Genomic DNA, 106,713 nt, shown 5'->3' with positions numbered 1-106,713 from the left:
CACTGTCTCACTGTGGAGGGTAGAATGTCCTCACACAATTCTTAAAGACATGAATGACTGACACCTCTGGTCCCTGTCTTTGACACATGATGTTGCCTGTGCCTTGGACCGTGAATTGGTACTGGCTAGAGTGTCCTCCATGCCTCTCATCCTGGTTTGCACTGGGGATTCAGGAAGGAGCTCCCATAGCCAATACAGTGAGCAGAGTTTATCCCCTTTACATTTTATGCTTCTGAAAAAGGCATCTGTAAGGGAAGCTTCAGACAACACCCTTTTGGGATAACAAGGCCACTGGAGGTGAGGCCCATTTTTTTGGAAACGATGGATGATGTTTTCTCCTAGATTTCCTGTGGGATTGCTGACTTGAAATCTCATACCTAAAAAGAGTACGTCAACCCCATTGAACACTCTAGTAATGGCTTCCCTCACTCCTGGATTCCAGGACAGGCACTCTCCCTTACCACCTCAGTCTGCACCAGCCATCTGCTCCATCTTGCTGCCGTGGCACATGCACTCCATCTTGCTGTGGGTGGCACACCTTCATCTGAGCACCTGAACTCAACTCCTGCTCTCACCCTCAGGTCTCCTTCCTCACATGCAACCTACCACCTAGCAGCTAATCCAGACCATGGCGATGATGATGCCAAAGCCTTGTCCGATTTCTTCTGCTGTGCTCTAGAATAAAGCCTCTACTCCTCAGAACCTCATCCTATTTGCCCAAAGGAGGGCAGAGATCTTCTATAGGGCGGCTAAAGCTGCCCAAACAATGGATGATAAGCCCTCCAACCTGCCTTGAAACTCCAGGGCCAAGAGAACAAGAAGAAAGGACTGGTACCTTCCTTCAAAGTCTTTGAGACCCTGTTATGACTCATCTTTAAGGCCCTGCAGTGCCTGCTCTCCAGTTTCTCTCTTTCTAATCTTCCTGTTTTCCTATATATATCCATATAGGTGTCCCCCATTAAACCATCATGCCCTGTCCTTTCCCATACCCTGCTCACATTCCCCGAGCCTGCTAATATCTACCCCTGAGTGCAGCCTAGCACAGACTTTCTATGAAGTCCATTCAGGGCAGGAGTCCCACCCCACAGATCCCCTCAGCTCTCGGTGCCATCTCTGTTGCACTAGACACCATGTAGTCACGTGATAGGACTGACATCTAATATCTCCATTCTCCTCCCCTTCTGGGCACATGTTCAATGACTTATGATTAGTTTTGGACAGTAAAATGTTAGTAAAACATTTTTGGCCAGAATCTCTAAAAGCCAATGTCACTTTGACCTGATCAGCCTGAGCCTCTCTTAAACTCTCTTGAAATCATTGTACGAGTGAGAGGTAACACTCTGTACCTTTAGCCACTGGGATTTAAGCATTGTTTTTAGCAGCACTAAATCCAGCTGACCCTGACTTCAATAAGACAGGAACTAAAAGATTACCAATGGGAAAATGGGGCTTAGAGGAGGTAAGGTGACTTGCCCAACCTCACTCAGTTAGTCATTATTGCAACTAACTTCTTCCAGTTGCCAGGCTGGAAGCATCTTCCATGGTCCCATCCTATAGGCTGCTTGAAGATAGGAGTCTAACAGGGCTCTAAGGTTTTAACCTCTTGCCTTCTACTCCTTGGCTTTTGTGGGCAACTCACTCCTGTCTCGTCCCTCCTGTCTCACTTCTAAAATGAGACTATGAAGCAAGTCCATCCTAGACAAATCTTGCTACATACTCTTCCATGCTTCGCCCTCCCCACAGTACCTGTCATGATCCTTTGAATACAGCAGGAACTTAAATGCTGTGCCAAAGACCCTCCAGCAGTTTCATTGATGTCTCGAGTTTTCATGGGAATAACCAAACCCAATTTGCCCAATGAGACAAAGTCCAGACTGACTATGATTGAGCTACCTTTTAACCCTCAGGCCTGTATTTAACTGTTACCTGTTCAATTAGTATACAGAACCCTTAGTGAACTCTTTGAGTATTTTGCCTTTGGCAACTCACAATGAGAGGTGTGAGCTGGTTTTGGTGGCATGCCCTAACTCTTGAGTATTTTAAGATTGGCCAGACTTTTGACTTGTTACTGAGTTTCTACCTAGGACAACTGTGTCTAATTCTTTTCATTTAATTGCCTTTCCTTGGTCTGCTTCTGTGTCAATGAAATTAATCTTAGAATTGGGAACAAAACACCCATGGAAGGAGTTACAGAGACAAAGTTTGGAGCTGAGACAAAAGGATGGACCATCTAGAGACTGCCATACATAGGGATCCATCCCATAATCAGCCTCCAAATGCTGACACCATTGCATACACCAGCAAGATTTTGCTGAAAGGACCCAGATATAGCTGTCTCTTGTGAGACTATGCCGGGGCCTGGCAAACACAGAAGTAGATGCTTACTGTCAGCTATTTATTGGATGGAACGCAGGGCCCCCAATGGAGGAGCGAGAGAAAGTACCCAAGGAGCTGAAGGGGTCTGCAACCCTATAGGTGAAACAACAATATGAAGTAACCAATACCCCCAGAGCTCCTGACTCTAGCTGCATATGTGGCAGAAGATGGCCTAGTCTGCCATCATTGGGAAGAGAGGCCCCTTGGTCTTGCAAGCTTTATATGCCTCAGTACAGGGGAACCCCAGGGCCAAGAAGTGGGAGTGGGTGGGTAGGGGAGTGGGGGAGGGTCTGGGGGACTTTTAGGATAGCATTTGAAATGGAAATGCAGAAAATACCTAATAAAAAGAATAAAAAATATGTAAAATAAAAAAGAAATTTCTTTATTAAGGTTGTAAAATGTGGCAGACAATCTCTCATTTCTAGACAAGGAGCGCAGAGTTGAAAATTCCAGTCAACAGGTGGCCAAAGGCCTAGCTTCTTTCAAAGGTGGTCAGCCCCACGGCAGGAATAATCTTAGAGCATTGGTGATTCTGTCTTTATATTGGTAGCAGAGAAGAGAGAAGCCTATGATATTTAGAGATGGGGCTGCTATGAACTACTTGTATATGTCCCGGTAAAATTTATACATTAAAATCCTAAGCCAAAGATGGGACCTCGCAGGGGTAACTGTCATGAGGGGAATGGTCTTTATAAAAGGGACTAGTGAAAAGAATCCCAAAGGGCTCTCTAGCTCTTTGTCTGCCATGTGAGAACACAGCCTCTTAACAATATGGGTGAACAAGGAGCTGAAGGGGTCTGCAGCCCTATAGAAGGAACAACAATATGAATTAACCAGTCCCCCCAGAGCTCCCTAGAACTAAACCACCAATCAAAGAAAACACATGGTGGGACTCGTGTCTCTAGCTGCATATGTAGCAGAGGATGGCCTAGTCAGCCATCAATGGGAGGAGAGACCCTTGGTCTTGTGAGGATTCTATGCCCCAGTATAGGGGAATGCCAGGGCCAGGAAGCAGGAGTGGGTGGGTTGGGGAGCAGGGGGAGGGGGAAATGGATAGGGGATTTTCGGAGAGGAAACTAGGAAAGGGAATAGCATTTGAAATGTAAATAAAGAAAATATCTAATTTTTAAAAAGGAAAAAAAAAAACAATATGAGTGAAGAAACCCTATATATACAGCAGATTTTATAAAGGCCACAGCTTCAGAGCCAAGATCCAAGCCCAGTCTCCTGCACTGCTCATTTTCTTTTTAAGAAATTAAAATTACATTTGTTTGTGACACACCTACACTTTGGTATACGTGTAGAAATCAGAAGAAAGTTGTCAGGAGTTGATTCTCCCCTTCCACCAACCCCAGGGATTGAATGCAAGTCATCAGGCTTGGCCTGATCAAGGCCTTTTCTTGTTGAAGTAGAATGGGCTGCTGGTTGTCTGGGAGATGTTGAAGTTTATCTCTTGTTACAATTAAAGAATTGAATGTCCAGGAAAGTGGAAAAACCAGCCCAGAGAGAAAGAAAAGTAATAGTTCCATCCCTTTGGGATAGGAGGGGCCTAAGGTTTAGAGTCTACCAAATAGACACCAGCTTGGGTGTTTTGTAGAGACCCTGGGTTCTTCCCTACACTGTTGGTCCTGTTTAGATACTCCCCACTGTTTCTCTTTCTTCACGATGTGATCAGAGAATAAGACGCTGTGATCTTGGGAACCCACTATTACCTTCATATGGTCCTGTAACTCTCCTTCCCTCTGCTGTCTCAGAGATGGACACCAACTGCTTTGGGGGAGGGAAGCTCAACCATTCCCGCTGCTTAATGTCAAGAAGGGGGCAGGGTGTCAGACCAAGAGAGCGGGGATTTTTAAGAGGTCGGCTCTTGGGACCAGTTCAGAGGATTTCATGTGGGCAGTGCATTTAGTGTTCCATCTGCAGAAACATCTGTAGAGTTGGAGGACCTGAAGGAATGCAGAAGAGAGTGTCCCAAGCCACCACAGTAAGCCCAGAGTACGGTCGTCATTCCTAGGAAAGGCCCACATAGTAACACTACAAGACTAGTCTTAAAGAGTAACGATCCAAGGATTTTGCTTTATAGCAGTCAGACGTCACAAGTGTGAGACCACTTCCATATAGCTTCTAGAGAGAGAAGAAATTTAACCATAATTTGACTATAAGGTTAAAATAATAGTCTGCTTGTCTCTCTTGGCTGTGTGTAGGTGCTACAGCATTGAATAGAGCCAAGGTCATGATGTCGTATATCTGGGCAGTGTTTTAGTTATCAAGAAGAATGGTCATTAATGAGAAACAGTTGTGTAAGTAACATCTCCTGTGCTCTTGAACCTCATATCTATGGAGTGTGATACCTTAAATTGTTAGAGAAACGCCTATTATTTTAGCCTTTCGTTATACTTTCCTGTTAGGTGCTTAAGAGCATGGAGGTGGACAGAATTAATCACTTTTTCCTCACTATCAAGGCCATTTGAAGATCTGGTCTCCGAGGGTCACTGGCTTGGAAGGAAACTCTGTTTCCTTTGGCCTTATTTCTCCAGATGTTCCATCTGTATCAGAATGAGTCAAGGCTTTCACTTGGGAGCATAGAGGGACATTCTCTTCCATACTGATATTTCCCTTTGTAGAGGGGACACCGGTTACAGATCATCAGGTGGGGTTCTTATAGCCTCCTTCAACAAGAAGGCAGGTGTCTCCCCACACTTACAGAACATCGAGAGATACTCCCACAGTTCCCCTGGAAGCCAGCTGACTTTGGAGGGCAAAGGATAAAATAATGTGGTCCCTCTGACCATATTAGTATAACCTCCAAGTACAGTTCTTGGATACCTAGAAGGTCAATTAATTATACCAATCTGGAACATATAACTACTGGGCATTATTTAGATAAAGTTTGGATAAAACCAAATGAATAAAATTTGATTCGATATAGTAACATTAACAAATCAACAAGTTTAGCAACTGTGATTTTTTTTGCAAGTCCATACAGCTGATATCATGGCCATTGTCTAACTTGGAAAATAATTGTACATGCCACCACCTTAATAAAAGAAAGTTGAATCCAAACTGCATACAGAATAAATCATGGTTACCTGTGTAGACACTGTTAAATTTTGGAGCCTGAGAAGCCTTGTAGAATATAATACAGACTTCAATCAGTACATAGAGTGATCTACCATAACCAGACTTTGGGTTTTGAATGAGTATAAGTAGCAAATATAGACAGAGCTTTATATAATATGCTTAATAATCGTCATGGTGCCTTTACTCTTTGGCTGTTTTCATGTTCTCTGTGGAGATCTATGAGTTGGCTCTGAGACTAGTCTCACCCAACTAGAACAGGATACATATCCCTCGAAGGTTCTTTTAGACTCAGCCAGCAAGATTTCAGACACTATGCTGGGTCTGCACTGAGTTCACTGTGACTCTGCCCATTTCCAATAGGAACTGGCTATTCACACCCACCTCTCCTATTACATCGCATCATACAACTATGAGACCAAAGGTTCCAGGTTGCAATAAGTAGAATCCTGTCCTGGTTAAAGTTACCATTGCTGTGCTGAAACAATATGACCAAAGCAACTCGAGGAATAAAGGGTTTGTTTCAGCTCAAGCTTCCAGGTAGCAACAGTTCATCACTGAGGGAAGTCAGGTCAGGAATTCAAACAGGGCAGAAATATAGAAGCAGGAGCTGATGCAGAGGCCATAGAAGAGTCTGCTTACTGTCTTACTCCTCTTGGCTTGTGCAGTCTGCTCTCTTATAGAACCAAGAACCACCAGCCCAGGGATGGCATCACTTACAGTGGGCTGGGCCCTCATTCCATCAATAAACTAATTAAGAAACTGCCTTACAGCATTTTCTCAATAGAGGTTTATCTCCTTCCAGATGATTCTAGCTTGTGTTGCATTGGCATAAAACTAGCCAGAATAAACCTATATCATATAAATTAGTCCCACAGAGAGCTCCTCAATGAGAAGAGGTTAAAGCCATTCCTGTCTGGGAAGAGACTGGCTAGTTGAGAGAGAAAGAAAAAAACTTGCCATAATCCCAAGGCTCACCAGAATAGAAAGGGTCCCATGGCACAACTAGTAGCAAGGACACCCTTGGCCACTAGGATGATAGTATCCTCTGACCTATGGAGGTGCCCTGGCCATGGGGACCCTTGGCTGGTGACTACTCATCTGTTAGACAAAATAACATATTTTGGGATGTTTTTCAGACTTTCCTTGCCTCCCCGTCTCTCTTCTGAGCATCCTCTGTAGACTTTCTGATGTGGGCATGGGTACTTGTATCCTCTCCTTCCTCATTAAAGAAGGGGAACCTATTCTATCAGTATGACTCTTTAATACACTGTGATCTTAATGAATTCCTAATCATATCTTACCTGTGTAAGATTTACCATTCAAAAAATCCTTCAGGGTAAACATTCCATTTGACTCATTTTTAATGCCTTTAGAGTGGGTAACTTACCCTTAAGTTAGAGAACATGGGTATTCTTTGTCCTTTGCCTTTCTTTGTCACAGACACTAAAAAGTGAAAACAGAAGCAGGTGCCCAGGTATCCAGGGGCAGAAACAAAAGGGCTCAGAACAGACAGAAACTGAGTTTAGAGACTGGGCAGAAAGGGCAGGTGTTAAGGCTGGGATCTGATAAAAGCAGACAGTGCTGCTTGGGTGTTTTATGGGGTTTATGGGTCCTCCCTTCCCCCTTTCAGCCCAATTTAGAAGCCTGTACCCCTGCCATTCCCTTCATTTCTCCTTGCAATGTCTCCTGAAAAGAAGACACAATCTCAGGGAGCCCATTTTCCTTTCTTTGTTCACCTACATCTCCTAACTCTTCTTAAGAGCCATCTCTCCAGTCCCTCCAGGGGATTGTTGTTTGTTTGTTAAGTTTGTTTCACCACAAAACACAAACAAATAGGCAGAAAACTGAGGGCATTGATTCACAGGAATCTTAAGACCAAAGCTTGAGGATATTTTAGCAGGTTTACAAGAAGTCATGTGATTTACAAGTTGAAGCCTGCTGAGCAGTAAGGAAATTTCTTAACTATTGTCTAAATGCAGTAGTTCTTTGTGCTGTGGTTAAAGTTTTGCAAAAGCAGCTGAATGTGTAAGCGCATAGGTGCTCTTTGAGAGAGAAAAGGGTTATAGCAGACTTCCAGTTGTTGAATTGGTAGTGGTCCACTCTAGAAGACTCTGGACCCATTAGCTTTGCTTTTGACCTGTAAGATGAAAGAAAGAAAGAAAGAAAGAAAGAAAGAAAGAAAGAAAGAAAGAAAGAAAGAAAGAAAGAAGAGAGAGAGAGAGAGAGAGAGAGAGAGAGAGAGACAGAAAGAAAGAAAGAAAGAAAGAAAGAAAGAAAGAAAGAAAGAAAGAAAGAAAGAAAGAAAGAAAGAAAAGGGAGAGAGGGAGGGAGGGGAGGGGGAGAGGAGGGAGGGGAGGGGGAGAGGGAGGGGAGGGGGAGAGGGAGGGAAGGGAGGGGAGGGAGGGAAGGGAGGGGAGGGGAGAGGGAGGGGAGGGGAGGGGAGGAGAGAGGGAGGGGAGGGGAGGGGAGGGGAGGGGAGAGGGAGGGGAGGGGAGGGGAGGAGAGGGGAGGGGAGAGGGGAGGAAGGAAGGAAGGAAGGAAGGAAGGAAGGAAGGAAGGAAGGAAGGAAGGAAGGAAGGAGAGAGAGAGAGAGAGAGAGAAGAAAGAAAGAAAGAAAGAAAGAAAGAAAGAAAGAAAGAAAGAAAGAAAGAAAGAAAGAAAGAAAGAAAGAAAGAAAGATGGATGAGGGGAGGGAGGGAGGGAGGGAGGGAGGGAGGGAGGGAGGGAGGGAGGGAGGGAGGGAGCAAGCCTGAGTCTAGAATCAAGATGACTGGGGCCAGGTGAGGAATAGGGATGTAAGGGTGTAGCTCAGTTGGTAAAGTGCCGTGAACAAAGTCCTGGATTCAATGCTCAGCCCTGCAGGACATGGTATAATCTGAGCACTCAGAAGGAAGAGGCCTGAGGATCAGAAATTCAAGGTCATCCTGGCTTCCAACCTTGATGAGACGCCCCTACAACCTAATACTGCAGATTACAGAAGATGCGGACACCATCAGTCATAACGTCTCCTGGGTGCCTGCTGCAAAGATACAGGGCTTAGCCCATGTTAGCCAGGATTTGACACACTGTCAATAAGCTCTGCCTTCACTTTCTCCTGGTGGCTTGGCATGAGGGCCAACTTTGGCCAGGGAAGTGGTGAGACTTTAAATGCTACCATTTGCATTGTCTCCTTTTCTCCAAGGGCAATTCTGGGCTTGTGCTTTCCAAGCCCAACCTGCCTGACTCCCAGGTGCCATCAGCTTTGATTCCCTTCCAGAACTCAGCAGCACTGCTCCTGGAGTTAGGAAAGAACAAAGGTGAGGTATCAAAGGCTTTGTCCCAGGTGCCATCAGCGGCCAGGCCAGAGGGAGGAAACCCTCATAGAGGTGGTATGAACACAGAGCATCTCCAGTAAGGGACAAATTTAGCGCGTGGCTTCCATAGAGGAGAGCTTCTCTCTGTGTGCGATATTTTTAATTTGAACATCAAGCAAAAATAGAATTTCCTGTTGATCAGATAAGAAATTCCTGTTTTTTTCCCCGGGATCAGGGCAACCTCCGTTGGCAGGCATGGACAGCGGGGGTTACCAACTATTTCTGAGACGAGGAGTTAAGGAGAGCAGAGCCCTGGTGGGGCCCTGGTTCACATTTATTTATTTTTGAAGTGCTAAGACAGCTCATAACACAGGGTGTGATGAATAATTTCCTACATACGTTACACCAAGAACTCTGCTGGCTTCAGAAAAGCTCACTCCACCGCTGGCTCCCTGGCGCCTAGATATTTTTAGGTCCTAGGTACAGCTGGCTTCAGACTTCTGAGGTCTGGGCTGCTGGACCTAAAGCATCGTGTGTAGTGTCAAATGAGACCCATCATACAGGGACAGATATGGACCATCAAATTTCCTCCCTAGTCCCTTGTCACTCCAACTTGGGCTCCTCTTCTGATTGGGTAGTCCCGGTGCCTTAGACTCAGCCCGCACTTGCTTCTGTGGAAGGGGGTTCAGAGAGGGCAGAGGGCAACCTCAGTAGATCACTGAGGCTTTGGGAGCCTCTGGCATCTATCCCTTCTGAAACACAGTGCCCTGTTTCAGTAATTAAGCCAGTCCTCTTTTCTCCCATATATAGCTTGATGGGACTGTCAGTCAGGCCTTTCAGCCTTTCCTTAGGTGAGCCTGACCATCAGCCCTCTCCTCAGATTCTGAGCTTTGATTGACTAACACAAAGACAAAAAACCCACAGCTTATCCACCCCAGCAATCAATTTTTCATAGCTCCACTAATTTTGATGGGCTCCATGGCCTTCTGACAGGTCCCATTTACAGACACTAGGTGACTAACAAGACAGACTGTCGCCATGAGTCAGAGTCAAAAGAGCCTCCTGTGTCACTCCTAATGGGATTAAATAGCCACAGCACAAAAGTGTGATCTCGTGGCTGCTTGAGAAACACCCACACATGTGACTGTTCCTTGCCCCTTTTACAGCTCTCTGAGAAAGGCAAGCATTCAGCCCCATCAGAGGAAGGAGGTAGCTGAGGTCTGAAGCCTGAGAGCTGTAACACAGTCCCTTCAACTCTAGGGTATTTACTGACACCGAACCAGAAGACTCACCACTGGACCACACTGCCTTTCGGGATACTAGAGCCTGGAGCCGAGCTGGACTGAATTTGATGGCTGCAGGCCATGAAGGCTTTGGCCTATGCTTCTTACGGAGACGTATGGCTCACCAATAACTTAAAGTGGGAATCTCAACTTCTCATATATATTTCAGAAAGTTTGGCTTGCCACAGCGTCCAAGGAGGGAACATACAAAGACTTGTGACAACATTTAAATTCATTTTTAAGGTGTCACCAGGACAGGACACATAGACATGTGTGGCCATACTGTGTGTCCATTGTGTGCCATGAGCAAGGGGAGAGAACATACCAGTAGGCTCATGAAACAACAAGGCCTTTTAATATCCCCACCACGTAAGCAGAGTCGTAATCAATAAGGACCACCAGATAAGGACTCAGGAACCTTGTTTCTTCTGGCAACCCCAAGTATGGGGCCAAAGCAGGGTTTACAACCATAAACCCCTCAAGCATCCGAGCCAAGTTACAGTTATAATTTTTACTAATCAGAACTCAGGGACTAGGGGCTTTCTCCAGTGTTCCACCATTGTCAGCTGACCTTGAATGTGTTTTTTGCCTGATCGATCAAATCATTTGTTCTTTCTGTTGTTAGGAACAGACATGATGTTTTGGGTAACTATCATTTCTTAGAGAGAGGGTTGGTAACAAATATGTTTTGGAGAACTATCGTTGCTTAAAGAGGGAGTTGGTTAACTTAGTTGAAATGAAGTCTGAAGCCAAAACGGCGGTGCTTAGAGACAAGTTCGTTGTATCAGCTCACAACAATTCTATTTAAATAGCCAAGAGTAGAAATGGATCAAAGGCCCATCGAGAGGTAAATGAAATAATCAAAATGTGGTGTATCTACACCACAGAGTAGTCTCAGCCAGGAAGGAATGGAGCACCAGATGCATTCTGCAACTAATTCTCAACCACGCCCGCCGTGCCAAGGAAGCAGAGACAGAAAGCTGCACGTATTGTCTCAGCCATTTATATGCAATGTTCAGAATAAATTCATAGAGATCAAAGACAAACTGGTGACTCCCAGAGCCTGGAGGGAGGTATGATTAGAGAGAAAGTGTGTAAGAACAGAAGTTATACTGTATGGTAATGTTTGGGAACTAGATAGCAGTGATGGTCACCCAATACTGAACAGAGATAAATTGTTCACTTCCAAAGGATTGATTTTATGTTCTGTGGATTTCACTTCAAATTATGTGTGAAATTTAAGTCAATAAATTAAGACAAAGTTAAACAAAACAAAACAAAACAAAACAAGATACTGTCAATGTCTCTCCTTTAGGAGTGTATAGAACATATGTCCAGGTCCTTGGGGGGCTCTGCGGCTCTGTTGGTAAATCGGGTGTTATTCTAATGGGCCTGCCTTTATAGTTATGGTGGTTTGAATAGGTTTGGCCCTTATAATCTCCTGTGTTTTAGTGCTTGACCCATGGGGAGTGGCACTGTTAGGAAGTGTGGACTTGTTGGAGGAAGTGTCATTGTGAGGGAAGACTTTGAGGTCTCCTATGCTCAAGCTACACCCAGGGTATCACACAGTTTCCTTCTGCTGCCTATGGATTATGACAGAACTCTCAGATCCTCAGCCCTACGTCTGCCTGCAAGCTGCCATGTTTCCCACTGTGATGATAATGGGCTAAACCTCTGAGACTGAAACTTAGCCCTAATTAAATTTTATTTACTTTATAAGAGTTGCCTTGGTCATGGTGTCTCTTCACAGCAATAAAACCCTAACTAAGACAATAGGTGAGTTGATGTTTTTCCCTTGTAGCTTTTAATATACTTTCTTTGTCTTGTACATTTTGACTGTTGTGTACTATAGGGAATTTCTTTTCTGGTCCTGTCTACTTGATATTGATAGACATCTCTTTATTTAGATTGGTGAACTTTTCTCCTATGATTTTCTTAAAATGTGTTCTGTGTTTTTGACCAGGGTTTCTTTTCCTTCACTTATACTTATTATTCTTACATTCCATCTTTTCCTGGTGTCCCTATTTCCTAGGTTCTTTTGTTTTGTATTGGTTTGGTTTGGTTTGATTTTTAGATTTAACATTTTCTTTGACTAAATTATCCATTTCTTCTACCTTGTCCTCAACACCTGGAATTCTTCCTTCCATCTTTTAATCTGTCGACGAGGCTTACCTCTGAGTTTTTTGTTTGATATCCTGAGTTTTCCATTTCCAGGTTTATGTTTCAGTTTGGGTTTCCTTTAGTGAATCCATTTCTATGCTAAATTCTGCTTTCATGACTTGAATTGCTTTTATCATGTCATTCAACTGTTTATCTTTTCATGATTTTCACTAAGACATTCATTCATAGCCTCTTTAAGGTCTTTGACCATATTTATAATTGCTTTTTTTTTCTTTTTTTTTTATTGGAGTCCTTATCTGTGCTTCAGCTAAATTGCTTTTCTCAGAGTCTATGGCAATAGGGTTGCTGGCTTCTGAAGATGGGTTGAAAGGAAAGGCTGAAGGGGCATCAGGGAAGAACTAGGGGATCCCAGGTCCACACCAAAAGGCCAAGAGTCTAGGGGGTGAAGGTGAGCAAAGAGGAGGAGCCAAGACTATCCAGGACTTCTCAGTGGATGAACCTGATCATGCCTTGATGGGGTGAAGAGTACAGCAGAGCCCTCTGGACCAGGAAAGACATGGTGGTGTTAGAGTTTTCCCTTCTACCTATGAGCATTTCCCTACTTTCTCTAAAAACTATGAGAATCAAAGAATTCTGAACTCGTCATTTTTGGGGAAGGTTTTCCAGAAGTACCCATTCTGTTCTGGAAACATCTTCCACTTTCCCTTCTGTGTTTGGTCTTTCTGACCTTGCATGTCTGCTAGGGATAGCCTTGTGAATTTTATCTTCTTTTCACCTCTCCCCTAGTAGATATGTAGGATTCATGCAGTTTGGTTACCTGTGTGACCTGTTAAGGTTGGGCAATGACATGGAAGTCAAAATACCAGGATAATCACCTATCACAAGAACCAAGCCGGAAGTAGTACTCGCTGTGTTGTAAGGAAGCCAAATACCCTAAGAAAAGATAAAGTGGGTTCTCTCCAAAACAATTTTCTGACTTGAAGATAAAGTTCCCAGGAGTTGCCTGGCTTCTATTATCCATTTCGGATCTGAGGACATAGCTTAATCGAGTTATGGAAGGGGCTGAGGTAGAAAGAGTTTTTGTATGGTGCCATGAGTTAAGGGGTTATTTGTGTGTTTGGGGGGGGGATGTTTAAGTGACTGTTGTTTGTTTATTCTCATTGTGGACTCAATGAAGAATGAGATTCTATAGCCAGTTTTCCATGGATTATGGCTACCAAAAATAAATAAATAAATAATAAATATTTCAGTATTTATATTAATCATGTGTTGTTAGGTACAAAACCATCTCCATAATGGAAATGAGAAAATAAGAGGCTGCAGAGATGCTCGGTGGTTAAACACACTTGGTGCTTTTGCAGAGGACATAGGTTCAGTTCTCAGCCCCCACACAGCTGTTAACAGCTGTCTGTAACTCCAGCTCCAGGAGATTCTCTGACTTTTGCTAGCACCAGGAACACTTATAGTGCACATGCATACGAGATGGCAAAACATTCATACAAATTTTAAGTGGGGAAATTGAAGTATAGATTTAGCAAAGTAGTCCAAGTTGTATGGCAAGTAAATAAGGAATTAAAATGGGATCCCAAAGTCCTACTTCTTTCTCCAATCCTTAGGTTCTCTTCTCTCCTTCCATTCCTCTGTGTATGTGTGTGTGTGTGTGTGTGTGTGTGTGTGTGTGTGTGTGTACATGCAAATGTACATGAGTGTAGAGAAGAACATGTGTGTGCACACACATGAAGCCAGAGAACATCATTGGATGTTTGTTTGTTTGTTTGATTTTTTTGATGATAAGGTCTCTCGTTAGCAGGGACCATGCTAAGAAGGTTGGACTGACTGCCCATCATTGAACCCCGAGTATCTTCCTGTGTACCTGCCCAGCAGTGGAATTTCAGAAGCACACCACTATGTGACGCTTCCTATTAACACAGGTTCTGGGAGCCAAACGCACACCCTCATGCTCATAAAGCAAGCACTTTACTAAGGGAGCCATCTCTTCAGTCTTCTCTTCTCTCTTTTCTCATTCATTCCTGGGGATTCTTCTAAGAGTTATTTGTTCTGACACTGCCTCCACACCACTTGGAGTCTCTTTTCTGAGTGCCCGTGGTGCCGCCATCTTGAAAATCACTTGAAAGCAGACTTCACACTCTTCTAATACATTCTCTCCTTAGCTGGTCTGATCTAGCACGTCACTTCCTCTTTCAAGTTTACATTTCTTGAACCTTTAATAATTTCTTGAGGAAGCACAGCTGTTGTTCACCCTCTGTTCCAGCCTGGCCTAGCAAGACACAGGACAAAATGCAAGAGTGAGGCTATCACACATTACTGCAACCAGGAAACTGAGCTGGTTCGTAAAGATGTTCTCACCCAGGACTAAGCCACCTATAGAAATCCCTCTACTAACCAGATGAGGCCTGAACAGTACTGTTTCAGTGGACTTCATTCTGCCCAAATTCCTAGGGAATGACTGGCTACCTGGGCTTTTACTCCACACTCCTGACACTGTCTACAATAACTATCCATGGTGTCAAGAAAAGCCATCCTGGGCAGCCAGGATGAGCTACAGATGACAAGAGACAGACATCTTCACTGAAAGGTCCAGGATCATCCTTAAGACTGTCTACACCAGGCTTCAAATTATACATGCCACACATGGAGTCACTGTGTTTGCTCCATAAATGTAGGGCCAGCCCCAAGTAACAACTAAAAGGAACAGAAAAGAAAAGACCCACAAAAGATGGCAGGTTGGACTGATTCGCCACTGTATCTTCAACAAAGATGTTTGGCGAACAATATTAATCCTTACTCAACATTTGTGAGTGAAACAAATGCAAAAGACACATAACATACCTTGTAAACACTTCCTCTGAGGGGTACTCCTGACTTGCCCCACACCTTCTAGCATCAGACTCCTCCTGGTCAGCCATGGAACTCCTCTGGGTACCATGTCCTACCCCGGAGACAGGAGGGAGAACAGAGCCCAAGTAGGAACACTCTGCCTTGACCAGCTACTGTTGGATGTAGTCTGGTATCTCCCTATTTAAAGCTCAAAATGCCTGCTCTTGCTCCATAGACAGACCCTCCATTAGGAGCTTTCCAGACCCAAACCAGCTGCTCCAAAGAGCAGTAATTAAGTCAGCAGACCATGAAGCCTGCTTTCAGCTCTCTTCACACCTGCCAAGAGCAGAATTACTTGCAGAAGAAGAGCTCTCATCTATGCCAGAACTGGTAAGCATCCTACAAAAATCTCAAGGTCTCCAAGTGAGGAGGGAAGTGGTGGTCAGTCTTCTAAGAATCACGCAGCAGCTTGCTGATATTTCTTCAGGGCTGTCAAGTGCTGAGGGAATGGAAATTGAGGATGGGAAGATACTGACATGCAGTTAGACTGCAGAGAAAAGTAGTGCGCACACAGTGGGTAATAGACAACAAGTAGCTCTGAGTAGCATTTACTTAGCATCTGATTGATAGGCATGCCTCTAGGAGAGACTTTTCCCATTGTCTCAGTCCCTCCTCACCTGGGTAGCATGTCCAGCTTTTCAATGCCCTGACTCAAATGTTGTCGTCTAAAAAATTCTTACTCTAGTAGTGGTGGCACACACTTTTCTTCTCAGCAGAGGCAGAGACAGAGACAGAGGCAGAGGCAGAGGCAGAGGCAGAGGCAGAGGCAGAGGCAGAGGCAGAGGCAGAGGCAGAGGCAGAGGCAGAGGCAGAGGCAGAGGCAGAGGCAGAGGCAGAGGCAGAGGCAGAGGCAGAGGCAGTGGCAGAGGCAGTGGCAGTGGCAGGTTGACTGCTGTGAAGCCAACATGATCTAGAGAGTGAGATCCAGGACATCCAAGACTACACAGAGAAACAAACAAGTTCTCATTCACAGACTGTGCAGTCAAGTTACAAAAAAAAAAAAAATTCTCAAAAATAAGCCTCTCATACTGTTTTCTTTATTTACTGTCTTTTATTTTATATTTTTGTATGTATGTATGTATGTATGTGTATGTATGTATGTGTTTATGTATGTATGTGTGTATATATGTGTGTGTATGTATGTATGTGTATATGTATGTATGTATATGTGTATCTGCTTTTCTGTATGTGTACCATGGGTATTCAGTACACAAGGGGGCCAGAAGAAGAAGTTAGATCCCCTGAAATTAAAGCTATAGGCGATTGTAAGTGGCCTAATTTGGGTGCTGGGAACTGAACTTAGGTCCTCTGCAAAGTTCTTAATTCCTGAGCCATTCCTCCAGCCAGCCCCACTCCACCTCCAATGTTTTAAGTCAGTTTACAATTTGGTTGCATTCATAGATAACCTGGAGTACACAACCTTTGCACATTGATTTGAACACACCTAGAACTTTAGAAGTTCGTAGGTTGAGGAGAGCATAGAAGTGGTGCTTTCAAAAGACATTCCGAGAGTCTTGTAAGAGTGGGGGTGACAGATTAGAGTTCATGAGAGGCTCTGCTGCTGAAGTCCCCTCTTCCTGGTACAGACTGACCATCTCTTCAGCATCCTGCCTTAAGGCAACAATCTGGAAAGAGGCAGGAAGAAGTTTCCCTGGCTCCTCAGAATGGAGGTCAGTGTGTCACTTTCCTGTCACAAGACCCCCTGCAGCTTTCTGTAAATACACACAGCTTGGGATTCCTGCCCAGCTGGGTATCAGGAAAAGAAACAATAACCATAAAGACCCCCACAACCCAGCCCGGACTCTGCTCCCACAATCCTAACTATCCTTTGGGTCTCCCTTGAGGACAGATCAGTCACTGGAGCTTCCTAGCCTGAGACAGGTGAGAGAAGCCCGCTGAGGTCATAGCCAGCATGAAAGGGCCTGCCACCAGCCTGGGTAGAAAATTCTTGAAGCAGAGGAGCCTCCACAACCTGGAAAGCCTGGAAGAGAATTATTCCCAAGTCCTAGCAATGCCTAGCTAACATTCAACCCATCCAAGGCCTGCTATTTCTCCTTGTATCTGAGATATGGAATCAAAGAACTCATAGGGAAGGGTCTGGTGCTATCACCAAGAGGGAAAGCAAGCTAGCTGTGTGATCTTCTCTAAAGACTCCCCGGGTCTCCACCTGCCAAGAGGCTGGGTTCCTTCTGACCTATCAGCATCCCGAGGAATGGCCTGACCTTGTTTATGGTAGAGGGGCCCTGGATAAAGCTGAGGCTGAGGGAGAATTTCAGACCTAAGGTGAAAGGAGGCAGGGCGTCTTCATGGACAACTTTACAGCTAAATGTCCAGTAAGCAAGGAGAACACCCACTGACTTCAGTCTTACTTAAACATAACTTTCTTCTCCCAGAGTAGCCTTCTCCCAAGACATCGAGGTAAGCCTGACACGGTGTTGGTTGAAGCACTCGCCGTTTCAGTCTTGAGTTGTGTCTGATCTTTTCTCCTAGGAGTCCCTTTGAGGATTTGTATCTCCCAGGTAAGATGCCTGAGAAAGCAAAAGGAAGATGTCCTACCACCATGCTGTCTGTCTTTCTGGGCAGGCTTTCCCCCCCATTTCTAGAGTTCTGGGATCTATGATACCCCCTTTTCTCCGAAGAAAGCTACTATTTGGGGAACATGGGATGACTTCATTGAATTGATGGAGGACCAATACTTGACTATTTGGGGTTCTCGTGCCATGGAGTCAGAAGAAAAGTAACACACGCCATCCTCACAGAGGTCATGGATAGGGCCTGGAAGGAGTGAGCAGAGCTGCTGCTAGGTAAGGGGGAGAGGGTCACACTTAGTGCTGGGTGAGTCACGTGGGTGTCTCTCGGCAGTCTTGTGTTGACTTCCAACAGTAAGTAGGAGACGAAGCAGTCATGAGGCAGAGCCTCTTGAAGAACCTCTAAGAAGCAGTAGCTCTGACTGGCACTAAAGACGGAACATTAGGCATACAATGTCGAGGATGCCCAGATCCACCCCAACCCCTAGTACTGAAGAACTAACTCTCCCAGGCCTCTATGGGTGCATCTATCTAATGTCAGCCCCTTCAGAATGGCTTTGATAGAGAGGAGTTGCCTCCCCCACCCCTAAAGCCACAGCCACTTCCTGAGCAAGCCCCGGGTTACAACTGGTGGCGCAGGGGAAACCCTAGGCCCAGCACCCTGAACCCAGGCAGATGCTGCAGCCATCCAGCCCCTACTCTCTCAGTCTCCCACTACTCTGACCAGTCTGAATCAGCATTTTGTTTATTTATTTGTTTATTTCTTTTCACAATGGATGCACTTAAAGCTATGCTTCACTATTGGACCCCTATGGGATCTTCCTGGTTTTCGACCCAGCAGGCCGAATGAAGGTCCCGAAGAGCCATGTGAATGGAGAGGTTCCCAAGCTGGTAGATCACAAAAACGGCCAGTGCCAGCTTAACCTGCCGAACTCCATAGGTAGGGGTTGTGTAGAGAGGGTGGTTGATGTAAGAAGCCATCCATGCAGCAAAGCCCCAATTGTAGGTGCAGTTTTTGAAGATGTTTTGCAAAGGCGTGGTTCCGTGAGAGAATCGGTGCACGAAGAGAGTCTCCAGCAGGCATTTGATGTAGTGGAATGAGTGGCACATGCAGGTGAGGGGCACCACCATATGCAGACTGGACGTAAAGTTGTTTGTGTGGCCATAAATGAAGGGTAGCCGGTAGAAGAGCAGGTAGATGAAAAGGGGGCCGGCATACTCCGTCAGGAAAACCGTCACCCAGCTGATCTGGGCCCCGAGGTCCCGGAAGTAGAGCGTGGCTGTGGTGCCCACAGGAAGCCTCTGCAAGACATCTTCATCTTTCAGGGACTTCCTCTTGGGGTCCAGGCGGAGGGACTGGCGGGCAGGATACCACTGTGGGTGTGTCTTGGTGAAAAGGGTTTTGATTTCAGAAATGGTGGCCTGAGGCTCTACCTTGTGCAGGAACCACAGCTTCTCCCTTGTCTTTGCATCCCGAACCTCCACCTCATAGTGCTTCATGGTTCTTCCACAGGATGGCACCTGCTCTGCTACAGCTGAGTGGCCGCCCTGCGGCACCAAACAGCACCCAGCCCCACACATACCAGGAGCAGCACTGTATCGTGTTTTCTTTATCCATTCACTTTCTGAAAGGCCACCTGAATTTCTGCCAAATGTGGCCGTTGCTAATGCTTCTGTAAATATCATACTACAGGCGTCTGTGTGGACCCAAGATGTCACCTTGATTGATCAAACAGCAAATAGCACGCTTTCCATATTACATTTACTATACTTCTCCTGGTGTCTATTTTGAGGAATGCTGACAACTCTATAGGACATTTTGAGGTTGACTTAGGTGATGCACATGAAGCCCTTAGCCTAGTGCCTTACTTGCACTTAGGCAGCCTGGATTCCAAGTGTGCACAAAAAAGGCAAAGCTGTTTTCTCTGTAGCTTGGCTTGATAGAGACATGACTGAGCTCTGTAGTACATATGACTCTGCCCATTCTTGTTTGTTTGTTTATTTGCTTTTTCGAGACAGGGTTTCTCTGTATAGCCTTGGCCATCCTGGAACTCACTCTGTAGACCAGGCTGGCCTCAGACTCAGAAATCCACCTGTCTCTGCCTCCCAAGTGCTGGGATTAAAGGCATACGCCACCACTGCTGGGCAACTCTGCCCATTCTCATTTCTGTTGCTGTGATAAAATACCCAACTTGGGACAGAAAGTGGTTTTGTTTTGTTTTGTTTTGTTTTGTTTTGTTTTGTTTTGTTTTGTTTTGTTTTGTTTTGTTTTGTTTTTAGCTCATTAATTCCTGCCTTGACTTCCTTGCTATGATGACCTGGAAGCAACTAGCTACATCTGAATAGAGAATGAACGTGTGTATATGTATTTATGCTCTTCACTTGTATAGTCCATGCTCACATACCTAAAGAAAGGTATTGTCCAAGCAGCCTGACCCAGAGAGGGGAGATGGAGATAAACCCAGTGTCGTACATTGTTGTGTCTGAGGTTTAGGCAGACAGGGTGCTGCTGTGCCCCTAAGCATTGCTGCCTTCTGCTGTCTGCTCTCCTCCCAGGGATGCCTTTCCTAGTCTTCCACCATTTAATCACATGAAATAAAACCATGCCCCACATCTGAAACTCACAGGTGCGCAAAAAGAGGTATACCTGTAATCATAGTGATGGCTAGTGGGAGAAGGAGACAGGAATGTCCATAGAAACTTGTGGAACAGGTAGCCCGGCCTCTGTGGCAAAACTCCAAGCCAATGAGAGATACTTCTTTAAACAAAAGGTAGGAGTCCCCGTGGACCCGATATTTAAGGTCGTCCTCTGACACGCCCCCCCATGTGCACCCCATGAACATTCCCAAGCACAATACAAACATATGTAGGTATAAACATACATTAAAATCAATTGCCATCCAGTAAGATTGAAAACTCAACTCCCCATTCACACAAGACATACCTCAAGCGCTCAGTAGTAATGGCATGTGCTATGGCCATCTGGTTAAATACCGGACGTTTCTATCATCACAGAAAATTCTGTCGGATGGCAAAGTTCTGAAACATTCTTCTGCTGATTTTCTATCATCCATCCTTCAAGTCTCAGCTTAAGCATCACATTCCCGGAGTCTCTCTCTGACCCTCCAGGCTAAACTATGTTTCCCTGCATTCTTTCTCACACTGCTGGCAATTTTCCTCTTGAGATCTTATGACTGTTTGCCAAGTGATGTCTGACTGAGTCTCTGATCATTTCCTGTCTACATCCAGAGCATAGTCCTTCCAGTGGCCCATCAGGTCCCAGCCCCTGCCTCAGTGCATTTAGCAAGAGCTGACCATGTGATGGATAAGTGGGATAATGAATATTTGTACATACGGATGAGTGATTACACCAGTGACTTGATTAAGAAGTAAAAGCTTGGGGCCACATGCTCCCAGAATGTAACTCTGACCTCCATGTTTGAAAGTTAGCCTTCAGGAGCCAACACCTCCTTCTATGGAGAGAGAGAATGTCCTTGCCTATTCCCGAGTGCTGTGTGGGAGTGGATGGGATGGCATATATGCAGCCTGGGGCATGGACATTACCCACCCACCACCACCCACCTCATGTCTTGCTTATGTTTCTTTTGCCCTTCTATCCTTCCTCAAGATCCCTTCCATCCTCTCTGCCTCTCTAACCCTGACTATTAAATATTCTTCATACCTGCCTACCTATAAGAGACCATCACTTCCTTTTAAGTTGCACAACTAAAAGATCAAACCAAAAATATCCCCAATACAGATAGCCAACTCACTCTGTCTAGACCCTGATTCTGTGTCTCTCCCTGTCTCTCTGGGAACCAGCCTAAGCCATTTCCTCACTCAAAACAGGCAGAGGCAAACTTCAGCTGTGGGCTTGTTCTTGGACTAGCCTGTGCCTGCATACCTGGCCCCATTCTCCTTAGATAACTTCTACCTGTGAAATCCCTGCATTAGCAGCCCCACCAATGTTCCATAAAATGCAGATTCTCTGGCCCCTGTAGACTCATTGGATCAAAATCTCTGTAACAGGACCCTGGAGCAGTGCTTTGAACCATAAGTTCCAGTAATTCACTTGCTCTCATCGAAGCTTCCCAGACTATATGTAGCCCCACGGAACACTATCAAGATTCCTTTAATAAACTACTCCTCTCTTAATTTTCATTAAAAGATCATTTGCAAAATAACTCTCTAGTGAAATATCAAGTTTATTTGATTATTCAGAATTCACAAACTCACATGATGGTATATAGCCTTATCTCAAATATCCTCCAAAGGTTTGACCCTGAAAGTGTGGCATTATAGAAAAACAGTGGCATCTTTTAAGGGGAGGAGCCTAGTTGAAGAGAGTTGATCTTTATCCTGGAAGGACAAGTTGAGATCCTCGTGATAAGACTTCCTCTACCTCATGTCCCCAAAACATACACAGATACTTTGTGGCCACTGGCCCAAATCAACTAGGTACTGAAATTAAGAGCCAGAATTAACTCTTCACCTTTTAAGTTAAGAATCTCAGTTATTTTGTCCCAACAATGGACACTGACAACATTCCACATGAGGAATTTAGCCAGGTTTTCAGGGGACTTGAGGCTATTGCTAGGAGAGAAGGAAGCCATGCAGTGAACATTCTGTGAACATTCGTGGAGGCCTGCGTCTACGAGATTCACTAAAAATCCTCATTTATATCACCTTGGACCCTCATTCCTTCACATTGCTGCTCTTCTCCGTGGGTTCTGATAATCTACGGCCAGTTCTTCACTATGGATTCGTTAAAGCTTAAACACTAATAAGTACATAGACTTGAAGAGAGACAGCTTACTTCTTGTCTTTGTTAGGGTCTCTATTGCTGTGCTGAAACATCACCAAAAGCAAGTTGGAGGAGTGTGATAGTTTTCATATGCTCAACCAGGGAGTGGCAGGATTAGAAGGTGTGGCTCTATTAGAGTAAGTGTGTCACTGTAGGTGTGGGTTATAAGACTCTCATTCTAGATTCCTGGAAGTCAGTATTCTGCTAGCAGCCTTCAGATGTAGATGTAGAATTCTCAGCTCCTCCTGCACCATGCCTGCCTGGATGCTGCCATGCTCCTGCCTTGGTGATAATGGAATGAACCACTGAATCTGTAAGCCAGCCCCAATTAAACATTGTCCTCTATAATACTTGCCTTGGTCGCGGTGTCTGTTCACAGAAGTAAAACCTTCGCTAAGATAAGGGGGAAAGGAATACACTTCTTTACCATAGTCCATCACTGAAGGAAGTCGGGACAAGAACTCAAGCAGGGCAGAAACATCGAGGCAGGAGCTGAAGCAGAAGCCATGAAGGAGTGCTGCTTACTGGAAGGCGGGAACTTCAGAGATACAGAGGCCACAGGGACGACTGGGGCTGGGGTGCTGCTTACTGGCTTGCTCCTTATGACTTACTCAGCCTGCTTTCTTATAGAACCCAGGATCACCAGCCCAAGGATAGCACCCATCACCATGGACTAGACCTTCCCATGTCAATCACTAATTAAGAAAGTGCCCAAAGGCTTGCCTACCACCTGATCTTACGGAGGCGTTTTTTTTTTTTTTTTTTTTTTTTTTTTTTTTCTCGGTTGTGGTTTCCTCTTTTCCAGTAACTAGCTTCTATCAAGGTGACATAAAACTAGCCAGCACATTGCTCAAATACAAATAATACCAAAGCTAGAGGAAACGAGTGTGTACACAGTCATTACAAATTGGGCTCGATAGTCAGAGCTCATTAAAGGAATCAGCCCATTTTCCACGGGGAAATACGGAATGGAGGAAGTAGATAAAGACGTTTAAGTGGCCCTGAGTCAGGTTCTGAGTATAGTTATTGTCACTTCTTTCTTTTATTGCCCTGGGGAAAAAGAAACAAAAGCACCTCCCGTTGTATCATAGGCCAAACCTCTTCCTTCAGCTCCTCTACCCTGTCCTGTCTCTCCGAGGGTTCTATCAACTCCACCCTCAGGCGCCACCCTGGACAAGCACAGCCCACAGAGCTGGTTGAGGTTTCCCTGGTCCTCAGAAATAAGCAGTTAGTAGCCTCCGTAGCCCCTATCTCCTTTCCCTTCTTGCCAGGGGGGCGGTTGACTCACTGCCTCCCCGCTGGGGAAACCACAGAACTCAGTGGCCGCCAACCACTGACAGTAAAGCTCCCGGAAAGTTCCTGCAGGTCCCAAATAGCTGCCACGTGTGGACTCCCTGTCTCTTATTGGGTACCACAGTGGGCTTTAAGTCATGGGATCCTAACCCAGACGTGTCTCAGGCCTGTAGTGGGGATTCACGCAGATGAGGATGCTGAGGAGAGGAACAGTGTGGTGTTCGTCCATCCCCATCACCGCACACCTGAGCTGAGCCTGCTTCACCCGAGCTGAGCCTGCTTCCACAATGATTCACTGTACAACCCCCATCTGCATGGATGCTGGGCCTCTGAGTATCCCATCCTGAGCCTATGGGTGCCTCTGCTTTACTCCATTTGTATTAACACGCACAAACACAGCGAGTTCTTGACAGTTTGCAAGGTCTTTGCTTGCAAGCCTACACAAAATGGTCTACATTTTTAAATGTGAAGGTTTACTCACATATAGCACAATGTGTGGCTGCCTCGTGACTTCTGGTAGAGGCCAAACCTGTAACCCAACCAGCATGCACAATGTTTCCATCAACCCCCTGTCTCTTTCCTATTCACTCCCCATCTGCCAAAGGAGAGCCCTGAGGAAGAGATGCCATTCTCGGGGGGGTTCTAGTTTGTTCGTGAAGCTGGATGAAGGGAACGGAGGCAGGAACCGGGATAGAGTGGATGCAGGAGAGATACTGTGTCCACCTCCTCTACAACATGGAAGCAAAAGAAAACCCCAAAACTCAAAACAATTTATTCAGAAAGTCTGAAGATCAAAACCATATCCTTGCATATGCTAAACAAGTGCTTCACCACCAAGCCACACCCCTAGCCCTGAGACACGCCTCCTGCCACATTCTTTCCAGAGATGTCTCCAACAGCTTCCGGAGATGTCTCCCTCCTCTTTCACCAGCTCAACAGCCTGTCGGTCTCACACCTTGGGCCATCCCCAACCTGATCCCACTGCGGTTGATATCTGGTACAACGATGCTGCTTCCTCCAAGGAGCCCTCCCATAATGCCACAGCCTCAGCACCTCCTCCTTTCCTTTGTATGCCAAGGGCCCCACCTAAAGCCTTCAGGAGCCACTGAGTTAAGAGCAGAACATGGTGGTTCTACCAAAAGCCCTCTTCTCTGTGGAGGCAGGGGGCTATACATTTCCCAGCTATGATTACATCCAGACACCTCTCCCACATTCCTGCTGAGTGTCTGATAACACCCTGCCTCACAGGTCTATAAAAAAAACCCAACAACTTTGTTATGTTTACCTCAGTCCTGTTGATGATGTTAAAACAACTTGGGAGCAGGCCAAATGTCAACACTGGGAGAGTTCATTCAATAAACTATGGTTCAATCTATACAAATGGAAAATTACATACCCATTAAAAATAACATCAAGGAAGCATATAAAGAGGCACAGAAAGCTGGGGAGACATACTGCCAAGTTTTAAAGGCATCTCGCAAAACATCCAAGTGTGAACAGGTTTCCTCATTGAGAGTCGACATTGCCGGACATCATCTTATTCATATGATAGGCTGTGGCTTTGTGTGAGTCACGAACACTATTAAATGAAAGTTATCTACGGACAGTAAAAGTGTGAGAGAAGAGCACACACAAGGGTTATGAAGTGTTATGACAGCAATTCCCAGGCAGAACTGACGCCAGTGTCCATTTAGCCGGTGGTTGCCCATGTCCCCTTCAGAAGGTCTTTCTCTGTTCAAGAACTTGCAGGCTCATTCTTTGGAGGCACTGTCTGGTTTGTATCTAGAGGACAGGTGGTGGCTTTCTTTGTGCTCCAGGGGTTTATTTCTTGTCCCCTGCTCCTTTTCCAAAGAGCCATTCCTCATGCCTCAGCAGGTGTACTCCACCCTTACATAGCAGGCAGGTCAAAGGCTTCTCAGAGACATGTGGGCCCTAGTCCTCTGGATCTGGACAAGTAGATTTACACAGTGTCACCAAAGTAGCTTTGCAAATGTTATTAAGGTGACTGACCTTGAGCCTCTTGGGTCCAGTCACATGAGCACAGAACTTTGTCTCTCTGGGGTGAGGAAAGAATCAGCAGAAGTGGTCAGGGAAGCATAATTGAGGCTGCCTCCCATTGTTAGAGGGGCACAGGCAAAGCGTGAGGATTGAAGGGGGTCCCTGATCATTGGCAGCCAGGAAGTGGGGCCCTCGGTCCTAAAACCCACAAAGATACAACCAACAGCCTGAGTGGGTTCAGTCTTCACAAAGGAGCCCATCCTGCAACACTTTGATTTAAACCATCTGTAGTTCTAAGAAGACCCAGTAGGGCCTCACTGTGTTCCCGCTGTGGATAAAGAAGGTATTGTGTTCTTCTGTAAAAGCTACAGTCATTTGTAATGCCAACAATGAAGAAAAATTGACACATCAGTCTCCCCAAGAGGTCTGTGAAAGCTTGGTTGCAGGGTAAGGCTATTAGATGTTCTATGGGTCCTTAAAAGGTGTGTCCTAGAGGCTGAAGAGATAGTTATTCAGTTAAGGGTCCTTGACACACAATCATGAGGTTCCAAGTTCGGATCTGTCTTAGTTGGGGTTTTACTGCTATGAACAGACACCATGACCAAGACAAGTCTTATAGAGGACAATGTTTAATTGGGGCTGGCTTACAGGTTCAAGAGATTGAGTCTATTATCAGTGAAGCAGGAACATGGCAGCATCCAGGCAGGCATGGTGCAGGAGGAGCTGAGAGTTCTACATCTTCATCTGAAGGCTCCTAGCAGAAGACTGGCTTCCAGGCAGCTAGGACAAGGGTATTAAAGCTCATGCCCACAGTGACACACCTACTCCAACAAGGCCACACCTCCCTGGACCAAGCATATACAAACCATCACAGGATTCCAACATCTATATAGCAAACTGGGCATGCCTTGCACATCTGAAACCTCAACTCCAAGTAGTATGTGGGGAACAGGAGGGATCACTGGGACTTGTTGGCTTCCAGCCGGGCTGTAAACACACAAGCTCCAGATTCTGGGGGAGATGCTGTCTCAACGGAAAAGATACAGAGTGATGGAGTCGCATCCAATAGTCTTGTTAAAGAAATAGGTCATAGTAGGTGGTCCTGTATCATTGAAGCTATGCCAATGGGCTCCCCTGCCCTCATATTGCAGCTCAAATGTTGGTATTTGTTCCACCGCATCCTTCAGCCACATGCCCTGCCAGAGGCCCAAAGCAATAGCACTGCCCAGTCACAGACTTGAACCTCCATAGGTCCTCTCTTTGTCAAGGGCAATATACAGCCTTCTGGCTTCAAAGAAACCTCTGCAGCGCCTCTCAAATGTAATACTCGACTGCTGTATTCCTTTCACGTGGATGATACACTACAGGAGGCAAAACCAGTTCCCCACCACGCCCTCACACAGTTCCTCATGTGACAATTTGGCACCTTGCTTTCAGAATGAGATAGTGTTCTTGCACTTAATGCTTTCCTCTCCACTTGCAAAGTAAGGAAGAGTTAGAATCTTGTTCCCAGAGCCCGGGGGTAGAGGCATGGCAATCAAACATTCCTGTTTATCACAGTGCTCAACTTGGTCCTTTATCTCCCCTCCAAGCAGGGAAAACCAGGTTCTGGTCACTTCCCAGCTCTCAGAGAGAAGGCTGCAGAAGAGAAAGCCCACCTAATTAGCAGACTCATGTTTTTGTTGCAAAAGCAAGAACTTGGAGTTGAGAGGCTGTATCGTAAGCCTGGCTCTGCCATTAAATGGCTATGGGGATCTAGACCCAGCTGGCTACCCTCACCCCCACCCCCACCCCTGCCCCCACCCCTACCCCTGCCCCCACCCCCACCCCTGCCCCACCCCCACCCCTGCCCCCACCCCCACCCTGTGAACTCATATTCTATGGTCTCCATGTTCCTTCCAGCTTTAGGATGCTGAGTTAGTTGGTCTGGGGGATCGTAAGCAAGGCCTTGGGAGTTCAAGGGCAGAGATGACGTCAGAATCCCTTTGGGCAGAGGATGTCACTTCCACTAGTGTCAATGGCTGCTTTGTTTCAGGTGACAGGAGAGTCATAGAGTCTGTCTTCCAACTTAGGGACATGGCCTTCTCTACCTCAGGAGAGAGAAAAAAACAAAAGCACAGCTTCCTGGGTCTGGGGCCAAGAGGGCAATCTTAGGCCTCAGCCATTCAAGGAAGCTGCAAGATCCAAAACAGGCAGTGCTGGCCTTCCAAGTGCTCTGTCAGCTAAAGATAAAAATATCACGGGCTCGGGGATGTTCCCAGGCATAAATCAATGAGCCCGAACTATTTCTGTTCTTATCTTTTGCCCAGGGTTCCTCCTGAAGACCTCCATCCCGCCCTCTCCACGCTGCACCCCAGCCACCTTACCCCCCAGAGTGGGGTAAGGATTCAAGGCTTCCCTTACCTCAAGTCACTCACTATCTTATCCATGCCAATATGGGAGTCCTTACCCCACGTGCAAGTGAGCAGGCAGGCATTCTGATGCCTGCACAGCGGGGGCCCTGAGCTGTTCTGATAATCAGATTGATCCCCTCCATGGTATGTCAGGTCTGTCAGCCTTTTAGGCAGAGGCGCTACCCCTGGTTCTGGTGGGCTTCTAGAAGGAAGCAGTCTTGACTAAGTCCCCTCACCACTGGCACGGTGAGAGTAAGGCTTGTCACTCGTGTGCTTACAGGGATTAGAGTACCTGCCCCTTAGGGCCACTTGGAGGATTAAATGAGGCTCTGTAGATAAAGCATTAAATTTGGCACATGGCATGTTGCAGATGTTCAAAAAAAAAAAAAAAAACAAGAATTGCCTTCCCCTGCTAGCCTTCCATCTGGCTGTCACCCTCCCACGACTGACCCACGTCTTGAAAAAGCTCCTTTGAGAAGATTTTTGTCAGCTTGTCAGGTTCAAACCCAGCTCCCGGGGAGGCCCGTGAGGATATCTGATCCACTCCCGGATCCTAAATCAGTATCCTAGTAATAACCACAGATGCCATGCTGCCAGGCCATCTGGAGAAGCCTGCCTTATCCTCGGGCTTCTACTGCCCTCTAGAGGCTATAGTGTCACACTGCTGTCAACGCTGGCTAGCCCCGGAGAGACTGAGGGACCTCACTCCACAGACTTGAGGCACCATGTGGATTCGACAGAAGGAAAGGCAAGATATCCGAGGAAGTCAACACCTCAGAGTAGCGTGGAGAGTTCTAGTCCACAAAACACTTTCTGCGTGAGTTCCCCTGAACACGGTTCCTGCGTCAACCTCAGCACACAAGGGACTTCCAGGCACTCACTGTTCACTCAATAGAACCTCATTAACGAGGGGTACATCTCACAACCTTGCGGAAAATCATCTGAACCAGGCCTGTATAGCTCAGTGTAAATACCAGCTGGGTACTTAAAGCATTGTCAACCTCCTCCATGTTGTAAGAACAGCATACCTAGGCTACAAGGAAGGGTGTCTGTAGGTGGGAGGTTGCTCTGTTATAAAGTGCTTATGTTCACACAGCCCCAGGTTTCATGCCAACATCCCATAAGTGGGACAAGGTGGCAGATGCCTGCAATCCTAGCAATTGGCAGGGGGACTGTTGGTTGAAGGTTATGTTTAGCTATATAATAAGTTTGAAGCTAGCCTGGGATCTTATCCCAAAAAGATAAGGGGGAGGGAAGGAGGAAAACAAAAAAGGAAAAAGAGAATGTGGCATGTGCATGCATGCATGTGCACGTGCGCTCGTGCGTGTGTGTGCATGTGTGTGCGTGTGTGTGTGTGTGTGTGTGTGTGTGTGCGCGCGCGCATGTGTATACACATGCACAAGCTCACTCATTTTAGAAATAATGACTAGCTATGGAAGATGCTAGCATTTGATGGGAGAACCTGTAAGCATCTCTCATCTGGCAAACAGCTAACGGACACATTTATTAGGACATCAACACATAACCGTCTGCATCTGCATCGTTTCTGCCTGTGCTCCTGCCATGGCCAGACATGAAGACTGTGTCTGGCAGGCTGGGGGCTTGAAAGGAAGCAGCTGACCCCATTACCCCGTCCATTCAGTACTGTGCTGTGCTGGAACCTCCTGCCTGGGCAGTGAGCGGGGGAGGCTTATCTTTCCTGTTCTCTTTACCAACTGCTAGCAAATGGAAGAATCTACGCAGGGTTCATTAGGCCCAGACATTGCATAAGAGCAAAGGGGGCCAAGTCTTTGATCGCTGCAGCTCCCTTACGTAACAGGAGTTTTCGGGTCATGTATTTATAGACTTAGAGCAGGGGAAGATCCTGGTGATTATTGTGGTCTAACTCTTTCATTTCCCAATAAAATGCATTAGAGGAAGAGAAGGCATTTGAAGGGCACACATGTCAAACTCGGGCTTTCCCCTCTGACTGATATTGACCTCAGTATCACAGTTTCTAGGAGAAAATTATTCTCAGCGGAGTCCTTAAACAGAATCTTATATATATACATAAATGGGAGGAGAGAAGAGACCCAGCGTACTGTAGGTACTCAATGATTACATTGGTTGGAGTTTTGCACCAGAGAATAATCTAACCTTAGTAGCTCAACAGACCTGGAATTAACCTCACATTCATTATCATGTTTTATTGTCTTCTATGATGTAAAGGTAGTTGGAGGTTTTAATCCCCCCATCCCCCCACCCACCCCCACACACACTATTCCACTGAAGACTCCGAGTGTGCAGCTGCGGTTACAACATGGCCCTCGGTGGCTTGGCAGATATAAGCTCTCTGAAGAAAGCATGCAGATCTAGAGAAACTTTGGCTTAAGCGTCAGGAGGTGTGTGAGAATCTCAGTTACACAGGCCATGTGGCGAGTAGGGACATAACGCAAACCCTTGCTAACCCCATTTCAAATATGTGATCAAAATGGACTCAGAATTACCCAGAATTACTCAAAACTGCCACTTGGGCCATCAGATCCCCCATTTGCTTATTGGTTTGTTTGCAACTCATGATTTGGATCACAATTGTCCATTTTCTTGAAAATGCCATCCTGCTGAGTCCCCATGGGACGTGTGGAAAGCTGGATACTGCAGTATGCACTTGTTGCTCCAAGGAATCAGGGCTGTTGTGTAAAACCATACTGGTGAGCCTCCTCTTCAGATCCTCACAGACCAGGATTTACAGTTTTCTGGTGTTCCAGTGGCACACTAGGAAGAAATGAAAGAATTGTCATTGCCATGTTTCTTCTATGGTGTCCCTCCCACTCTATCCCATAGACACCACAACGAACACCATACCAAGACCAAACCCCATTTTATAGTCTCAGCTAAGGAGGACACCCCAGCACAGGACCCCTTAAGTTCCTAGTCCTTCCTTTATTTTTACTGAGCATGTCTCATGTAGCAGTCAGTCTAGCGGTCTCTTTATGCATGACACTTGCTGTCCTTAGGAAGCACAACTGTCATGTGGAATCAGATGTTCACATGAGCCCACAGAGGAGCTTTGTAATCACCGGAGCGCTGTTACAGAGAAGAGAGTCTTCGATCTAGGTTGGAGGCAGCCATGGGTCTCTTTAAATGATTGAGTTTTGCATCCCATTCCTTGCAAAAAGCCCACTTCGCCACCTGCCCATAGGTACCACTCTTGTTAAAGATACAGGGCTTGGGTAACTATGAGCAATGGTATCGTGGTGGGTTCTGGGTCCTGGGAATGAAGTAGCACAGCCACCGGAGCTTCACTGCGTAAGACGTGCTCTCCAGTTCTCACCTCCGAGCTAAAGCTATCAGCAGGCACGAGAATGGCCTGCCTGGGAAACTACCGGTCTCCTTCACTCTTAGAATAGAGGTCTGGGTGTCAGATTTCCCTGCCATGAGGACTCTCCTGTCCACACCTCATGCTTGTCATATTGGGGGCAACGAGTACTCACTACCTATAAACCTACAGGTTGTGAAATGTCAAAATCCACCCATCTGCCAATCTAACAGAGGCTTTGAGTATAATCAGAGCTCTCTGTGCATAACTGCTATATCATACAATGTAGGCTAGACTAGCACTGAGATCCCGTGAGGGGAAAAGTGCTCCTAGCAAGTTCCCCTTTCACCTGGCATCACCCACCTAAAGTAAAACCAAGGGGCTTCCCAAAGAGAAGGGTCCTGAAGACCATAGAATTCCTCTACTGAAGTTCTCAACCTATGGGTCATGGCCCCTTAGGAGGTTGCATATCAGATATCCTACATATCAGATATCCTGCACATCGGATATCCTGCATATCAGATATTTACTTTACAATCATAATAGTAGCAAGATTACTGCTACTACACGCCCCTCCAGGGTAGAAGTCAGTCACCACATAGTGTGGCCATTTGCCCCCCCCCCAAAAAAATGCAAAGTCCTTGAGCGTACCTATCTATGTGCCCCCGTATCAGGAGGGCAAATGGTAGTGTTGAAAGAAACATCATTGATCAATCATATTATTTCCTTTCCCTTCCTTCTCCACAGCCCCTCACTTGGTGTTTTGAACAGAGGAGTCACCCAGATGATAGTGATTAGCAGCAAAGTCTGGGTGTTCTGCAGATTTTCCCGTTACCTGAAGCCAGCTGGAAAATGATGAAATTCCCAGGTAACAAAGGTCTGTACGCACCTCACCCCTCCCACCGAGAAAGAAGTCCATGTACAAGCGGCAATTTCAAAGGGGGGTGGTCACTATTCTCTTGCAAGTTCAACTCAGTGTCACACATGGCTCAGGGAAGGCGATCCTTGACCCCAAGGCCAGCGGGGTAAAACAGAGGCTGAGAGTTCTCCTCCCTGCAGCACCTTCCCCTCAAGTCTGCCAGCTGGCCCCTATCCATCCCAGGGTGGGGTGGGAATTTGTCCAAGTATCCTACCAGGGTGGTGAACTGATCCACGCAAGCGTTTCGGATCTTCTCCGGAGTGGCAGGGCTGTCTAGCTGGAAGAGCTGTTTGGCGTTACTGTCTCCGTGCTGAGCTCGAGCTGCACGGATGGCGTCTTTGATGGCAAAGAAGATCGAAGAAGCCAGGAAAAGAGGTGGCTCCCCGACAGCCTGAAAGGACAGAATATAGAACAGAGAATCAACCAGACTTTAACATCATCACACTGACCCAGGAGGCCAGGCCGTGAGCCCTGCACTGAGATACCAAGTGATGTCCGGGAACAACTGCACCCAGCTCTGATGCAACCACAGTGAACAAGCCAAGAAGAGTCAGCCAAAACTAATAAAGGCCTGAGAAACTACTTCTTAAAGGACTGATCTTCATAAGACTTTTCTTTTAGCTCATACTATGTAATTTTCTCCAACAATACCAGAAAACTGCACATTACATAATTATATGATGTATCTTTGAAAGTTATGTTAAATAAATAATCATTTTTATTACTGAGAAAGTTTGGCTATGAAGCCCTGCCTGGCCTTGGTACTCACTGTGTAACCCAGGTTGTCCTTGAACTTTTAGAAATTGTCCTACCTCAGCCTCGGAAATACCAGGATTACAGATATGCACCACCATGCCTGGCTACTGTTTTATAGATCAAAAACTTGGCATAAGTTTTAGCCTCTCCCTCAGCTACTGGCCCAGGGGAATAGTCTACCTGCATCCTTGACAGCAACACTAAATATGCACTGTAATTACATGTACAGATCTGCTAGGATTGCATGCATCTCCTAATAGAGATTGACGTTTCTTCCCTGTGAGGCATAGGTGTAAGACCACCTGCATCAGAATCAAGGATACCTATTAAAACCTATGTTTTGAGGTTCTGCCTTCTTGAACTACAGAACCAAAATTTCTGAGGTTATGATCCTCAGAGATACATTTTTCTCATGGATCTAGTGACCCTAACACATGGTATTTTGTAAGAACCCATGGCCAAGGTCACAATGTGTTCCAGGCCCTACCCACCCTCAGCAGGATAGTGAACCATGACCTGAGAAAATATTTCATCAGATACAAGTCATGGTTATCCTTCCTCAGAAACACAGGACTACATTGCTAAGCTAAGTTGATTCTTAACCATGGTCTGTGCTTTCTATGGATAGGAATAAAGGATGCTCTCTGTGCACAATTCCCCAGGCTTGTTAGCGAGGATTTAAGGTTGGATCTCAATAACTAGCGGGGATGACAGGATGGATTGGAAGACACTCCCCTCCTCTGCAGTGAATTTGCATATTCTCACAAGAACATAGAGATGCCGTATCTATGAAATCATCTCTGAGGATCAAGGACTGTGATTGTATGACAGAGAGCAGCATAGATAAGACTTTGATCCATAGAATTTGCTTAAGAAATCTCTCTGAGGCTCCCTAAAGGAGCCAGCTTCAGCCAATATGATCAAGATGTGTTCTCCTGAGCCCGATTCCTTTGGTTCTCAGCTCTGCTGCCTTACCAAGGTCAGTGCCAATCCCCTTCCTTCTTTTGGAGCGATCCCTGGCAGACCCACTAGGCAGGTGACTGAAACTCCTTCTCCCCTGCAGTGGTCTCCCATCCTAAAGTTTAGAAGGCAGCACAGAGCCACTGTACCTTGGATGCATAGATGGCCCTCTTGTTGGGGCAGTCTCGGAGCAGGGATACTCTGAACTCAATGGGGATGCTGCCAAATGCAGGGATCTTGTAGGTACTGGGGCCACGAGTGTGCAGGCTCCCCTCAGGAGAGTAGTGCAGCTCCTCCATGGTGAAGAGACCAAGACCCTGGACAAATGCCCCTTCTACCTGCAGGACAGAAGGTGACCATGGTTACCACCTCCCCTCCGGTCCCCAGGACACATACTGATGACTACCATGGATGTAACACCTGACCTAGAGTGGGACCTGGAAGGGGCCAGTTCCTGCCTGGCTCTTGCCACAGGACCAAGGCCTCCCTATTGGATTGTCACTAAACTTGGTCTCAAGCAGAGCATCCCTCTGTTCAGAACGTGTCGGCAGAGTGGTAGATACCATTTCTCACTAAAACCTGCCACTGTGCGGATGGAGATGTTGTCTCCGTCTCGCCACTGGTGATCCAACACCAGGACACAAGCTCATGGGAGGGATTTCTGGAGTAGTCAATCCTTTGAAATTTACCTCCAGCTTCACTGGGTTCCCACCCTTGTCTGTCCTGCTATGACTTACAGATCTAGGGCATCCACTACACTATGCTGGTCCCCATCCATTCTCCCATCCCTATTCAGAAGACTGATATGTGGCACTGCCAGGGCTGAACAAACACAAGAGGGCACTGTTGATAATCTTTGTATCCATAGTACTTGATACAATGTCTGCCTACAGAGGGCATTCCCCAAGCAGACCAACTGAGTGAGTGTGTGTGTGTGTGTGTGTGTGTGTGTGTGTGTGTGTGTGTGTTGACTAAAGAGTAGATTAGCCTTTTGTATTATTTTCCAAGTGTACTCATATTTTCTACCAGATGCATCTATCTCAAATTGTGACTCTTCCCTCTCCTCTTCTCCAGCTTGACCTATTCTATGAATCCCATAGAAAAATGGTTTTCATCCTAGAGAGTAGTTTATCTAATCGCTGTGTCAGTGGGCAATGGGGAGGCAGCCAGTTCTTCTGAGCTCAGACCCTACTGCTTAATCATCAATGCCAGTCTCTATTGCCCTTCCCCACTGTGCTTATTCCCAGGTACTCAAATACTTCCCTCCCTTCCCTCCTCTCCCTTCCTTCTCCTCCCTTCTATCCCTCCTCTCTTACACCCTCTCCCTTTGTCCTCTGTGTGTGTATGTGTGTGTGTGTGTGTGTGTGTGTGTGTGTGTGTGTGTGTGTTACATGTGAGCATCCAATGGTTCCTCACACACTATACTGGTGCCTGGGGCATGTGGCTTCCCTTTCCAAGTAAATCTATGTTTATTTGTTTTCTGCGTTGAGAGTTGGATGAATGATCATCAACCTAACTCTTACTCAGAATGAGGTTTCCCAAGTACTATGCTCTGGCCTGCTTAAAAACAATGACATGTTGTGTAGCTGTTGATCTTCAGTTATCAGGGTGGGGATGGGCACATTGCTGGCCTATTGATTCTGTTACCACCCTGATCTCCCATACACCTTACTTGTCCGATATCAATGGCAGGATTCAAGCTGGAACCAACATCCATGACGATATCTGTACGGAGATTCTGTGGATGGAAGATAGTTTGAGAAGAATAGAATACCTGAAATCCCACAGTGTGCTTTGATAACTCCTAGATTGTAAATCCCAATTCAAATACCATGTTCTCAAGCACAAAGCCCTAACTAAGCAGGTGGAAACGGGGATCCCCACCACATATGGATGGCCACTATCAAAGCTGACATTTGAGATCTTAGCAGCTGAGTTAAACGCAGATCGGAGCTGATCTCGCCACGCATCCACAAATGAGTGGTAAGAGGTCTCCAGGGACTGGGGCTTTGAACCTGAGTCTGGGCAGATCTGCGAGAAATCAGTCAATAAAGTATATTGTGGCTGAATCCAAAGCATGCTTGGTTAATAGAGCCTGTAAGGTAATAGCCACATTATTAAATAGCTGAGGGGCTGAGGATATAATTTAGCTGGTTGAGTTCTGGCCCTGTATGCATGAGTCCCTGGGTTTACTCGCCCAAATAAGAAAAAAAAATCTAAAAATTAATGACTGAAAAAATATAGGAAGAAGATACTTGTGGCACAGAAAAAAACTATCTTCAGTTTAAACTTCAGTGGGCAGAAGTAGTCATTTATGGAGCAGAGTCCCACACAGTCCCAACACGGCGGCTTTCACCACAGCAACAGTCAAATGCTGACGCAGAAACTATGAGGCTCATGATTTAAGGCATGTGCTCTGTGGCCTTCATGGAGCAATCCCCTGCCTCTGACGTAAAGCTTATTTCCTAACCAGAGAGCAGGCCTGGGCCAGCCATTCAGATTGCAATTCAACTGTCTTTCTTCTCGTAGGCTAATATGTTGCAAATGTCTTACCTTATGGTCCCCTGTTAAGCAGTCAATTTCTACTTCTGAGCAAGCCACCCCATAACTGAAGTAATGGAAGGGATTCCCAGAGTTTGTCTCAAAGCTGTAACCAAGGTTGGGTGTCCTGGGAGAGAAAAGAGAAAGGCTTATGTGTTTTAGACAAACACACCCCTTTCCATACACATTTTTGCCCCATAAATCTGTAAGCCCTAAAGGTCTTAATTTTTCCCCTTAGTCATCTTCCTCCAAAGCCCACACATTTTGAATACTCTGAACTTGTCATGAAAACGAGATATTCCAGAGCCTTCTACTTATGTTTAAGTCTTCCAAAGTTGTATGAGTGCTCTGTACGACCTGGCAGCGTTTAGCGGAAGCCTGCTGCTTTCTGCACAGTAGTGATAACAGATACAGATGTGCTAGGACTCACGGAGGATGTGGAAACCACTCCCTAAAAGAGTGAGTGAGTGAGCCAGAATCCAAGGTCCTCAGCACTGCCGCTCTGGGCAGGACAGCATTGAGCTGTTCTCACGAGCTCACCTGATCACCTGTTTTCAGGTGAAAGGTCACAAGAGCAGGGTGTCTTACCAACCTGGGTGCAGCCCCAAAGAGCCACTCCCCATCTCCTGGCCCCTTCGGAACTTCAACAAGTGACTTGAGGAAAATGTTATTAAGAGATACAAATGTTACGTCGTGTGTGTTTCCATTTCGGAGTCTGAGTGCTCTGTCCAATTGCCATAATATACAAACCATATAAACGTGTACTCACATAAAGTATGTCAGCCCTATGTCATTATATATTGTACATACATTCACTGTACAATGTATGTTTACTTGAATATATATAATGCCTGTACATAACACTTATATACATATAAAATATGCTACATAGAAATAATATGAGCTTACATGACCAGAACTCACCCTTAAACCAAACTAATGCAGGCTGAGGGACAGGACTCAACCCCGGAGAAACTTCACTATCTTTGCCCTCTGACCTCATCTTGTTTATCTAGGTGACTATGGTGGTTTGAATAGGTTTGTCCCTGACTCAGTCTTGTGCTTGAATGCTCAACCGTAGGGAGTGGCACTATGAGGAGGTGTGGCCTTATTAGAGAGAGTGTGTGTGTGGTACGTGATAACCACATATTCGTTCAAGACATTTTAAAACAAGCTTGAAAAGCTTTAAGTTAAAATTCCCAGAAACATGGTGATGGCTAATTTTAATTGTCAGCTTGATACTGTCTGGAATCATCTGGTCAGAGTCTCACTGAGGGGCTGTTTGGATTGTTCTGGCCTCTGGACATAGCTATGAGGGATTTTCTTGGTTTGGTTAATTGGAGTGGGAACAAACCATCCATAATGTGAGCATCATCATGTCATGGGCTGGGCGCTGGACCGTATGTAAGGGAAGGAGGCGAGCTGAGTGTAAGCAAGCAAGCATGCTTCTTCTCTGCTCCTGACGGTGGATGTGCTGTGACCCAGTCACTAAGGCTCCTGCTACTGCAGGATCATAACCTAGACTTATGAGCTAAACCCTTTCTCCCATACGTCGTTCTCATCAGGGCATTTATTATAGCAATCGGACAGTAACTACAATCGTATCTCTTTATAACTCCAAATGGGAATGGGGGGGGGTCTCTAGCTAATCACACAGTGATACAATTTTAAGACCATCAAATATGTATGTTCCCTCCTATGCCTCACTGCACTAACAAAGTTCCACCATACTCTGTATGTTGTAAAGAGATCACAGACTCTAAATCCTCCTGTTCTCCTGAGGGAAAGTCACTATGAAGAAATCCAGTGTTCTGCCCAAGGAAACATGCCCAGACACCTGTCATGGTACAGCTCGGTGCCATGTCCTATAGAATGCGGCACAGATTCGCCCTTCTTCTAGGAAACAGCACACTCTAAGGTCTGGAATTGGAGTCTTCTAACACAGCAGTTCCCGTGTTTGTCCCCTCATACTTAGTTGGTAATTGTACATAACAAAGCATCTTTAGACTGAATGAAGTCAGCATGAGTCCCACTGGCGTGATAACGGTTTTAGGGTCGCTGATTTTGTCTGGCCCTGGGCCAACCAGCATTCAGGGCTGTCAGCACATGAGAATGGGCAGGATGAGGATCACACTCACTTATAAAATCCAGTAGCAGACAAGCTCACTGCACTCGTGTAGGCATCCATGACCTGAGGAAGACAAGGGACATCAGGAAGGGACAATTGTGGTAGACACAGTCCACTACTAAGCTATTGCTATTCCCATATTGCAGATGAGAAAACTAAAGGTTTAGAGAAAACAGTTTTCAACCTAGCATCTATACTAGGCGTACAATAACGTACAATATAATACCTATACTGGTGACTGTGGGTGACTAGCCTGTGTCACCTGCTCATAACGAATCCTGGACTACATAGCTGGTAACACTGGACGAAGCTCAGGTTGAGTGAAAGAAAATTATCAACAAGGCTGTTGTGAAGAATGCTCCAATTGCCTGGCAAACCTATGCACAAGCCACCAGGATTAAATTAAATGCATATGGTGCATATGGTACGTAATGACGTGAGTGGAAAGGGAAGTTAAGATCAGACAGGGAGTGGAAAAAGAGTAGACATGACACGGAAGCTTGTTTTCTCTGAATCTGGTGAGATGGGTTGTGCTACCATTTAGTTCATGTACAATCCCATTTTGGTCCCTCTCCTTGGTCCCTCCAGTGTGTGTGTGTGTGTGTGTGTGTGTGTGTGTGTGTGTGTGTGTGTGTGTTTGTGTGTGTGTGTGTGTTGCACTGCTAGAAGTTGAACCTAGGACCTTGCATATGCCCATCCCTTGACTTCTTGAGACAGTGTCTTTCTGCATATCTCAGGCTAGCCTCTAGTTCATGAACTCTCTGCCTCTACATATGATTACAGGCATGCAATATCTCTGAAAATTCCTTGTATGCAGACACATCTAGTCTAGAAAGAATTCAGACAACTAGGCTCGTTCTTATTGGGATTCTCTGTTTTATCACTCCTAGCATCTATTGGGACATCTAGATCTCTCATGGATGACATTTTCTGTTGCCCCAGACTTGAAAGTTGGGTAAGAGGGACTGCCAGGGAAGCCCTCTCAGAGACGTGGAGTTTTAAGAAGACATACCTCACTGGGCATGGTGATATATGTATAGATCCACACCTAAGTGAGGCAAGCCATCATGTGGAGGTGCTTAAGACAGACAATCCATCCTTCCAGGCTTGGGGAGGCCAGAGCCCTAATCTCCACAAGCATGAACTTGTTCTTGCCCTGTGACTCAGACAGAGCTCACTGTCTCCATGTAGGTGACTAGGCCATCATCTTCTACATGTGTTAGGTAGGGACAGAAGCCCTGTGTAGCTGATGTACTTCTCCTTTGCAAAAAAGTAGCTTAGACCAGCTCAGACTTACCCAGCTCTCCCAGGAGCCTGAGGGATTCTTTTTCTTGAAGGGTTCCAGTCTTTTCAGTATGGTCTGACAGGCTTCCTGGAGGAACCCCACCAGACACCAGACACATCAGTGCTCTGCCCTCTGTACCAGGTGACACCCAAGCCACTTACACTTAGCTCTTGTTTAGAGAGCCCTCCTGACACCATGCCTAGGCTGACAGAGAGGAAACTTCTAATGGACACCCCCCCCCTCCCGGGAGGTAGCCTCTCCTAGTCTACTCCTTGTTTGAGGATATATCTCTCATGTGAGATAGAAGCAAGTATCTGGGACCCTGCTGACCCCATAGTCAAATATCAATGTTAATCCACTATCTTGTAGCTGGCTCCAGCCCAGGGTAGTATCCCTTCCCAGAATCCACTGCCTTCATTCTAATCCCCCTCCTACTCTGGATCCAACATTCCTGGCTTTGATAGACATGATTAGGCTGGAGTCTCTCTATTGGCTGGCCATATGGAGGCAGACCACCCTCCTGAATAGCAGAATGAAGACATGGCCATTGCCAATATTCTATTACAGACCATCAAGGAGACCTCTTGAGACCCCCCCTGAACCCAGAGCCCATCCCCAGCGGCTCAGGTTCCCCTAGACTCCTCACTTACATAAATGGCCTGGCCATTGAGGTCAGCGCTGGCAGAGGCAGCCGTGGGAGAGGTGTTGGGGACAGTGTTAGTGCTTGTCTCAGTTATATGGATCTTGGAAGTGGGGATTTTCAGAGCTCTGCTGGCCACCTGCAACAAAGGAGATGTCACTCTCTAGGTCAGAGGTTATCGTGGAACTTGGCTGTCCTCTTCCCAGTCTAGTAAGCTCTCTATTCTGTTGATTCTGGAATGTCATCACACCTGGCTGAGTTTGAAAGAGCACTTTTTGTGGGGTCTGGTTGGCTAAGACATCTATAAGCCCGTTTTAGGAAAACACTGAATTTCTTTTTAAGTCCGGATAAATGTCAAGAGCCAAGCAGATGTTCTGACGTCAATCCAGCACCATTAGCCCACCTCCCCTTGAAGTCTCACTGAGCTGGAAAAATGAGCTATTTTCATACATACAAGGAGCTCGGAGCCCAGGATGTTGGTAATGGACATACCCTGGGGGATTGTCTAGTCAGTCTTTTAGCAGAGATAAGAAGGGAGAAGACTTGTCTACGTCCATGTGTGATGTTTTCTCAGGTCTGCTGCTTCTCCTGGCATATCACCCAGCATCCTTTTGGACACCAGACATCCAAAATGTGGTCCCCAGGCTTCTCACCTGAACCATCTTGGTGTGAAGGCCTTGACCCATCTCAGTACCTCCATGTGTCAGCAGCACTGACCCATCCGTGTACACGTGGACCAAGGCACCCCCCTAAGGAAGGAGAAAGCCAACCACAAGATTTGGTAAATCCTGAATCCACTCAAGCTTTGAAACTGAAGATACAGAGCCCAGGAAGAAGAAATCCATCAACCATGGTTTAGTTTTTTTTTTTTTTTTTTAAAAAGACCCAGGCAAAAATTAAACAGTGTAAACCTCATTATTTAATTAACTAGCCCTTCAGGAGTTAGAGAAACACTTTCATTTCTCTGTGTATCTTGCCTTGAGAAGGAAATAGGTCACTTCTCTCTGTCCCTAAGCTGTTCTTGAAGAAAGAGAATGAAGAAGCTGAGTGTTGTCTTGTAACCATGAAGGGTAAGAACTAGAAGGCTGACCCCAGATCCCCATCTCACCCTCCTTCACACACTACACTAGCGGGAATAGGAAAACTTTATTTCAGAAGCAGAGAGAGCCTCCTAGTCAGGCCTGTTACCAGAGATGAAATGCTTTTTTATCCAAAAAACAAAAACAACAACAACAAAAAAAAAAAAAATCAGTACTGGAATGGTGTGCCAGAGGATATGGCCAAGTTACCTAAAGCAATTACCTGGTTCAGAAAAGAAAGTGTGAAGCTTATTCCAAACTTAGTCGGGATTATACACAGCCCTCTCTTTTTCCAACAGTTCTCCCTGGAAAGAAAAAAAAAATTCAAGGTCTCACTCTGTGGGAACTTTCTGGCCCAGAATTCACAGAGATCTGCCTGCCTTGGCCTCCCAAGTGTGGGCATCCAAAGAGCCTTCTTATAGAATACATACTTATGTCTAGTTGGATATATTTCCATTATCATCTTTTTCTCAATTTCTTTTATTTTAATTAGGTATTTTCTTCATTTACATTTCCAATGCTATCCAAAAAGTCCCCCATAAGCTCCCCCCCTCCCCTCCCCACCCACTCCCACTTCTTGGCCCTGGCGTTCCCCTGTACTGAGGCATATAAAGTTTGCAAGACCAAGGGGCCTCTCTTTCCACTGATGGCCAACTAGGCCATCTTCTGATACATATGCAGTTATAGACACGAGCTCTGGTGGTACTGGTTAGTTCATATTGTTGTTCCACCTATAGGGTTGCAGATCCCTTTAGCTCTTTGGGTACTTTCTCTAGCTCCTCCATTGGGGAACCTGTGATCCATATTAAGTCAGAACAGGACATCCTTGAAAGCCACTGACACTGTCACTGTCATACCTTGAATTGTGCCCCAGTAGGGTAGACAAACGTGAGACTGATGAGGATCTAGGTCTCTGGTCCTCCACTACAGGTGGCACAGACATCAAAGCCCTATCAAATTTCCTCCCTGAGTGAAATGTGCATTTAGACATTGTGTCCTAATGACCTTCAACTGTCCTTGCCCCAGGGTGGAAGATAATGATGCTTTCTCTATGTGTTTGTTCAAATAACTGTGAAGAAGACAGCCAATATAGTCATTCCCACCTTACAGATGAATAATCTGAAGCCTGCTTCAGAGAAACTGAATGACTGCCTAAGTCAAATATATTTGCTAATAACAAAGGTAGGCACATGGCTGTGGTGTTGATGGCCCCGAACCAATGCTCTCAACAATGTGGTACTCTAAGGAGGCACACATATGGATACAGATGAACCTCAATGGATGTCTCTGATGCTGAGTGAAGGCTGGAGGTTCCTTGTTCCTGGCCTAATATCATCCACAGATGTTAAAGAGAAAACTGTCAATGAGCTGGAAGGTTCAGTAGTCTCAGAAGTTGTCCATTAAACCATCAGCTTGTTATTTGGGAACAATAGAAAGGCTGGACCACAGCAAAGCCACAAAGCATAGGAACAGCGGACTCCCTGTCCTAGGCTTACCTGTTGAATTTCTCCACTTCCATCTTGCGAGCCTGATACTGGGAGCTCGCTATGCACTCATCCCAGCACCTGGGCAAGGTGAACCCCTCCAGCTTCTGGTTGAAGTGAGTCAGGTCCCCTTCTTTGTACATGTTTTTCCTCCGTACCTGTCCAAGAGAGAGATTAGGTCTTGTCAGCTTCTGGTCCCTCTGCAGTGCCTGTTTTTATGGCCTGCCCCAGGAAATGCACCCATGTAAGGGTCACTCTTCCCCCGAAAAGGGCTGACCCACTGTCAGTGAAAGCAGCTCACCTCCTCTGCAGGCAGCCCACAGGTGACAGCGACCTCACTCATCCAGTATTCTGCGATTAGCATCCCCTGAGGACCCCCAAAGCCTCGGAAGGCTGTGTTAGAGGGCAGATTAGTCTTACAAATCCTCCCAGTGCCGCGAATGTTGGGGATCTTATAAGCGTTGTCCATGTGGAACACAGCTCTTTCCATTATCTGAGGCAGAGGAAACCAAAAAGCATAGCACACGCAAATCCATTGATTCCTTTGTCAGCTCAGGAAGTGGACCCAAGCCCGCCTTCCCTAGGCTGACTGCCAACAGCTCTACCTCAGGCCCGTGTTGTTTCTCTCCTAGAACAACTTACTCTACTAAGTAGGTCCCCAACCCAGCTTCCCACATGGGAATTCTTCCCAGGAACTTCCAGTTTGAACTGACTGTTGGCCTCTTTCAAAAACAAGTTGATTTTTTTTTTTGGCCCACTATAAATTTGTCTTCTTTAAAAACAATTTGTGTATATGTGTGTATGGATGTAAAACAACATTTTTTTAAAAGGTCATGAATTTGAGAGAGTGTAGGGGGGTTAAATGGGAGGGGTTGGAGGGAAGAAAGGGAAATGATTTAACTATATTTTAATTTATAAAAATAAAAATAAAAGAGTGGTTGAATTTGTTGTGTTCTTCCCCTTACCTGACTCTGAATAAAATTCTGCATTGTAAAGTTACTAATTGCCTGCCGCCTTTTGAAAGCATTTCACTGGTGTGTTCTAGCTCCCCAACACTGAGGAACAATGGGCAGCTCTTCAGCTCTGCAAAGAGCTGTGCTTTCGCTTCCTGAAGACTCTAAAACGCAGTCTCCAGCTTTCTAGATTGCACAGTCTATTTTCCTGGGTTGTGCATATTGTAAATTGTCTTTTCGTATCTTAAAATTAATGCCCATTAGTTTGTGTGTGTGTATAATGTGTGTATATATACTGTGTGCATAATGTGTGTATGTATAATGTGTGTGTATAATGTACATGTGCATAATGTGTGTGTGTGTATGTATAGTGTGAGTATAATGTGTGTGTATAATGTGTGTGTATGTATAGTGTGGGTATAATGTGTATGTATAATGTGTGTGTGTTTGAGTGTGTGTGTGTATAATGTGTGTGCATAGTGTGTGTGTATGTGTGCATAATGTGTGTATGTATAATGTGTGTGTGTTTGAGTGTGTGTGTGTATAATGTGTGTGCATAGTGTGTGTGTATGTGTGCATAATGTGTGTATGTATAATGTGTGTGAATAATGTTCATGTGCATAATGTGTGTGTGTGTGTATGTATAGTGTGAGTATAATGTGTGTGTGTATAATGTGTGTGTATGTATAGTGTGGGTATAATGTGTATGTATAATGTGTGTGTGTTTGAGTGTGTGTGTGTATAATGTGTGCGCATAGTGTGTGTGTATGTGTGCATAATGTGTGTATATATATAATGTGTGTATAATGTGTGTATGTATAATTGTGTGTATAATGTATATGTGTATAATGTGTGTGTGTATAATGTGTGTGTATGTATAGTGGGGGTATAATGTGTGGTGTGTGTGTGTGTGTATGTATAGTGTGGGTATAATGTGTGTGTGTGTGGTGTGTGTGTGTGTGTGTGTGTGTGTGTGTGTGTATGTGTACAGCTTATGTTGTTTCTTGATAGCCTCTGCCACTGTGTGTTCCCATTCTTTTTTTCTTTTTCTGAGATGTCAATTATTTGGACATCCTGGGCTGGTTCCCACTTTTTCTTGTATTTTGCACACCTGCACAGCATTTTCTCTCTGGGGAGCCATTCAGTTCCTTTCAACCTTACAGTTTGAATTCTGTAATTCTGTAAATTTGAATTTGAAAAGTTCATTTCATTCCTGGACTGATCTAGTGTTACAGTATGCTGCTGTCTCCCTCTTCCTCTCCCTCTCCCCCTCCCCCTCCCCCTCCCCCTCCCCCTCCCCCTCTCCCTCTCCCCCTCCCTCCCTCTCTCTCTCTCTCTCTCTCTCTCTCTCTGTTTCTCCCACGCATTGTGTTTATAGGCCCTTTGCACTGCCACCTAGGGCTACATACTCAACACATTTATAGGACTGAATTACAAGGTTTTACGATCTTTGGGGATAACTACTGCATGCCTGTCAACCTGATTTACTCTAAAACACCAAAACACGTTACACATGGTGAGAATGCTAGAAATACTTCCTGTCTTGAACATTTGTAATAGTAGGTCTGGAGTGTAAAGTTTCCTAACTGAACTAATTAGACTCTAGCATAGAGGGGGACCCAGAGGGCATAACAGGAAACCTGCTTTTTCTAAACTGTTACTTTAAAAAATAGAAATCTAAATAGGTAAGAACCAATCTGGTCATAAAATTAGGATAATAACTTTCAAAAGGTACCACCATCCATGTAAATTTGATAATTCTCATAATTGATTTTATTTCACCCATTTTTGCCTCTTCTTACCTTCTTTTATCTACTTCTTTTTAAACTGTACTTATTGGTTTACTTGAGTGAGTGTGCCAGAGCACACATGTCTAAGTCAAAGGACAACTGGCAAGAGACACTCAAACTCAGTTCACCAGGCTTGGTGCCAGGCACCTTTGCCCACTGAGCACCACCTTTCTGGCCCTGCTAGCTATTTTATTTTAACACTAAATTATTCTAAGCTCATCTGTCACAGCTGTGGCAAAGTGAGCAGCACACACAGCTGCCGGGCTTATCCTTGCCATTTATGGCTCAAGGAGCCTCAGCAGGCACTAAATACAAAAATACCCAAGGACCATGTTTGACATTACTCAAGGTTTTATCCTGGCAGACAGATACTCAGCATTAATATACAGTATGAGGACCTAGCCCAGCCCATTCAGTATCCTTAATTTGATAAATAGATAGATAGATAGATAGATAGATAGATGATAGATAGATAGATAGATAGATAGATAGATAATAAACAGAGATAGATGATAGATGGATAGATAGAAATAGATGACTAGATAGGTAGATAATAGATTGATAGATGATAGGTGGTACATAGATGATAGATAGTAGATACATAGATAAGAGAGAGAGAAAGGGGGAGAGAGAATGTTCTAAGTCAACAGTGATATAAAATATTCTAAAAGGGAAAGAAAAGTGGCAGAAACACTACAGTCCTCAGGAATCAAGAAATGGTGTGGTAAGGAGTTCTAGGGGTTAGAGGCTTAAGGTGTTTTGTTATGCTTCTAGACCTCAAACCTTTATGAAAATCAAGTGATCTAAAGATGTCAATGATTATAGAGACTAAAAAGAATCACCCCCTTAAATCCTGTTCTTTTTATCCAAAAGATCAATAAAAGGTAGCCTAGCAAAGGTCTTAGACATTAACTATTATACTCCAACTGAATGCCTCATACACACTCATAGACACACACACTCACATATACATACACTCACAGACACATCCACATACATACATACACACACACACACACACACATACTCATTCACACGAGTTGTGACCCCATTCCTATAACCACACCTGCAAAATCTCATCAGAAACCTATGCTTCCATTTTCATGAGGCTCCACTGGGGTGCCCCAACACTCTTGTTGGGATGGTATCAGAAAAAGTCAGGTATGGATTTAAGGCTCACCACTCACCACCTGTAGCCATTTATAAAGCCCTACCCACACCCTAAATAAAGCCATTGTAAAGCACAAAAGACCCTGGACTTTCATGCTCACTTAGCAGAAAGACCTCTTACTGACTTTCCTTCTGGATGGTGTCAAGGGTCTAATAAAGAACTAAGGCCTTCACCATATCCGTGCTGTTCAGTAGCTAGTCAGACTTTAGCAGGCTCAGAGCCACAGCTACTGTGTGTTCACGATTACAATATCCTAGGCTTCCTTGACCTCTAACTCAGACTACATAACTTTCTCTCTTGCTCTTTCCATCTCCTTCCTCCCAGTAGTAGCTGGATACAGTTATTTGAGTAAGAATGGCCCCTATAGGTTCATACATTTGAATATTTAATCATGAGGAAATGGCACTACTTAGGAGGGATTGAGAGGTGTGGCCTTACTGGAGTAGGTGTGGCCTTGTTGGGTGAAGTGTATCACTGGGGGTGGGCTATGAGGTTTCAAAAGATAATAATAAGTCAGCACAAATAAAAGACAGAGATTAACAGAGTACATTTAAAAATATGACATAACTACATTTCTTTGAAATTTTCATTTCAATAATAATAGTAATAATAATATAATATAGGTAGATTGAAAGCAAAAGTTTAGAAAATATAGCATGTAAATATTAAACAAAAGGTACAAAACAGATTATATAAAGGAGAATTGTGAACAAAACATTATAAGAGAGAGATTATATAATGATAAAACATTAGTTTCCCCAAAGCATACTCGTTGGTTTGGTCTCAAACAACAGAGAGGAAATACACATGAACTATCAATTACAAGGGCTCAGAGAAGAACAGATGAAAGAACAGAAACCTGCACTTACAGTCGGAGGTCCCTGTGCCCCTTTCTCAAGATACAGAGATACTAGACTGAAAATTAGGAAGGAGGTAGAAGAACTCAGCACAAGCCGAAAGCAGCTACTGGACACTATAAGTAGTATCCAGTACTCTACTTAATGGGAGACAGAAAGCAAAGCCCTCCCTAAAGCTACGTTAACCCCTCGAACTGTGAAAGGATAAATGTCCACGGCGTATATTATTGAACACAAGTGAATTTCATCAGAGGATGTCTCTGCGCCAGGATGGGATGCCCTGCAACCTAACTCCCTGAGTACGCTTTACTTTGTAAAAAGTAGCTCTTTGTCACACAGTCGCAGTCATTGCCTACAGGTAGGCAGCTAAGAGACCAAACTGCATCCAAGTGAAGCAAGTGCCAAGCTGTAACAGAGTTGCCATTTCTATAGTTGCCATTCCGTTTCCTGCCTACAAATGCCACCTGGCCACCTCTCTGAGGCTCTGTCTTGAGCTCACTGGTTTGTAAAGTGTTCTTTGCTCGGTTAAGCTCTCTGAACTTAATTTTTGCAAAGCTTTTATTTTATAAACAAATATTACATCTTTTTGTCTTTTCCATGAGCATGCACATGCGCACGCGCACACACACACACATACATACACACCACACACACACACACACACACCTGAAGATGTATACGTAATAGGGCTAGCATGGCAAATATCTTGAACAGAAAGGACGAGTTTCTAATCATAGATATAATATGGTCATTCTCTGCTTAGAGATTGTCCAAGAAGCTGAAAGTGAGGAGGATTTAGTTATGTAGCTATACAGAAATAATTGGCAGGGACGCCCCTAGACTGTGCAGCACACCCTTGGCCTTCCAGTCACTCCTAGGGGCAGGCAGATCCTACTTACACTCCGAGAGAGATCCTCACTGTTCCCGCCATTGCTGAAGTGAGCCACCTCCAGTGCCACTATAGTCCCAGTCTTCATGAAGCCCACCTGATGAAAGGAGAGTCATTCTCAATATCACCCATGTCTGTCTGTCTGTCTGTCCTGGTCCATCCCACCTATTTATCCTACCCTAGTAGGCAGAACAGATCAAGCACCTTGTATTTAGCCAGGAAGGGATGTCTACCACCAGTTATCAGCATGTCCTCGTCTCGGTCCAGCATGCAGCGTACAGGGCGGCCTGTCCTGGGGCAGCGGGGGATCAAGGAGGTTAGAAACCTGTAAGCCTCCTGCAGCCTAAGCCCCATGTGTCTCAGGATGCTAAACAGTACAGGGGTTTGCTTTCCATCTACGCATTGAGATTTTCAGTGGTGGTGCTGTGCTGAAGAACACAGGACATGCCAGGCTGTGAGTCCTCACCTTGCTCCTAGGGAGCTTAAGCCAGTTTTGGGGGAGGGGGGGAGAAGCCATGAATACAATGTACAAAGAAGCTGGTGAGGGTATTCCTGCCCTTATGTTCAAGGGTTTGAAACAGAGAAAACTGAGAAATCAAAGTAGGGACAATTACTTTCAACAAGGGGAGACTCTAGAAGGCCATCCTGACCAGCTGGCATTGTGGCAGGAGAAGGGGGCCTAGAAACTCACTTGTATGCAGCCAAGGCCACTGCTGTGGATATCAGAGTGCTCCGGGTCTCCTTCCCTCCAAAGCCTCCACCCATTCTTTTCACTCGGACTACAATTCTGTTGTCTGGAACACCCAACATCTTTGCAATAAAGCTCTATACAAAAGAAGAAAAACAACCGTGCATTGACACATCCTCTGGACCTTTTCAAGGCCTGACCTCAACCTGTCCAACATGCCTGGGCCTAAGCATTACTATAAATTCTGAAATTTCTGAGGTGAACATCTTCCTCACCTCCCAGTGGTGACTGGTGCCAGGATCCAGCACTTACTGGTCACCACCGAGTGAATTCAGGCAACTCGGATATTTCCTTTTTTTACCAGAAGGGCAAGATAACAGCATGCATTCAGGGTGAAAAAAAAAATCATCTCACTTGGCAAGGACTTCTAGGTCAGAATGGTAAGAGTAGACACCAAAAATCCTGGCAACCAATATCATGTACCAGTTAGTACATGTACACGTGGTATTGTATTGATAGTGCATGTGCAATATCATATACAGATAGCTGTATCTGCTAAGTTAATGGTCCTTATGGTTATCACATGGTCCCATACTTGATTTTAAACAATGAGATATTTGGGCAGGATATTCCTTGGTATGTACTGGCCACATAGCCTCAGAATTATAAAAGTGAAGACTCCCTAGGTTCTAGTGCAAGTTCTAAAATGCATCTGATTGATGAAATGATGTTAGCAAGCTCCACCTTACTAGTTAACGTTAAATGGCAAGTTCAATGCCCCTGGTGGTGAACAGGCTCTGATTCCAAGACTAATACTCATGGCCCTCTTAGGATCTATATCTAGTATCTACTTCTTCCTACTTCCTATTCTGCCCGACCTGGTCCACTAGGAGTTCTCCTGTCACTGCCTTGAGCTGACCTGGGTTTTCATGGTGTTCTGTGTGCTCACGAAGAGCTCCATCTCGCCTGCCTCGCCTTTCGGCACGGCAATGGTGCAGTGGGTCTCCAGATAGAAGTGCTCCTGGCCACCAATATATAATTCTCCTGGGGAAGCAATGAGAGATTGATGAGCCCAGATCTGTACAGGGATATGCCTACTGCAGTAGCTAATCTTGATTGCCAACTTGACACATCTGGGAACTTCAACTGAAGAATTGTCTCTATCAGATTGTCTTGTAGACATGACTGTGGGTCACTTTCTTCACTGCTAATTGATAGAGGAGAGCCTACCCGCACTGTGGGCAATGCCATTCCTAGGCAGATGGGCCTGGGTTGTATAAAGAAAATAGCTGAGCAAACCAAAGAAAGCATGCCAGTTAGCAGTGTTCCTCCATGTTTAGTTCCTGCTGCCAGGTTCTCACCTTGGCTTCCCTCAAGAATAGACAGGAACCTGTAATCCGAAATAACCCTTTCCTCTCAAAATGCTCCTGAGCAGTGTTTTATCACAGCAACTGAGGCACGAACCAGAACACTTGCTAAAGGAAATAGTCCACCAAGGAACCCCTTGTTGTTCATGGTCACCTCTGGTGACCAACTGGGATGGGAAAGGGTCTTAAAGTCCTAATACTCTGTGAATTATGTCTGTCCATCTAATCCTCCTCCCATCAAGGCAGCCAGAGTAACATTAAATACTGAGGCCACTGGGCACCTGGGATTTCTAAGATGACCATTGTAAAGTTTTGGATAAGGTTTAAAAAAAAGAGAGATTGGCAAGCATGATTGGAAACATATCTTTCAGAATGGAATCAACCACTCCTGTTAGAGAACTAGTTAGCCTGCTAATAACTTAGCAGGGCCAAAGGGTCAAAGTAGGAAGTTATCCCAAGGGGACTGAAGGATAGCCTTGGCCTGGGCGGGAAGCTGTGGGCCTAACTCATCGAGTTAGATTTCAGGGAGGGTGGGGAGGGGCAGAAGTTCAGACAGTGGTTAAAAACAATTTCAGATGAGGCAGGGAGATTTCTGAGTTCGAGGCCAGCCTGGTCTACAAAGTGAGTTCCAGGGGCTATACAGAGAAACCCTGTCTTGAAAGAGAAAGAAAGAAAGAAAGAAAGAAAGAAAGAAAGAAAGAAAGAAAGAAAGAAAGAAAGAAAGAAAGAAAGAAAGGAAGAAAGAAAGGAAGAAAGAAAGGAAGGAAGAAAGAGAGAGGGGAGAGGGGAGAGGGGAGAGGGGAGAGGGGAGAGGGGAGAGGGGAGAGGGGAGAGGGGAGAGGGGAGAGGGGAGAGGGGAGAGGGGAGAGGGGAGAGGGGAGAGGGGAGAGGGGAGAGGGGAGAGGGGAGAGGGGAGAGGGGAGAGGGGAGAGGGGAGAGGGGAGAGGGGAGAGGGGAGAGGGGAGAGGGGAGAGGGGAGAGGGGAGAGGGGAGAGGGGAGAGGGGAGAGGGGAGAGGGGAGAGGGGAGAGGGGAGAGGGGAGAGGGGAGAGAAAGGAAAGGAAAGGAAAGGAAAGGAAAGGAAAGGAAAGGAAAGGAAAGGAAAGGAAAGGAAAGGAAAAGAAAAGAAAAGAAAAGAAAAGAAAAGAAAAGAAAAGAAAAGAAAAGAAAAGAAAAGAAAAGAAAAGAAAAGAAAAGAAAAGAAAAAATCTCCAGGCATCTGGTGAGAATGGAGAATCTGTCCCAAAGCTAGATGCATCTGTGGCCATCACCTCCCTACACAGCCTTCCAAAGTCATAATGTAGGATCAATTGGGTATATCCAGCCCGGAGATGGGAGAATGAAGATTTACATGGGAGAGGCTCCATCCCTGCTAACTGTCTACAGTTTCATTCCAAACACCAGAGGCTTCTCACATTAGAAGATGCTGTCACCTCACTCCCCTTCTCTACGGCTCCCTCCATGTGCATCTCTAGAATTTAATTCACAAACCAATGCCCCAATCCTTTCTGCTGCATGGTGCCACCATACCTGAGACAACATTGTCAGCTTCAGAAAAGCCTCTCTTGAGATCTCCTTTCTCGATTTTTACCTCGGGGCCATGAAAGGAGTTGTTCTTTATAGCATCCTGGGGGTCAGAAAGGAAGCTTCAGTACCATGGCTTTCCACGGAGGGGGGAGGGGTCTGACGAGGAAGAGAGAGCCTTTCTAAATTACTACCCCTCCCTCCTCACAGATGTGCCTCCCCGAGCTCCTTCATACCCTAAAACACACTCTACTGGAGCTCAGGGAATCATGTTCTGTCCATCTCCTCAGTGAGGGACGGACATCTCTGAGATTTCTGGAAAAGCAGAGAATCCCACGAGGAAACACCTGCAGCTGAAATGTGGAGCCTGAAGAGCCCAGCATAGTCATTGGTGGCTTGAACCCAGGATCGTGAAAGGTAAGACTTCCAGGAGCATAAACTTTAGGTCTGGAGGAATTCTAAACTCTACTTAGAGATGATCCTTGTCTTATGATGGGGTTATAGCCCAATAAATCTATCATACTGAAAATACAATATGCTAATGGTTCAAGGTGCCTAACATATGGAGTGAACAACACAGTTTCAACTAGATAAGCTTAAACAAACTCAGAAAACCTATATTAGCCCACAGTTGGACAAACTGATGCAGCACAAAACCTGTTTTCAAATGCAATGTTAGATATAATATATGATTTGAGTATTGTACTTAGAGTGAGAATCTGGGTGTTTACAGACTATGCTTGTACACTACCGTTAATCTGAGGAATCAAAATCATTTAAACCGAACCCAGGGAAGCTGCTGTCAACTGTAGTCAAATTTCTATGTGCTACTCAAGTTGGAGGGTCATTCTTCAGAGGATTCAAAGAAATGCCTTGGGTGCAGATGCTCACTCCTCTACAGGAGCAGCCTGTTTCTCAGTTACCTGGATTGTGATAATGGCTGGAAGGTCTTCATAGGTGATTTTCACCCCTCTAGCGGCTCTGTGTGCGTGTTCTGGGGTGTCAGCGACCACAGCACCAATGATGTGCCCAACACAAGTAACCTAGGAGCAGAGCCAAGCCGTTAAACACCATAAAGTTCACTGGGAAGCAAATCTACATGGATATTCTGAAAAGCCAAAGGCTGTCCCCACCCTTTGGTCAAAGCACATTTTAGGAATGTTCTCTGGCCTTTCCATTTCCTGACCCAACTAACTGAGAGCATGAGCCTCCTCACAAGAACTTAGAATCAGTGTGCCAGGAAGAGGCCATAGAGATCACTGGCACCAAAATAAAAAGATTTCAGCTCAATGCCCAATTCTTGAATTTTCAATCTGGTAGCTTATTGAGACGCTACACAAGATAGACTAGAAACAATGGCTCTTCTTGTCTACCATGAGCCAAACAGGAGACATGGTCATGTTTCTCAGCTTCAGTATCGTTCCACCAGACCACTTTCCACCTCAAAGTCACACCCATGTCTCATAACTTCATCTAGATCAGCAGTTCTCAACCTGTGGGTGGCAACCCCTTAGAGGGTCCCATATCAGATATCCTGCATATCAGATATTTACACCATGATTTATAACAGTAGTAAAATTATAGTTATGAAGCAGAAATGAAATAAGTTTATGGCTGGGGGTCACCCCAGTACATGGAACTGTATTAAAGGGTCACAGCGTTAGGAAGGTTGAGATACCCTACTCTAGCTGCTCCAATGCTACAGATCACAAACAATGCTGGTTAACGCATGATTGCACCTGTTTCTCAATTTATGGTGATTGTTTCTTCCTTTTATTAAGTCAGAAACTAACAAACTATCAACTCTTCCCCCCCCCCGCCTCTCTCTCTCTCTCTCTCTCTCTCTCTCTCTCTCTGTGTGTGTGTGTGTGTGTGTGTATGTGTGTGTGTTATGTGTGTGTTACGTGTGTATAGATGTTCATACACACACACACACACACACACACACACACACACATATATATATATATATATATATATATATATATATATGCACATGCATATATATATATATGCACATGATTGTGGAGGTTAGCATCCCTCACTGAATCTGGAGTTTAGTGATTGGCTAAATTGACAGGCCAATGAGCTTTTAGGATCCTGTCTGTCTAGGTTATATATGTGTGCCACAACAGCTCATATTTTGCATGGGTTCTGGGGATGTAAATGCGACAGCACATAAAAGACCAGACTGAGCCATCTTCTAGAGAACTCAAAATGGATCTCCTTCTGGAATAATTTTAATCATGTACTCATCAGAAAAGAAATGAAAAACAGCTTATCATATTAAGATGCAAGGTCTCCAACAACACCAACCAAAACTCAGCATGCAAATATTTGGGATGATCAATAAGGATTGGTACAACTGCTTCTGCAGCGCTGACCTGCTCGTACCCAGTTGATGCTCCCTAAATAAAATGCTAACAACACTCTTGGGACTCTGGACATTGATAAACTAATTTGTTCTTCTACCAGACACCATAAATTTCCTCCACAAATGCTGTGGGAGTCCTTGTGTTTGCAGGGTTTTGTTCTTTGCTTCACCCTCACATTAATATAAAAAAAAGGCTATTAGCCTTCAGTAACACCTACTCCAATGTAATTTGCAACCTTCAGTCAGTATTAGAATTATAAAATGAACATCTGGCAACTATTCGGTGGGTGAAACATTTGTAGCAGCTATGTTCAGGGCTCGGAGTCTCTGTTTTTGCAGGTTTTCATACAGTTGAAATCAATAAATAAACTCTCATAGAAGTGGGCTGTCTAGACCTAGTGGTGGGCTTATGATCCCATTTCTAGTTAGCTCATCTAATGTACTCTTATTTCCTTTTGGTAAAGGTGCTCAACGCTATACCTTATAATCCTGGATGTTAAGTCACATCCAGGCACCAGCCTTGTTCTCTTGCCATTTTGGCATGGAGTCTCCAATATGCAAAAACAGCAGTCATCAATTAAGTAGCTAAATAACATATGCTGTCCCTGTGGATTATCCCAAATACTAGCCAAATTACATGATGGCCAAAATATATGTTGGAATAATCAACATGAATCAAAAGCATGATATTTATTCCAGTTATTTCTGATGACACATCCAACATACCTCATCCTTCGCAAAGACAGTTTCATCGTTGAAAATGCCAGTTATGTTACTACCAGGGATATCTTCTGAGGTGAGGAAACAAACAAACCCTGGCACCTTCTTGGCTTCTGAAGTGTCAATGGACCTGGAGAATGAGCAGAGTGCAGGGCCAGGTCAGCAAGCTAGGGCAGGAGATACATCATCCAGCTTGGATAGCCTGTCTCATTAACGATCTTCCCTCTGCCAACTCGGTTTCCCATCTCTCTATTCTTCACTATTAGATCCTAGCTCATTTCTATCCTTTTCTGAAAATGATGATTGAATACATTCCATAGAGAGGCCATTGTGTCAACTGCTGCTGGGGATATAGGATGGATCAGATGACCCCTTGTCTCCACAGCTCAGATGCCAGCTCCAAGTACAGGGAGCCATATCTAAGAGAGCAGCAATGACCCTGGGGAGCTCCGGTTAGAACTTATCTCACTGGAACCAGCACTTTGGGGCCTTGGCTATGCCATGGACACAGTAGCCCTGAACATCTGCTCTCAGACCATTTTCTCTTAATAGTGCTAGGTCAATATAGCAGAGCATCCTAGACACAATTAGGCAATCTGGACCTAAAAAGGATGATGCTGGAGGTGTCCAAGTCTAACAGACTACATAGCAGAAGTAGCTCAGGGAAAATTCTAGAAAATGCCTTGAAAGGCTCATCTTCCAAGCAGGTTAATAATCATCTCTTAAAAAAGAAAGAGATGGGGGGGGAAGAGGAAGAGGAAGAGGAAGAGGAAGAGGAAGAGGAAGAGGAAGAGGAAGAGGAAGAGGAAGAGGAAGAGAAGAGAAGAGAAGAGAAGAGAAGAGAAGAGAAGAGAAGAGAAGAGAAGAGAAGAGAAGAGAAGAGAAGAGAAGAGAAAAAGAAAGTAATTCCCTTTGCTTTCCAATATTGCAGTTAAGGAAATGAAAGTTTGAGGAGCCAAGTAGCTTGTCCAGAGTCACCCAGCCAGTTAGCAACATATCTGGGATCAGGTCCAAGAAAGGTGATGAACTCCCCAGACAGTGAAGCCTCTTCCCTTCCAAACTACCCATTTTCACACTGATGGGGTAGAGGTTGCTGGAGCAGAGACAATATGTCATGAATGTCAACATGGGCTCAAGGCAAGGGCCGAGCAAAAGGATTCATTGTTAGCCCTAGCTGGCAATCATATCAACTGAAACTAACTCCCAGACTGCCCTCTTACCCTCTTGCCCTCCCACCAAAAGAACCTCAGGTACTGTACCTAAACTCTTCCTGTTGCTCTCTGATGGGTCTGAGGGGACTTCCTGTCTTTATTCTAGAATGGGGAGTCCTCCTGGAGCCTCATTATCTTGGAATCTCTAGCTCCTACAAGGCATGCTTCTCACTGACTCCCTGGGAAACAATACTCACGTGATTTTAGCATGGGCCCGCGTGCTGGTGACCAGCCTGAGGGACAGCTCATTCTCATAGCGGGGAATGTCATCACAGTACACAGCCTCCCCGGATGCCTGCATGTCTGCTGCCAGGTGAGGCATGGGCCTGCCCACCATGTCCTCCTCAGACTGACCCTTGGGCACCTCCTGAAACAATATGGATACCAGTCTGGCTGAGTTTCTGAGGACACGGTTTCTCTATAGGCCCTAGAGATGTCAGGAACCAGGAAGAGCCAGATAGCTCTTGGGGTAAAGGACACTAAAGAGTACATAAGAAGTCACTGACAGGGTAGTCATAGTGTAAATATATCAATAAACAACAAAAGAACCTAAATATGTGTTAGCTGTGAACTGTGTTTTACTATATTTTTACAGCAGAGTAATATGCAGCAACTCAAACATACTTTTGAAGAGTTTAAAGCAGAAGAAAGAATGCTTATATTGAGCATAAAACATCCTATATGTGTGTGTATTGACTAATTCTATACAAAATAGCACATTATTAATATCATATATTAATATCATTATTAGTATTAATATCGTGTGAGCATAGGAAAATAGAAATAAAACAAAATACATGAACTTTCCTTGGAGGTAAGATTTTGGGTGATTTTTCTTTTCCTGTTTGTACTTTCCTATATTTCCCAAAATGTTTTATTAATTTTATAATCAATTTCTACACTTGATCTTAGCCAAAAGGCAGAGAAGCGATTATAATCAATTTCTATTTTAGTTGTTTTCAGAGTAGTAAAGTGTCTAATGCTTACTGGGCATTTTTATGTGCCATGGACTTCTAAGCAGCTTAATTTAATTTTTCAGCACTAGAGATGTTCCCAAGGTCTTACTCAGCTCTAGCACTGAGCTGCACGCCCAGAAAACACACGTCGATCCTCCCCAGCTCTGTGAAACAAGTTTGTCATTATCCACATGTTGTAGGTGGATCTAATTAACTTGCCCAAGAAGCACAGAGGTGGTTTGCCCAAGGTTCAGAAAGGACAAACTTTGTATTGCAACCAGACAATCGTGCCCTAGAGCTAGCTCATCTGTGGGCTACCAACTCAGGGCTCAGCAAACTGCAGCCAGTGCTTGGTTCTATAAATACTTACTCAGCTTGGCACATTTATTTTGGATGTTTTGGGTTGTTTCGTTTTCGGAGACAGAGTCTCCTGTATACTGGACTGTGTGGCTGAAGATAGTCTCAAACTCTTCCTGGTCCTCCTGCTTCTACCTCTCTGGGGCGGGGATTATACATATGCTCCTCCACAGCTGTTTTATGGGGTGCCAGGGCCTGAACCCAGGGCTTTCTGCACAAGCCCTGGCATAAGCAAGCTTCCTGCATAAGCAAGCACTCTACCAACTGAGCTGTATTCCCAGCCCCTCATTCATTTATGTTTACAGCTGTTTTGTGCTACAGCGATGCACTGTCTGGTCACGAACTCTCAAATGCTGACAGGATATGTGCTGGCCTTTTACCTAGAATATCCCCCCAAAAGCCATGAACTGACGTGTTTGTGTGCATGCACACATTCATGCATGCATCTTCAAGAAGACTTTTGGATTGTCACAATAGGGACCAGGAAGGACAAAATAGATTTTTCTTTCCCCTATGGAACAGACACAGGTTGGCACCCAGTCCTAAGAGAGAAAGGGAAGCCATCAAGGACAGGACAGATGCAGTGGCAGCAGTGTGGCTCTGGTGTCCTTCCCTGGATGTTTACACAAAGGGTCTGGGCCTTTCAAGTCAGTCCTTTGCCAAAGCTCAGCCAGGAGTCATCATGTGCGGCTGTGGCGCCCTGTTATTAGACACGCTGTGTGTACTCACTTGGAAAAGCTGGACGTTAGCTGGAGGGTCCTTCTGAAAGAGCAGGGTGGCGCTGGCAAAGGTGGGGTCCAGTTTACCACACATCTGTGGAAGTGAGATAACAGGGAATTCTGGGACCAGGTCTTGTTGTTTTCCTCCTTCCATCCACGAGTAATAAAAGTGATGAGCCTTCCTCCATCCCTCACTCCCCATCCCTCCATTCCCCATCCCCCATCCCCTCAGTCCCTCATCCCCTCATCCTAGAGTTTTGAATACAGTGTTGGATCTGTCTCAAAATGTAAATGCAAGGTCTTAGGACTCAGTACTCAGTAACTACCCAACTACATTTCCAGCCACCTTGATCCTGTACCTTGCACACTTAGTCCTTTCTCCAACACCCCTAGCTCTCCTTCCTTCCACATTTATGCAAGCCATTCTCTTTGCTGGAATACCACTCACCCCCAGTCTTCCTTAAGTCTTGTTTATTCTCCTTTACTCTGGAAATACTTAATGATATGGAAGACAGTCATGACATAACTTCTAGGAGAGCAAGCTGCATATAAATCCCTTTACTCAGCATGATTCCAGATCTGCCTACAAAGTGATGTATGCAGGCCCAGACAGACATTAGTAGAGGAAGTGGTGGCACCGTCCCTGGGGTGTCCTGACCCCTGCTCTTCTACTCTCAGACGTTGAGAGGTGGGAAGAAACTTTGTCACCCAGGTCAGCCTCCTGAGTCCCCAGAAGCTGTGCTGAAGACACTCTGTGCCTGACCCTGCTCCACACTCACACCCTCAAGGTCCGCTCTGCCCAGCTTCTGAAGCACTGTCAGGTAGAACTTGAAGAAGAAGCTGAGGGTGAGGGTGCGCCGGAATTCCACCATCCCACCAGGAGCATCAGGGGCCAGGTGCAGCTCCTCTGCCAAGCCAGCACACACATCCTGCAGCAACTCCTCATTCCAGGACCTGGAGGAGAGAGAGCAGAACGTGGGCTTGCTTCCTCCCACTGTCTTTATCACTCAGTGTGGAGCATCACACCCAACCCCCTGTCTAAGAGGCCTGGGTTCAGGCTTTGCCTCACATGCCACTAGCTGCAGGCAAGATACTTTATCTTCTGATGCCTTAGTCCTTTTATCTTTAAAAGCACACACAATTTTCTCTATATACTTATAGATAGATAGATAGATAGATAGATAGATAGATAGATAGATAGATAGAAATTTTTCCTTTTTTAATATTTGGGATTATAATAGAATTATAATCTATATTATATATATAATTATAATTGTAATTAAAATTTTTCCTTTCCTTTACTCTCTCCAAACCCTCTCATATAGACCTTCCCACTGTCCTGCAAGTCACTACCTCCATTTTAATTGTTATTGCATGCACATATGTATGCACATTTGTATTCCTAAATATACTGTTTAGTTCATATAGTATTACTTATATATATTATAACCCCCGCCCCAAATTAGCACCTCTAGCTTCTTATAAAATACTAGGCAATGTCTAAGTACTTTATGTGAGTTGTTAGTTTTCATTTAATTAAACATTATCGTAGGGAGAAGTCTGATGCCCATTTTACCACTGAGAAATTTTGGAATAAAGAGACTAAGTGATGTGACTCCTATTATTCATCTGGTTAATTAATCATAAGAGTATGAATATCAGTGATAGTAGCTATAATAATAGCAGAAGTAGTAATAGTGGTAGCAGAAATAGCGGTGATGCCACCCATCAACAACAGCAGTAATGCTTCTAATGTCAGTGAGAGGCCTGGTGGTAACCATAGTAACGGTAACACTAGGCATGGAAGTAGTAACATAGATAGGAATGCCACCAGACATGCTGCTGCTGTAGAGTGGTAGTAATGGTGGCAGTAATACTACTACCTACCAGTAGGGGCAGCAGCAGCAGCAGCAGCAGCTGTGGCAGCAGGGTAGTAGGAGTGACAGCAGTGGCAGAAAGTAGCCGAAGTAACAGTGGCAGTACGCTGCTAGCATCAATAGCATTAACAGTGTTTGGCTTGTAATGGTGCTAGCTGCACTGGCAGTAGTAAGAGCAGTAGCAGCAGTAATGCTAACAAGATAACCCGTAAAATCAGGGTTATCAATGGCCATGTTCACAGTAACAGGTTGAGACTAGAGGGGCCAGCAGCAGTAGCAGCAAAAGTAGTAGGAGATACTACCATGGCAGAGATGCTAGCCAAACTGAATAGCCACAGCTGTGAGACCAGGCAGCGACAGCAGTCATGATCAAGGTATTAGAAGCATTGCTGGAAGAAGCGATAACAGAAAAGTAGCAGAAGCAGCTGCAGCAATAATAACACACGAGAGTCAGAGCAGTGGTGCAGCCAGCTGCCTGCTACAGCCCATGCTTACTTACTTGGACAGCTGCTTTGGAGTGGTCTTGAGGGCTGAGATAGTTCTGTCAGCCATCCCTCCAAAGCAAAGGGACAGTTCCTGCACCTCAGTGGTCCCCGGCTTGAACAGGACTCTCATGCCACTGGTCACCTTGGCAATGTCATCTTCTCTCCTGGAGGCCTGCTTGAAGGCTGAGAAAAACTCACCCTAAGGAAAAAGAAAATGGCCAGCATGAAACACAGAGCTGTGGCCAGATGGACGGGAGAAGAAGAGGGAAGGATGGGACTACCTTAAACATCAGTGAGGAGCTAGTCTCAGGTAGTGAAGACAAGACATATCCTAGACTCCATTTTTAGAAGTTCCTGGTCACAAGCTGGAAAGGGTCAAGACTTCCCCTGCCAGTCAGGCAATTTGGGGATAGGTGATCTTTACAGAGCAAACAGCTGGAAGGAGAAAGATACCTCCCCAAAAGCTCCCAGAGACCCATTTTGATGCCAGTATCAGAATCCATGGCCCCTGAAAGGACTTCCATGAAAGCTTGCATGCTGCCTCTCCAGTTGGGATAGGGAGATGTGGTTATAGACTGTGACACACCCTCGCCTTGTGGATCCCCCAGATGGTGTAATGTGTCCCTCCCGCCAGTACACTGCAGCTTGAGACATCCTGGTTCCTGTAAACCTGTGTCCCTCTGTGAAGCAACTGCTGCTTTGTGTTAGAAGCATGCTTCCCTCCTGGGGCTGAACCAGGTCTGTCTCTACGGAGAGGAAGATAACATGAATCACTTTCCAGGAAAGAGCCATGTGACATCTGCCTTCTGGTTGTGTTGATCCTCGGGGTTGTGGCCAGCCTGGCTCTGCATATTTTTATGACTGCTAAAGGCCCTTTGTTCTGAAGGAGCCACAGGGCCTCCTCTACGCATGGTTCTTGGCGCTGACGTGGTCTGCAGCACCTTGCTTGGAACTTGAACTGTTTGAAAGCAGGCAGTGTTCCAAGGGCTACTCCCAAGGCCATACGAGTGTCACCAGCTGTCAGGGGAATGGTGTCCTTTCTTAATAAAACTGTCTAGCTCACAGCGTAAAGTCTCCTTGCTTTTATCAAATGATAGCTTTTGTTAAAGACCATACCTAAAACATGAAAGCTGAGCCCTCCCCTATCTCCTTTCCCCGCTCAATTACAAAAAGAATTAGTGATTCGTGAAATTCAAAATTCTGAGACTCTTTGCTCAAAATAGTCTATAAACACAATCTGGAAAATCATTAGGAGGCCGCCTCAGGGGCATAATTGCCCAGATTGAATTAGCATTCTCATTAAGGAGGTCAAAATACATAAGAGTGAACACTGGCTATGTGCTCCGGTAACCCGTGGTTATCCTGGCAGCTGCATCGTTGGCCTCCCCCAGGAGGTTTTTGTAATATGTCTGCCATGACTGTATTCTCTGCTGGTGGCTGTGGAGAGGAGAACTACACTGGTCCAAGCCACCCAAGGTGCCACATCTGCCCAAACGAATCAGAAAAGATGCTCATAAAGCCAAAATCCAGCAGGGAAAGGCCAGAGCAAGTCCAAGGTCGGCATATGAGTGTCGTACAGCAGCCTCTTCACTCTGCATGGAGGACCGAGACATGTCACCTTGGGAAGATTATATCACTGGCATGGAACAGGAATAGCAAACAGAGATGTTCTTGGGACTGTACTGAACTGCTGGTTGAGTATCACCATTGGCTTCATACATCTACCATCTCATGAGCTCATCCTTCAGTCTTCCCTGTAGTCTGTATACTCTGCCAACTTTATAGAGAGTACATGGGGGCTCAGAAAGGTGAGACAAGTCACCGTAGACTCCCATGCCTGCCTATTGAGATCCACAGTCCATGCCCTGCAATTTGGTCGGGATCATCAAGAGCAAAGCCAGTGAGGATGGATCCACGTTAAAGTCGAAAGATGTTGATGTGGTTCTGAGACTGTCTTTAGGCTCCTTATCTGGAACCTAACACTGGTACAGTTTGGGCAGAGCCTAGAGCAACTTCTGCTGCCTTACCTTCCTGCTGTAGGGGATCTCAATGGACACCAATATCTCCTCTGGACTGAGCAGAGTCCTTCTGTAGCCAGGGAAGAAGGTATGGTCCATCCGGACCGTTCTCTTGGTACCTGTATACAGACAAGATGATGGCCACATGCAGATGAGAAGATTATAGAAATCAATGTGGAAGTTTCAAAAAAGAATAAAACTACCATATAACATAGCACTATCCCTTCCGGACCAAACCCCAAAGGAACCAACATCCCAAGATGCCAATGTTTAATGTTGCTCTATTCACAACAGCAAGGAAAAGGAGTCAACCTGGATGTGCATCGACAGATGAGTGGTTAACAAAACTGTGACCTACGGAGAAAATGCAATTCTAATTGGCCAAAAAGAAAAATGAAATTATAAAATTTGCCAAAAAAAATGGACAGAGTTGGAAAACATACTATTGAGTGAAGTGGTCCACGCTCAGAAAGATAAATACTACAATTTCTCTATCGTCTGAAGCTCACAGCTTCTAATGTTTTCTATATGTACTTTAAAGGGGTGAGTGTGGGTAGAAGCTAGAAAACTAGGAAGGACCCATAATGGGGACGTAAAGGAGCTTTAAGGGACATGAGTAAGAAGAGTAAGGGACGATAATTATGCGAAATTGAAGTGATATAAAGAGAGGAAAGAAAGAAGAAACCAAAAGTGAGACAATGCTTAAAACTCTCCCAGCCCCACAATCTGGATTGATTTTCCTGTAACTTCTGTGAACACAGACCTTAAAGCATTGGGAATCACTGAATTTGGGGCTCTGTTTCTCTAGAAAAGAACCGATGCAATAAGACTTTCCTCCCCCCAAGTCATTGTATTTGGATCTCCGTCTCAGGCAGCTCACCTCTAGACGCGAGGGTCAGCTTGGCTCTACTGGCCATGAACACGGGGTTGAGGTCAGAAATGGGGCTCGCAGTGATGATGTTCCCGCCGATGGACTAGTGAGGAGAAGCAGAGCGAGCGTGAGTGAGCTGCTCAGACTCCTGCATGCAGGGCAGGAGGTGACAGCTGTGTGGGTAGGTACCTCGAGGATCTGACTCCCCAGCAGCACCCAGGGAGACATGGCCATTCAAGGAAACACACAAACCTGACATCAAAACACTTAGGGATGGGCTCAGCTCTGAAAGGTACGCATGCGCATGCGTCAGTCAACTGAGGGTAGCTCTTGTGAATCGCTTACCCTCCCCCAACCTTTTATTTCTGGAAGGACTGAGGTGAGTTATCACAGGGGATGTAAGGAGTCAGTAAAATGAAATCCAAGATAAAGATCAAGGGAAAAAAAAAAAGGAGGACAACTTCTAGATGAGTAGTTGGCTCTTTTTGGATCTGAACTTCCTGACAATTTGACAAGAATCAGTAACTGTTGTGTTACTGAACTCGGAAGAGGAAAGACAGCTTGAGCTGAGAACAAAACACCTTCTCAGAAGCACGCTTAGGGGAACTGGGAACAAGGTGTCACTCTCTACATTTGTGTTTCTCTGTCTGAAACCAGAAAAGGCCCGTTCTTCTTGGACAGGGTAAGGGCGTTGAAAATGTGCTGTTTTGTTCCGTTTTAACCTTAATAGCAAATTTCCAAAAGTAGAATGGGAGAGAGAGTTTGTCTCCCAATACCGAGAACTCTGTGAATCCCAAATGGAGCAAGGAATATAAATGTTGTTCTCTACAAACTACAAATATTTGTCAGTCTGAAGGCTGACATAATGGTCAACAAATGGACCCTTCCGACTCTTGAGTGGGCTCTGTACTTCTGGTTCTCCTCTAACCTCTGAGGGGGTCCGTCCCCTCCCAGGTCTGGCTTCTTTCTCAGATATCTCTCATTCAGACTCTGAGAACCTGGGCTAACGAGAAAGGAGATAGGAGACTGTCTCTCCAACCTTGAGGGAGAAGTGTGAGTGTCTCTCGGTTGTCTACGGGCCATCTTCATGAGAGTTCCCAGGGACTTATCACGAACCTGGGTTTGCATCCTTCCTCTCTGCCTCCAACCTGAGGACTCACCGCCACGGACTTGACCTGCTTGCCAGCAAACCAGCGCAGCTGCTCCATCACGCCCCTGAACACCTCTGTCCTCTGTTCTGGAAGTGTAGCAATCGCGTCCACCAGGACACTTTCCACCAAGCTAAGGGGGCAAGCAGCTCCGAAGGAGATTCCTGTGGATACACGCCGGAAATAAAGTCACTCCTACCTGGAAAGACTTCACATAGGCTGCGCCTGTAAAACAGAGCCAGGCTGAAGCAAGACTCTTTCATCATTATAAGGTCTAGAGAAGCTACTTACAACTAATGCTCTACATGAGCTGGGACTATGTCTATACCTCTGGAGTTCAGGTTCAACACATATTCCTATAATCCAGTAATTCTCAACTCAGCAAAAATCAAAACCTCAGGAAAAGAAGTTCTGGCTTAAAAGGGGGCGGGGCACACAAACATTATCATCTCCATCTCTCTAGTTCCATTGTCACATGATTCAATGCGTCATCAGGACCAGCCAACACCAAGATTCTCACAACCTCCTGCAAGAGATGATCTTGTATGCTCCATGGAAGAAAGGCTATGAAGGCTATCTCCTTCCCAAATCACCCATGCCCTGTACCAAGTGGGCACCAGGGGAAGTGGATGGCAGCCTTACCCTCAGGCCCATGTGCCACTGAGGTCAGTTCAAGGATCCAGGCTGGGCAGATGATCAGAGGAAATAGCATATTTTTAAATTTCATTTCAATGCCTTTGGGAAATAAGAAACTTGGGTTAGAGACTTTAGTGGTTTCCCCACACCACTCATGGGGTGTGCGGCTTGTTGAGCATCACACTGAGTATGGGGGACGGGGTGGGGGCTCTGGATTAGGAAACAGGACAGGTGAGGAGAAATAAGGCCAGTCATAATCTCTGTCTTTCTCTGTCAAAAGCAAGTAAAAAAAAAAAGTGCACTCAGAGTCACTGCAATGGGATGCACGAGTATTGTGTGGTGGCAATAGTGATGTTAGAAATCACAAGACATTAAGGAATGTCTGAAATTCTTCTAAACAAACACTTTACGTTTTAACTTACTTAATATTCCTAATAGCCCTGTGCTGGGGCTGTAGATTTCTGTTTGTAGATGTGAAACCTGGGTATGGAAATGTCCAACTTAAAACATAAGATCATGTATGTGTATGTGTGCACGTGCACAGTAGAAGCGTGTGCATGCCATGATGTGAGCATAGTATCAGAGGGCGACTTCCAGAAGTTGGTTCTCTCTGTCCACCATAGGTCCTGGAGATAGAACTCGGGTCATCAGGCCCATCTTTTCCCCACTAAACCATCGCACTAGCCACAAGGGTTAGGATATAATAGCAAAAACATCAAATCCTTAAACTCAAGCAAGAGAAGAAAATGAGATATAAAACTTCAGACCTATCTTCTAACCTCCAGTATCACTGTCTGGGTTCCTCAAAGTGAGGAATCCTTACAGGGCTGCATCTTTGTCCAGTTTCTGTCTCCACCCAGCTAATCAAGTTAGAAGCCTCTGCTGATGCTGATGCTGATGCTGACGCTGACGCTGACGCTGACGCTGACGCTGACACTGATGCTGATTCTGGGGTCCCACAGACCCAGATGATGCACTCTCTCAGTCTACCCAATAGTGTTGCAGATAGGGAAAGTTGAAACAGAAATACCAGACTCTCCATCTTGGTATGGCCTAGGGCTTCAAAGAGCAACCCACATGAGGAGTCCATTCCCAAGGCAAGATCCAGACTGGTACAGTGAATTCCATCTTAGTAAGGCTTTTTCCTACACTCACTCCTTCGAATCCTGCCCTGACTGTAGGTAGGTAGGTGTTTACTTTGCATGGTGTGTGTCTCAGGAGGGAAGGGAGCAGATGAAGGCAGTTTTGTATAGTTCATAAGATCTTATTATAACCCCACAGTGCTCTCAGACTCACCGAGAGGAACATATCCAGGCTCAAAGCACCTCCAAAGGTTCTTCTAGCTATGCTACCCTTGGTCCCTAAGGCTCTGGTTATATATACAAAAGACCTGAGGGCCACAGTCATGTTGGCAACAAGCACACCAACCATCATGAATGCTACTGAGCCACAGACTTTAAAGTCACGCCACAGCGGCATGTCTCACACCTTAAACACAGTGTGTCACAATGCTACAGATGAAGGCCTCTGTACCACAGTGTACTTCTGAGGGCAGGGCCAGTACTGTGCTCTATCACTGATCCAAACCAGATTCTCCTCTCTGGGCTGGGGTTCCAACTGGAATCTAAGGAGTTGAGCTCCTTCAGAAACCAGAGCCAGACTCCTAGAAGCTGCTTTAGCTTGCCAGGCATGGTGTGTCAATCACCCCTCAGCACTCATACACTAAACAGGGATCCTTGAGTCACCCTTCCCTGTGCTGTGAATTTCCTGGATCTTACTAGGCTTGGAGTTGCAGAAGAACAACTACCAGAAAAATCTACTTTTAGAAGTAGATAGAGAAAACCAAGGACCAGGGCTATCTGCCACTGCTGTTGTCTCATGGAACACCAGGGCTCAGAGTACATAACCTGAGCCTCCTTGGTCTGCTCAGCTGTTGTGAGACCCAGACCCAGATGGTGGCATGGTCCAGCCAACCTAGTCTCCCTTGAACATCTCTCCATTGCCCTATCAGATCATGTGCAAGCCTGAGTCCCTGGTTTTAAATCCCAAACACCCATGTAAAAGACAAGGGGTGGCTACACATAGCCGTAACCCTAGTATGATATGGTGGTTGCTCAGTTAAGCTCCAGGTTTATTAAGGATCCTGTTTCAGAGATATAAGGTAGTGTGTAATAAAGCAAGACATTTACTATCTTCATTTGGCCACCACACATACACATTAATACACACACACACACACACACACACACACACACACACATCTACAGACCTCTAACAATGATCAGACACTGACCTGGACACTTGGCTAGCACTTAGCATTTTCCCCCTCCCTCTTAGATCAGAAGAGCTGTGAGGTAGATCTTTGTGTCCATAGCTCTTCCCAGAGATGGGGAGGGTCACAGTTGGCACTCTATGGATGCTCACTGGGAAAATCAGCAAGTATAAGGATCACACCTGCTACCCAAGCAGCCCTCTGAGAAGTTACATCACTCCGTACACAGCACTGGAAAACAAGGAACCTCTCTCAGGATGCTCGGGCAGGGATTGAACCAGGCCTCCCTGACTCCAAAGCCGATGTCTCGGGAGTCCATGTGCACTGAGATCATTGTGTTCCTCTTAGTACCCAAATACCCAATAAAGGAATGAGTATAGAGCAGGGGAGAAAGCTCAGGGAGAAAGAAGAGGAACAGAAAGAGCCCAGCAACGCCCAAAGGTCTCCATGGAGTCTTACCTATCTCTGTGTTTCCCACCACCAGCTTGGCATCAGGATGCTGGGCTTTGAGATCAAGCAGTTCCTCCATGGTTGAAACCTGGATCCAGGTCACACGTTCCCCTTCAAAACGCAGGGTCTTCCGGGGAGTGTCTTTCAGCCTCTGGAAAGTGTAGTTATCTTACCGTGTGTCTCCTCCCTACCACCATTCACCCAAGGAATTAAGTCTGCAAGGGGGTCAACCTGTTTACTGACGTGTAAAACTGAACTCAGAAGGAGGAGCTGCACATACCATGGGCAAAAGTGAGGGGAAAACCACATTCAGTAAGGTGCTCTGTTCCCTGTTCACTATACCATAGCACTCTTGAGAGGAGCTTGGTAAGAGATGCTCTCTGATCATCACTGTTAAGGCTGAAGATCAAGAAGGCTATGGAACCTGCCAAAAGCCACCTGCTATGAGGAGCCCAAACCAGAAATCTCAGGTTCCTGACACTATCCCACATTGTCACCAGGAGGCACAGAGGACAGGGAGTGGGAAAGGTTAGAAGTCAGGAAGACAGACATCCAGAGAGCAAAGATCATGTAGAGGAGAGGACTGAATCTAATAGATGTGGATGATACTGGGTGGTAAAAGAAATCCCAGATATCAAACTGATGGTGTCTTCAAGGGTTCACAGTCCAGAGGATGATATACCAGGGACACTGATAATCTATTCTCTGACCTGTTGAACTTTTTGAGGCAGGGTTCGGGAGACTACATCCCCAAGAAGCATGAACTAGAGAAACACTGGAGGAGGCTTGAATCTTTCCTTGCAACAAATACAAGTGAAAATGATAAAGTAGGCACGAGGCTGTGTCTCTAAGATAGAACCTCAAGCCATGCTGATGTCCTTTGAACATGGCTCTGTTTTATGTTTCCTCTAAAGAAGTAAGCTATCTGTGGAGAGGGAAAGAGGTGGGTTGATGGGCTTACACATTGACTTGCCAGGAGGTCCAAACTGATACACAGTGGATACATAGTGTAGTACTATAAAAACCAATCTGTATTCCTGTGGGGCTTAAAGTCCATCAACAACCTGGACATAGAGTCTGTAAATGTATGCATGACACTGCTAAGGAGGAGCAAGGGACCATGGGATAAAAGGGCTTTACCTCTTAGGAATGGCAGGAAAAAAGAAGAACTAAATTTAAATGTAAGACCAAAGTCTAAGATGAAAACGTACAAAGTTCTCAGCAGCTATAAATACAAAAATAGAACTCAGTGGCTCATGGAACAGATATTTGACTAGACTTCTCCTCACTATTACCTACCAGCAACTCTGGGGGAAAGATGGGCTCTTGGGTTGGATCTAAAGGTTTGAAATCCTCCGGGTTGAATAAAGAAGATGAGGGAGCAATCTGTAAGGAAAGGAAGCAATAAGAATCAGATGCCAGGGCTGACTGGCCCAACTCTTCCTTTGGGAGAGCTCTTTCCCAGGCTGTCTGGTCCTGGGAGAAGAAACGAGGCTTCTCTGCCAGAGAAGCCAGAGGTGATGAGCATCTTCATCATCTGAGCATCACCACATCTCACCGATCCTTTCTCCAGCACCACTTCTGGGGACATGGAAAGAGCGTAGTAACCCCCATCACCCGTCCCAGGCCTGAGACTGCCCCACTAGGCTTGCAGAAGCAGAAACCCCCATTACCGTCTGGTCCTTTGTTTGGCTCATGCAGCAGTTTGGGTTGTTTCCACTTCCTCCACAGCACCCACCATCCTGAGAAGGTGACACACATTCACGTAAGGCTATTTCCAGTCTCATAGAACCTAAGAAAAGTCCATCACTTTTGTCTACTGAGGCCCAGATCTGCTAATCCCAGCCTGCATCGATGGGAGAAGCACTGCCTATCCTATCCGGTCTGTCTCTACTCAGAGAGTCCCTGCTGTGTGCTGGCTTCACTGAAGTGGATTAAAGAAGTCTTTGGGGCAACAGAGAAATTTGATTTTCAAGAGAATGTCTCCACAAAAGCTAGGCTCTACTTTATCACGATGTATGTTTCTACCTGCTTTCCTTCGTCACTGTTGCTTCCTTAAGAAGCCGCTAAGAGAAAAATTCTTATCGCTTCTTACAAGACTTGAGAGGTGCTAACTTTTAGACCAGCTGAGATTTATAAAGCTTGGCTGGGAGTCTGAAGCTGGGGTCTTTCATGGATGCCCTACATCAGCACGGATCTCAAAGATGCAGCCACAGTGTGCCCAAATGGGCTCTACTACTTACTATGCACTTCCCACAGAAAGCTACATATTCCACTCCTCACTGTGGCTATGTTCCTGAGAAAGAAGATGGGTCACCCCTAACTTATGGGGAAGTGCTTGCTCAGACCTCTTAGGAGGGTTGTGACCAAGCACAAATGAGAAGAGATTGCTGTCTTCCTCAACTAAGGCAGCATGTGGTAGGGTAAATATGTGTTTCCCTGACAGATTCAACTCAAGAAGGCAGGAGACACTCCAAAATCATGAAGTAAATGCTAAGAAACAAATGTGGGAGACTAAGTTTTCTAGGGTATCGGGTCATCATGGAGTGAGCTGGGGGGGCAGGCTGCCCTTCTGTGTGTGAATCAGGAGAGACAGCTTTTCGTGCTGGCCTTTCTCCAAAGTGGAGCCGCCACCCTCTACCTGCATCTGAAAAGTCTCTTAGAAGGCCTTGGAGGTTGAAGGTGTGGCCTTTGAGAACATGTAAGCATGAGAAAGAGAAACCCTTGCTAGTTCATACCCCGTGGAGCTTTGTATGCAGAGCCCTCTGGCACCTCATCTGTGTTCCGTATACCAGACCTGTTCTGTCTATTACACATGTAAACACCCTCTCCCATCGTGCCCTTCTCTATGCTTGGACAGGGAAAATGAGCCCTTAATATCTCTTTCCAGCTTTCCTCTTGGAGAAAGAGTAATGAGTTGCATTCTCAGACTTTCTGGAAGCGAGAAGAATTTGCATATATTTCACCTGGCCTTCTGAGGAAGGACATACATTATATAAGCAACTTTGTCCCGACAACCAGTATTGCAACATATTACTACTTGGATCATTTTCTTTGATAATTCATTGGTATATTTATGCCCTAAATTATTGTGATATGTAATGGAGTCACTCAGAGTCTCTGGAGGCTGACTTTTCTGTCCACACCTTCCCATGCTCTCTGTTTTACGAGGCAAGCAAGAAGAAAACTGGCCAAAATACTCAAAACACTAAGAGAAAATTCTACCAACTTAGAATTCTGTAAGACTCATATTTGAAAGCTAAATAGAAAAAAAGGAGAACAATAATGCACACATGTGACCTTGGTGCTTAGGAAGCAGAGGCAGGAGAATCACTACAAGTCAGAAGCCAAGCATGAGGTCATAGGTACAATAGCCCAGTTAAGAAGACATAAAAACCCTCTATCTGGAAGTTGTCAGTGATGGTGCATGTTTTAATCTCGGCACTCAGAGGCAAAGCCAGACAAATCTCTGTGAGTTTAAGGACAGCCTGGTCTATATAGTGAGTACTTGGACAACCAGAGCTACACAGAGAGATCCTGTCTCAAAAACCCACCCCTCAAAACAAAACTTAAAGTGTCTTAATGTGTATGTAGATAAAGATAAGGCATCAAAAGAAAAATATTGCAAGATAGGTTTTTAAATGTTTTAAACTGAACAAAATGAAGCAGAGAAGTGCAAGGACAATTACTTTCAGTGGAGACTGCAACACTGTTCATAAGAAACAGAGAAATCCTGCAGAGAGATCAGTGAGGGTGTGGCTGGACATGACCAGTTCTGTTGGAGAAACTGTGAAACTGTGAAATAACACCTTCAAAAGTAACTCATTCCACTTTCCTGACAAGGAAAGGGCTACATTATTAGTACATTATTTCTTCTGAAGAAAACATTGTTTCTATTTAATGAAAATTATTTTCATTTTCTAGGGAACAGCTTTTACTGAGTCATCCTATTCACTGTTTATTGGGAACTTAGAGATCAGACCTCAGATTCAGGCTTAATGTTTACAAAGGAGTTTAAGTTAAGGTGAAGTCGGATTCAGAAGAGCCTTAAAAGCCAACTCTGGTGTTTTGGGTTTTTTTGGTTTTGTTTTTGTTTTTGTTTGTAATGTGTAAGTGTCCATAATTAGAGTGGTTGCATCTCCACCTTCCATTGCTCCAACAACCGGCAGAACCAACAGCAGTGAACAAAGACTAAGAGAAACTATAGAAGCTGACGTCATGTTGCCAGGGTCATGAAGGCTGAGACTGGGGTTTTCCACTTCTGGAATTCCAGGTGCTGAAGGCAAAAGGTTACACACGACCTGCTTTCCAGGAAGCATCCATGGCAGGAATAGTCTAGAGGTTTTTCCTAAGTCTCCATTATTATCCATTTAATGTTTATTTTTCCGTAGTCACCATCTTTCCTTCATTTTGATATGCGTAGTCTGTATTTGTCCCTTAGCTCGCCTGGCTCAAAGCTTATTGCTTTCATTGATTTATATATATATATATTAAGAACTAGATTTTGTTTTGTTGATTTTTCTCTATGGAATTCCTGGTTTCAATTTCATCAATTTCTGCTCTAAATATGGTTTCTTCTGCTTCTTTTAGATTTAATTTGCTCTCTTTTATTTACCTAAGGTGTGACCCTATATTATTGATTTTTAGATTTTTTTTTCTCCCAGTATTTACATTCTCTGATATAAATTTCCCTCTAAGCAATTTTCAATTTTATTATATTTTCAATTTTACTCAGTTCAAAAATATTTTTAAATTTACTTGGGGATTTCTTCTCTGCCCGTGTGTTGTTTGTTGCTTCTCCTCACAGAAAGCCTTTTTTATATTTTCCAGCTCTCTTCCTGTTGTTGGTTCTAGTTTAACCACAGTCAGGTCCCCAACAGACATTGTGTAATTGCTACTATTTTTTATTTGTGCTATAGTCCAGAATGTGATCTATCTTGGTGAATGTTCCCTAAGGAAACTGTCTTTTCTCTCATTTCTAGCTATGGTGATATAGAAACTCTAGTAACATGCAGCTAATCGATGGTTCTGTTGAATTCCCCTGTGTCTTTCCTATTTTGTTTTCTATTTGCAAGATATGGCCATTTCTGATAGAATAGTGATGAAATATTAAACATTGAAATCCTCTGTCTTGAGTCCCACCATGTGTGCTCTTTGGTTGGTGGTTTGGTCCTTAGGAGCTCTGTGGGTACTGGCTAGCTCATATTGTTGTTCCTCCTGTGGGACTGCAAACCCCTCCAGCTCCTTAGGTCCTTTCTCGAGCTCCTTCACTGGGGACCCTATGGTCAGTCCAATGGACAGCTGTGAGCATCCACCTCTGTATTTGTGAGGTACTGGCAGAGCCTCTCAGGAGACAGCTTTATCAGGCTTCTGTCAGCAGGCTCTTCTTGGCATCCACAACAGTGTCTGGGTGTGGTGATTGTAAATGGATGGATCCCCAGGTGGGGCAGTCTCTAGATGGTCATTTCTTCAGTCTCTGCTCCACACTTTGTCTCTGTAACTCCATCCATGGGTGTTTTGTTTCCCCATTCTAAGATGGATAGAAGTATTCACACTATGGTCTTCCTTCTTCTTGAGTTTCATGTGGTTTGTGAATTGTATCTTGGGTATTCCAAGCTTCCTTGGCTCCTGGGCTAATATCCACTTATCAGTGAGTGCATATCATGTGTATTCTTTTGTGACTGGGTTACCTCACACATGGTGAGACTCATGGCTCCAGCTGCATATGCAGCAGAAGATGGCCTAGTCGGACATCAATGGGAGGAGAGGCTCTTTGTCCTATGAAGGCTCTATGCTCCAATGTGGAGGAATACCAGGGCCAGGAAGTGGGAGTGGGTGCGTTGGTGAGCAGGGGGAAGGAGAAGGGGATAGGGAAATGGTGTCTTTTGGAGGGGACACCAGGAAAGGGGATAACATTTGAAATGTAAATAAAGAAAATATCCAATAAAAAATTAAAAAAAAACTGTCTTTTCAGTTCTGTAATTTTCAAGTGTATTCAACTAACACATTTTTTAAACTTTATCTTGGAATTTCTTTTCCCAGTGCTCTACTCATATTTGCATACATGTTAAGAGCCTCTGTGTATTTGTACTGTGGCTTTTGGACCCATGAGGTCACAGCAGGAATGCCTGGATGTGGCCTGCACTAGACAGGGATCATCAACATTCACAAAGCCCCATTTTCCCATGAGGAGCTATAGGCAGCTAACAGTTGCTGAGCAATATATATATATATATATATATATATATATATATATATATATATATATATATATATATATATCTTAGTGGTATAGCCCTGGTAAGTTGTCTTGCTTAATGAAGTCCCACATGTGCTTTTAAGAAAACACTGTGTGTCTTCTTAAAGCATAGGTTCTTTTATTGATCCATTCAGTGGCCTTGAATGCAGCCTGACTTCAGCCTGGCTTTAAGCTTAGGGAAATCCTCCTGTCTCTGCTTCCCAAGCACTGGGATTACAGGTGTGTAGAGAATTTATCTTGGTGGAATTTCCCCCCTTTGGCGATTTCAGTATATCGCTCCATTCTCCTCTTCGTTCCTCAGTTCCTTATAAGGGGAACATGATCTTTAGCTGTGTGTAGATCAGCTGTAGTTCTGGATTCTCTGGTGGACTGTTTCTTATTTTCTGAAGCTTGACTTTAATACATGTTGTCGGGATCAGGGTTCTGTTGATTTCGTTTCACTTAGTTCAGTTCTTGGTGTTTTATTTTGTTCTTTTTGACACTGGTCCACCTTGGTGTCCTCTGAGATTCCTGGTTATGTGGTTTGAACTCAAAATCCATTTGAGGAAATCCTCATTCATATTGTTGAAAATATTACTCCTGCCCCTTGCTTTCCTCTTCTTCTGGCTTCCCCCTCACATGCATGTTACACTCCTGTGGTTCCATAGTTCTTGGTCTCCTGGTTTATAATCTCCTTCTCCTCTCTTCTCTTTGCTCGTTGGCTCTAGGAGTCTGCATTTTCATGTCCTCAGTCTCAGAACTGCTTTCCTGAACACTAAGGCCACAGATAAGCCCAGCAAGGCCATTCTTCATCTTGTTATAGTGGCTTTGATGCTAGTGTTTCATTACCTATCCATTACTGCATGTCTATTTTTTCCATTAAGACCTTTAGCAATTATATTATTTTTATAAAGTCAGAATTCAATCATTCTAACACCTCTGTCATATTAACTCCAATCCTGCTGTATGTTCATTCTCTTCAAATTGTGTTTGCTCTGTGTATGTATTGTGATGTTTACATTTACTGGAGAGAAGATATGTTGTACTGAATTAAAAGACCTCTGTCAGTATGCCTGTACTGAATAAAAGGACTTCTGTCAATATGTGAGTCTGCCCCTACACTATGAATGTCACAAGGACCTTTCTGGAGTATATTCCTTCCTTAGATGAGTCATGGTGGCTGGAGGAGTCTGAAGTTGAAAATTTATCTTCTTCCTAGTTTGGTAGACATATGATGTGATATGATATGATATGATATGATATGATATGATATGATATGATATGATCAGAGAAGGAGAAGCTCTGGTGCAACATCTATATGTTTCTGTTCTTTTCAATAATTTTTTGAGGTTGTACTATAATTATAATATTTTCCCTTCCCTTTCATATATTCCTTCTTGTGCCTGTGATTGTCTGGACTTCGCTGTCTATCTTCTACCTGAGGAGCAGCAGCTGGTCCTCTAACTTCCCTCCCCACAAAGAAGCAGAGTAGAGCTGTTACCTTCCAGTTGTCAGGCTTTGCATGGACTGAAAACATCTGCACCCCTCACACACCATAGTGGAAAATGGAAATCCTGCTTCCGCCTGTTCTAATGGCTTATCCTTCCGCTTCCTCTCTGGTAAACACACACAGTCATTCTTTATGTCAGCCATGTGCCCAGCTCTACCAGAATCTGCTCAAGCTTCATTAGCCATGTGATGTACATGAGAAAATAGGAAATCCAAGCTCGATACAGCCAGGGACAAAAGTAAACAGTCTCTAAATAAGAGCCCCGGAGGCTTCAGGGAAGGAGCATGAAGGCACTTCTACATGCTTGCTCAGTGCCAGGCCTTCAGGCTGTTTAGAGCTCTCCTCTCAACTCAGGAAAGACTGGGTTGAAAGGGATAGAGTACTCCACAATGAGATCATGCACCGAGTCCAGGAGACCCGGAGGAGAGGAGAGCTGCTGACATTGGTCTCTTTTGAAGCACTCTCGGGGCTAGATTGTATATCTTTAAGTAGGACCCTAAGATGTGTGCACGAGACAAGATGAACAATCTTTGCTTCTCAGAGAAGCCTGGGCAGTTCATGAAGAGCATATGTCAGATAAGAGAAGACAGGTGTCAACACCATCACTTAAAGTGTCACTTGTTGAAGGCCTAAGTTGTACTAGGTATTGTCCCTAAAAGTTCTGTGAGAGGTACTTGAGTTTTTTTTTTTCAAACTCTGATCATGTGTTTGCTCCTCTCAAAGTCTTATTTATTGCTGGACTCAGATATAGTAGAATCTCTCAACTAGGACAGCTGACATCCCTCAGCAATCTATTCCTGGTGTGTGTGTGTGTGTGTGTGTGTGTGTGTGTGTGTGTGTGTGTGTGTAAGCTTCCTTCATTCTCTTTACCAAACGTTTAGCATATTCCACAGCCTCTTCATTTTGCTAACGACTACACTATTTCCTCAGAGTAATACACCAACATTTGTGTCGCAGGACACGTGAAATAGCAAGTTGCTGAATCCTTGGTACTTTGGCCCTGGGCTTACATTTTTTGTTTAAGGGCTTTCTGGCAAAGTATTGATAGACATCATCTTCTTTAGAGAGACTGAAAAGCTTTAAGATTCTTCTAGCTCTTTTGGGCCCCAACTGTCAAATCACAGCAGTATCTATCAGTCCAGGGATACCCTTTTCTCTTTTGTGCTTAACAACCAAGTTAAGACAACTCAGACTGGCATCCACAATGCATTCCTGAACCAACTTGCACTTCCTCCCTCCAGGTCTCCTTGGTCTATTACAAGAATTTCCCTTACTCAACAGCAAGTGCATCTGGCATGAGTCAAGACACGTTGCTTCATGGGAAAGCCTTGTTTGCAATTCCCAGCACAGATTCCCACTGTATAGACCTTAAGTTTTATAAACACTGCATGGTAGCTATTATAATCCTTGACTCATGATCCACCATTTCTATCAGTTCTACCTAATTGCATAGCTCCTACTTCATGATCGGATTGCTGGATCGCCACCTTCACCCAGCCTTCCTGAGTTACATAAACCCAACACTTTCTCCTGATGTGCCTGCCCTAAAGGTTAGTGAGGGACTCCACTGCCTCACTCTCTGCAGACCCACAATCAAACCATGACGAGAAAGTTTGATTGAAGTTAGAATCCTCTTAACCCAGCTGAGGAGTCAGGTTAAAACTGGGGTGGATAATTCAAGAGCAGAGAGGCCAATAATCTACCCTCACCACATAGCTGGTATGTGTCTGTGTTTACACCACCAGTGAACACACACTGAGCTATGGCTTCAGACTAGAGGTTTATGAACTCTGAAGTGGTTCACAAACTGTCTGGAGATCTAATTATCAGCTTCACGAGGCCAGCAGAGTGCCAACTGTGACAGCAGCTAAGAGAAGGAAAGAGGAGGGGTATGAGGCTGAGTCAGGCAGGGATGCTATTAAATGCCACATTCGGCCCCTGTGCAGGCAGAGCCTGCCAATCATCAAGGAAAGTGGCCAAGTCTTCAGGCATTGTAGAAAGGTAACACTTGGGTAGTGCACATCTTCCAAAGAATCTGAGCTGCAGGAAATTCCCAGCAGGGAATTTCACACCAGGGATAAGAAGGCAGCATCTGCTTGCCTTAGCACATATTCCCTAGGAGGAGGGCTCATACACTGGCTTGCTTCGTTCTTCTTCCCAGTATACCTAAGGTCCTTGACATCCTTCCCAATTGTGCTTTTTGCAGTTTCCTGCTTTAGGGGCAGGCTGTGCCCATTCCAGGGCCCCACTTACCTTGGCAAAGGTCCGGAATCCCTGGAGGATGGGTCTATAGCCTGTACAGCGGCAGAGGTTTCCTGCAGGCCAAGGGGAAAGCTGTAAAGTTAATGTCCCTTCCAGGGGATGGGGACTTATGGCTTTGCTGCATGTGCTTGACCTTCGACCTTCTCTGTCTGCTGCCTATGAGGCCCTGTTCCTGCTTACATTTCTGTCTCTAAAACACCCATCCTGATGCCTTCCCACAATTCCTAGAACAAGCCCACCCTGACCCTTCCAGAGTGTCTGATCACCTTCTCACTGAGCTTCTCAAACTATATTACCAGTCATGCTCCCTCTTCAGAGTGGGAGTCTCTGGAGGAAGGGACTCCCATCTTTTATCCTGTGTCCTTCACACTTCAGATAGTACAAAACATAGGGCTCAAAAATCGGCTAAGATATTGAATGGGTGGGAAGCTTTCTGGATTTAATTCCCTAGATAGAGAGCTATAATCCAGTCACAGGAGATGAATCAGGAAGTGAGCATCTGCTATGACTCGACTCAGCATCTAGTCTCTCTTCCTCCTGAGCAGCAATCACCCTGGTCAAACTTGTTCTGATGGAAGTCAAGTGAAGGAATCCTAGGCCAACAGCTCTCAACCTGTGGGTCACAACCTCTTTGGCAATAGTCTGTCTCCAAAATCATTTACATCATGATTCACAACAGTAGCAACTTTACAGTTATGAAATAGTAATGAAAGTATATATATATATAGTAAATAGTAGAGGGTCACCACAGCACAAGGAACTGTACTCAAGGGTCGCAGCATTAGGAAGGTTGACAAGCACTGCTCTAGACAGCTTCTCAAATGTCAGTGGCTGTCTTGGGACAAGGTTGCCCCCATGAAGGGTAGGATCTAGACATCCCAGGAAGCAGGGACCAACCTGGTCAACCAGAAGAAGGTGAACTTCCCAGCAGATCTTGGCTACCATGTTTTATAGCCAGAGCTTTCAGAAGAGCAACACCTGGCATTCCCAGCCCATTCTTGTCTGTCATTGTCTTGACTTGTTCAGGACCCATGTGCCATCCCACTCCCTGGGCTGCGCCTAAAGGTCCGCACCTTGGAAGGCATTCTCGATCTCCTCGACAGTAGGCTCAGGCTGGTTTCGGAGCAGTGTGTACATACTCATGACAATACCAGGGGTACAGAACCCACACTGGGAACCATGGCTTTTGGCAATTCTCTCCTAAAAAAAGAAAAAACAGATAACACATGCTCATGTTGTCAGGAACCCCACCTCCCCAGCTCCTTCATATTTGCTTAAAGCTGTGAGGGTCTCCATCAGGCCACCAAGCCCATCTGAGGTGGCACAGATTCCTCATCTTCATGACAGGTACCATCCCACTAATTACACCTACGGATTTTTTAAAAAGTCATTCATATAAAACTCTTTTTATTTTTTTCTCTTCTTTATCCCCTCCTTACTTCTTTCTATTTATTTGTTATCGAATAAGGCTAGGGCCCTGAATATACTAGGCAGAGACTCTATTACTGAATATCTGTAGACCTTTTTCTACTGTTTGTATGTTTATTTCTTTGTTTGTTTATGATGATGTCTCGTTGTATAGTACAGGCAGGGCTTGAACTTGATTTCCTTCTACCCTAGTCTCCTGAACAGCTTGGCTTACAGCCACCAGGACAGCCTTAAACTCCTGATGTTGTCCCTGGCATTCTGTAGGCATCCATCAATGTTAGCCATTAGTGGACAAGTCCTTTAGAGAATACTGTTAGTTCTAGCACAAAGAGTTTAGGAATTTACCCCGGTTCAAGTATCTTAAATAGAAACACTGTGCTGCGTTCTTTTGACTACATGAGCCTGCAGTGAAATTCAAGCACCACTCCTGAAGGACCACTGAGTGTGCCCTATTCAAACCCACCACTGCATTCCTGGATTGTTAAGTGAAGGTACCCTTGGAGCACAGGGAGGACATGAGAACTGGACCAGGAGCTAAGCTGAGTTTACTATATGCATAGAATGTCACAAAACTCCCACCAAAGCTGGTGGGTTTTACTTCCAGTTCCTGTTCCTCGTCTACATGACTTTCTCCTTTTTCTGTCTCTTGGGAATCTTTCTTGGTACTTGAGTAAAACTGACAGGATGTTATAACATCTGTATCTGTAGTCTACGTATTCCTTTTGTGAACATGGTCCAAGAACCTATTATGCAGTAGGCATGAAAGGTTATATAAACAGAGAGGAGAGATTGGGAGAAATTCCATGAAGCCTGGACTGTAATAGTGCAATTTTGATAAAAATGGAATAAGAAAAATTCCATATGGTGGCCAGCACTGTGCAGAAGATTTGCACAATTACATGATCCAGAGTGACTGAACCACTCTAGAAAGGATCTCGAGTCTGGTTTCAATATCGCAGTTAGGATCAAGAAAAGAGAACTGTCAGCAAGAAGGCTTGATACAGCACGAGCTTGGCGTGCCAGAGCAGCTGAGAGAATATGGGCGGAACCTGCTGACACTAAACACTTTGGGTGGGAAAGCAGCTCCTCACAAGCTGGGGCAGGCTACAGAACCTTCTCTGTGTGATGGGCAGCCTTAGGAGATTTTAGCCAGCAGTGATGTGATTCATGGCTTTAAAAAAATAAATCACTCTGGGCTGCTGGGTGGAAATTGCATTCTAAAAACAAACACAGAAATGGGTCTTCGGAATATAGTATAGCCAGCTAAAAAGAGATAATGACATGGACCAAAGTATCGAGAGTTAAACAGATGGGGGAGCTATCATAGATGGTTTAGATTAGAGAGTGGATCACACTTCTGGATGGATAGGGTGTAGTATGTGAGGGGATCAAAGATTACTCCTAGATCCTTGGAAAGTAAGAATGGACTGCTTTGCCGTTGGCTCAAATAGAGCAATACCCAGGAAGGAAGCTGTTATGGGCAAAATGGGTTTTTCCTACAGCTGAGATTAGACATTTATGCTGTGGTATCAAGTAGGCAATTGCAAATGAGTAACTTCTGAGGAGAGGTCAAAGTTGAAAGTGCAAGTTTGTACCATTTGCAGGTAGTGGATGTTCCAACGTACCTGCCGTGAGAGTGTAAGAATGGAGAAGGGAGGGGCTGAGGCCAGAACCTGGATACTGTGGCAGTCTGTGGGGAGCCAACGAGTCAACCAACACATGATGCCAATTCTCAAGAGATGAAAACATGGGAAAGCCAGAAAACAAGAAAATCAAATGCACTAAGAATACAATCAACCCTGCTGCTTATATGGAGATAAAGAACACCGAGAGTAAGAGTTCATGCTGTTGGAAGGGCGGATATAAATCCTGTGTTCAAACTACTCCTTCATTTAGCTACCGAGAAAACAACAGGCTCAAATTAAGCTCACACTTCTCACAGGTTGGGCAGGTTTAGAGGTGTACCCTTTTCCTGCCTAAGAAACAGAGATGAAGCAATAGCACTCTCGCCCTGCTCTGACACCACAGACTGGATCATATGCTCCTCCTGTGGAACAGAACCTGTTTGATCATCCGGGAGCCCTAGTGCCTGGAGACAAAGGAAGTGTCACCCCCTGAAAGACGTGTCTCTTCGAATGGTCAAGAGAGGACTCAGACCTGGGTTTAACTCTGGAACCGTCTCTGATTGCAATTTTTCAAAGAACTCGTGCCTCAGTTATCCCAGGGTAGGGCTGTTCTCTGCCTCCACCTGTTTCAGTTTGGCCTAAGAGCATCCAACTTCTCCCTCCAAACCCCCAGATTTGCAATATAGTCCCCCTCATGGTTCCTGACTTCAATCCAATGCCAAGGTCTAGTTCCACAAGGGAGAAAACCCCCAGTGAGGTATTTATAGGTGCGTTTGGTTGGCCCTTGAAGTTGCTGAGGTTGTGTATAACTTTGAACTTCTGATTCTCCTGCATCCTTCCAAGGGCTAGGATTTCAAGTGGGCAGTGTATCCCGTTTCTATGGTGCTTGGGATCTAATTCAGAGCTCCATGCGTGCTAGGAAAGCAATCTTGTCAACTGAGTCATACAGCCCCTAGCTATTATCTTATCTTCATTTTCAAGAGAGTAAAGGTCTGACAGTCCATATTCGTGGCATTTAATATTGATCGATAACTTTATAGGATATATAATATAGGAAACAAGCCTCTGGGTATGTCCCTCAAGGAATTATCTAGATTAAGTTTGCCTCTGGCCAAAGCCATGAGTGCTTATCTAGATTAGTCAAGGTGGGTGAAATGGCTGAATCCAGGACTGAATAAAAGAAAAACAGCTAGCCAGATATGAGCATTCCACTGCTCTCTGCTTCCTAACTGTGGATGCAATGTGCCCAGCAGCCTCAAGCTCTGATCACCATGACATCCCTACCATGGTAATGAGTACCCTCAAACTGTGAGTTAAAATAAGTTCTTATTACTGTAAATATTAAAGTAGCCCGTTTTCCTTTGTTCCCGTTTTGAGGCTGGTGCAATGGTAGCTGGCCCTGACTACTTATCTCCAGTTGCTTCTGACAGGCATTTTGCACTAGCAATGTGTAAAGAAAGTAATTCAACATTGATATTGTTCGAAGAGTGGGGGATGTGTGGTACAACTGGAATTATAGGAGTCATGGAAATCTGGAATTGGAAGACTGTCATTTGTCAAAGCATACTCAAGAACAAGATGTCCTTCCCTGCTTTCCCAGGTCTGAGGTAAGGATGCCCCTGGATATTAGATTCAGCTGAGATGTTGTTGCTGCTGCTGTTCCGGGGAGGGAGGCGGGGGGGGGGACATCATGCAGTATTAGATCATCCTGTCCCTATCGATGGGGGAGCTTTGGGTATGAGTACCTGCTCTCTCTACCTTGTTCATCTAGAAAATATTCACAGGGGGCCCTGGAACAACTTCCTTTCCTTGGGCTGTGAAGTTTCTCCCAACAAAGGTGCAGCCTTGGTGCAAGTTCCCCTGTAAAACGTGCTGGCCTCATGTTTACCACTCCACTCACCTGGACAGGATGCAGCTTCTTGGTGTTTCCTATGCCTTCCACGGTTGTCACAGCAACATGATGCAAGGAGCAGATGGGGGTCAAGCAGGCATTGACAGAAAAATGACTAGAACCACAGATTAAGGTCATTTCATTGCCATTGAGGTCATCAGAGCAGCACAGGGACTGCCTCATAGGACTTGGAGGCTTTCTGAATGTCTCTCTGCTCTGTTCTATGTTTGTGTCTGCTATTGTTATCTTCACCTCTCCATATAAAACTCTGAGCCAGGAAAAAAGGGGGCTCTATTCCAACTGAGACTGAGCCTCCTTAGAGTCTCAGTGGGCAAGCTACAATCACACAGCCTCAAACTGGAGCAAAGGAAAATGGAGTACTCTAAGCAACCTCTTATCCCAACTCTAAAGGGCATTGAAAGGAACTTTCCAGCAGGCTATAACCTTGAAGCATGCTCCTCTCTCTGCAGGGCCCTTCCCTGGTCCTCAGCATTAGAGCATAATTTTTGCTTTCATCCCTTCTATTCCTCCATTTCCCTGGGGTAAAGGTAGAGATGAAACTCTAGCCCCTTCCCTGTATCTCTCCCTTAGTTATCAATCTTTCATGAAAATAAACAACATCAGTTTCTTAAAAATATGCCAGCTCTGTGCTAGGGGCTGAGGAAGTAAGGCTAAATAACATGAAATCCCTACCCTGGAAAAGCTTGTAGTCAATGCAAGAGATAGAAGTGGGTGTAGAGATGTGATGTAAAAATCTGACAGTCAATGATTCAGGAGTGCTGTGCAGAGGGCATTAAGATGTCTGCATAGACAAGGAGGGCCTAACTCAACCTTGGGGACCAAGCAGCACTTCTTAGAGGAGATGCTGTTGGGGCCCAGTATTTCCAGGTAGAAAATTCCTGGTGAGAGGACATACAGGACAGGAAACATTGTGTAAAAAGATCAAGAAATAAGTAGAGCTGGGCCATGAGTTCATAATGTTAAGTTTGAGGAGTATTGAATCATTGATGGCAAAGGAAACTGGGGAGGAACTCAGGGACATACTGTGGAGTATTGGGGATGGATTTTATGGGATGCCATGTTAGCCTCAACTGTAGCCATTCATCAGCCAGGAAAGATACCCTATAAGACATCATTCTATGATCTTTGTTCATGATTGGAGTCTCCTCGGAAACACACATGCTCACACACTCACTCACAAGATGATCCCACATCCTACCCTCCCGTGGAGCACCAGGCAGCAGGCAAAGGATACATGATCTTGTTCTGAAGGCGGTCATACTTGGAGATCATCACGGTGCATGCCCCACAGCCACCTTCTCCACAGCCAAGCTTGGTCCCACACAGCCCCACTGAGCAGCCTCTTGTTAAGGACACAGATCCAGAGAAAGAACTCTACAAACAGCTGGACAGAGCCTCACAGGCTCAGCTTAAACACAAATGAAGCCCTTGACCCAGGAAGCAGCGGACCTATGGCCTCCTCAATCCATGAGGCTGAACTGCACCATACAGATGTAAGAACAGATCAGCTCCACTGCAGATGAGTCAGTACCCACAGAACACCATCCAGGATACAAGCTCCAGGCTCAGGGTCTCCCAGTGTCTGAGCAAGAGGACCTCGCATCTCAAAGACAGCATTTGGGGTGTTGAGGTGAGCAGTGACACTCCTCAGCCATTCTGAGGACTTACCAAGGCTTGGATTTTTTCACCCTGAAAACTACAGCCTGATAACGTTCCTGAAACCAAAATTAAAGCTGAACCAGGCTTTTGAATATCTCACATAGTATATATAAATGTAAAACAAAAGATTGGGAACCAATAATGGACCCAGCTCTTATGCATACTGTGGAAAGATAATCTATTACCTTGTTAACTGGTAGGCTAGTCCAAACCCACAGCAGTCACGTGGCCACCTTTCTTGAGCCATAAAGGCCTCTTTGTTGGGTTTCTACCAGTCCCTAAGCCCCCCCATTTCTCTTCTCAGGATGGGAGACACAGAGAATTACAAGCAGATAGCCTCGTCCTCTATTTTCAAGATAAAATTAACAAGAAGAACGATATTACACTTATATTTAAAGCTCTTGATTTCCACAGCAATTTGCTTAGGCAAGAGCTACTATTGCTCTGCAGATTTGAATGCAAAGCACAAACAAGCTGAGGTCTAAACTGTAACACGAGCTGCAGAATGTCATTGTGTGTGTTATAGTCCTCTGACTAAGAGTCTCCTGACTCCAGAGCTGTGTGCAACCCATCTCCTCCTCTGCCAAAGAGGCTTCCCAAGACCTCAGGATTTTTTGTTCTCTTCTTTGTTCTCTTTAACCGAGGAATATATAGTTCTTTGCAGCTGATACATCTAGAAAGTGTATGGACAGAGATGGTATGGTACGATCTAGTCTTTATCTTCTAGCCTTGACGTCTTTCTAGAAACCCCAGGCTAGGAATATTTCTCCTGCTCTCACAAATTAACTACCAGCCCAGACTGCAATAAGGAGGAGGACTTTATACTTTCTGTGGCAGCTTTCAGTTTTAAATTTCATCTGAGCTTTGATTTACTAAGCCTGTCCAGTGAGATAAGGAGTTCTTGCGGCTCTTAGGCGTCAGAAATAAAAACTGAAACTAGTAGAGAACTAAAATGAACTTTGTTCTCAGAACACTGGAATTCATATCAACAACTTCCTAGTGGGGTTGGGCTGATAACAGAGTCCTCTTTCCTACTCACAAAAGATTCACCAGGGTCCTCTTCTGAGCCTTCAGATATGCCCATACCAAGTCATCCTCTATGCTGTCTGAGAGGTGTGTGCACCAAAGTTAAGGTTGTGAATCTGGGCTCACTTCTGTGAGTACTGAGCAAGTGGGTCACTCACACCTCTGAGGCAGAGACAAGGACACCATAAACAGATGTTGAGAGGAGCACAAGGCCCTGGAGACTTGCCAGCCTGGATGAGAAGTGCATGGCTGCAGCTTCCATCCAGGGTCTATCAGAACTTGCTCATAATATACTTAGTGAAAAGCAGATCACTTAATCAGTGCTGGCCTCACTTCCTCTCCAAGGGAGATGATGTTATACTTCCACAGAATTTCTGTGAAGATTACATGACATCAGCTATACAAACTACTTTGAACTTTGCCTGTACATGACAAGTGTCCATTAAATGTCAGCACCTATATTTTCTGTTGGTTTTGATCCAGGGTCCCAGAATACTTTAATAACATGAAAGAACAAAAGGCGTGGGATCTTTTAGAAGCCTTCCCCACAATGGATGAAGAGCAGAATATTTACAGCAGTGGTTCTCAGCCTTCCTAATGCTGTGACCTCATGTTGTGGTGGCCTCCATTATTTATTTATTTTATTTTATTTTTTTGCTACTTTATAACTATAATTTTGAAACTGTTATGAATAATAATGTAATTATCTGATATTCAGCATATCTGATAAACAACCCCTGTGAAAGGGCCATTTGGCATCCCTCCAAAGGGGTTGTGACACCCAGGTTGAGAACCACCTCTCTAAGGTGTCTCCTGCCCTTGATATCTCTAAAGCCTGCCACTAAGCAGTCAATGCCTTACACAGTACCCACTGCAATCATCCTTTCTCAGTGTACAACACTTGTCTGGGAATGCTCAGTAACCATATGGAGTTTACCTACTATACGAAAGGCCCAAGGTTCAATGCCCAACAGTGCAAGAAAAAGTAATAGGAATCCTTCTTATGGTCTCTCTGGACCTATATTGAACCAGAGAGGATCCTGGGTAATCCTGTATGTGTTCAACAAATGTCAACTAAAGAAGAGCTCACTACCATGAAGTTCGTGGGGGCTGCCAAGGAGGGCTTTCATGGGCACAGAAAATGCTGGAATTACTAGACTCTTTACTGAAGAAGTCTGAAAGAAAACCATGAACAGCCTCTCATTTGAGGACTGAGAGTTTATTATCTAGGGAGCCTAGGATCACCCAAGGACTCTCAGTTATATTGAGTGCCACAGCTGTGCAGACTTCTTCGAGGTCACTTGGAAATTACTTAAGCGTCAGAGACTAGCCCTATGGTCCCCTCACCCTCATTTCCATTGAAGAGTCAGGATACACTTTCTTCTAAGGTAGACCAGAAGTGTTGTTTCAGGGTCTGCATTTTTCTCCACCACCTACCAAGAAAATACATCAAAGAATCACCTTTCCACTCTTTTGCAGTTGGTTTTCTCCCTTTTGTCTCTCAACCCAAAATCTGTAGAGTTAATGGGCACAGAATAGGTAGACCATGACAATCAAGGCATTTCTCTTTCTCAATCCCATAAAAAATGAACACATGAGCTGTAAAACACAATCATGCCCTCGGGTCCTAGAATTCCACCTGGACACACCACAGAAGCTTGGGGTCTATGCTGCTAAGAGCATCTTCTAAGTCAAACATATTGCCTCATTTCTCCTGCCTCTTCCCAGCCACCCACTCCAGAGTTGGAGGTGTCAGCATGCAGACTCTAACTTTGCATCCATGTGTATGTCTGCTCAGATTCTGTGTGTGATGAGAGACAGTTGCATACGTAGTCCATGCTCATAGCAAAGTGTGGTATGCAATAAGCTACACAGTAGCAACATGAGCACACTAGCACGGAAGAGCAATCTCAACACAAAAACCCATCCATGTGTTCAGTAAGGTAGAAAAGGCCAATGTGAGATGCTCTCTCCAGATGTAAACCTTCCAAGAAGATCCAGGAGGGGCCATTTCACTACTCCCCATATTTAAAGGCAAAGAATTTGGAATAAGAGATCTTTTAAGAGAACTGTGCTATATATTGGTCCTAGAGTTTCTTCAAGTGAAAGGAAAAGAAACATCTGCCTCACACCTCAAACTAAAAGAAGGGATACCCTTTGTACCATATATAAATCTGCCACTCCTCCTTCACAGTCGTGCCAGGGGCCAAACCAACCCAAGACTTTCTCAGAGGCCCCGATGAAAGAACAGCAGGAACTTTAATTCTATGTCCTTGTCCAGGAGTGGACTTGGCAAGGCCAGTCTAGGGCTAGAGCCTGTATATCCTCAGAAGAGTCAAGGTGGCAGCTTCTGGGGTCCAGGCTCTTCCCCCTGGGGACCAGGCTCTTCCCCCCGCCCCTGAGCTGTGGTTATCAGGCCTAAGGCAGCTGTGTCTGCATGACCCTAGGTTCTCTTTGCCAAGATTGTCTGACTTAGCTCTGCTGACTCTGACGATTTTTCCCTTCTACAAATAGAACATATGACACTGTACTTCTTAAGAATTCTGCTTGGGCCGGGCGTGGTGGCGCACGCCTTTAATCCCAGCACTCGGGAGGCAGAGGCAGGCAGATTTCTGAGTTCGAGGCCAGCCTGGTCTACAAAGTGAGTTCCAGGACAGCCAGGGCTATACAGAGAAACCCTGTCTCGAAAAACCAAAAAAAAAAAAAAAAAAAAAAAAAAAAGAATTCTGCTTGGCATGAGTCACCAACCTGTGAGAGACCTCTTGGTCCCACCTATTGCTTTTGCTTCTTTATTTCTTGTTTTCCCTATTTCTTCACCCTGGTTCTCCCTCTTGATAGATCACCTTTCAGGACACGCAATCCTGAAGGTTCTGGACAGTATAGGACATATAGTGGTCTGCCGTACCATAACTAAAGGTAGACCCAGCATAATGTTGCTAACTAGAAATCATGTGTTTAAACTCCTACTTAAGCCTAAATTAAAAGTGGAAATATTGGCTCACATTCCCAGAGTTTAATCAGTTCAAGAATTTTGTTAGCAGTGGACAGACTACAGACCATACATGATGTAGATAGGGTTGGCTTGAGTGTATTTAAGTCAGTGTCAGGAAGGTTACTTAGAGGAAGTGACAGAGCTGATAATAGAAGTATTCTTTGTACAATGGACCCTTCATGTTGGGGGCTGAGATAAAGCAGAGGGCATAAGAAATGCACATCACACATGTCATGGGATACATCAGCAAGCACTCCCTGCCATAGTTCCTGAAGAATCCTTGAAGCCATCAAAAGAATTAGCCCTACACAGTTGAAATGGCACCTTAAAATAGAGCCAGTTAAGAGAGCTCCTTCTTGCTGTCTCATGAATCATTCTAGGTTCAGACTGTTTGGGGAAACTTTGCTAGAAAACAAAATGGTGCATGTGTGTGTTGTGTAGTGTGGTGGTATATATGTATATAGTTCATGTATGTGAGTGTGTGGGTACATACATACATACACACACATGGATACATACATGCATATACACAGCAATAGATAGATAGATAGATAGATAGATAGATAGATAGATAGATAGATAGATAACATAATGGGACATCAGTTGTCTTCCTCTAGCTCGCTCAGTCTTACTATCCTTAGGCAAGGTTTCTCACTGAACCAGAAGCTCACTGTCTAGGTTAGACTGACTGGTCCATGAGCTCTTGGGACCTGCCTCTCTCCAACCACCAATGTTGACATGTGCAGCCTTTCCTGGCTTTTTGTATGGAAGCTGGGGATTTCAGACTCAGTTTCTTATGCCTGCAGAGCTAGTGTTCTTAGCTACTGCAGCACCTCCCTTGCCCCAATATTAGTATTTTTGTATTGACTCCAAATAATACATTCCTGAAACTTGTAGAACTTCCCCTTCAATAATGTTTAAAGGAAAGTGCAAGATACAAAGTATAATCCTTAGACAAATATTACATTTTTTCTCTCATTTGGGATCCATCTGTATATAGACATGTATGTATATGACATGGTGGTACAAGTGAAACTAGGTAGGAAGAAAGAGAATAAACAGGAGGGGAAGGGGAAGAAGTGGAGTATATGAGTAATATGATCAACATACAACATATACAATCATACAACATACTCATATAATTTTTAATTTAAGTTTAAAATTAATGTTTTCTTTAATTAGTTTTCTTTTATGATAACACCCCAGGATTCCAGCTTGCTCGATATCCTGGTTATTAAGGCAAAGCTTCTTTTCTAGAAGTCACACAGGCAAATAAAAATGACCCAAAATGACATTTATCACCCTCCTGGTTGGCATCAGTGACCTAAGTGTGCCATTTCTCCCCTTGTTTCTCCTTCTCCTTTATAGTACATCACACTAGACACACACACACACACACACACACTGCCTGCTAGGACCACCTACAAATTCAAGGTAAGTTCCTCAGTGTCTCTGAAGACCCCTTTAAACATGTCTTCACTTTTAGCTGTCCTGCCTCCTACTTCCCCGGCAAGTCTGTCTGATGGAAGTTAAAATCCATCTCATATCTCCTAGTCCTGTGAGCATATCTCTCTCTCTCTCTCTCTCTCTCTCTCTCTCTCTCTCTCTCTCTCTCTCTCTCTCTCTCTCTCTCTCTCTCTCTCTCTCTCTCTCTCAGACATATTGACTTCTTGGGAGACTTCATATGCTGCCCTACCCAAAGCTTTCTACCTCACCACCTTCTCTTGAATATCTACACAGAACAGCCATGCTACGTTGGAGATGTGTCTCACGAGCTTCCCACGGTGTGCCCCACGGAATAGTCTCCACAGAAAGCCCAGAGGGAAAACACTTGGCAGGCATCCCAGGTGAATCTGAAATATTCCCTCCAAGGCCATATTTGGAGCACTTGCTACCTAGCTGACAGGGTGGTTGTAAAACCTTTAGGAGCTGAGGTACCTGGTGAAAGTAGGTCATGGGGTTGTGGGAAGGCTTTGGGGGCTATACCCAAACTCTGGCACTTCCTTCTCTCCGTCTCCTCTTCTGTCATATTGTGGATAATGGCCCCTTCCCTCTATTTACCTTGATCATCTGCTCAAGTTATGAGGCCTATTTGTGGACTAACTCCAGTGAAACCATGAGCCGAAACAAATCCTTCCTTCCTTCCTCCCTTTAATTGATTCTGCCAGGTATTGTGGTGCCTGGGATACAAAAGGAACTTACACTGCAGGGCAAGTAACATGGGCCAGCCTTGATGGGCCAGCAACATGGCTCAGTGGATAAAGGTGCCTGCCACCAAGCTTGATAACCTAAGCTGAGTTCAATTAATATCTTCTCTCACTCTCTCTCTCCCTCCCCCTCTCTCTCAGAGAGAGAGAGAGAGAGAGAGAGAGAGAGAGAGAGAGAGAGAGAGAGAGAGAGAGAGAGAGAATAAATACATAGAATTCAAAGAAAAATGAGTGAGTAGATTGCTCTGAAAATTTGAACTTTAAAAATAAAATGATTGCTGGGTATTGTGTTGTGTTTTAGTTGTGCATGCTGTTAATCACAGCACTCAAGGCTCAGAGGCAGGCCAGTCTCTGTGAGTTCGAGGCCAGCCTGGTCTACATAGTAAGACCCTGTCTCAAATAAATAAATAATAAAAAGGAAGGAAGGAAGGAAGGGAAGAAGGATGAAGGATAGAAAAAAGGAAGAAGGTCCTAAAGGTGATAACATACTATATACATTAAATCTATAACATTAAAATTATAATTATCCAGTGAAAGAATAAAGCTGCATGCCTCCAGCTATGTCCTCTTCCTGTATGGATTTCTCTTGCATCCCTCTCAGTAAAACTGGAATCCTGGCCCCTTAAGAGGACATCACCAACAATGCTGGTGAGATATTGAGCAACTCTTTCCCTTTAGTACTGACTCCAGAAGAGGACAGGTCACCAAGGTCCAGGCCACTCCCAGAAGATCCCACAGGCACTTGGTGTCTCATACCTGAGCCCTCTCTAAGCCCACTGGTGCAGACAGAACCATGCAGTGTAGAAAACAAGGAAAGGAAGAGGTGCCCTGAGGAGAACCAGCTGCCATCTTTCTACCGCTTCTTTGGTAATTTCTTTGCACAACCTCTCTGGCCCAATGCCTAGAACATCTTGAAGAAGGAAATGAATCTGAAGTTACTCAATGCCTGTGCTCACCCAGATTGCCTGCTAGCTCTGGCTTCTTACTACTCACCAATTGCCCTTACTCTCTCCATCCTTCTGGAGAGCTCACACCTTTTTAAATGACAGGCTGGCTATTCATCAGGATAACCTGACAGGACCAGAAGCTCCCAGGCATAGAAGCGACTAGTGTGATGCTACACTGTAAAAATCTAAAAATCACTTCTCTACAGTGCTAGTAAAATGCAAGGAGAAGCAATTTCAGCCAAGCCAGTTCAATCTTTTAAATGTCTTTTGTGCCCAGTGGTTACATCACAGAGATGAAGAAACAGTTGTTAACTTGGCTTCCTGGAAATACAGCTCACCTCAAAAACACTCCTTTCTAGACACAGAGGTTAACAGCAAGCTATCCCCTCAGAAGAACCGTGGGTCACGCATAAATCAACACCCTACGTTAGAGTAAGATATGACCTTCAGAACACTTTGAACCTGCCACTAGCTCACTGAAAAAAAATTCATTTATGAGCGCCCCAAAGATGATGATGTCTGTGTGTGCACAGTATTTCCAGGAAGCCAAATTAACAGCTGTCTCTTCACCTCTGTGATGTAACCACTGGGTACAAAAGACATTTAAAAGATTGAGTTCAAAAGCCTTACTACCATCAGCTTACATTTCACCCTAGCCCTTGTCTTGGTCCAAGCTTGCCCAACTCAAAAAAAAAAAAAAAAAAAAAAACAATATATCAGAGATATTCAGGGATCCAGGGATGGGGCCACTCCCACTGAATCCACAGGCTTTACAGTACTGGTGTTGAAATGACACCTAAAGTTTGTGTGCTAGTTAGCCAAGCAGATGCTGGCAGTCTAAGTCCTTGGGAATTCTTGAAATCACATGTTCATTCTTGCAAATTTCTTCAGAAATTACTCAGTCTCTTCAATCAACACAAAAGTGTCAAAATAAAAAAACAAGTAAAATTGTTTTGGGGGGAAGCCTTTGGCCCACTCATGGTTTGTGAAGTCCATGTGGCCAGTTACAGTGCGGGAAATGAGGGTTCTTCTCCTGCGACCTCAAGTGGGGAGCTGCAGTGCTGTGAGTACCTTGAAGGGAGGCCAACAGCGCCAGAAACAATACACTTAGCTTGCTCCTTCTCTCCCTGCACTGAGTTGACGTTGCAAAGATTCTCGGGCTATCAGGGATTTTTGTGGACCCCATACCACTTTACCTACATTCACAAGTGATGTTTAAGGGGTTTGCAATATTTACATATAGAACTGAGAGATGGTGATGGGGGAGTCCTTTATGGAAATAATGACAATAATGGCTTGCCACAAGGTGTCAGTATATGTCCCTGCACAGTAAATCAGCTCTAGATGTTAAATCTATGTACAGGATCATATATCAGAACCAGTGGCTTTTTGTGTCTTATGTCCCGGCATTAGCATAAAAGTGCCCGCCTCCTGCTGTTTGTATTAAAGAGAGCCATCGAAACACTAGAAACACAGAAATAGGGAAGTGCTGGTGCCTCCTCCTCTCACCTAGACTCTGTTCGTTTTCCCACCTCTGAGCCAGTGTGTCCTCTAGCATAGAGTGGACATCCCTCTCTCTTCCCTCCCCTTCCTCCTTTGCCCTCTGAGTGTCTTGCCTGTGTTCATCTTGCTCTAAAGTTACCAAACTACAGCAATATCTTTTAAGGGGTAAGATGAGACCAGAACACATCAAAGTGTCCACACAAGAGAAATGACACAGGTCCCTTTTCAGACAGCAGAATCTCTAAACCAAAGGTCAACTGCTACTTACCTTTTTGCCATTCACAAAGAAGACCAACTCATCTACCGTCGTCCTCGTCATCGTGACGGCCGGAGTCCCCGAGCTGCTGCGAGGTGCTTGTAGATATCACTGCCTGCAACTTGAAAGATACGCCTCCCAGCAAAATGAAACAAAGTTAGCCAATGAGAAAGAAGCAGCTCCAGGCATGGACAGCTCTTGGCAAGAGTCACAGGTTTGCACAATCCAGGAAGGACCAGACAGCCACACCGCAGATCCTACTCTGTCCTCCTAGTCAAAGTGCACAGAGGAAAGTGCAGCCATAGATTAAGGAAGCCTGCGTCTTGGCATGAGAAGACTGTGAATTCTGGGCACCTGCCCTTGTGAAACCTGCTTCATCCTCCTCCCGCTTGCCATACCAGGAAGAGGGGGGAAGGAGCAGTTTGCCAGCCAGTGAGGCTGATTCACTCTCTTCCCGTTCACACTTGTTATTTTCCCAAACCGGCTCACCCTGACACAGGCTCGCCACTGGCCTGCACAGCTCACTCTCTCAGGGCCTGGCAGAATGTGAAGGTCAGAGACACAGACCCTCATGTCCAGACTCAAACCCTGACCTTTGACTACAGCCTGTCACTTATCGCCTGCAGGACTCAGCTGTTTCTTCTTGGAAAGGGGCATCAAGATGACACCAAAAGCAGAAAGCTGAAAAGCAAAAGGTCTCTCGGGCGTGCCTTATAAACTTGCAGAGAATGGAAATCACTTTTGAGCAGTCACTGGAACAATCCCAATAACAAATCATGTTCCAGACTTTCACAAAACTTGTCAAATTATCAGAGGAACTCATACACCAAAACATGTTACAAGCACCAAGTAAATAAAATAAACTAATACAACACCACCCACCACAGTCTGTTAATAGAGCTGAGAGCCCCCAGCCCCATCAAGGACCATTAACTTCTAGTGTAAATGCCTATGCACAGCATCCACTCAGACAACACTCGTGGGCTCTCCTTGCTCCATCCCTCCCACCACTCCATTCCACCCACCTTCACATCAGCAGGCACTCTGTCCTTCCCCAGCCCTGCAGTCACTCAATCACTCAGCCAACCTACAGGGGGACACGTGTCATCGTCCTGGAAGACCACAGAAACGGAAGAAAAGTGCATGGTCAGATGAACCTGGTGCAGCAACAACATTTTGGGAAACAGGACTCCTGGGACAGTCACATCATCAACACAACGCCCCTTTGCTGGCACAGCCCTGACAGAATCAAGAATGAACTTATTCGTCGGTCAATCAATATCCCAGTTTACCCTTAGACTTATGCACCAAAATCCCTTCAAGTTTCTCGGTCCAGGAGATTCTGGTCATCATAAAACAGTACTTGCTACCCGGAATCAAATTCCTTACGAAATGGGCAGTTTGGCTGTCTGGGGATGTTAGTGACATGGCTGGTAGAGCTGTTGTTGTTGTTGTTGTTGTTGTTGTTGTTGATGATGATGATGATGATGATGATGATGATGCTTCTGAAAACAGGAAATGGAACTAACCATCCCAAGCCCAGGATAATCCTTCACCATAAAGAGTTGTCCAACCTAACATGTCAATCAAGTAGAGACAGAGATGTGGTGACCTGGAAGGAAAAGGGTGGGAAGAGGGACTAAGGCTGAACCTAAGGTGTGTTTTGTTAACTCCCTGTTCCTCACACTCCTATGATGGACTGGTGTTCTGTTCCGTGACTCATCCTCATGAGCTCTGCCTTTCCCCCATAGTCCCAGGGAAAGCTCTGAAGGCTGGATTTAGTGTCAGCTCCATCACCTTTGCAAAAGTCACTGGCTTGGGTCCGGTGGCCACGTTCACAGACACGGCTTACTTTAACTACTCTGTAAAATCAATTCTGCCAAAAAAGTAAAGAAAGAGGGCAAACTGTCCCAGCAGATGGTGAGAGAGTGCTGGATGGAGGATATAGGAATGTGAAACCTAGGGGTTGGTAAGGCCCACAGTACCCCTCCCCTGCCATAATCTGAAGGCACAAACAACCTGACTGAGGCAGTGCTGGAACAGGCAAAACTGAAAGAGGAGCTGAGAAATTAGCTGGAACTAACCTCAGCCCTTGGAGAGTTGCCTTCGAAAAGAAAAAGCAGCCCACAGACACAACTCCAGAGAGAGAGAAAAGGACTCTAAAGTTGGGAAGTTCACACCACACATCACTCTGGCCCCCATGGCTGCTGCTGCCTTGTGGAGCCAGAGACCCTTTGGAACCACAGGAAGTAAACAGGTTGCAGCCGCTGGATAGGAGCAGTAAACCTAAGGCACACAAACTGTGGCCATAGCTGAAATGTGGTAAGGTCACCGGAAGCAGGGAGATTCTCAACACTTCCCACCCTGACCACAGCTGAGAGAAGCTATGTGGATAACAGGAAGCCTGTGGTGGAACTTGTTGCAATGCACTGATGGACCTGTAGATGTGGGGTTGTGGCTTTCTCCTAACCAATGAGAATTGTTGACTGAGAACATTTTTATTTCCATTCACTGCTCATTTGCATTCATGTTTTTTTATTTTATTTTTTGTTTCCTATATATCTTAGTTTATTTAAGTCTTTACATTTTTTTCTGTTAGTATGTATACGCTTATATTTTAAATTCAGGTGATGTGATGTGATTTGTATCTTGCTGGGGAAAGCTCTTACATCTTTCTTTTCTCTAAATTTAATACAACATTTTCTTTACTGCTTTTCATATGTCTAACCCATATACTTAACTTAATTCTTACCCCAGTCCTTCCTATCCCATCGTCCACACCCCTTCATTTTACCACTTAAATATGTGACTTTCTCCCCCAACAAGAACTCTACTTCTCTTCGGCAGATAACCTGGGGCCTTATGGTAACTCATAATAGCTGTCATTACAGTCATCTTGGGTAATAATAAATTTAAGGTAGAACAAGCTACCAAAAATAAACAATGATATACATAAAGCAAAGACATAGACCATGGGGAAGGGGAAAGAGCTGCAAACCAGAGAACAGATACTCCTCAAGAGAAGCACAATGCACACAAAAGAGACACGAAAGGCATGAGAATATTTTCCATTATGACAACCCACAGACTGACATCTTGTTAACAATGGAAACCAAAAATTATAAGATGTTAAATTACATACACATGCAAAAAGAAATTGCAGAGTTTTGTCAAAAAAAAATTTTTTTTTTCAAAGGCCAAACAGAGGATGCAAATAAACTGATAAGGAACTTAGCTCAAGTTGTGAAATAGATTCAAGACACAGAGAGAAAGTTGCCGATATGACATGGCTACAGGAATCAGTAACTGGGAGGAAAAAGTTAAAATATGGAAGAAAAATCACCAAGGAAATGCAGTCTGTACAAGGAATAGAGGGATTCTGGAAATGAAAGAATCAATCAGGTAACGAGTAACACAGCAGAGCGTCATCAACAAACATGAAAAAGAACTGATCTCAAGAGTAGATGCCAAGGTTGAGACAATAATACACACAGACATATAGAAGGGGAAATGGGCCAGGGAGATTTCTCAGTGGCTAGAATGCTTGTATGAAATGTAGACTTTGGGTCCCGAGAGCCCACCTAAGTGACAAACATGTATGCAAGCCCATCTGTAATTCCAGCATGAGATGGTAGATCAAGCTACCTAGCAAGGCTAGCCATACTGACAAGTTCTGGGTCAGATTTGGAGGCCAATGGACATCCCCACTCATGCCCATACACCCAAGAGAACAAAGTCAAGACTACATGAGATGGAAGAAGATGACAGACAATCAAATATCTTAGACAACCTAGCCAATGAAATTTTAGCTAAGAATTGCCTGAATCTAGAGGGACAGACATACAAATAGAGAAAGACTTCAGAATCCCAAGTAGTCAGGACCAGAGAAGAATCTCTCCAAAATGTATTATACTCAAAATATCAAAAATACAAAGCAAGGAAACCATAGAGGAAAATGCCCACAAACAGAGGCATAAACATTTGAGTAACATCAGATCTGATGTCAGCAACCGTAAAAGCATAGAATAATACATTTGAATCCTTAAAAGAAATTGTTGTTAGCCAAAATTGCTGTACTCTGAAAACAGATGAGAAAATAGGAATATCTCAAAACAACACAAGCTTACACATACACTAAATAAATAAATCATACAATTCATAACAACTAGGTCAGCACTGAGAATAATCTTTAAGGATTATTATACATAGAAAAAGAAGAAAGTTTCACACATGAAAACACAGGGAAGAATATATTCTATGAAAGGAACAAACACTTTCAACACCACCGGGAACAAAAGAAAGGAACTGCCAATCATCCCATCAACAAGAGCAACAGGCAACAAAGGCATAAACAATAGCAAACCCTTCTCAATTATAGCCTTGAATACCAATGGCTTTAAGACAATAATTAAAAGACACAGACTAATGGACTGTATTTTTAAAATGTGATCCAATTATCTGTGGTCTCCAAGAAACTCACACAGCTAGGAAAGTAACTGAGAATCAAAGGTTGGAAGGCAAACTGTCAAGCAAACAGAAGCCACAAACAAGCAGGTAGAATGATTCCCATATCTGATTACGTAGATCTCAAACCAAAACTAGTCAGAAGAGATGAGGTAGTTGACTGGGTATTAATAAAAGGAACAGTTCACCAAGAGGATACAACCATAAATGTTTCTGTCTTGAATATTGAGACCCCAGTTTCATAGAAGACTCTACATAAACCCAGATATAGTAATAGTGGAGACTTTGGTACTTCATTTGTATACCTAGGTAGGCCTTCCAAACTAATGATCAGTCAAGGGAACTCAGAGATTAACTACATCATAGATCAAATGGAACTAATAAACCTGCAGAACATTCCACCCATCTGATGGACGTGAACTTTCTTTTCAGCCACAGTTGGAACCATCTCTAAAACTGACCACATTATAGGCCACAACACAAGCATCATAAATACAAAGAAAAATCAAAATAATCTCCCACATTGTATCAAATCACAGTGGAATAAGCTAGAAACCAATATCAAGACTAATCTCAGAAAATATACAAATATCTGGAGACTGAACAATATGTTTTTGTTCAGGAACAAAATAGGAAATGGGTCATTGAGGGAATCAGGAGAACTTGAAAATTCCTAGAAACAAACAAATCCCTGGGATACAGGCAAGTCAGTCCTAAGAGCTTAAACGTTCACATTAAAACAACAGAAGGGCTGGAGAGATGGCTCAGTGGTTAAGAGCACTGACTGCTCTTCCAGAGGTCCTGAGTTCAATTTCCAGAGACCACATGGTGACTTACAACTATCTGTAATGGGATCTGACTGGGACAGTGTACTCACATATATAAAATAAATAAATCTTTAGAAAAAAAAGGATCTCAATTAAATAACCCAATGAGTAACTTCAGGACTCCTCAAAATCAAGAAGAAGCCTACTCCAAATACAGCAGACACAAATAGATTTGTGAATTAGAGACTGAGTATAATACATGGAATTAGTCAAATAATTGTTTCTTTGGAGGTATTAACAAAATTAACCAACTTCTAGACAGACTAACCAAAAGAGACACAAATAAATAAAATTAGAGATGAAAAGAACATGGTTGCAATAGACTAGTGAGGGCATATCATTAAGGACTGCTTTGAAATTATATATTCTTGGAAAATTGAAAAATCTAGAAGAAATGGATAAATGTCTAAACTCATATTGCCTACCAAAATTAAAGGCAGAAGATATAAACAATCTGAACAGAGGCATGACAAGCAAAGAGATTAAAGCAAAAATTAAAAGACTCTCCACAAAGAAAGTCTCAGAGCTAGACCCATTTATTGCCGAATTCTACCAAACTTTCAAGGAAATTCTAATACCAACGCTTCTCAAACTGTTCCAAAAAACAAAAATTAGAAGGACTATTAGTGAACATAGCCTACCATCAAACAAATTACAGCAAGTTCTGTGTAGAATGTGGAAAGAGAAGAATTCTCGTCCACTGTGATGGGGTATAAACTGGTACAGACAAGCATTAAAATTGGTGTGAAGACTTCTCCAACAACTAAAAACAGCTCTGCCGTATGACCCAGTGACTCTGCTCCTGAACAATTACCCAAATGAGGCTACATCCTATCACAGAGGCCCATGCACCTTTGTTTCTTGCAGCTCTTTCTACAATAACAGGGAAATAGAATTGGCCTAGATATCCATCAATAGATAAATGAGTTGCAAACTTTATATGCCCCGGAACGGGGGACTGCTGGGGCCAGGAGGTGGGAGTGCATGGGTAGGAGAGCAGGGGGGAGGGGGATGGTATATAGGGGACTTTCAGGATAGCATTTGAGATGTGAATGAAGAAAATATCTAATAAAAAAAATTGAAAAAAAAGAAAAAAGAAAATTTGGTACACAGATATGACTGAATTTTATTCAGCCATGAAGAAAAATTAAAATGTGAAACTTTCAAGAAAATAGTTGGAACTGAAAAAAAAAAACACATTAAGCTGAGTAGCCTGGACTCAGGAAGACAAAGGACATGCTTATTTTCAGACCTAAGTTCTAGTTGATAAATATGTGTATCTAAGTAGGAGCAAAGGTGATGCCTTAGTAATGATTTATTACTGTGATGAAACGATGACTAAGGTAATTTATAAAAGAAATCATTTAATTGGGGACTTTTTTTTTTTTACAGTTTCAGAGGGTTGGTCCATGATCATTGATGACAGGGATTGTGGTGTTAGGCAAGCAGGCATGGTGCTGAAGCAGTGGCTGAAAGCCACTTACATCCTAATCCCCAGTCAGAATGGGGGGTGGGGGTGGGGAGGGGTGCTGGTTCTAGCGTAGTTCCTCCAACAAAGGCCACATCTCCTATTACTTCCCAAATAGTTATACTAACTGGGGACAAGCATTTGGACCTATGAGCGTCTGGGGACATTCTCATGCAGACCTCCACAATACCCAAACCAAAGCAATGTGAGACAGAAGGAAAAGTGTGGGGAAGAGAAGAGAACACAAGAGGAATTAAAGGAAAAAGGAGGACACTTGGGATGAAAGGGAACACTGGGGACAAGAAGAGAAGGGAGGAGTTAGGAGCAGAGTGAGAGACTTGATCAAAAAGACAGACATATGAAAATGTCATATGGAAACTTGCTACTTTGTAAGCTAATTTAAATAAGCTAGTAAATAAGGAAGTTAAATAAGCCATAGCTTAAATAGATTATTTATGGCAGACATTCAACATTGGCAACTTTCTCTGGGATGGAAATAAAACTCCACTCTGTGTCTGCAAAACATTGAAGTGAAAAAGAAGTACATTTTAACTATGGGTTACACTGTCATTCAGAGACTTTATTTCCAGAATCACCAGTTGGAAGCTCCAATACGGAAATCTGACAAACACTTTGACAAATGTGATCAGTTCATATTTGGCAAAACATTTGCAACCACTTTCTCTGTGACTTTGAATCTTTTTAATTGACTAATAAAACTGTATATATGTATAAAGTGTTTTGAAATCGGGGTGATTTTAGAATGGTTCACTTGAGGCGGTTAACATATGCAGTAAATCATTGCTAGCATTTTTACAGTTTGAACACATCCTCTAATGGTTTTCAAAATGCAGTGTACCATTATTAAATACCACCACTGAATGTCTTCCCCCAACCTAACTAAAAAATGTGTGCTCTTTGGCTAACTTCTCTTCCTCCTCCTCTGTCCCAGCCTCAAGTAATGATGGTTCTAAAACCAACTGTTCATACCCCACCCAGAGGTGAGACGCAGTACTAATACCGAAAGAAATGTGTCTCCCTTATGCCGTTTCACAGAACAGCCTTCTGAAGAAGCCATGGATTCCGGCACACAGGCGTTCCTTGGCCTAATACAATCTTGGCTTTCTGTTGTAGCTTTTGTTGCCTGTGCTTTGGGGTTCACCTCCTAGACTCGCCTCCTGGACTCACCTCCCAGGACAACGTCTACACAGCCACATAGTTTGCTCTGTGTTGCATTAAAGCGGTTTATAGTTTGCGGTCTTGTGTTTTAGTCTTTCATGCCTTTTCCATTGATTTTTTTATATGATGTGATATAGAGAAATAATTTCATTTAAATATGAATTTCCAAGTTCTCCAACACATTTTATTTAAAACTCTTCCATCTCTTCATTGTATACTCTCAGAATCTTTGTCACCCCACTCCACCAAAATGATTTTTTAATACATGCATGGTTCTGTAAAGCTAGGTAGCTTGGATTTTTTTGGTTTTATTGATTTTTTTTTAATGTATGCACAGTCTGGTTCCCACAGTAAAACAATAAACTCTGAATTTAAGTATACGATGCCTCTGGTTTTGTGAGGTTTTTATTTTGGCAATTGTTGTTAGCTTTCTTCAGTATTCCTTTGCCTATTTGGATTGTTTGTGATTGTGTGTGAATTTGTTTTTAAGTAATTTGAAGCTGGAGAGATGGCTCAGAGGTTCAGAGCACTTGCTCCTCTTCCAGAGGACCCCAGTTCAGTTCCTAGTCTCCACATTGGACAGCTCACCTGCTCAAGGACCTATAACTCCAGCTCCAGGGGATTGAATACCTTCTTCTGGCCTCTGTGGGTACCTGCACACACATGCATATACACACACACATACACACACAGGCATATACTCAGACATAGATACACACTTGTACATAAATAAAAATGTATTTGAATGCTTACAGCCTCCATTTCTTAGTGTTCATGTGAAGATATTTCCCTTTCCTACTTTCTATCTTTTGTTTAGTTTTTTAAAATATACATCCTAACACTATCTGCCTCCAACCTTACCCCCAATGTATCTTCCTTCAAGCCTACTTGGTTGATTGATTGGTTGGTTGGTTGGTTGGTTGGTTGGTTGGTTGGTTGGTTGGTTGGTTGATTATAACCTACTTAATGCTGCCCATATGCACAAGGCTGTAGAATCATCCACAGGAATGTGGGCAACCTGTCAGTGACCACCTTACCAAACAAAGAGGACCCTGTACCCCTTAGCGGCCATCAATTCTCAATAGCTCTTCAGCAGGAAGCCTGCCCCACCCCATGCTGGGATTTTTAACTACCTTGATCTGACACAGGTCTTATGCAGATAATTATGGTTGCTGTGAGTTCATATATGGCACAGCCTGGTCAGGTTCCGAAGACGTTCACAATTCTTCTCCTCTTTCATAGTGTCCTTAAGACAAATGCCATTTGTTAATTTTTGTTTGAGTTGGGTTGGGTTGGGTTGGATTTTTTTCTTTTTTATTAGATATTTTCTTTATTTACACTTCAAATGTTATCCCCTTTCTTGGTTTCCCTTCCAAAAACCCCTATCCCATTTCCCCTCCCCCTGCTCACCAACCCACCCACTCACCACTCCTGCTTTCCTGTCCTCACATTCCCCTGCACTGGGGCATTGAGCCTTCTCAGGAACAAGGGCCTCTCCTCCCATTAATGTCCAACAAGGCCATCCTCTGCTACATATGCAGCTGGAGCCATGAGTCCCTCCATGTGTACTGTTTGGTTGGTGGTTTAGCCCCTGGAAGCTCTGGGGGTACAGGTTGGTTCATATTGTCATTCCTCCTATGGGGCTGCAAGCTCCTTCAGTTCTTTCTCTAGCTCCTTCATTGGGGACCCTGTGCTCCGTCCAATGGATGGCTGTGAGCATCCACTTCTGTATTTGTCAGGCACTGTCAGAGCCTCTCAGGAGACAACTATATCAGGCTCCTGTCAGCAAGCACTTGTTGACATCCACAGTAGTGTCTGGGTTTAGTGACTGTATGTGGAATGGATCCCCAGGTGGGACAGTCTCTGGATGGCCTTTCCTTCAGTCTCTGTTCCACTCTTTGTCTCTGTATCTCCTCCGATGGGTATAACATAGCTTCTGTAAGGCAAAGGACACTGTCAATAGGACAAAACAGCAATCAACAGGTTGGGGAAAGATATTTACCAACCCTACATTTGATCAAGGGCTAATATCCAATATATACAAAGAACTCAAGAAGTTAGACTCCAGAAAACCAAATAACTCTATTTTTAAAATGAGGTACAGAGCCAAACAAAGTATTCTCAACCAAGGAATACTGAATGGCTGAGAAGCACCAAAAGAAATGTTCAACATCCTTAGTCATCAGGTAAATGCAAGTCAAAATAACCCTGAGATTCCACATCACACCAGTCAGTATAACTAATATCAAAAACTCAGGTGACAGCAGATGCTGGTGAGGATGTGGAGAAAGAGGAACACTCCTCCATTGCTGGTGGGATTGCAAGCTGGTACAACCACTCTGGAAATCATTTTGGCAATTCCTCAGAAAACTGGACTTAGTACTATCTGAGGACCCAGCAATACCACTCCTGGCCATATACCCAGAAGATGTAATAAGGACACATGCTCCACTATGTCCATAGCAGCCTTATTTATAATAGCCAGAAGCTGGAAAGAGCCCAGATGTCCCTCAACAGAGAAATGGATACAGAAAGTGTGGTACATTTACACAATGGAGTACTACTCAGCTATTAAAAACAATGAATTCATGAAATTCTTAGGCAAATGAATAGAACTAGAAAATATCCTCCTGAGTGAGGTAACCCAGTCACAAAAGAACACACATGGTATGCACTCACTAATAATTGGATATTAGCCCAGAAGCTCAGAATACTCAAGAAACAATTCATAGACCAAATGAAGCTCAAGAAGAAGGAAGACCAAAGTATGGATACTCTGGTCCTCCTTAGAAGGGGGACAAATGCCATTTGAATTAGTCCTTAGCATAGGTGATTCATACAAAACAGGCCTGCCACTCAGGAAATCAGCAGTTCCCACGAGGCTGCTCGTGAAACTGTTTGTACTCTCCAGCTGTCCAGCTGAACTGCTGACCCGCCAGGCATTCTCCTCAGCTGAGAAATGGAACTACTTCAAGTATTTTTAAGCATAGGAGTCTTTAGATCTTCAATATCTTGTATATTCTAAAAGTAATGGTTAATATTCACTTTAAAAGATGTATGTTTACTTCACATACATATATATTTTACATTTGATTTCTAGGGTAACTAATATTATTATTTTAGTCCTGTGTTGTCTGCTGCCCTTAGCCATGTACTGAACTATATCAAATGTTATAAAGCTGTATTCTAATCACTCCTGTGACTGTCTAATGCTTAATATAAGTCTGCTCTCAGAGTCTATCAAGGCTCTAAAGAAAAATAGAAAGATGTTGTACTACAGCCCCACAGTTCCCTGAAATGTTCTGGAAAAAAAAAAAAATATATATATATATATATATTTGTTATATATATATATATATATTTGTTTTTTAAGACAGAGTATATATATATTTGTTATATATATATATATATTTGTTTTTTAAGACAGAGTTTCTTTGTGAACCTCTGACTGTCCTGGAACTAACTGACCTCTTAAACTCAGAGAGATCTACTTGCCTCTGCCTCCCAAAGGATGGAATCAAGGGCCTGGGCCATTGCCATGGAGCTCATCTACATTATTAAAGGCTACGTATGCATTAACTGGTTTTCATGACAAAATTTTGTTATTTTCTCATAATCTCCTTATGACTCCTTTTAAACGGGATTTGTCTGCTGTAGGATGGAGCTAGGGAGTTAGCTCAGCAGGTAACGATGCTTGCCATGCAAGCAGGGAGGCCCGAGTTCATGCCAAACTAAATGCTCTTTTAATGTGATGTTAAATGCCCTTCTTCAAGAGATTTGGGGTAACCTACCTAGTGTTTGCTATGAGCGAGCTTGCTGCTGATGTCTGAATCAGCTAGTTTGATACCTTGGTCAGCAGACAGGTAGGCCTGGCACCTAGGTCTCTGGGATAACAAGGTGTACTTGGTCAGAATTGGTTAGCTTGAAGCTTGAATCTGTGAGTGTGGGCCTGGGGCCTATTTCCCACAAGGGCCAGTCTGGAGCTTGAGTCCACAAAGGATAAGTCAGCACCAGAGTGTAGCCTGAAAGCTTAGCCTACAGGGACAGCCAAGTACTAGGATGTAACCTGGCACTCTAGGTCCCCCTTGGTTTTTGACTGTGCCAGAAGGCTTGAGGCGGTAGAAGCCTTGGGGCGGTATAAGCTTTCTTGGAATGGATTTACTGGATCAGATCCAGTGTGCAATTCAAGAGAAACTCTGGTGCTCACTTCTGTCTTCTTCCCCCAACTGGAAAGTCTCTCTCCATACCAAGAGCATGGTGTTGGAAGAAAGATAGTATAAGCCCATCTCCCTTGTTCTCCAGTGTATCTCTTCCATCTGTGTTATGCCCAGCTACTATAAACCCATACAAGGTTTCCAAGTGCAGACTTTTGTTCAAATTGGTGTTTTTGCCAGAGGACGAATACCAGAGGGTTCTATGCCATCATCGTGTTAATGTCAATTCCCTCTCTCTGAGACTTCTCAGGCTACCAAAATTAGAGGCAAGCAACCTAAAATGAGGACTTTTTTTTTCAAACTGAAGGCCCTACATGTGCTTTCAGTGTTATAATGAATCCTGACATTTGAGGTGTGCTAATAGAAATTTATGGCCTGGAAACAGGCCAGCTATAACTTACATTGGGTTACATTGACTTACCCCACTTTCTTAAGAGAAATCTTGGCTCACGCTGCATGTCACATTAGCACAAAGAGTCCCAAAGTCCACAGACAACACAGATAAA

At 44.5% G+C, this 106,713-nt stretch overlaps 1 protein-coding gene and 2 pseudogenes across 1 annotated transcript; all 3 read right to left on the bottom strand.

Moving 5' to 3' along the window:
- Window positions 1-18,389: 18,389 nt before the first annotated feature.
- On the bottom strand, window positions 18,390-19,122 carry LOC110284232 (very-long-chain enoyl-CoA reductase pseudogene; annotated as a pseudogene).
- An 11,106-nt stretch (window positions 19,123-30,228) lies between these two features.
- Xdh (xanthine dehydrogenase) lies at window positions 30,229-94,193 on the bottom strand. Its single transcript, XM_021185682.3, has 36 exons — window positions 94,068-94,193; window positions 87,526-87,583; window positions 84,700-84,796; window positions 83,454-83,559; window positions 79,574-79,700; window positions 78,492-78,553; window positions 70,164-70,232; window positions 69,790-69,876; window positions 68,500-68,641; window positions 65,775-65,867; window positions 65,145-65,296; window positions 63,994-64,087; window positions 63,123-63,232; window positions 61,110-61,294; window positions 59,513-59,687; window positions 58,744-58,827; window positions 56,899-57,068; window positions 55,497-55,620; window positions 53,320-53,439; window positions 52,403-52,499; window positions 50,426-50,550; window positions 49,510-49,643; window positions 49,023-49,110; window positions 48,829-48,915; window positions 43,460-43,651; window positions 43,171-43,316; window positions 41,898-41,979; window positions 41,249-41,344; window positions 40,606-40,734; window positions 39,968-40,042; window positions 38,681-38,733; window positions 36,555-36,669; window positions 35,674-35,739; window positions 34,151-34,339; window positions 32,500-32,676; window positions 30,229-30,822 (listed from the first exon to the last, which is right to left on the bottom strand). Exons 1-36 carry the CDS (start codon window positions 94,116-94,118, stop codon window positions 30,772-30,774), a joined length of 4,008 nt encoding a protein of 1,335 aa, XP_021041341.1. The 5' UTR covers window positions 94,119-94,193; the 3' UTR covers window positions 30,229-30,771.
- On the bottom strand, window positions 57,558-57,633 carry LOC115029804 (U2 spliceosomal RNA; annotated as a pseudogene).
- Window positions 94,194-106,713: the final 12,520 nt, after the last annotated feature.

Source organism: Mus caroli, unplaced genomic scaffold (genome assembly GCF_978045245.1).
Source record: "Mus caroli unplaced genomic scaffold, Mus_caroli_1 scaffold_18, whole genome shotgun sequence".
NCBI classification, from domain to species: domain Eukaryota; kingdom Metazoa; phylum Chordata; class Mammalia; order Rodentia; family Muridae; genus Mus; species Mus caroli.
Note: the sequence above shows the minus strand (reverse complement) of the source record. Positions and strands in the feature narration are given on the sequence as shown.

Excerpts from the sequence above, each read along its gene's own strand:
- Xdh (XM_021185682.3), bottom strand. The coding sequence starts at position 94,118 with ATGACGAGGACGACGGTAGATGAGTTGGTCTTCTTTGTGAATGGCAAA. Across the intron at positions 69,877-70,163 it reads GCCAAACAAAGGACCAGACG|ATTGCTCCCTCATCTTCTTT; the intron begins GTAATGGGGGTT and ends CTTTCCTTACAG. Across the intron at positions 61,295-63,122 it reads AGATCCCCTACAGCAGGAAG|GGTGAGTTTTTCTCAGCCTT; the intron begins GTAAGGCAGCAG and ends CTTTTTCCTTAG.